At 43.7% G+C, this 143,365-nt stretch overlaps 4 protein-coding genes across 5 annotated transcripts; 1 reads left to right on the forward strand and 3 right to left on the reverse strand.

Annotated features, from left to right (window-relative positions):
• Positions 1-5,185: 5,185 nt before the first annotated feature.
• On the reverse strand, positions 5,186-21,315 carry LOC119808291 (lysine-rich coiled-coil protein 1-like). The gene is given in 3 exon segments (XM_038320728.1): positions 5,186-5,907; positions 5,909-6,517; positions 21,147-21,315. Coding segments are annotated over 2 exon segments (768 nt in total). The 5' UTR covers positions 6,496-6,517; positions 21,147-21,315; the 3' UTR covers positions 5,186-5,726.
• A 6,047-nt stretch (positions 21,316-27,362) lies between these two features.
• Positions 27,363-79,652, forward strand: Smyd1 (SET and MYND domain containing 1). Of its 2 annotated transcripts, XM_038320108.1 has the most exons (10): positions 27,363-27,499; positions 47,233-47,409; positions 49,383-49,596; positions 51,413-51,543; positions 53,379-53,417; positions 68,316-68,505; positions 75,181-75,273; positions 77,097-77,260; positions 77,977-78,145; positions 78,900-79,652. In XM_038320108.1, the coding sequence occupies exons 1-10, from the start codon at positions 27,363-27,365 to the stop codon at positions 79,056-79,058; spliced, it is 1,473 nt and encodes a 490-aa protein (XP_038176036.1). In that variant the 3' UTR covers positions 79,059-79,652. The 2 variants fall into 2 exon arrangements, with proteins under 2 accessions (XP_038176036.1, XP_038176037.1); XM_038320109.1 differs by lacking the exon at positions 53,379-53,417.
• A 4,374-nt stretch (positions 79,653-84,026) lies between these two features.
• On the reverse strand, positions 84,027-88,393 carry Fabp1 (fatty acid binding protein 1). Its single transcript, XM_038320375.1, has 4 exons — positions 88,237-88,393; positions 86,504-86,676; positions 85,219-85,311; positions 84,027-84,147 (listed from the first exon to the last, which is right to left on the reverse strand). The coding sequence occupies exons 1-4, from the start codon at positions 88,301-88,303 to the stop codon at positions 84,097-84,099; spliced, it is 384 nt and encodes a 127-aa protein (XP_038176303.1). The 5' UTR covers positions 88,304-88,393; the 3' UTR covers positions 84,027-84,096.
• Positions 88,394-96,475: 8,082 nt separating this feature from the next.
• On the reverse strand, positions 96,476-113,976 carry LOC119807190 (glutamine synthetase-like). The gene is made up of 2 exons (XM_042054536.1): positions 113,715-113,976; positions 96,476-97,818 (listed from the first exon to the last, which is right to left on the reverse strand). The coding sequence occupies exons 1-2, from the start codon at positions 113,974-113,976 to the stop codon at positions 96,599-96,601; spliced, it is 1,482 nt and encodes a 493-aa protein (XP_041910470.1). The 3' UTR covers positions 96,476-96,598.
• Between the last annotated feature and the right edge of the window lie 29,389 nt (positions 113,977-143,365).

Raw genomic sequence — 143,365 nt, forward strand, 5'->3', positions numbered from 1 at the left:
TACTTAGTGTGCTCATTATGGATGTATTTAAAAGCAGGGCTTATTTTTGAATACTTTCACTTTTAAAAAATAATTTAATTTTATGTGCATTGGTGTTTTGATGTTTTGTTTACATGTACATCTGTGTGAGAGCATAGGGTCCCTAGAACTGAAATAACAGACAGCTGTGAGCAACCATGTGGGTGCTGTGAAATGAACCCGAGTACTCTGGAAGAGCAGCCAGTGCTCTTAACGACTGGGCCATCTCTCCAGCCCCATTTCTCTTTGAGATGACATACTCTTGTTGTGCATTCTAGGTTTGACTTGAATACACAATCCTCTTGCCTTAGCTTTTTCCAAGTACTAAGATTATGCATACACCACCATACCTAACAACTATTTGTCACTCTTTTTTGAGATGTCTCATGTAGCCCAGGCTGGCCTATGTACTATGTATCCAAAGCTGGCATTGGTCTCCTGATCCTTCTGCCTTTATTCCCCAGGTGAATGAATTGCATTTACTATCATACCTACCTAACCCCTTAGTCTTCATGATTTATACATATGCCCGGACAATCACGGATTTTTTTTATTACGGATTCTATTTATGTGCTGTATTATGCTTATTAATTTGTGTATTGAACATCCTTGAACTTCTAAAACAAACCAACTTGATCATGATGTATCTTTAAAATATACTGTTGAATTTTATTTTCAATCATTTAATTTTTTTGTATTTATGTTTATCAGCAATACTGCTCTATAGCTTTTTTTTTTTTTAAAGTTTTTTCAAGACAGGGTTTCTCTGTAGCTTTGGTGCCTGTCCTGGAACTAGCTCTTGTAGACAGGCTGACCTCGAACTCACAGAGATCTGCCTGCCTCTACCTCCCAAGTGCTGGGATTGAAGATGTTCACCACCACCCCCAACTTCTATAGCTTTTTTTTTCTTTTTTCCAGTCAGGGTCTCTCTACATAGCCAAGAGTGTTCCAGAACTCACTGCATAGACCAGACTGAACTTGAGATCACAGAGATCTACCAGACTCTACCTACTGAGTACTGGGATCAAAGACAAGCACCACCATACCTATAGTGTTCTTTTTGTGTGTTATCATTTATTATATTTTGGTAGGTATAATACTGTACATACATAATTTTGTCTTCCAATAACAAAAGCTTAGAACCAGATGGATCCAGTTAAATTTTATCAGGCCTTAGAAAAGTCACTATGAATGCTTCTCCAACTATTCTGTGAAAGAGAGGGAAGAAAGTCCCCCCAAATTAATTCCACAAAACCAATACTAAACCTACCAAAACCTGATAAAGACACACGATCAGCTGGGCATGGTGAAGCATGTTTGTAATTCTAGCACTTGGGGAGTGGAGGCAAATGATAAGGTGTTTAGCTCTTTAGTGATGTAGGCAACCTGAAGTACCTGAGACCTTTTATTATCTTCTATGTTCTGTTTTTTTTTTTTAAAAAAAAAAATTCTATATCATCTATCTCTATCTTCTATCTGTCTGTCTATCATCTGTCTGTCTGTTTATCTATATCTACCTACTTACCATGTGTAGAGTCAGAAAAGATATACGGGCAACCTGTGAAGATTCTGATAGGTGTATGTGTCCATGCCATTTGTGCTATCATTACTTATGTATATACTAAGGATATATCTGGCATGAACCTTCACATTATGCTTGTTTGGGGCTGGGTCATCAGCTGCAGACTTTTGTCTTATCATTATTTTGTGAGTGAATGTTTTGCCTGTGCACCACATGTATTCCTGGTACCTGCAGAGGTCAGAAGAGGATGTTGGATCCCCTAGGACTAGAATTACAGGCTGTTGTGAGTTACCATGTGGGTGCTGGAAATTGAACTCAGGTCATCTTTAAGAATAAGTACTCTTAACTGCTGAGCCATCTCTCCAGCCTGTCTTCCATACTCTTTAAGTTGAAGGATTCACCAAAGTGGGACTTGGATGTAGCAGTCTATAACATTCCCTGTATTTCTCTTCAGGTGAAATGAGGTAATTTTTGTCCCCAGAAGGACTGTATTCTTGGAGGCAGTGTGAAAGCAGGAGTTGTCTAACTGTCCAGATTAAGGTCTGTTGGTATGTGTAGCAAGCAGGATACACTCATTCCAGTTGTTATGATAAAATGCTGCAGGCCCCCAATTGGGGTCAGCGGGCAGTGGGCCATGAAACCACAGCAGGTTACAAAGGCAGCTGGTCCCAGGCAGGTAGCCATGTAGCAGGTGAGAGACAGACCTATTAGGCATGCCATGCAGAGAAAGTGTGTATTTATTTAGTGGGTTGTGAAGGGGAAAGGGGAGAATGGAGAAGAGGAGAAAGAGAGAGGAGAGGGGGAAAAGGAGAGAAGGGAGAGAAGCAGAAGCTGCCTCTTTGAGAGAGACAGAAAGGAAGGGGTTCAGGTTGAAAGTGCCTTGGTGGGAGGGTGAAGGGGTGGGCCAGACTTGTCTCTTAAAGGGACAGGACAGACCATTACACCAGTGGCCCTCAGTTTGTGGATCTAGATGTGGCATTATACAAACTGGTGATATATCCCTGGAATGCCTCAGAGTGCAAGAAGTAATCAAACCACCTTCTTTAATGGAGGGGATTAATGGGAACCAAGACTGCTATGAGGTAATCTTTCTGTACACTATGAAGATGTGTCTCGCCAGGTGGTGGTGGCACATGCCTTTAATCCCAGCACTCGGGAGGCAGAGGCAGGCAGATCTTTGTGAGTTCAAGACCAGCCTTGTCTGCAAGAGCTAGTTCCAGGACAGGCTTCAAAGCTACAGAGAAACCCTATCTCAAAAAACAAAAACAAAAACAAAAAGATGTGTCTCTGCACCTTCTAATTGGCTTAATAAAGAGCGAACAGCCAGTAGCTACACAGGAGAGGATAGGCAAGGCTTCTGAAAAGAGATAGAAACTCTGGGAAGAGAGGCAGAATTTGCCAGCGAGATAGGGAAATCAGATGTACAGTATGGAAGAGAGGTAATGTGTCCCATGGCAGAACATAGATGAATATAAATGGGTTATTTGAAGTTATAAGAGCTATTTGGGAACAGGCCTAAGCTAAGGCCAAACTCATAATAAGTCTGTGTCATTATTTGGGAGCTAACAGCTCCAAAATGTTTGATTATACAAGCCCTTTGCCAACTCTGGGTCTTAGGCTATCAGCCCTAGCCCATGTGAAACCAGTGACCAGTCTTGATTTCAGTCACAGGAACATTAATGACCTTGTCCCTTGCTCATCTCTTTCCCCCAATAACCTGAATTCCCCATTTATCTATAGTTGGCCCTAAGGGACCTCCCACCAGTGGAGGCCCAAAGAAACCAAAGGTCAGAGAGTTTGGGGGATTTGTTTCTAGTTCATTCAAGGTTATTGCGTTTCTAACTCAAAGGTCCTACCTAATAGTAAATAAGAGAGTTCTGCTCTCTCAAAGCTATTGTCAACAGGTGTGGCTAGTTGTCGGACCTTGTGCTCCTGAAATAGGGAAGTAGTTGGTTCCTACCAAAAACAAAAGTCTAAAGATCCCACTAGGTTCCAGTTCCCTTTAGGGAAATAACTTGGGATTCCACCCAGGGAGTGGTTTGCCTACAGAGTGTCTGGGGTGTGAGTGTGATGAATGTAGCCCACGACTTTCAATTTGTATGTTAATGCAGTCTTTTGTTTTACTTCTACCTCTTACGGTCGGGGGTATATTAAGCTGTTGGAAAATTAAACATGAATTTTCAGTACTCACTGAAAAATTCCCTCCCAATACTATCCTGTATGCTTTTGCATTTTATTATTTTCATTAGCGTCTTTGTATTCTTTACTATATTTCTAAATTTTCATGCCTCTACTCTTGGGAAAGGTATTTTTGTTGAGGCTGCCCCACCCCCTGACATCCACCATCACTGCAGCAATGTATCCACAGGGATCTTGAATTGTGATTGCTCACTATTTTCTGATCCTCAGAGCAGTCAGCCTGGATGGAGTACTTCTGAGGGGCACTTCTCAAGACAGTAACTAGCACTCTTGAAGTTTTGCTGGGTGATGTAATGGATTTCTTCTCCAAAGCTGGTTTGTCTAGAGGACAGTTTCAGGCTAATCCTCCTGATAGATTTAAAAGCTTCTAAGAATCATTTTTCCTTCTGTCGTTAGGACTGTGGCTTGATGATACTGTGAGTGGCTGGCATTCTCTGGCTTACTTCACACTTGTGGCCTTCGGTTCTTCTTCTTCCCTGACTTGGGGAGTAGGGACAACTAAAGTATAAATTGCTTTGTACTTTGCATTTCTCTGTGGTATTTAGGCTTCTTCTCTTTAGATTCTCAGACCTCTTCCTGTCCTCTTCATTGCTGAGTCTTCTCACTTGCATAGCTGCATGAAGGATATTACTATCTTGGCCTTTGAATTAGTGTTTTTTTTTTTTTTTTTAAAGCATGATACTTAAGACATCTTAACTTTTGACCAGGGTTTTTCCACCTCTGTTACTTTGGTTCAAAGCTTCTTAGTAGTGGAGGCTGTCCTATGCATGTAGGATATTTGACAGCAGTGTCAATGAAGGCTCAGCTTCAATCAGTTTTACATACTTTAATGTGTTTCAATAGTGAATGGGGTTGGAGAGAAAGGGACATTCTAGGACATAAGGCTTCTGTCTAAATTTTCTTTTAAATTGTGCTGGCCAGAGTGGCTTCCTCAATATGACAAATATCACATATTTATAGTCTTCTCTTTCTCACTATCTATGATTTAATTAAAATGTTTTAAAGGAGCTGTATTTTATATTTAGGGTCGATTAATGTTCAGTTGTATGATGCTAATTGTTGAATTTGAGTCATTTTCAAGAAATCACAGAACCTTTGTGCCTTAGTATTTGTACAGCATTGCCAAGAATGGAATAACATATTCTTTTTGATAAATTCCTCTCATTAGTTTCAATTATTTGGAAAAATTATGGTAAGCCACGAATTTTTATTATAAAATATGAGTAAGGAGGCAGAGACAGGCAGATCTTTGTGAGTTCGAGGCCAGCCTGGTCTACAAGAGCTAGTTCCAGGACAGGCTCCAAAGCTACAGAGAAACCCTATCTCAAAAAAAAAAAAAATTTCGTGTGGCCTACCTCCAAAATCTTTCCTCTTTTTTATAGTGTGGTTACTGCTTTTCCCCTTTCAAAAGAAATCACTAGAACAGAGCACTAACACAAACCAACATTCAGAAGTTAAAATACTTTATTATAAACATTTTCAGAATATAAACTAATTTTGTGTGAAGACTCTGAAACTTTTAAAACTATATGTAAGATAAGATTATAATGTATTTTGCTTTCCAACCCAGGAAATACACTTAGATCTAAAAAAGGTTATCTAAATTGCTTCATAGAGAAAGTGAGCATAAAAATATGTGACTCAAAACTAAAACAAACCCAACCAAGAAACAGATTCCACAGTCTGTTAATCCTTCAATTTTAAATAAATGATCTCCCAAGGGAAAATAATTCCACTACCACAGCAATTGGTGAATAAAGCAGAGTCACTCTCTTATAGGGAAATTCTATCATATGTAAGAAAAATTAATAGAGCTTTTAGAAAATAGAAAAGTAATCATGTTGGAAAACAAGCATAGTAAATTCTTCATGTTCACTCCATTAGAAGTTGAGATCTGTCCACACACGAAAGTGACATGAACATGAATGCATATAACCAAGCTCTTCAGGTGTTCTTTCAGTTGAACCTCAGAAGTGACTAAGGAGCTTCAAAATCCAAGGATAGACTGGTCCCAGAGCATCTCCTCCTCTGTCCTTTCTTCACCTTGTTCCTTTTTCTCCTTTCTACGCTTACGGTCCTCTTTCTTAGAGGATACATCTCGGCTTTTTCTTTCTTTTCGATTCTTAAGTTTTTCTGTACTGTCCTGCACAGCTTCTGTTTCTGTTTTTTTTCTTTCTTTGGATGCTCCTCTGTTTGTTTAAATCCATTTCCTCTGAACTCCTTTTCCTCTCATGTTTGGGCCATTCTTCCTCCTTTTCTCTGCTCTCCTCTAGATGTCTTTTCCTCTTCTGGTGCATTTGTCTATGACTGGCTTGAGGGTCAATGGTACTGTGTCCTGAGTAGAGGTGTTTGTGAACTACAGACTCTACGCTGTATGAACCACAATTGTATTCTTGATGACTAAGGTTCAAGGGGACTGGTTTTCCTGAGAAGCCATCCCTGGTGAATTGACAGTAGCTCAGAGAGTCTAATCCCAGATTTCCATGAGCTGGTAACCACTGGGGTAAGCGATCTTCTGTCTGGGAACTACTGCATGATCTTGGGTAGGCATGGTTGGTTCCAGATGGGAGTCTTTGATCAAACATCCTATACCTGGGCCTGGAATCAAACTCTTCTCTGTACTCACAGCTTTCCAAATAGTCCCCTCTCATCCTTCTGAAACACGTCTTTGGCTCTAAGCCTCTGGCTTTCTGTACTTTAATATAATCTTCAAGTTCATCTTGAAAAGAGTCATATGACTTATTTGAATGCTTCATTAGGTTGACGAAAAGGGAGTCTCTGTAGAAAAGATGGGAGAAAAAAACTAGATTATTTTGTTTTGAAAAATTCATTGTTCTTAGAAAGGTTAAAATAACAAAAGACCAAATAAAAACCTACTTCAACAAGTGCTAAATGTTTTGAAAATATCAAAGAGTAGTATCATGATTGTCAAATACCTCACAAACCACTCACAAATAACTTCACTATTCTTCTACACCGGGAGAAAAAGTATAGAAAAGAGCTGACACATGGGATGTTTTCATTCAACTAAAAATGTAATGCTACAGGTATGTGTGAATCACATGTCTGTGGCAGTGCCCTGATCTAAATGTTAGATAATTTCTAAAGCTGTGATGACTTTGTTTCTTGTATTATTGTTTTCTAAGTAACAGAACCACAATGAAGAAACTTAATCTTAAGAATCCTGCTTACTTAAATAAACATATATACTTACCTGACTACAGTACTCTAAGGCTTACTAATGGACATTTGTGACTGAGGAATGGTGGAATGATAAATTCAGCTACAAGATAAGAACTACTCTTAGGGATAGGGTGAGGGAGGAGGAACAGAATAGAGTGCTATGGCATCTGTATAGCACTTGGATTCCCCTCTATTACTTCTGACTGGTACAAAGGCATTCTAGAATGCCTTCTGGTTTGTTCTCTCCAAGAAGAGTAAGTATGAGGTGGAAACAGAGGAGGAACTGGAGATGGCTACAATATGGACAAAATTCATGAGCAACATTTCAGAAGAAACTTACACATACCAGAATTTTTGATTTCTTTTCTTGCTAGGAGGAAACAGCAACTATTCTTAATACTCTATTTTCCCTATAAAATTAGGAGGCAGAAAGTAAAACCCCATGTACAATTGAATATTCCTTTCCTTTAAAAAGTACAGTCCAACAAGGCACTCCAGAGTCACAACTGACCAGTAATTATTCTAAAAATGGGAAAATGGCCTAACTGAAACCTATTTTGGTGAATTAGAAAAATTAGGTGCCATTTTAGTTTGAGAAACATAAAAACTCTGACTAGGATAGTAACAATAAACATGATGAGACAAGGATATAATATTTTGATACTTCAGAAGAGTATATATACAGTCAATAAACACAGGAAAAGATGCTACAGATCATTAGATATAAAATAAGTCAATTAAAACCACAGTGAGAGATTGCTACACATTCACTGGAATGACTGAAAGACTTGACAGTGTTTGGTGAGGAGGTGGAACAACTGCAATTATGACCTCTCTGGAAGGAAATGGTAAAAGGTACAATCATTCAGAAAACAGTTCGGCAGATTCTTTTTTTCTTCCTAGTTTTTTCAATACAGGGTTTCACTGTGTAGCCCTATCTGTTCTGGAACTAGCTCTTGTAGACCAGGCTGGCCTCCAACTCAGAGATCTGTCTGCCTCTGCCACCCAAGTGCTGGGATTAAGGGTGTGCACCACCAGCTTTTTTTTTTTTAATTCAGCAGCTTCTTAACCAAGTAAGTTACATATACACTTATGCAATGACCTAGTTATACCATTCAGAGACATTTACCCCAAAGAGAAGGATGTCTATATAAGACTTAAACATGAGTGTTTATAGTAATTTTATTTTTAATGGTCCCAGAAAGGAAAAACAGAAACAAAAAACTAAAAACACCCAAATGTAAACCAGTAAAGGTAAAGCAACTGATGGTCTAACTACCTAATGGAATAAACATTATCAGTGATTTAAAAAAAAAGTAGAAACAGTCCCAGCACCCACCCACTGACAACTGGACAAAGTGGATGAACCATGGAGAGACACTATGCCAAGTAAAAGAAGCTAGTCCCTAAAGATCTCAGATGACACACATGTGAGTGAAACCTTACCATTATCAGGTTGAGAACTTAATGGTGAAATCTGATCATATTCAGTCATTAACTGTGTCAGTTTTTCAGTATGAATGCTCCACAAAATGAAGTTTACAACAACCAGGGAGCTAAATCATGGAGCAGAGATTACATCTATTTTTGTCTAATACTCAACTCTCATTCATCTGAAACCAAGCACAATTTTGTCGCAAAGATTAAACATTCATACCCACACAACCAACATATATCAATCTCCAAAGTTCATCTTTACTGTTTTGCTGAAAATTTGAAACTATTTTTACATTTATTTATTGTGTGTGTATGCATGTGTATACATGTATAGAGGTCAAAGGACAACGTGCATGAATCAATCATTTCTCTCTACCATGTTGGTTCTGGGGATCAGGCTCCAGAGGCACTGGACCATCTTGCCAGTCACAAAAAAACTTATTTTCGTTCGTTTCATTTTTGAGACAGGGTCTCTCCTCTCTCTCTCTCTCTCTCTCTCTCTTCTCTCTCTCCTCTCTCTCTCCATAGCCATTAGTCCTGAAACTCACTCTGTAGATCAGGCTGGCCTCAAATTCACAAAGATTCACCTGTCTCTGCCTCCCAAGTGCTGGGATTAAATGCCTGGTGAACATTTCTTTTTTTAAACCCTGAAAAATACATTTTGATAAAGAATGCATTGTACCTAATATTATCCTTCTTGTCCTCCATTTTGGTTTCTCCAGAGTTACTTAGCCCTGCAGGAACTCCTCTTTCCAGTATATTTAATCCCCTAGAGACCTCTTCGTGCTGACCCAGTGCCTACCTAGTTCTTTTCTATCACCTACCCATTTCAGCATTCCTTGTAGTCCATTCATTTATGACACCCACCAGCTTGCAGAACCACTTTCAACTAGGGACCCCACAGTGGCCACACAAGGCTGGGATCTCAGGTCAGTGCATTGCTTTGATCATTACTCTCAAGTCTCTTCTTGCAGTAGATGAGAATCAACACAGAGAGCCATGTGTGGACAATGTGTGGAGAATGATAGATTTTGAAGAACTCAGTCCTAAACAGGATGTCTTCATTAAACTCCTATCTTTAAGGTTCAGGGATCAATGTGGAACAGAATACAAAAAGAATTTAAGAGTCAGAGGTGATGAATGACTCCAAGAAAACTCCTAGGAGACAACAGCAGGATAATGCACATATGAATTCAGATTGTGACAGCATATACAAGATCTGGATAGGTTCAAGCCAGATGGGAGTCTCAGCACTGAAAAGGGAAAAGTGGATACAAAGTTCAAGCCATGTAAAGATGGAATATACACAGATCTGGATTATGTGTATTATTGTGTTTTCTTTAAAAATTTTGACTGTGAAGGGGCTAAGTACAGAGAGACATTTCATTGTATGGGCGGCTAAGCTAAACCAACATATATGTATTAAAGCTATCTCAACTTCAAAATTTGGGTCTAAGGATTTGTTGCTTTGGAAAAGAGATTCTTCTTTTGTTTCCACAGAAGGTAAGAACTTGTGAATTCCTTCCAGACTAATGTGGTTTGATAGACCCAAGAGCCCTTGAAAAGTCACTATGAACACCCCCCAAAATTACTCTGTCCAACAAAAGCAAAAAGCAGTTTGAAAAGAACTATGCCAAAATTCCCAAATATTGTTTATAAATGTTTGTTTACATTTCAAGGGTGGGCATGCTATAGAGAATACTTTGCATTGGTATGGATCTTGGTTTATTGAAGCAAATTTAGGTCAATTTTGTTACATGTATATATCTGCTCTTGATTAAGGTATTGCGTTTGTGTAGTTCATTTAAAAATGTAAGCATAATTAAGAAATACAGGTTAATAGATAGTTATCTATAATAGTCAAGCTTGTAGTCATGTTAGGTTTTCTAGATAGATATATTTCAGTCAGATAATCTTCAATAATTTCAAAGATCTACAGAACATGTCATTTAAATAACTTAGGACTTTTCATGACAATGAGACACATCTGCTCCTGGCATCACCAATCTACTTCAAGAGGATAATGGGCATCAAAGAGGCTCCTTATGGAGTTGGTTAGCCATTTGGGCAAGAAACTGCTCTTGCCTGAACTGTTGACTGAACTTGTAAGACACGCAGAAAATGACTGACTGCTAAAGCTGCCTAAAGAAGGTGAGACAGTCCTTTGGGGTTCCTGCTTCATGAAAGAGTCTCCCAAATATCTTGCAGGACAAAGAAGAAAGTGACTGACAAATTGTCAATACTAGTGGAACTGTCTTTGAAATCTCCTGTCTCATGGGAAAGTCTGCTGGATACCATGGGCCTGTAGGCTGAAGATGGTTTCTGCAATGTTACAGAAGAACTTCGGGTGAGCTTCCAGGCAGCAAGATGTCTCTGTCAATTCTAGAGTTTTGGAAGTTGCTTAAAATGCACTTCCTGTTAACTTAGGCAATATTATATCCTTCTATGGTCTTTGATGGAGTTGAAAAATAGTTATAATTATAGTTTTCCTTAGTTATGATATAAGATAAAGTAGATATAAATATTGTAACTGTAATTATTGGTTGATACCTGTCTTGTTATATGTAATTTTACTATGTTAAAGTTAAAACCTTCCTTTTTATTTAAACAGAAAAGGAGAAATGATGTGGGAAGTCCTTCTGTCTACGTGTTGCTTTTATTGGTTAATGAATAAATGTGTTTTGGCCAGTGGCTTAGCAGAATAGGGCAAGGCAGGAGTTCCAAGCAGATAGAAAAGGAGAGAGTAGGTGGAGTCAGGGAGAAGCCATGTAGCAGCCTGCAGGAGACAGAGGCACCAAAACCTTGCCGGTAAGCCACAGCCACGTGGTAATACAGATTAACAGAAATGAGTTAATTTAAGATATAAGAGTAAGCCAGAAATAAGCTTAGCTATTGGCCAAACATTATTGCAATTACTACAGATTTCCACATGATTATTTTGGGAGTCTGAGCAGCCAGGAAACAAACATCCTCCCTCAACAGTTCCACCCCTAAAACGCTATTTATTTTTTAAAATTTATTATGTATACAGTGTTCTGCCTGCATGCATACCTGCACCCCAGAAGAAGGCATCAGATCTCATTATAAATGGTTGTAAGCCACCATGTGGTTGCTGGGAAGTGAACTCAGGATCTCTGGAAGAACAGTTAGTGCTCTTAACCACTGAGCCATCTCTCCAGCCCCCTAAAAAGCTATTTAAATTGATACCTTCTTGGAAAGGGAAAATTAGTTTTCTCCAATGGAGTGTCACTAGGTATATCAACCACACTCCAGGGCAGTTTCCAGGTCCATGAGTACTTACTTGGCCAACACAAAAAAGTCCTTTTTTTTTTTTTTTTTTTTTTGGTCTTGCTTCTCCCTCCCTTTCCTTCTGTGTGTGTGAGGGAGAGAGAAAGAGGGAGGGAGGAAAGGAGGGAGGAAGAGAGAACATGAAGTTGACAGAAAGGTAGGGAAGATCTGGAAGAGGTTAGGGGAAGGGAAAAGCATGGTCAAATATAGTGTACTAAACATTTTAAATGCATTATCACAAAGGTGAGATGGCTCAGTACTTGCCGCCAAGCCTAAGGATCCGAGTTTGGTTAACTCATTTGGTAGGAGAGAACTGACTGATTCCTGTTGAGTTCAATTCTCTCTAACCTCCACATATTCACACCTCCCCACATTATGATATTGGCTCAATCTGTATGTTTGTCATAGAACTACAAAGACCCAAGAGTTCAAACCCAAAGATCGTATGCAAAGACAAGTACATTAGCATGTGCCGATAATTTATGAATCCAGAATTTTATTACTATATTGAGTGTTTTAACTCACTCAGAATGTCTAGCATTAAGAAAACAACAATAAATTCTATCAAGGACTTTGGGGGGGTATGCATTGCTGGTAGAAATATAAACTTGACCAGACATTATGGAAATGTGTATTAAGGCTCTTCAAAAACCAAAACAAAATAAAAAACCAAAACAAAATTAGAACTACTGTATAACCCAGCTTTCCCACTTTTGGGTCTAGACCTCTACAAGCCTAGTCAACAGCACTATTAGCAATGATTAGGCTACAGAATCAAGTTACCCATCAACAGATAGACAGATAAAGAAAATGTGATATATATTGCACAACAGAATGTTACACAGCCATAAAGAAGAATGAAATGCTGTTTGCTAGAAAAAGGATGCAAACTAGATATCATCATATTAAGTGAAATAAGCTAGGCTCCTGAGCAAATATAGTGCCTCTTATTCATAGATCCTAGAGAGTACATTTAAAGGCACACATACACTATCTTTTAAAGAATATATATATTTTTCTTTCTATAAGTAGGCAAAATACAGCCATATGAAAAATGAATAACTTCAGGTTAAAAAAAGAAGCTCAAGTGCTATATGGGGCTACAAGACTAGCCCTCCTGCTGCTGGAATGATGCCATGGTTGGATTTTAGTCATCACAGAACATGAGGAAGTGAGCCAGTGATTCTATAAAGATGTCCTAACAGTCTTGCACTATCTACCTCCAAACTTTTGTAAGAGAGGATCTAACAGGAAATAATCTCTGAAAGAGTTTAAAACTGTCCACATAGTAGTAACTAAAATGTTGTTACAGGAAACACCAAGAAATTAACATTTATGAGTATAAATGATTTTTCTTGAATTTATATTTATCTACATTGAGTATTAACTTACAAAGTTATAAAAGCTAATTTAGAAATTTTAACAAGGCACAAATTAACAAAAGTTAAAAGAATTAAAAACATTTTCAACACAATTCGAATGTTAACAATAACATTTTGATTACCTGATATTTTTCTCGAGAATTATAATAAACACAGTTGGATGCCTGCTTTTACTTAATTCTCACAAATATGGCAAACAGGGCATTTTGCAGGCTTAAGAAACAGAGTCAAAGTGACTCACCCAACAATTAATGGCAAAATTGAGACCTGAATCCAAGTCCCCTCAACCCAAAGCCAAGAAATAACTATAATCTTTAATAACTTTATTCTCAACTACATATTGAAGTAGGATGTAGTTTCAGACACGACTACTAATGGATAAAACCAGATGAGGTGGTTGGCAAGATGGTTCAGTAAAGGGCAGTTATTTCATATTATCTGTTCCCTGGGAACAAGAAAGGTGAAAACTAACTTCAAGTTGTCCCTGACCTACCCTCTATGCTGTGGCAGGTATTCACCCACAAACGAAATAATGTGTGTATGTGGGAACCACTTAGATGAGGTCCTTAAAAACAGCACAACTGATTTTTGTTTTATTAAAATAATGGACCTAGTACTCTTGCATCCAAAATACCAAGTTAGAGAGACCAAATGTATCCAGGTCTCTGAATGTTAAGAAGCCAGCGTAGGAAAAGACTATTGTACACAGATAGTAGTGTTTAATGGCAACTCCTCCCCAGGACACCATTATACAGACAAGATACAGAATGGAAGCCACACCATATAAAGGAGAACACTGGACAGGGACTCAGACTTCATGGACAACAGTGGTTCTCAACCTTCCTAATGCTTCGATACTTTAATACAGTTCCTCATGGTGACCCCCAACATAAAATTATTTTCGTTGCTACTTCTTTACCATAATTTAGCTACTGTTGCGAATCATATATAAATTTATCTGTTTTCAGATGGTCCTAGGTGACCCTGTGAAAGGGTCATTTGAACCCCCAAAGGGATCTTGACCCACAGGTTGAGAACCACTGATGTACAGGCATAGCCCACCTATCTGAGAGTCACAACTCACTGGGTCAGTATCTTCATCTATGACTGAGAGGCAAGCCCCACTAAACAGTTCACAGCTCTCACTTCCTGGGATTTGAAGCCTCTATTTAAAAGGCTTTCAAAGGTAAGACTACACCTTTACTGCAGTGGAAACCACTGATGAGGTAGATACAGCAGAAGTAGTGTGGGGGGGAGGGGGGGGAGAGGTAAGCTTCAGTTAGAAAGACCTGAGTTAAAACTCTAATTATCCAAATGTCAGCACATTATTTCTTTTCTGGGTCAGTGTCTTCATCCATCCAAAGAACAATAACATCTACCATGGAGGGTTCTTAAAAGGATTAAGTAAAATGGCACAGATGAGGTTTATCTGCTACTTGTAAAAGCTTCCAAAAGATTGTCTCTTTATTTCTAACCTATCTCAAATGAAAAATATTTGCTTGTTCAAATAACAGCACCATTCCACAGATGTCTTTTTTAAAAACCTGTCTGCATTCATTCCTGGTGTCTATGGAGAAAATAATGGAAGGCAAAAACACTGGAGGAAGCTGTGTTTTCAATCTTCAGTTAGCAATATCATTTCATATAGCATTTCAAATTTTAATTTCCCAACTGCTTACAAGGTTATAGTAAAGCTTTTTGCCCATGTCAGTTTTAACATGAAAACATTAAGCAAACCTAATTTTTAATATGGTAATTTTCTTTAAAACCTTAAAAAATTACATTTATTGTGTGTGTCTGCGTGTGTTGGGTGTACAGGCTAGAGCAGATGTGTGGAACACAGGGTATAACTAATTGGAGTTATAACTAATTGGAGTTGGTTCTTTCTCCTTCCACCAGATGGATTCCAATGATTGAACTCAAGTCCTCAGACTTAAGAGGTGCAAATCTTTATCCACTGAGACATCTCTCAGAACTCATGGCCTCAAATTTGCAATCTTCCTTGCTTCAGCTGTAATTACAGTGTGTGCTATCACACCTGGATGTAACATTCTCCTGTGGTTCAGAAAATATCACTCTAAATGTGAAGTCCCTGGAAACCAATGACTAGGCCTCATGGAAGCATTCGGGGGCACAATATTGAAATATGGACTAATATTGAACCTAGGCACCTTTTGGTAGCAAATAATCTCAAGAAATGAAGTCAGTTTTATGAGTCACTGATTCTAACCTAGGTAAGCCCTCCATATACCTGTGTTCCAAATTTTTTGATTCAATTATTGGTTAAAAAACATGTTTATAGCAAGGGAAGACTTATTTTCCTTGTCATCATTCCCTAAATAATACAGTCTAACTATTTACATAATATTTACACTGTACTGGGTCACTGAGAGTTCCAAGTAATCTAGAGATGCCTCAAGTATAAAGGAGAATGTATAAAGGCTATATACAACTACACTAATTCAGACTTGAACATTTTTATATTTTGTTACAAGAGGTAGGGGTTGTGGAATCAATTCCCTGCAGATAATTAAATATGACTCTATACCACTAATGTTCTATGAAAATCACAGGGAGGAACCACATACCATCTTCACCTGTGGCAGGCAACCCCTACAGTTGGTATAAATGTGATCATATAAATTTCATCAAGCCGTAAGACCGTACAAACTCCTCAAAGCTAATTATGTTGTATACTAACTTTTAGGACTTGAGCTAACTATTCTTTCTTCATAATAAATCTTGCCTCACTTTATTTACATGGTCTACAGTTCAATCTAAAGCACCTAACAGTTGAAATTTAGTTTACAGATGCTTACTAGTTTATGAGCAGGACTTTGCTACAGTTTGACAATATATCCCCCAAAGCCCATGATGGAAACTTTATCCCCAGTACAGTGTTAGATGAAGCCTAATGGGAAGTATTTAGTTCATGGGGTTATCACCTTAAGATTGGATTAAAGCCAGTTTTAAGACCTTGAAGTTGCAAGTTTGATTTTCCCCACACATATACTCCTGCCTTCCTCCATGAACATGGAGGCTTTCACCAGAGGCTGTTTGGTATATTAAAATAGAAATCACTATCCTCTAAAACTGAGAAATCTTTTAAATAAAATAGTGTGGTATTCGGTTATATCGACATAAGACAGACTGAGACAAATGCCAATTACTTAGCACCAAAATTGTACTTTATATGCAAGCATTTAATTTTGGTGTTTGAGACATAGTCTCATCACTTAGCCCTTGAGAACATGTAACTATTCAGGACAGGCTAGCCTTAAACTTGATAACTTCCTATCTTTGCCTCCTGAATACTAGGATTATGGATTATATGCTAAAATCACTGCTTTTTATGTAACTACTTAAATTTGGAAAGTGGTGTTATGAAGAAATGTCCATAGCGTATTAAAAGAAAAATATATAACTTGTTTTTTTTTGTTGCTCTTTTTTTTTGTTTTGTTTTGTTTTTTGAAACAGCATTTCTCTCTGTAGCTTTGGAGCCTGTCCTGGAACTCACTCAGTAGTTCACTCTGGCCTCGAAATCAGAGATCATTTGCTTCTGCCTCCCGAGTGTGTCCTGGTACTTGCGTCTGAGAAAAGCCCTGAATGGTATTTGCTGGGAGGAAACTTATCTTTAAAATAGCCTTGCCGGGCGGTGGTGGCGCACGCCTTTAATCCCAGCACTCGGGAGGCAGAGGCAGGCGGATCTCTGTGAGTTCGAGGCCAGCCTGGTCTACAAGAGCTAGTTCCAGGACAGGCTCTAAAAAAGCTGCAGAGAAACCCTGTCTCGAAAAACCAAAATAAATAAATAAATAAATAAATAAAAATAAAATAGCCTTTTAAGATGTCCTGGGCCAAAGATTACTAACAGTAAACAAGGCCCATATCTAGGAGACATAGCACCCTGAAGAATGCCATAAAAGCTATATAATTTCCTAGGGTACATGGATATATTCTCAACCTACCATGTGAAATGACCCAGTGAATCTCACTTAGAAACTACCCATTATTTTGAGGCAGAGATAGAAGTTTGAAACAAGGTCTGAAACATCTTTCACTTCCCAGACCTTACTTTATTTCATTTGGGTTTCTAGATGAACTTATCATTGAATAATTACACATTCTTAATTATGTATAATACCGCTGACTTATGGCAGTCTGATTTGGTGCAGTCTTATATGTTAGTTATATTTTATTGAAAATAACTGGGAAAGCATACCTTGGATGGGGTTTGTTACATGTATCTGTACTATAGTTTTAAATTTTGCAAAAACGAAAATCTCTATTTATGCTGGTTATCTTCAAACTAAGCCTGACTTCGGCACCAGTATGTAGATTTAAAAGGTTAGCTTTAAAATGTGTGCTCAAAGAACTGTTAAGTCAGAAACATTTTAGAAAGAACTTCAATATACTGTTTTGCAATTATAGTTGTTTAAAATTATGTAGTTTAGCTACATTTGACTGTAAAGTCAGAAAGGTAAAAGGTTAAATAATGTAGTTTGCACAACTTCCCTTGACTCCAAATTAGTGCACACAAACTGACCATAATGATACTGACTCTTCTTGGGACAGGATCTCACTGTGTTCAGGTCAGCCCCAAACTCCTGAACTCATGAGTCTACTCATCAACTTCCTGCTAAAAAGTTTTACTAGTCCTATTTTGAAAATAAACACGGAGCTGTAATGACTGGAAGTAGAATTCTTTTGTAATTTCTGGAGCGCCTTCCTACCATGGCCTTAAACACAGACACATACAGAATTCCAAGCATCACCTTACTTTTTTGTCTTCCAGCAAAAGTGGAAATTAGAAGTTTGTTTGTTCTAATAACTATTCAAATATTTTCTTCTAAAACAGGGTCTCACAGTACAGTCCAGGCCAGCCTTGGACTCCTGAGCCTCCAGCCTCAGTCTTTGAACACTGGAATTACAGGCGTGCCCAGTTCATCTTTTTTAGGGGGTGGGAGGAGGATAGGACAATCTATGTAGATCAGACGGGCCCCAAACTGAAGAAATCTGTTTGAACATCCCTGCCTCTCAACTGTTGGGATTAAAAGTGTGAAACATCATACCTGGTTCTAGCCTACCTTTTATAACTATCAAAAATAAAAATATATTGAGTCCTAAACCAGGAAGGGTGGTACATTCCTATAATCTCAACACTAGCAAGGTGGGAGGATTGGGAAGGAGTTACCTTTAACAGTAACTAGGCAACTTTTTTAACCCTTCTATCTTTGTTTTCTCAAATCTTACTGATTGTGATCTTAACTCAGAGACTTTTTTGAATGTCATCAAATGGCCATTAAGAGTCCTAACTTCCATGCGTTATGATTACTGTCCCAGCACACAGCCACACCATGGAAGAAATACAATTAAGACTGCTAAAACCAGTTCAAAACTGTAAATCACAGGCCTTCAGAGTTTGGTTAGTGTAGGGTTCCTCAGTCTTAACAACACTGATGCTCTAGTAAAATAATGGTTGTATATGTGGGGGCTGTCTCATGTATTTTAGAATGTTTGTGGCATCTCTGTCCTATACCAAATATATTATCTATAGCATTTGCTTACCATGTTCTTCTGTCCAGTGGCAACAAGTAACAATGTCTATAGACATTGCCAAATGAATGAATGATGGGGAGCTTGGGACAGATACATTATTGGTTGAGAACCACTGGGCTAATCCAATTCAAGTACCCCACTCAGTAGATGACCTAACCCAAAACCATAAAGTATAGGACTTTTTCAGGGTCATATACTTGCAGAGAAACTAGCAATAAAACTTATTCTTGGTGAAGACTCCTATCTCACTAAGTCTCTCTCTTTTTAACCACCTATAAATAGTAGAGGTTACTGCTAAACAGATTATCACTTAGTCTTTTGCACATATTAGAATCACTGAAAAGTGAAAGGAAAGTAGATGTGGAAACTGGTAGGAAAGTTGTTTTTCCATGAATAGTTGATTCTAAATCATCCTATGATCTGACCTTAGAGCTAAAAAGAACTATAGTGTTGACACCAATATTGGTGACAGGTAGGCTGTTTTAAAGGCAAAATAAACAAACAAAAAAATTAATTTGGGGCCAGGCGGTGGTGGTGCCTGCCTTTAATCCCAGCACTTAGGAGGCAGAGGTAGACAGACCTCTGGGAGTTCAAGGCCAGTCTGGTGAATTCCAGGACAGTCAGAGAAACACTGTCTCGAAAAACAAAAACAAAGAAAAATCTCAGGATATTCTAGACTGAGTGAAGATACTTACTTTATTGTAACAAATTTCCAGTAACATTGGTACTGAATGGAAGTGTTCATAAAAATGTTTTAATGATACTGCTATTTTACTTCTGTCATTTTCCCAGAGTGAATTGTTTTTTTTTTTTTTTTTTTTTAAAAAAAAAGGGCATAAAATACTGATAACAGCCAAACAATGGTGTTGCATGCCTTTAATCCCAGCACTTGGGAGGGAGAGGCAGGTGGAGCTCTGTGAGTTTGAGGCCAGCTGGTCTATAAGAGCTAGTTCCGGGACAGGCACCAAAGCTACAGAGAAACCTTGTCTCAAAAAAAAAAAAAAAAAAAAAAGTTACTTTTAGTGTTATGTTTAGAGATGTTCTAGAAAATGGTATCTAAATTACCCTGCAATATTCTGGCTTCTGTTGTCTTTCATGTTGAACACAAGGAATAATAGAAGGTAACACAGCAAATACTAAAAATGTTTCTGGGTGTTTTACCGAAATCTTATGCATTGGGGGACCAAGTGCCACGATATAAAATTATTTCCAAAACTGCTTTAAAGAGTTCCTTCACAGGCGCAGGCTGTCTGGGATAGCCAACAGATTTCTGTATTTTGGTAAATGTGTTGGTGAGACTATCAAAACTCTTCAGACCTCTATCCATATAAAGTGACTTGACCACGATTTCCCACGGTCCCTAGTAGTTTATAAAGCTCTGGCTGTCAAGTCTCCTGTTTATTTTAGCCTTCGCCTGATGACAGGTGCCTGGACTCTGTGTCTGTGGTGCTCAGGGCCTCAGGTATGTTAGACAGGAGTTCTACCTTCTACCCATAGTAGAGATTACTCATTTAAAGTTATTTACTTTAAAATGCTTACAATTCGACCTCCCTACCCTTTCCTTAGTGAGGTAGCGTCTCACTATGCAGCTTCGTCTGGCCAGGAACACTTGGGTTGCTCAGGATGGCCTTTGCCTCTTCCAGTGCTGGGGATTAAAGGCGTGCAGCACCACACCCAACGGCTCTTTCCCGTCATTTTAAGCTTATTTCCCACAACTCAGCAGTGTCTGTTTCAAAGACTACAAAACTCACTTCTCTGAGGTGTAATTAGGATGGCAGAGGCACCTTCCCGGTGTCTGTGGGAGGATAGGCGCCCGACTTCCCTAAGTCCCAGATGGCAGGAGCAGTGACTAAGCCTTTGCAGTCAGTCTGTCTACCTCAGCTCGGCCTTCTCTCCTTACCCAGTTTCTTTTTAAAAGGCCCAAGTCAGCCCTGAGCAGCTGAGAACGCAGCTCGGCTCCGCCACTGGGCAGTAGGTCTGGAGCCAAGCACTGGTTCTCACCACCCTCACGCTGGTCCGTACACACTAAAGCTCCAACCGCGTCAGGGTACGTTGGTGCGTCTTTTTAAACTCGTCTTCCAGGGTCTCCGAAGCCTAGAAAAGTTTCAGGGTGATCCCCTCCACCTCACCTCGCCACTTCCTTGAGCAAACGTTCAGCCTGGAAGCTCCCACGCTCACTTCCGGAGGCCCCTACTTCCCTACCACCTGTCCCTAAGTGGCCTGCCGTGAAGTGTCCTCTCCGCAGCCACCGACCCGAGGCTGCCCTCGGGGGCGGGGGGTGGCCTGAAAACGGGGCGTCCTCACGGACCCCCATTTCCCTCGGCCGGGCCGCCTCTTCTCCCGGCCCCCTCGGACCTCGGCTGGCTCGCCAGGCGGCGGCGTCCCTCGGCCATGGCGCGGCGGGTGCCAAGGGGTCCCGAGGAGAGAGGCGCTCCGAGGGCCGCCGGGCCGCGCCCGGGTCGTCGGCCATGTCGCAGGCGGGGCCCCCGCTCGGCCCTCACCGGGCCGCGGGAGTGGAGGGCTGAAGCTCGGGCCGCCCCCGCCGCCGGGCGGGAACTCACCTTCTCTGAGGCAGGGGCGAGCGTCTACAACTACTGTCCCCCTCCCCGCCAACAACGCCGGCCGGGGGTCAGAGGCTGCGGTGGAGGTGGCGGAGAGGCAGGAACGCCGCTGCCGCCGCCGCCGCCTCCGCCGCAGAGCAGGCGGGGTGGGGGGGAGGAGGCGGAGACCTAACTTCCTGAGGGGAAGTCGCCGCCACCACCCGCGGCTGACTGGACGACGCCGGCGCCATGGCGGCGGGGCGCGAGGACGCGCGTGCGCAGCAGGGGGCCCCGCGCGCCGGCCACTTCTTAGCCCCGCCCTCCATGCCCGCCCCGCCCCGCCCCTTCCCGCCATTTCGGACTAACCGGCTTTCGGTGTCCTTCCTTCTTGCCAGAGTGTGTCAGGAAGCGTTTGGATCCATCGGCAACGTATCTACAAAACGCACACTACCCCTGCTCATGATACATTGCCATCATAGCCCGTAAATTCCTTCTTCCTCTCAGGTTATGCATGTATGTACACAGTACTCTTCAACGCACGCCCGGCATGACCATCTGATTATATCCAGTCTCTCGCCCCTAGATCTCTCCGTTTGTATGCTCTTTCCTAAATATCACACACAACATACACGCTCCCATCTAATGGAGACATCTCACACAAACACCGCTAAAGTATGTTCAGGTTGTGTTTTTTTTTTTTTTTTTTTTTTTTTCATTCTAATTATTTTGTGTGGTATGAGGTGAGGTTGGGGCTCTTTTATGCCGTGTGAACCCCAGTGGTCAAACTCAGGTCCTGGGGCTTGGCAACACTCTTCTTTACACAAAGAACTAAGTGTGTGTTAGGCTGGTCCCAAACCAGTGACTGAAGGGTTAATCACCTAAAAGCCTCAGGTGGACTGAGCAGCTCAGAGTTGACTGAGGAAGTTTCCTGATAAGGCGATCCACAGGTACCACTTCCTGACTGCAGGGGAACTGACCTGCAGTGGAATCTTCCATCCCCCCCCCCAAAGCTCCCGTGCTACAAACGGGGGGGGGGGGGCGACCACATGCTCCACGTGCTCTTAGTCTCACTCCCCCGAGAGCCTGCAGCCCTCCTTGTAGATTAAAGAGCAGTTCTGTTCCTGAAGATGCCTCTCTTCCCCTCATTCCCAGTCGCCAGGTCAATCCCCCATCTCTCTCAAGGACTGGAATTACTAGGGTGAGTCAAAGCTCCCCTGGGATTTTTTTTTTTTTAAGACTGTGTTTCACTTACAGACCGTCCTGCAAAAACAGGATCCTTCTGCCTCAGACTCCCAAGTGCTGGAACTATAAGCACCTTTACCCACTGAGCCATCTCGAAGGCCCTCATTCCTGTTAGTACTACACTATGGTGTAACTCAACATGTCACATTTGCTTTCCTTCCCGATAAACTCCGGTGGAAGGATCACCTATCCTATACACAGGCGAGCCATCTGTTACTGAATCCATGCTACTTTAATAACACAGGGACGAGAAAGAACATGAGGTTTCGATTGTGTTGTAATTAGACAGAATATAACGGGCTGTTTATGTGAGTACTTGATGTGTACATGAACTTTTCTTCCCCCCACCTTTTAAAATATTTTTATTTTTGAAATATTCTTTATATATAAAAACTTGCAAATAAATAGAAACATGATGTTCTCAAAGATTTGTTTTTAAGCATGTGTCTCTGTGTGTGTGTGTGGGGGGGGGTATGTTTGTGCACATGTGTGGGTATCCACGGAGGTCAGAGGCATCAGATCCCTTGGAGTCACAACTGGTTAAAAGTGGTCTCATGTGGATGTTGGGAACCTAACTGCAAAAGCAGTACAAAGCTCTCACCACCTGAGCCATCCTTCTAGCCCCTCCCTTATATATTTAGCGCCCTGTTTATTCAGTCTTTGCACTTTCTTTTTGTGTCTCTCACATTGCTTACGAAATGAAAGAATGAGCCGGCAAGTGTGCTCGGAGGCCGCGAGCTCCTCCTGGCCTGTGTAGTGTTGCTCAGCATTTTCTATCACTCTACTCTACAGGGTCTGGCAAACCTTTTCTGAGGAAGGTCAGCAGTAAGCACTTTTGGTTCTGCTGGTCATGTGTTTTCCATGGGGTGTAGCCTGCCATTGTGCTCAGAATACAACTATAGAAGACAGGTGAACAAGGGAGTATGTTTGTTTTCTGATAGTTTATATTTATAGTAACTGAAATTTAAATTTTGTCTAGGTTTTTTTTTTTTGCCACAAAATTCACTTGATTTCCCCCCCCCCCCCCCATCTCATTAAAGATAGTAAAACTGCTTTTAGCCCACAGGAGTGAAGAGCCCTAGAGACTTCTGTTCGAAATGAACTTTGGCACCAAGTAGAAAGGAAGTTGAAGGGTTGTCCTTTTCACAAAAGAGTAGAAGCAACATAAATGCCTGCAGCTCCCTTGCTTTGCCACCAGATGGTAATCTTTGTGAGTACCTAGCTGAACCTGTGGGTCTTTGGCATAGGGGACATAGTTTTTCCAGGGTGAGGAAGCACCCTATATTCATTCAGATACACTAAAAACTTATCACAAACCATATTGGTAATTTTCCCCCTTTACTTCTGACTTTCATACCTAACCATCCATAGTCCCTATTTTTTTTGTTTGGTTGTTTGGTTGTTTGGTTGTTTTTTTTTTTTTTTTTTTTTTTTGATTTTCGGGACAGAGTTTCTTTGTAGCTTTGGAGCCTTCCTGGAACTTGCCCTGTAGACCAGACTGGCCTCGAACTCACAGAGATCCACCTATTTCTTTCCCTTAGCACTCCACTAAGAGATGTTTACTGTATCATAAAATCATGTTCTAGGTGTCAATTCCCCATGCCAGATTTGTGTACCCAGAATCAACCTGCATTTTTAGCTTTCACTAACATAGTGGGTACAGTTGGAGGGGCAAAGAGCTGGCCACTTTCTGCCTTCTAATGTAATTCTTCTTCTCAAACATATGAGAACGAGCCCATTTACACATGTTCCTCTGCAAAAACACAAATATTAACTCATTGTAAGTTAAATTTCATTGTCTTCTCAATCAGGGTAAACTAATTGTTTTTGATGTGAGTTAGTAAATGAGACTTTTTCTGAATTTCATTTCAGATTTGTTTGTGTCTGTTTGTTTGTTTGTTTTGAGACAGGTCTCACTGTGTAGTCCTGGCCAGCCTGGAATTATCTATGAGAAATGGTTAATTATATTTACTGTAATAAGAGACAAATGTAGTATTTTATGTTAGATTCCTATTGATGAAGTAACAAATTGCTACAAACTTAGTGATTTAGATACAATTGTCTTATAGTTCTAGTAACAGAGGCAGAAACGGGATCCCCTTTTCAGTAGGGCTGAGCTCCTTCTGGAAGCTCCGAGTGAGAATCTCTTTTCTCTGCCTAGTTCAGTTTCCACACGTCTCCTGGATTTCTTGGCTCCCGACTCACCCATGCACTTGGCAGTGTCTCTCTGACTCTGACTCTCTTTCCTCCATGGTTATCTTCTCTGTCCTCGCTCTCTTCATGTGAGGATCCGTCACTGTGATTACAGTGGTCCCACCAGGATAATCTCTTCCCTGAAAGATCCTAATTTAGTCACATTTGAAAAGTTCCTCCTGGCTTATGTCACAGCCATTTGCTGATGCTTCGGCTGAATAGCGCAGATCAGTTTATAAAGAATGCACTTTCCGACCCATGATTCTGGAGGCTGGGGAAGTCCATGATCAGGCGGCTGTGTGGAAAAGACCTCTTGATGGTAGGACCTTCTGCAGAGGTCCAAGGTGGAGCAGGACTTTGAACTGTGGGACAGAGCTTTGCCGCTCATGTCTTTCCTCTCATGAAGCCACAGCACTGACAGATGAAGGTCTCCATTATGGCCTCATTTAACTTTAATTACTCTCCGCAGGATGTTCAACTACTACAACTGGATTGCGTTTACGTCCTCTGTATACCCCATGAGTCTCTTTCAACATGAATTTTGGAGGGCTCTGGAAAATATTTGTAAGGTGGGATGCATAGTTCTGGGGATTTGAACTTGGGCAGCTTCTAAAGGCCATATGTCTCCCTACCCCATAACTGTACTGTGATAAGATGAATGGCCACAGACAAAGGTAAAGCTCAGAACCTAATGTTTTTGTCTTTCACCTCAGTCTCGGGTCAGGTAGATTTCTTACTTGACCATGGCTTAGGCTGAACTTGTCCCAGTGCAGCATCTAGAGTAGGTTTGTGTCCTTGCCAGACAGAGTGTTGTCCTCAGAACAGTTTCCACAAAGGTTGTGGTTTATAGAACAGTGCTGATACCTGGCACTTTCTGGAAGCTACTGAGTTGAAAACTCCTTCATACTTTTGTTTGCACCCTCTTAGCATCAGGGATGTTTAGTTTTTTGGTTTTTATTGTCTTTCTTGTTCTTTGAGATAGGGTCATACCATTAAGCCCATGACCTCAAACTCACAATCCACCTGCCCTAACCTCTGCAGTAGCTGGTGTGCTAGTCTGAATGAGGATGGCTCCCATAGGCTCATGTTTAAATGCTTGGTTCCCAACTGGTGGACTGTTTGGGAAGAATTGGGAGGTGTGACCTTGTTGGTGGAGGTGTGTCTTTGGGGGGTCAGCCTTTGAGGTTTCTAAAGCCCACACCAGGTCCAGTCTCTCTCCCTCTGCCTCTGTCTTGCAGATAAAATATATACTGTCAGCTACTGCTCCAGCGCCCGTGCCTGCCTGCCTTCCTCCTACAATGCTTTCTGCCGTGAGGGTCATGGAGTAACAAATGCTCTGGAACTGTGAGCAAGCTCTCAAGCTAAATTCTTTCTTTTTAGTGTCTCTTCACAGCAATTGAACAGTGACTATGACAGCTGGAATTACAGTGGGTATCCCCATAGCCAACCCTGATATCTACCTTATTAGGAACTCCTTTAAAAGGCCTTGCGTTGTTTTGCTTTTCAGGATGTATCTGGAATCGCTGAGACTCTCTAGCTCCTGTGTTCCAAGCATCAGGACATGCTGTAGAACAGGGGGTTGCCTGTGTCTCTCCTCTCACTGCCCAGTGGAGTCTGCCAGCCATGTTCAGCCTGCACTCTTCCCTCTGCCTGCTTCTCCCTTATATCGACAATAAAAATCTTCTCATACTTTAGGAGTATTCGTGCCCTCCTCTTTTTTTCTTTCTTATTTGTTTTCATTTAGTTGTGTTTTCCGACACTCGAACTTTGAGGGTCAGACTCACACCATAGCAATCTAGAATCTACACATAACTCAGAAGCTAAACGTACTACGTAGAGGCCAAGCCACAGTGCAGAATCTGCACGGGCCTTTCCCTCAGACTTAGTGAGATCTACCTGCTGGCCAAAGAGTAGTGTTCCAAGTCCACAGGGTTTTAGGATGATCCCTATAGTGTCCTCCCTCCTGGGTGGCAGAGCACGTTGGCATTTTCCTGGCAGTAGACATCTGCTTGAGGGGAGTTGGGTAGAAAGCTGGGCATGGGTGCTGTTACTTTCCAAGTCTGCCACCTCTGTATCCATTACCATCAGTGAACTCTAAGAACAGGGCACCCCTGACCTCCATGCCATGGGGTGCACTGCTGTGAAAGACCCGGAGACATCGAAGAGAAAGATGTTCCTTGAATCTTAAGAGTTCTGGTATGCATATGCCAAAGGCCCATTTTGGTTTCTGCTATTTATTTCTTGCCATGGGGAGAGACTGGGTGGGGGTGGGGCAACGGGCCCATCTCACTCGAGAAAGTCTGGGCCTGACAGCTGAAGGTCCCAGAGCAGCCAGTATTACCCTGCCTTTTTCTCTGTCTATTCCAGTTGTCAGCGTTTGATTGACAGAGGCATCTGGAGGCTAAAAATATCCTACTGACCGAGTGCTCTTGATTTTAACTCAAGTTGAACACGACTGCAGTCCAGAACACAGCACACGCGGGGATTATCTTCACACAGGTCTTCAAAACCCATCAGGCTTCACATCAGGACCACACCAGCCTTTGGTCATTTTCTGTCTTGGTATCTTTTCTGGGTAGTGAAAGAGACCTTTGTCCTCACTCTGTCCTCTTGCCTTTTCCCTCCAGAAACCGTGGTGGAGGGGGAGGTGAGGGCTGCACTCCAAAGAGGAGTAGGGAAGGGGAGGTGGCCTGTCCATTTATAGTCCTGCTCTTAGGGACGGTGAAGGTGTTAAATAGCAGCAAGGACAAGAGGCTTGGCTCAGTGTGAGCTACCCACTCCGCGGGCCTGACAGACTCTGAGATGACAATAGGCAGCATGGAGAATGTGGAGATCTTCACTTCAGAGGGCAAAGGCAGAGGTCTGAAGGCCACAAAGGAGTTCTGGGCTGCAGATGTCATCTTTGCTGAGCGTGCTTATTCTGCAGTGGTTTTTGACAGGTAAGGCATGCGGGGAGAGGCCTTCTCACTGCTGGTTTACAGATGCAATCTCTCAGATTCTGGCTCCCAAAAATCATCAGGGGAAGGAATAAAGTTCAAGGGGTCCTTAATTTGTAATTAAAATTTTATTACATTTATTTATGGGTGTGTGTGTCTTTGTGTGTAGAACACACACATACCGCGGTGTGGAACATATATTTAACACAGTGCAAGCAGGAAGGCCAGAGGATAATTTTCAGTGTTGGTTTTTCTCCTTACCATGTAGGCTCCAGGGACTGAACTCAGGTGGTCAGGTTTGTTTGCAAGCGCCTTTGCCAACTGAGCCATCTTGCTGACCCTTCAGACTGTACTTCTTATAGATCTCTGTTGGCATTTCTTTTCTGCAAGGAGTCCTTGTCTCTAACTCTCTATGGCAAAGCTGAGCAGGCCCTCTAGGCACTTTATCCTAATCACAGAGAATGTGGCTGAGAGGCTGTGCTGGGGTTGGATGGGTGCGTGTGGTGCAGTGGGAAACATTTTCTTACGCAAAACTCTTTAGTTTTTTTGGATATATAAAAGAGGCTAAGTGTCTGTATAAACCTGTTAGAATATAAAACATTTGCTGAAACTAGGAAATTAGTTCTAACTATAAGTAACATAAGAATCCATTTACTTCCAAATATTAGAGTCTTGCCCAATGTCTACCTCAGGGGTAGCTTGTGCTTTACTTTAAATCAACTTTTTCCAGAACATTCTTACATTATTTCATACATTGATTTATACTGAACAAGTTGGATAGTCACAGTTTCATTGTATTTTTTTGGGAAGGGATTGGTTTTATAAAAATGATATCATGCTTCAAGGTCAGATTAGAACTTTTTTTCTTTAAACAATGTTTCTGGGTCTATCTTTGTGAGGATAGTAAGTCTACAAATACCTCATTTGTTCTTATTACTTTAAAAATTATGTGTGACCCAGGCGGTGATGGCACACACCTTTAATCCCAGCACTTGGGAGTCAGAGGCAGGTGGATCTCTGTGAGTTTGAGGCAAGCCTGGTCTATAAGAACTAGTTCCACAGGCTCCAAAGCCACAGAGAAACCCTGTCTAAAAAAAAAAAAAAAAAAAAAAAAAATAACTAAACTAAACAAAAAAACCCTCAAAAAACAAAAATTGTGTTTGTGTCCCTGCATGTAAGCGTACATGTGCCACTGAGTACACGTGGAGGTTAGAGAACAATTTTCTGGAGTCCGTTCTCTTCCTCCCCTCTGTGGGTACCAGGGATTGAACTCAGGTCTATAGCTTTGGCAGTGGGCACCTTTACCTGCTGAGCCATCTTGCTGGTCCTGATACATCTAATACATCCCCAAACATCTAGTTATTTTAACCATGTGTAGAGCTTTCCATATCGATCCCTGAACTACATGGGATATCATGTAGCAATACTGCTGTAAATATTCCACTCCATAAGTATATGTACAACATTTTACTCATCTATTTTCAAATCAAGAGACATTTGATGGGGTCCTATTTCTCATAAAATCAAACATTTATGCAATTAAAATGCATTCTGGTGTCCACAGGAACACAGTGTGATTCTTCTCTAGGCCATCAGCAACCACAGGTACACAGTGTGATTCTTCTCTAGGCCATCAGCGTACTCAGGAACACAGTGTGATTCTTCTCTAGGCCATCAGCGTCCACAGGAACACAGTGTGATTCTTCTCTAGGCCATCAGCGTCCACGGGTGCACAGAGTAGTTCTTCTTTAGGGCATGTGACTAGAAGGGACTTGCTGTTTTCAGCTTTAAAGGGGTCTGTTAAAGTTATATTCCCATTTCCCTGCAACCCTGTCTACACAGAACTATCGAATACTTAAAAATAAGCAAGCAACTCCCCTACATAGTGATTATATTAGGATGACAGCATTTTCTGAGCCACAGTTGGAGTGACCTGTCTGGCGTTTGGCGTTTGTGTGGCTTGAATAAAGACAGCTTCTGATAAGCTTGGTGGGGGAGTAGCCACGATGTCAGCTGTTGTGGGTGGGTCCTGCTTCTCAGAAATAACTTGGTTAGCATTTTCATTCTTTTTCTTCTGACTGTGCCTTCTGAGACTTTCAGGAAAAAGGTTGTGAACCAGGGCATGTGGCTCACTGCCATCAAGGAGTAATCAGGAGCCCAAGTGACAGGAATAGCAATTCAGAGAAGTCAGTCTTTGTGTGTGCATACGAGCATGCGTGTGTGCGTGTGTTGCTGAGTACAGGTATGAAGTTAGCTAGATTTAGAGTTAAAATATAAAAATACAGCAACACACAGATGGCAGATGCTGTTTTTGGGTCAGTCACTAATGCGCGAAACAATCCCACACCAGTTTGGATTCAAAGGGGTATTTATTTTAGGGGAAAAACTTACATAACACCGTCCTACATGACAGCCAGGAAAGGACTCTAATCGCTGGAGCAAGAGTCGGAAGCAAGAGAGTGAGTAGAGGGCTGCTGCTCTTTTTTAAAGAGAAATAGACCACGCCCAGTGGGCTGTTATTTCAGCCGCTTTTGGCTGAAGGAGCGGAAGGAGCTCCAGCAGCAAGTCACCACCATTGTGTACCTCAAAGTCCCCAGAGCCAATCTGCCAGATTCTGTCTCAAGACTCTGGAGTTAAGTGGGATGTTCTAGTGATTTTTTAAAAATAGATTTTATTTATTTATTATGTATACAGTGTTCTGCCTACATGTCTGCCTGAAGGCCAGAAGAGCCACCAGATCTCACTACCGATGGTTGGGAGCCACCATGTGGTTGCTGGGAAATGAACTCAGAACCTCTGCAAGAGTAGCCAGTGCTCTTAACCTCTGAGCCTTCTCTCCAGTCCCTAGTAATTCCCTCCTCCTTTTTTTTTTTTTTTTTTTCTGAGACAGGGTCTCACTGGCTGGCCGGGAACTCACAGAACTCCACCTACTCTGCCTCTCCCTACTGATCTCTGCATTAAAGGTGTGGACCGCTATGCCTGGCTCTCAGTAGAGAATTTTTATTAACTTGTTGGACACCTCCTTCTGGGTCATTTAATTCATTTTACTACACAGTGGAGCTTTTACTAGAGGACTTGTTTTTTTCATCTAATAACTTCTGTGTTTGCCTTGGAATCTGTGTGCTTGTCATGTGTGTGAGCCTGCCATGCTGTGACTGGTGTCTGGTGGCCAGCAGACAACTTCAGGTGATGATTTTCACCTTCCAACTAGTTTGAGGCAGGTTTTTTTTTTTTTTGCGGGGGGGGGGGGGCGTAGGGATTTTGAGACAGGGTTTCTCTGTGTTGCTTTGGAGCCTTATCTGGAACTAGCTCTTCTATACCAAGCTGGGCTTGAACTCACAGAGATCTGTCTGCCTCAGCTTCCCAAGTTCTGGGACTACAGGTGTACCACGTCTGGCAAGACAAGGCAGGGTAAAGACCCTGCCTTTTTTTTCTCTGTCAGTGGCAGATTGAATGACCTAGGAGCTTCAGGAGATTCTCCTGTCTTCATCTTCTAGGATAGATGGGATTACAAATGTGTGCTATGGCATCTAACTTTATGTGGGACAAGGGATTCGAACTCAGGTCCTCATGCTCTGTGAGCAAGTATTTTGCCTACATTGCCTTCTCCCCTCCTCTTGTGTTCTTTTTTACAGGGATACCTAAGCTTTAAACTTCTTTCTTGCTTGTTTAATTTTTATTTCTTGTGTATCTGGATATGTATGTTGTAGTATGCATGCATTTGCGTGTATGTGAAGACCAAAGGCAGCTGTTGGGTGTCTTGCTACTTAATTTTTTTTATGTGCATTGGTGTTTTGCTGTATGTCTGTCTGTCTGTGTGAAGATGTCAGATCCTGGAGTTACAGACAACTGTGAGCTGTCATCTTGGTGCTGGGAATTGAACTCAGGTCCTCTGGAAGAACAGCCAGTGCTCTTAACCACTAAGCCATCTCTCCAGCCCCTCTGTATGCTATTTTTGAGAAAGGATTTCTCATTGAACACTTAGCTCACCAATTGAACTAGGCTGATTTCTCAGAACCCCCAGTGATTCTCCTGTCTCTGCCTCTCCAGTGCTGGGATTAGGGTGTCTATGGGCACTTGTTATCTGGACTAAGGTCTTCATTCTTCTGTATAAGCACTTCACTGATGGATCCATCTCCCCAGCCCCTTGTTTCTTTGTTTTGATTTAGTTCCTATTACCTTTCTTAATTTTTCATGTTCAGAAAAATTAAATTAATTCTGTGTCAAGCTGAATAAGAAGATGGATAGTTTTGTTTTTCGAGACAGGGTTTCCCTGTAGTTTCTAGAGCCTGTCCTGGAACTAGCTCTTGTAGACCAGGCTGGCCTCGAACTCAGAGATCCGCCTGCCTCTGCCTCCCGAGTGCTGGGATTAAAGGCGTGTGCCACCACCGCCCGGCCTAGAAGATGGATAGTTTTATTCTCAACAGTGACTTGGGCTTTGACAAGGAGAGGAGATATATCTCTTTCTCCTTGTCTGTCACCTCTACCACCATCATTACTGTCATCATCATCACCGCCATCACTGCTTTCACCACCATCACCATCATCGCAATCGTTATCACCACCATCCCAATCACTATCACCACCACCACCATCATCACATCACCACCATCACCATCACCACAATCACCACCATCACCATTATCACCATCACCATCACCACCATCACCACCATCACCATCATCACCATCACCACCATCACCATTATCACCATCACCATTATCACCATTACCACCATCACCATTATCACCATCACCATCACCACCACCACCACCACCATCACCATCATCACCATCACCACCACCATCACCATCACCACAATCACCACCATCACCATTATCACCATCACCATCACCACCATCACCACCATCATCACCACCACCAGACCACCACCACCACCACCACCACCATCACCATCATCACCACCACCACCATCACCATCACCACCACCACCACCACCACCACCATCACCACCATCACCATCACCACAATCACCACCATCACCACCACTACCACCACCACCACCATCACCATCATCACCATCACCACCATCACCATCACCACCACCACCACCACCAACCACCATCACCACCATCACCACAATCACCACCATCACCATTATCACCATCACCATCACCACCATCACCATCATCATCATCACCACCACCACCACCACCACCACCATCACCATCATCACCATCACCACCATCACCATTATCACCATCACCATTATCACCATTACCACCATCACCATCATCACATCACTATCACCACCACCATCACCATCACCACCACCACCATCACCATCACCACCACCACCACCACCATCACCATCATCACCATCACCACCACCACCATCATCACCACAATCACCATCACCATCACCATGGTATCACTACAGGCATCATCATCACCGTGATGGGGAAGAGCTCATCATAAACCATTTCCTGGCTGTGTTTATCACACGAGTAGATTTTATAATTTGCTTTGTTTAAGAGCTGTGGCTCAGGCTGGCATGAGACTCACCCTATGCTGAGGCTGGCCTTGAGTTCTCAGTCCTCTTGACTCTACTTCTTAGGGGCTAGGGTTGTAGACATATGCCACCACACCTGGCTTATAATTTGCTTTCAAAATTGTAACTGATTTTCCCTTTGCTTCTTAAAAATATAGTTTATGAAAATATTTAACCCCGCGGAAAGAGGTCAGGCACCAAAGTATTTTCTGGAGATGCCTAGATTCTCTTAAACCATTGGCACTGAATGTGGAAGAGTCCCGGAAGTACTGTCTAGAGATGCAAAGGGCTGTTCTCCAGGGCCTTATCTACTAAGGAAGGCTTTGTGAGGATGCTGTGAACAGAATCAAGCTGCAGAAGGGGACTGAATCACGTGACCCAAAAGAACTTATTGTTTGAAATTCTGCATGTGGCAATGGGCTAAGAGGCAGAAGAGAGAGGTGTTAACCTAATAAAATTGAGCTTATTATGATTGTCATTTTAATTTAATATCAAATACAAGAAAGGCACAGTGATGCTGACCATGGACAGTGCTAAGAACCCCAAAATTTCAATTCTCCCTCCCTTTTTTGAGAAAGGTTTCCCTGTTTAGCCCATGTTGTCTTCTTGCCTCAGCTTCCTAAGCGCTCCACACCTAACTCATGAGTCAGTTGCCCAGGAGGACAGACAAGGGCTTCAGATTTCCCAGAAGTGAAGTTCCAGATGGCTGTAAATCACCTGACATGGGTGTTGGGAACTGAACTCTGGTCTTCTGCAAGAACAATAAATACCTTTAACTCAGTCCTCTCAACTCTCCCCCCCCACCACAACAACAACGATAATAAATAATAATGATAATGTTCCAGAAGTCTTGAATTTGGAGTTAATCTGGGTTCTCCATGGATCCTAAACTCGGGAAACATCTGTAAGGAAGATCAAAGTTTGTTGTGGATGTGTATGTGTGATTTTTATTTCCAAGGAGAAAGTCAATACCGTTTGTTGCTCTCAAATGGTCTTCAGTATAGTAGAGACCCACTAAGTTAATCTATTCCTTTCTGACAGAATTGGGAACTGAGACTAAAGGGATCTTAACCTTTCCCAGGTCACAGTCACAGGGCAAGCTTGAGTGTCTCCATTGTGCCTTATCCAAGTTATTACTCCTCACTGCTACCCCCAAATCAGCGTGTTCTAAGCATTGCCTACTTAATTCTCTTTTGTTCATATCAGTGCAATTATTATTATTATTTAGTGTTAGTAAAAGAAAGTGCAGGTCTAGAGATGTAGCTCAGAATCTTACCTAATGTGCAGAAAAACAATATCTGCTATTAACTTCAGAAAAATCAAAAGTTGATTTTGGAGCCAGAGAACTGTTCAGTCCATAGACCAGGTAAGAAACAGGAATATGGTGGCTGGTGGCAAGACAGCTTGGCGGGTCAAGCACTAGCAATGCACCCTGAGAAACTGAGTTCAGATTTCTAAAACCAGATGTGGCAGTGTCTGTAATGCCAACTCCTCTACATCGATATGGGAGGTAGAGTCAAGAGTCCTCAGAAGAAGCTCATGGGCCTGAGGTTGTCCTCTGAGCTCCATGGATCTGCGTGGCACTTGTGTACCCACACTCACATACAAACACACATGCACACACACATGTGCGTGCACACACATACAGAGAGAGAAAGAGAGAGAGAGAGAGAGAGAGAGAGAGAGAGAGAGAGAGAGATATTAAAAAACAGGAATATACACGCAATTAAAAGGGGGAAGGTCTTTGCAGTAGTAAACCAATACATTATAATCTCTTGTTGCTGTAACAAATTACCATAACCATATGGCCTTAAGACAACATAGGTTCTCTATCCGTTCTGGGGTTAGGAGTCTAAAATGGGATGATGATTCTGTTTGTTCTCTTTTCCAGCTTTTAGAGGTCATGCCTAGATAGGAAGAAGGCTCACAGTTTTCCTTCTGCATCTTTTTTTTTTTTTTTTTTTTTTTTTTTAATGTGCTAGAGTGTTTTGTCTGCATGGATGCCATGCCTGGGTGCCCATGGAGGCCAGAAGAGGGTGCTATATCCCCTGAAACTGGAGTTATAGGCAATTATCAATCGTCAAGTTGGTGCTGGCAAGTGAACCCTGGTCCTCTGCAAGAATGGCAAGTGCTCTTAACTCATTTCTGGAGAGAGATGAGCCCCCTCTCTGCAATCTGAAAGTCCTTCATCTTAACTACATATGCAAAGTCCCTTCGACACATTACCAGGTTCTGGGAATTAGGACCTCGACATTTTCAGAGACCCTTTCCAGCCTCTACAACTATACCCTATTATATAACTTTTCTAGATTAATTCAGCTCATCACAAAAATACATTAAGAAGCAAGGACAGTTACTGGATTTTTCTTTTAGATTCCTTTCCTTTTTTCCTGTGCTGAAGGATGAACTCAGTGTCTGTACATACTGGGCAAATGGTATATCACTGAACTATACCCCAGCCCCCACCCCTTTTTCTGCTTTTTACCTAACAGGGTTTCTCTATATAGCCCTGGCTGTCCTGGAACTAGCTCTTGTAGACCAGGCTGCCCTCCAACTCTCAGAGATCCGCCTGCCTCTGCCTCCTGAGTGCTGGGATTAAAGGTGTGCACCAGCACCACTTGGCATCCCTTCCGAATGATCTGGTTAAGAACTGACAGTACCCAGGGTTGTGCATGTTTCTGTGTGTTAAGTAAAATGAAAAGGGGGAACATGAGAAAAAATTGAATATTTTTAAAGAGACTGTGTTAATCAGGTTGTTTTTGAAAATCAAATCAGTTATGTGCCCTCCTAGGCCCAGTGGGGACATCTGGGCTTTTTGTCGGTGTATTTTATGTGAGTCCATGGAAGAGACAGGATTAGGCCTGCTGCATGCAGTAGCACACATGTGGCTTCTAAACTGGTAACAGCTGCTGGGTGGGTGGTGGAGGACAAGCAATGTTATAAAAGGAAATAATTTAAGAACAAGATTAGAGAAATTCTGGAGGCATTAGTTTAGAAAATGAGATAAGCGCTTGCTACATTATTCAAATTTCTCTCTTCAATGTAAACTTGAGAGTAACTATAATCAATTTAGAATTGTGCCTTTTATTTGGTCAGTTTTGGGTATAGACATACCATACAAACCTTTGTGAGTTATATTGCTAAATTTTACTAAATAATAACCTAACAAAGAAGTTTGCAAATAATTGAGATTTTATCTTATTACTGGCTTTTGGAGCGCTCAGGTTGACCTTGAATTCTGTGTTGGAGAAGGTGCCCTTGAGCCACTGATTTTCCTGCCTCTACCGCCAAATGCTGGGATAAAGGGTGTACCACCATGTCTGGCCTTGAGTTTTAATATTTTGAGACAGGGTTTCACTGAGGGTGGGTTTGAACTTAGAAGGAGTGTGAAGCTGGAGAACGGAGTGTATCCACGTGTGACCATGGGAGTGTGTGCCCCATCCTGTGAGCGCTGTTGTGGAGCAAACATTGAGAACTGTGTTTGTGTGTCTCTCAGCATGTGGATGTGGGTGCATCCGTGCCATGACACACATTTGGCAGTCAGAGAACAGCTTTTGGGAGTTGTATTCTCTACCTCTGTGGGTTCTAAAGACAGGACAGCGGGTCAGGTTTGCTTGGCCAATGCCTTTATCTACTGAGCCATCACACAAGTCTTCTCAGTCTTAGTTTTTAAGATCCAGCTTCTCACTGAACCTGGAGCTCCCCATTTTAGATAGACTGTCTGGCCAGTGAACCTGGGATCCCTACACCCCAGCTCCTCAGTGCTGAGGCTGTGGACATGTGCTGCCATGCTTGTCTATAGCCTGTCTATTTTATGTGTACACTGTCGTACATGTCTATAGCCTATTTTATGTGTACTGCTTGTCTACAGCCTATTTTATGTGTACGCTGCCGTACATGTCTATAGCTGTCTATTTTATGTGTACTGCTGATCTGAACTCAGGTTTGCTTTTGTCGTTTAAACAATATTTCAAATTACACTGTGTGTGTGTGTGTGTGTGTGTGTGTGTGTGTGTGTGTAACAGAAGTGCTATTCTATGTGGGTATGAAGGTCAGATAACAACTCTCTGGAGATGTTTTCTTCCTTACCATGTAGGTTCCAGGGATTGAATTCATTGGACTTGGTTACAAGTTCCTTTACTTGCTGAGACATCTGGCCTTCCTTTGATCTTTTCTTATTTGACCTTTCTTTAACCCACTTGTATCCCATACACACACATACACATACATACACACACATACTGGAGCAGAATGCATTCTCTCTCTCTCTCTCTCTCTCTCTCTCTCTCTCTCTCACACACACACACACACACACACACACACACACACTTCAAACATGGAGCAGAGCAGTAATATACTCCTCTACATAGCAGTGCATAGTCTATGAGCTAGAGACTAAAAAAATAGCAGTGTTTTTCTTTCAGATATGGCCTGGAAATGGGAAAAAAGATCAAATTAAAATATTAATAAAATCATAGAGATGTCTATACTGTTCTGAAAAACACACAGAAAGCATTAAGATATACATACTCCTAGACCATAATTTTATGACGGAGCACTGTTCTTTTGTTTTGTTTTTGTGTTTGTGAGAGTGCATCTCACTCTGCAGCCCTGGCCAGCTGGAAGCTCACTATCTGCCTGCCTCTGCTTCCCGAGTGTTGAGATCAAAGGTGTGCGTACCCTACCTGCCTGCGTTGTTAAAGCAGAACCACTGACATCATCTTCTGAACAAACTTCTTGAGGCCTATGCAGGCTTGCTGGCATTTATGGTTTTCCTGTCATTCCTTCTCTCTCTCTCTCTCTCTCTCTCCCTCCCTCCCTCCCTTCCTCCCTCCCTCCTTCCCTCCCTCCCTCTCTCCCCCCTTTCCTTTCTTTTGTTGTTTTTTGTTTGTTTGGTTTTTTTTTTTTTTACAAGACAAAATTTCATTGTGTAACAGCCCTGGCTGTCTTGGAACTCAATCTGTAGATCAGACTAGCCTGGAACTCAGAGATCTGCTTGCTTCTTCTTCCTTGATTCCTTGAGTGCTGGGATAGGAGGCGTGCACCACCATGCCCCACCTGCCATTTCTTCTTTGAGATTTTATTTTTATTTTATATTGTATGAGTGTTTTGCCTTTGTATGTATGTGCATTGTTTGCATGCCTACTGCCCACAGATGCCAGAAGAGGACATCAATATCCCCTGAAACTGAATTTAACAGATAGTTGTATGTAGGCTCTGGGAACCAAACCTGGGTCCTCTGTAGCAAGTGCTCGTAACTGCTGAGCTGTCCCCACTGCCCCATTTTCAGTCATTTCTTGTGAAAAAATGTCAATCAACCTCCTTACCATCTTCCTGGAGTGTTTTAGGGTCCTGACCTTGGACATGCTTGTTCCTGGGTTAGATTCTAGAAGACAGTCAGGTCTTCAGGTCTACAAGTTTTGTAATATATGTCACGTGACTATCCTTGAGGCCCAAGAGTCTCCTAGTAGGTTTGAGGTGATTATGCTTCAGATTAGATGCTTCCTGGATTGTTATTGTATATTTATATATTTATATTTATATTTATGGGTGGAGTTCCAGGTTCCGTGAGAAACTATCTCAAAAAGTAAGGTGGAGAACAATAGAGGAAGACACTGGATGTTGAACTCTGTCTTTTCATACAACATACATGCATAACACACACACACACACACACACACACACACACACACACACACCACTGCTGGCCATGCATGGTAACACCTACCTATAATTCCAGTATTTGGTATGTTAAGGCAGGAGGATCACACATTCAAGACCAACCTGTGCTTCATAGGGAGATGGTCTCAACAAACAAACACACAAGTCCGAGACTAACAAGGCCAGACAAAGCTTGAACAAGGAAGCTATACTGCCTAATCTGTGCCTAGGAATCTAACAGTCACTGCAAACCTGGTCCAGAAACGCCTCAAGGATTGGCATGGCCCACTGAAAGACCGCATCGGGCAGCCACATCCCCTACTCTGATTACACTGCTCCTTTCTCAGATGCCTGCAGTGACTCCCTTTGCCTACAGGATATGGATGCAGGACTGAGGGGCCTCCCCCTGCCTCTGCAGTTTGGTCATCTTCCAACATTATTTCCTAGAGCAGGGAATTCTATGAGCTCACCGTCTGACATGTGTCTGCACACTACCTGTCCTCAAGCCTTTGACTGCCATCAGTGCTTCTTCTTGGTCACCTTCAGAGAGTTAGAATAATGTCTCTTTACTGTCCATGGACTGAGTTTCTGGATGCCTTGCCTCCCACACCTTGGTGGGAATAAAGTCTCCCTCCCTCGAATTACAGTTCAGCTGTCTTCATTCGTGTGTATGTGCTCATCCTGGGGTCTACTGGGAAGAAAAGCCTATGTGTTGTTTATCTTAAGGACCCCCTGTGATGATTTGAATGGATATCCCCCATATTATCAGACATTTAAACACTTGGTCCCAGTTGGGGGTGCTTAGGAAGCAGGGCCTTGCTGGAGAAAGGATGTCACTAGAGGCAGGTTTGGAGAGCTTGAGGACTTGCTCATTTGGTGTTCACTTATGGTTCTCTATGTGAGCTTGTGGCTGCTGCTCTAGTCACCATGCCTACCTGCTGCCATGCTTCCCACTGTGGTGGTGATAGGCTCGAATGGACTTTCTCAATGCCAGACAAACTCTACCAACTGAGCACCCAGGGGATGCAGTTTTAAGCAGTTTGGGAACACAAAGGCATTGGCCCAGTCCTATGGGCTCTATGATATTTTTGCAGGCCTGTTCATTCACCATGCAGATGCCTTGTCTCTGCCTTTATCTGTTATGGGTGGTTATCCCCATACAAGGAGCTGCACGTAGCTGCCATTCTCATCCTCTTGACTCTGACAGATAACAGACCCCAGGGCAGGGCTTCAGAGTGAGGAGTGACTGGGGACATTCCTCCAGAGCAGAGAGTACTCAGACCTCTGGCAAAGAGGTGCCTGCCCTGTATTCTGGGAGCAGTGGCAGGCCTGGAGCAGAGGCTTCAAGAGCAGTGTCTCTATGAAGATGGCAATCACTAGCACTCTAAAGAACATATTAGAAAGAAAGTAGCAGGGCTGGCGAGGAGGCTCAGCTGGTTAAGAGCACTAGCTGCTTTCCCATAGGTCTTGGGTTCAATTCCTGGCACCTGCACGGTACACAGAAGTTTGTAACTCCAGTTCCAGGGGGGTCTGACACTCTTTTCTGACCCCTGTGAGTACCACACACATACCTGGTACACAGACACACATGCAGGCAAAACATCTATACCCATAAATATACAAAAGTTAGAAAGAATGGCTAGAAACTGTTAGGAATTTTTCCTAACATGAGCTCTCTGCCGACACAAAAATCCCAATCAAGCCAAATCACAAGCCAAATTAAAATATATCCAGGTTTAACGGGATTCCTGCCCTCTTGGGTGGCCCTGAGGGGGAACTGGGAGGCTGCAAACATGACCATGGGGGTGGGGGTCGGGGACCACATGATTCTCCTTTGGGAGCTATCCTAAATACCCTGTGGGATTGATCCTGACCCCTGGGGAGGGGGTCAGAACCCGGCATGCTGGGATTTGGAGTCCAGACCAATACAACTCTCAGGCCTGGGGCTGGGGGCTACGCTCCCTACTTAATAGAAACATTACTTTGAAAATTATAAAGTTTGGTGAGAAAATAGGAGTTACTGCCTCTTGTGAACAGGAAAGTTCAAGATGGTCCTGGCTGGGATAAGAACTTTTTCTCCTGGAATCCAAAAGAAATCTGGAGATCTGGTATCTCTTGAACACTCTCCATGTGGGGACCAAGGAAGTGGTGGTGTATTTCTGCCAGGGCAGTGTTTTTGTTCCAAAATAGAGGTTCCCCCTTCCCAGGTGTCCTGAGAATGTGAGGACACTGGAGGAGAGAGAACGTGAGTTGCCTGGCCCAAGCTTGCCACAGGGCACAGGATAAGCAGGGCAGGATGATGTCTGTGGGTCTTGTGCCCAGAGCTGAGTGGTGAGCACCTGCTTTACACTTGCTATTCTTTTTTTAAATTTACTTTTTAAAATTTAAAAACAAACTTTTTTAAAAAAATTTTACATACCAATCCCAGTTCCCCCTCCATCCTGTCCTCTTGCTCTCCTCACCTTTCCTTCCTGCATCCACTCCTCAGAGAGTGGTAAGATCTCCCATGGGGTGTCAGCAAAGTCTGGCACATCAAGTTGAAGGCAAGACTAACAGCTCCCCACCCCCACTGCCCCAGATCTTGGGTGAGCAAGGTATCCCTCCATAGGGAATGGACTCCAAAAAGCCAGTCATGCACTAGGGATAAATCCTGGTCCCACTTCCAGTGGCCCCACAAATTACCCAAGCCACACAACGGTCACCCACATTTAGAGGGCCTAGTTCAGTCCTATGCAGGTTCCCCAGCTGTCAGCTCCCATCAGCTCAGGTCAGCTGTTTAAGTGGGTATCCCCATCATGATCTTGATCCCCTTGCTCATATTATCGCTCCTCCTTCTCTTTGACTGGAATCCAGGAGCTCAGCCCACTGCTTAGCTGTGGCTCTCTACATCTGCTTCCATCAGTTACTGGATGAAGACTTGGTGATGACAATTAGGGTAGTCATCGATCTGATTATAGGGGAAGCCACTTCAGGCACCCTCTCCACTATTGCTTGGAGTCTTAGCTGGGGTCATCCTTGTGGATTCCTGGAAATTTCCATAGTCAGGTTTCTCCCTAATCCGATAATGAATCTCTTTACCAAGATGTCTTTTCCCTTGCTTTCCCTCTCTGTCCCTCCCACAACTCAGCCATCCCATTCTCTCATGTTCTCCTCCCCCTCTTCTTCCTCTCCCTCTCCCCTACACTCCCAGTTTACTCAGGAGATCCTATCTATTTCCCCTTCCCAGGGGATCCTTGCATGTCTTTCTTAGTTATTCTTGTTTCTCCATTTAACTCTTGGTCACCTTGACAATGGGAAAACTGGAATTTCTATTATTTATTTATGTATTATGTCTATGTATGTGAGTACCACATGGAGTTGTAGGCATTTATACACTGCCTGATATGGGTGCCAGGAACCACTTACATCCTCTGAAAGAGTAGAAAGTACTCAACCACTGAGCTATCTTTTCAGTTCCTTATTGTTTTTGTTTTTTTTTTTTATGAAAGAGAGAGAGAGAGAGAGAGAGAGAGAGAGAGAGAGAGAGAGAGAGAGAGAGAGAGAGAGAGAGAGAGATCAGAAGGTGTTCGATCCCCTGGAGCTAGAGTTTCAGTGGTTGTAAGTTGTTTGATGAGGGTGTTGGGAACTGACCCAGGGTCCTCTGGAAGAGCAGGAGATGCTTTTAACTGCTGAACTGTCTCTCCAGTCCCTGGAACTTCTTTACAATTTTCTTTTTGACTAAGTTTTTTTTTTTTTTTTGTGGTTGAGTTTGAGTCAAGGTCTCTCATTTCCCAGGTCGGCCTTAACTGACTATCTTCAAATTTAAGAATGACCTTGAAATTTGGATGTTCCTGAATTTAGCTCCTGAGTATTGAGATTTCAGGTCTATACAACCATCCCCTGAATCTTCATCACTTTCTATTGCTGTTATGAGACACTGTGACCAACGCAACTCAGAACATAGAGGTTATTTCAGGTGACAGTTTCAAAGGATTAGAATCCACGACCATTGCAGTAGGGAGCAAGGCAACAGGCAGCTAGGCATGGAGGGGAGCAGTAACTGAGAGCTCACATCTTCAGATAACAAGGAGGCAGAGAGAGCTAACTGGTAATGGCACTGGCTTTAGAAACCTCAAAGCCCACCTCCAGGGACACACCTCTTCCAACTTCCCTGCTCACTGCCCCAAACACCAAGGCAATGCAGGAGAGCTCACCCTGGTGGTGAAGAAAAGGAGGGCAGGAAGGCTGCAACTACCCAGGCCCAGAAACAGGGTTATGTGTTGGCCCACCCCAGTGTCTACAGCATCTGTGATCTGCTGGAGCATGAAGGGACCAGTCCTGCAGACTCAAAGCTGCAGGATTCCACAACACAGGGCAACAGCAGGATAACTAAGAGGAGTTTCAGTGAGGATCCAGCATTGATAGTGTAGCTGAAACCAGAGGTCGAACCAGACCAATGGCTGATTCATTTGCAATGAACACTTGCAAGAAAAGATACATAGACAAAGGGGTAAACAGCATGACTCACTATGTCACACTGCAGCTTCCACAATGAGATTCCCCCTCTCCTTTTTTCTTTTTTCTCTTAAATTTTATCTAGGGGTGGGAGTGCTGCAAGGGCGGAGGGCGGATACGCAGGGACAGGAAATGAATGGGATCGAGATGCATGATTTGAAGACACAAAGAATAAATAAAAAGTAAAAAAAAATAATTTAAATATTTTTTCAAAAAAAGAAGTGGGGGGGTTAAGCAGATAAGCAACAGAGAACAGTGCAGTCATAAGGGACAAAGAGGAACAAGCCAGAACTCCACCTAAGGATGCCACCAGGGGATAGAAAAGCTCCAGGACAGGCAGCTCCTAGGAGGAGGCAAGGAACTTGTGATGCACAGGCCCAGGAGGGCACAAAGAGAAACAGAGCAGCTAGCTCCATGGGGAACAGAACAAGGAAAAGATAGAAGAGCCAGGAGCATGTGGAGAAGCTGTGGGAATTTAGTAGCAGCTCCTAAGGAGAAGTAAGGAAGTTCCAGTAAGGAGTTGAGAGGAACCGTGAGGGAGCAGAAGGCGTAAGTGTTGTAGTAGCAAGAGTTTCAATCTGGGGCATCGCCAAGTGGACTGAGAGATTTGTCAGAGAGCAATGTCCAAAATCACTGAGGAGAGGCATCCCTTTCTATGTGATTGGGGCCCAGTAGGATGAGAGAAAGCTTTCTGGCATACCAGTGTGACTTTCATAGTGAAAACCAAAACAAAACAGGGAGCTCCATAGTGACACCCAGAAGAAAAGGAAAGACAGGTGGTTAGAACAGGGAGAGGAAGAATCAGCTGGCGAGGTGCAAGCGACTTGGTGAGTAGGATGCACACGTGGGGGAGCCCTGAAGGGCATAGGAGGGAGATGAACACTTGGGGGAGCCCTGAAGGGCATAGGAGGGAGATGCCCATGTGATGGGGCCCTGAAGGGCATAGAAGGGAGATGCCCACCTTGTGGGCGGCCCAAAAAAGCATAGTATGGAGAGAAGACACTTAATGAATTGGGGAGGAGGGAGGGCTGGTTAGTTAAGTTGAAGAAGAGGACTCTAGAATCAAATTTGGTGGGTTGCAAAAGCCAGCAGAAGCAAATGATTTGTACACACCTTAAGAGAGTCAGATCAGCAGCTTGGTTCAGAGCAGCTGAGTTTCTTGGGAAGGAAACTTATTTAAGCCATTCCTATGGTTTTGGCACTAGGTGAATAAAAAAATAAATAAAAAGGAGAGGCTGGAGAGATGGCTCAATGGTTAAGAGCACTAGCTGCTCTTCCAAAGGACCTGGGTTTAATTCCCAGCACCCACATGACAGCTCACAACAATTTGTAACTTCAGTTTCAGGGGATCTGACACCTTCACACAGACATACATGCAAGGAAAACACTAACTAGCATAAAAATAAGTAAATTAAAAAAATTAAGTTTATTATGGCTGGGCTGTGGTGTGGCATGCCTTTAATCCCAGCACTCAGGAGGCAGAGGTAGGCTGATCTCTATAAGTTTGTGGCCAGCCTGGTCTACAGAACTAGTTCCAGGACAGCTGGGGCTGTTACTCAGAGAAACCCTGTCCCAAAAAACAAAACAAAAAAAAAAACCAAAAAGCAAAAAACAAAACAAAAAAAAACTAAAGGAAAGAAAAGAAAAAGAAATAAAATATTATGGATAAAAGTCGAGTGTGAACAGAAAGCAGAGTCAGGAATATCTGGGAAAGTCCAGAGTGGTCATGACCCTGAACCATGTGGGGAGATGGGGAGGGAGAAGGGGGGAAATCGAACGTAGCAACCTGGAGGTCAAAGGTACAAAACAGGGACAGGTAACCAAAATGTCTGGATTATATAGGAAAGAGCTTCTGGGGGAAGGGCAGCTCAATCCTTGGACTGGAGAGTTCAGGGCAGAGAGTGAGGTATGCCAGCCATACCCTGTAAAAGGTAGGAATTGAGGGATGCTGGTGAACCAGGTCTGCTTTAATATGTTAAATGTTCACCTCAAACATTTGTCCCTGGTTTGAAACTGAAGAGTGTCCTAGTTTCATTTCTGTTGCTATGATAAAATACCTTGAGAGAAATGACATGGAGGAAGAAGGGTTTATATGGCTTAGATATTACAGGTCGCAGCCCATCGTTTCAGGAAAATCAAGATGACATCACAGTCAAGTGCAGAGATACAGTAAACATGTGCTAGTTTGCCTTCTGCGAACCGGCATCACTTCTATACTGTTCAGAACCCATCCATGTCCCAAGGGATGGTTACAGCTCCCTACATCAATTAATTACCAAGATATCAAGACATCCCCACAGGCTAATCAGATCTGGCCAGTTCCTCACTGAGACTCACTTACAGGTGAACCTGAGCTATGTGAGGTTGACAGTTAAAACTGACCAACACGGTGCGGAAATATACTTGAGCTGGTAGGAATTTGATTCACGGCTTAGCGAGTGATTGTATATGTCTCCCTGTTTCTCAGCCGTGGGCAAAGATTTTACTGTAAGAACCTCAGGGATCTCCCCACAGCTTTCTCCTGGTCAAAGTCACTCTGACGACATTGGGGCCATACAGTTCGAACCTATTTCTAGGGATATAATGTAGGAGCTTGCTCCTATAATAATTGTACGTGCTCTGTTCAAAGTATATTAAGTCAGTTCGTAGGCACCTAGAGGCCAGGCCAGTTAAAGCACATTCCTTCCTTCTGAGTCAGCCTGGGGAACCTTGTCCCAGTAAGCCATAGGTTGTGTGGACCAGAGAAGGGTAGGGCAGGACATCTGGTTCATTCTTGGTACAGGCCAAGTCCAGAAGTAAAAAGCACTTTGTAGTTGAACTAGGAGGATCAGAAATTCAAGGTCTCCTATGCAGTGAACTGGAGGTTAGCCTGGGCTGTATGAGACATTGTCAAGAAACCAAACACAAGGTGGAGCGATGGCTCAGCAGTCAAGAGTGTCTACTGCATTTGCAGTTTAGTTTCTAGCACCCACATCAGGTGACCTCTATTCCTTTAAAATGGATTATTTGGGGGCATGTTAAAATTACATTTGTGTGTGTGTGTGTGTGTGTGTGTGTGTGTGTGTACATACACACGTGTGTTAGCATGTCACGAAGTGCATGTGGAGGCCAGAGGACAGCTTGCAGGTGTTCTTTCCTTTTACTCTGTGGGTCCTGAAGATTGAACTCATGCTGTCAGGCTTTGAGGCAAACCTTTTTCCACTGAGGCATGCTGACAGTTCTGTTAGGGCTTATTATTATTATTATTATTATTATTATTACTGTGCTAGGATTGAACCCAGGACCTTGTCTACATTGAGCACACTGCTACTAAGCTCCAAGCCCAGCCCCAATGCATACGGAAGAGAGTAGCTCCACTCTGATGTCTTGATGAGCTCTCCTTCCCGAAGGCCCCACCTCGAAACAGATAGTCTAATTGTTTACACTGTCTTAGTACTTCTCAATGGCAATTACAGCTCACACATTTAGACTATACCCAGACCACAGCAGGGCACATGAAAAGGGCGCATTACTGGCAGATGGGAGACCTGGGTTCCAGTTCTGACTCGAAATATGGTCTTTATCATTTTAAATTTTAGACTTCCTCTTTTCAAAATGAAGTTCTCATTCTAAATGTCACTTCTAGATGAAATAAGTTCTTGAGCAGACAATTTTAACAACTTCGAACCAGTGTAAATCTGTTTTTCTCCTTTTTGTTGTTCGGGATGACTTCACACTCCCCCACCTCTGCAGATGTGCCCCCAGCCAGGCTGGATTTCTTCTCTTTATGACTTACCTAGCATGGGCCAATGTGTTTTTTTGCAAAAAAAATATGGTCAAAGGCATCCCCTTCTTTATTTTTTTTATCTTCTTAATTATGTGAAGGTGTGTATGGGCATGTGAAGGTGGATGGTCTCTGAGGCCAGAGGCATCAGATCCCCTGGAGGTGGCATTACAGTTGGTAATAAGCCACCCGCGTAAATGCTGGGACCATGCTTGGCTCCTTTACTAGAGCAGTATTTGATTGTGACCTCTGAGCCATCCATCCAGCCCCAGTACTTCTTGACTTCATTTTCCCCTTCACTTGCAGCCTCGTTAACGTCGTGTGCCACACCTGTTTCAAGAGGCAAGAGAAGCTCCACCGCTGCGGGCAGTGCAAGTTCGCCCATTACTGCGACCGCACGTGCCAGAAGGACGCTTGGTTGAACCACAAGAACGAGTGTTCCGCCATCAAGAGATACGGGAAGGTGCCCAATGAGAACATCAGGTCAGAGCTGGTCCCCATGACAGGGCTTGGGATTTCCAAATGTCAGGCTGGGACGGCAGAGGTGACCTCATTCTCAGCTCTCAGGACGCCAGGCTGAGTGCAAATGTCTCAGGTCCTTCGTTCCTCTCACTCCTTTAGGACTGAGAGGGACACTGGGCATCTATAGCAGTGATTCCAAATTGTAGCACCCAGAGAGGCCTACAGGCCCCTGCATAGCTCCTCAATATTTAATTTAAAAAACTAATCTGCCAAACTTTGAAATTTGGAAAATTACACGTTGTGGAAAATTAGGGTTTCTGATTTCTCTGGAGAACAAGATTAAAAATGAAGCTCTGACAAGATGTACTGCCGCTTAGCAGCATGCATCTCTTTTACCAGGCAGTTTTCTGAGTCAGTGAGCCCACTGTACAATGGTCCTTCCATCATCTCAGGAACCTGCGTTCACAATGCCAAATTCTACACGGGACCATTGCTAGGAACCTTGGCCTAGCTTGAGAGTTCCAGCTGAGAGTCCCCAAGGGCTGGCGGCTCTTCTAGAAGGTTTTGGCGCTGGGATGTGGGCAGGTGTGTAGGAAGCCAGAGGAACCTCGGGGCAAAGGGGGTGCAGATACTGGTAATTAAAAGCATTTGCAGGGCGCACAAAGTATGGTAATCAAGAATGGAGTCATCAATCAGGCGGTTGTGGTGCATGCCTTTCATCCCAGCACTTGGGAACAGAGGCAGGCCGATCTCTGTGAATTTGAGGCCAACCTGGGCTATAGAGCTAAGTCCAGGATAGGCTCCAAAGGTTCACAGAGAAACCCTGTCTCAAAAAACAAACAAACACAAAACAAAACAAAAAAACAACCAACTAAACAAACAAAAAACAAAGAAAGATAGAGTCATCTCGTGGGAACTTTAAGGAATCTATAGGATGAAACCCCCAAGGCCTCGCCCCTCCTTGTTCTCTATACTGGAGTCACATTCTTCAGGGCCCTAAATGACGTAGTCTCCCTCTCTTTCCTCTGCACAGCTCCCGGTGATCACATCAGTTACTGACTTGAACTCCATCACCCATTGTTCTCTTTCAGGGACCATATCCCTGGGATTTCGAAGCTACTGATCTTTCCCACACCTTATCCCGAACCTTATTTTCCTCCATGCTGCCCTTGGATCTGTAGAGAAACCTTTTGATTCCTAGGTACCTGGAGAACCTAGAAGGGCACATTTCTAAGAATAATTCTAACCCAAACATAAAGAAATAGGGCTGGCACTGTGCCAGGCAAGACGAGAAGTCTCTCTTTGCAGGAGCACGTCTGCCTGGACCACCACTCCCCAGTCAGCAGGTGACAGTGTGACACCAAGGGTCTCTGGAACACAGAATTCATTTTGTGGGGATGTACCACCTAATAGTCAACAAGGAAGCCCTTGGGGTGAAGTACACCCCCTTGTGTTAGACTCAAAGGCCGTTAGGGTCCCCTCCTAGCCTATTTCACCTTGCATGTCTCAGGATTTAGGCTTAAGACCCAGGCTGCTACATGTTTCAGTGTCCCAGACCCCATGTGACTTGGTTCCTGCCTGTTTATGTAACTACCTTTGGTCTCCATTCCCTGTTCTCTGTGCTGCAGGCATTGAGCTTTCTTGCTCTGTCTGCCGTGGGCCACAGAATAACATGCCTGCTCTTACTTTAGTCCCAGGGCCAGATGGTCTATCAAGCCCAGTCAGATGTATTTCTTGGTCCACACTGACCTGGTGCCCTTAGCCTCCTCTCCCCAGCTACCCTTGTTTTCTGCCTAGCACTTAGCACTGCTCGAAAAATGCTCTTGTTTACTGAAATCTCACGTGGTGTAAGAAGCATCTTGATAGAAGTGTGCCCCTGACTCTGTGCCCTGCGTGTGTTAGGCACTGGTGCTTGTTGAACGAGTGAGTAAATGACCGAACGGATGATGAGTGTGTCTTGGTCTCCCTAACGCGGTCCTCCCCTCTTTTCCCAGGCTGGCAGCCCGCATCATGTGGCGGGTGGAGAGAGAGGGCACTGGGCTCACAGAGGGCTGCCTGGTGTCAGTGGATGACTTGCAGAACCACGTGGAGCACTTTGGGGAAGAGGAGCAGAAGGAGCTTCGGGTGGACGTGGACACGTTCTTGCAGTACTGGCCCCCGCAGAGCCAGCAGTTCAGCATGCAGTATATCTCACACATCTTTGGCGTGGTAAGGCCTTGCATCCTCTCCGCCTCCCCTGCTCTGTCCTCTGTGTCTGTCTCCTCCCTCTTTCCCTTCTTCCCCATTGGGAACATAGAGTTGCTCAGATGAAAGGAAGCCCCAGCTGCCCTGGACAGTGGCTTCTGTTTCCATGACCATAGCTGCTAGACCAGGCAGTCAGAGACATGAAGTCTGCCCTCTTGCACCCCAGGTATAGCAGAAATGCCTACCAGCCCTTCTGATTCTGAACCCAGAGGCAGACTTCTAAATGATCCCATTAAAATAAATCTAGAATCTTCTAGTATGATTTTTTATACTAGAGGGGCCACAGTGATACCAAGTCTTATACAACTAAGAAGCTTCCAGAAGCAGTCCAGCCAGATTCAGGAACGAAGGCCGAATGTCTGGAAGGGAAAGAAACTTAAAATGATGCCATTTTAATCCGCCATATTATCTCTCTCTCTCTCTCTCTCTCTCTCTCTCTCTCTCTCTCTCTCTCTCTCTCTCTCTCTCTCATCGTCTGTCTATTTATCCAAAGTGGTGTCTTACCATATAGCCCATGTTGGTCTTGAATTCTCAAGCCTCCTGTATCCTCCTCCGGAATGCTGGGATACAGGTGTGTGCCACCTCTCCTAGTCCAGAGTATTTGTTCTTCTTTGCCTGGGACACACACCCACCCCACAGAGCATGGGGAGGTAAACCAGGATGGATATTGAAAAGGACTCCTGAGACCTAGACATGGAATCAAGGAGCCAACGTTCCTATATGTGGCTTTATTAGGCTAGAACTACTGGAAGGTTCAAAGTCATAGAGCCTCATGGCTCTCATTTTGGGATCATTTGAAATCATACAGGAAACAGGAAAAGGCTTGCAGATTCTAGGCATCTTCAGGATAAGAATGGGTTTTCTCTAAAAAATTGACCAATTTTATTATTCATCAATTTCATACATGCATATAATATATTCTGATTACTCTCGCCCCACCCCTATTACTTCCCTTCTATCTGGGTTACCCTTCCTTCCCCCATCCCTGCCTGTCACTTTCCCAGATCCATGACTTTTGGGTCATTTAGTTTAAGCAGCAAGTTCTCCGTTTTCAAAGTCTTTCAGCGGCTCGGGTGCTATTCCGTACTGGATGCGTGTCTGTTGACTGACTCTTCTGTACTGGATGCGTGTCTGTTGACTGACTCTTCTGTACTGGATGCGTGTCTGTTGACTGACTCTTCTGTACTGGATGCGTGTCTGTTGACTATTCTGTACTGGATGCGTGTCTGTTGACTGACTCTTCTGTACTGGATGTGTGTCTGTTGACTCTTCTGTACTGGATGTGTGTCTGTTGACTGACTCTTCTGTACTGGATGTGTGTCTGTTGACTGACTCTTCTGTACTGGATGTGTGTCTGTTGACTGACTCTTCTGTACTGGATGCGTGTCTGTTGACTGACTCTTCTGTACTGGATGTGTGTCTGTTGACTCTTCTGTACTGGATGTGTGTCTGTTGACTGACTCTTCTGTACTGGATGTGTGTCTGTTGACTGACTCTTCTGTACTGGATGTGTGTCTGTTGACTGACTCTTCTGTACTGGATGCGTGTCTGTTGACTGACTCTTCTGTACTGGATGTGTGTCTGTTGACTGACTCTTCTGTACTGGATGTGTGTCTGTTGACTGACTCTTCTGTACTGGATGTGTGTCTGTTGACTGACTCTTCTGTACTGGATGCGTGTCTGTTGACTGACTCTTCTGTACTGGATGCGTGTCTGTTGACTGACTCTTCTGTACTGGATGTGTGTCTGTTGACTGACTCTTCTCCTGTCCTTTGGGTAGATCAACTGCAATGGTTTCACTCTCAGCGACCAGAGAGGCCTTCAGGCAGTGGGCGTGGGCATCTTCCCCAACCTGGGCCTGGTGAACCATGACTGTTGGCCCAACTGCACTGTCATCTTCAACAATGGCAAGTGAGTGTCCCCTTTATCTGAACTTACGCAATGGGGATGGGACACAGTTTTCTGCTTGACTTCAACCAAAGTCAAACTTTTGAACTTGACCCGCCATGGATATAGAATGTCCGGCAGCTCAGAGTCTCAGTCTAGGCTATGAGGAGAGGAAGGCAGTGAGGTGGGTGTCGAAGGATTCTACCTGGTCAGTTCTGAATCTTTGAGGCTGAGAGGTGTTAGACAAATCGTTAGCTACTGTTCTAAAACTTGAACTTGTGGATCATTTGCCTAGAGCCAAACCATCAAAGAAGGATCCTATGCTAGCTAAGGTCTCACAAGAACTTAGAAAACACACTCAAATAGTTTGCTCAAACGGAGCTTAATGAAAGGACAGTTTACTGGTGTGGGGGCAGGATTTAGGGAGGACTGGCAAGGGGTTCACTGCTGAGTGCATGAAACCATTCCTAGACTTAGCAGGCTGACAGAGAAAGCTCTTGCTGCAGCAAGTGAACATCTGAGCCATGATACAGTTCCTTTCCTGAGCTGTGCCATACAATGACACCTGCACAGAACCTAGCCAGGGCCTGGGTTATGGGATAACTCCAACCGTGTTCTCCTCCTCTTTGCCAGCTCCACCCAGAAACCAAAGAGCAAAGGAACCTGGGTGATACAGTCCAGCCCTTTGACCCCAGGAAGGCACAGATCAAAGACACGTGGGCAGACACTTGGGTCTTGGGAGTTGGGCACAAAAGGAGGGATCAATAAATAACCAGGGCCTGATTGTGCATAGCTTGGGCTGGGGAGATCTGGAGAATGAAGCCTGAGCAGTATGCATTGCCTTTACTCATAAAGATGGTGTCTTATAACGTAGCCAACTCTGAGCTACCAATTGGCAGCTTTCTCCCCAAAACTTCCTTGAAGCCAGGGACAGTGATTTCTGGGTCTCAGTTGAGAATCAGGTTGAAGTGGGAACATGGCCAGGACTGTGATTTTTTATTTTCTTCCTGTTTCTGACCATAGCATCTAAAGCTGTTGAGGAAGATGACAAAGATTAGGAAAGCTTATTCTGGACTCTGAGAATAATATTTTCTAGAGTGTTATGTTTCTCTGTCACCTAAACCTCATGGAGTCTTTCTTAGAGGGTGTGTTGCTTAGGTTTAGCCTGGTTAGCAGAATGAATCATACTTAGCCATGCACAACTTCAAGATGGCCCTTCTGTAAGGCCCCTCTTGTCACTTGTAAAGATCTAGGAACCTAGAACCCCTACTTCAGGGCATCTCTGGTGTCTGCTGTAGCTTCTTTGCATCTACTAATTGTGAATGGCCATGTGTTCCCTGGGTTTGTTGACTTTTGTGCAAGAAAGATCATTATAGTCATTGCCTGTCTGTCTACCACACTGGAAATAACCTTGGATGTGGTATTAGCAGGCCAGTTTCAACCCCAACAGTATGTAAGCTCTACACATGCAATTCAGAGCTCTTCCTAAGAGAGTCATTCAAAAAGGCCATGTTCATCCATTATGTTTGTCAGTGGGACAGTAATAGCATCCCTATTTTTTAAGCAGTTTATTCTCAAGAGTGTTATCTCGTGGCTGCTTCATTACTGGATTCTAAGTGGAACACGGAGGACATGGGAAAGGAAGTCAGTTGTTCAGCAGTGAATCCCTCTGTAACCCCTGTAGCCCTATTCCAGTGTGTTTTCCACTGTACCAGGCAGCATCCTGCCAGGGGAGGGATGAAGTTGATTGTGATTGTCAATACGCTGATTTCATCAGCCCAGAATGCTGTGCGCTCTTCTGACTGTCATGGAACAGTCGATGGTATTGATTTCCTCTGAGTGTCTGTTTTGTCTTTCAGTCATGAGGCAGTGAAATCCATGTTTCACACGCAGATGAGGTGGGTCAGTCTTCTCCTACACCCCTGTTTCTCTGACCCATCTCCCTCACTTGCCTGGCTTCCTGGCACCAGCCCTTCCCAACTCCTTGGCTGTTGTCATGATGTGTCATGCCCTACACTGCAGTGTCTTGGCTTCACTGAATGGCAATTTTCCATGCACTTGAATTCACTCTGTCCTCCGCACCCCACCTACCACTGGCCTTGCCTTTGTTTTGTTTGCTTTCTTCCCCATTCCCAGCCTTTCACTCCTGACTTCATTTTTACTCAAAGTTGGAACCTTTCTAGTTCATCATTTTAGCCCCAAACTCTATTTTCTCCTTAAACTCTGCTTACCATGAAATAAGAATGGCTATTACTAACCAGTCAACAAACTGTGCAATTGTCTGTAGTCTCAGCTTTTCATTCAAGTCAATAGCACCCAGAACTGTCATATTTTGGTAACTATGTATTCATAGTATACTTTTTATTGATCAAAACTATGAATATGTGGTCTAGGTAACATTTTACTTTGAACTCTTGGGGGAAAAAAGGAAACAAGAGAAAAAAAAAATAAATTATATCTTCCAGAGACCTTGACCAGGTACTATTCCAAACAAATAAAAGAACCTGCTGGACTTGAAAAGAGCAGAAAAAGTCAGTGAGAATTGTCTAGAGAGGAAGCTCTACATGGTTGTTAATTCTGTTTTCTCTCAGTGCTGTTTGCAGACAAGGGTTTAATATTTTAAACAGTAATATCCTTTAAAGTTTTGTAGTTCAACATTATATAGCTTTTTAGACATTTTATTTTAAAATATTTTAACTCATATAAAATTTAAGAAACAACCTGAAAAATCATTACCTAGAGATTTTCCAAAGGTAAAATTAAGTTTCAGTATAACAACTAGGACGCCATTAATACAATTTACTACTCCTTTTTGACATTCTCCATGCTTGTTCATGTTATTGTATTTATTTACTTATGCAGAAATTTCTTGTGTACCTACATTCATGTACCCATCACCACAATTACTGCGAGAATGGTATAGCACTGGAAATACCCTTCATTGAATGTTTACTATGACTATATGTCTCTGCCAAGTTCTCTTTCTCTGCCTAAAATATGTCAACCTCTAATTTTTATGTCTTTATAATTTCATTCCTTTGAGAATAATATGCAAATGGAGTCATCTAGCATGTAAAAAAAAAAAAAAAAAGAGATAGTTTATTCTGGAATGATTTTGAGTGACCATTTAGGTTACCCTAAATTCCATGTTCTAACATGGTAGAAGTTTCATGAAGAGTTTGTTTTCTTTTTATATAGTTTCACAGAACAAAGAAAGACACAGGCCAAGGCAAGTTTAAAATACATTGGTAGGTACAGCAGAGAGGCAGGCATGGTAAGATCTGGGAAGCTTTTCTATATGTCCAAGATGCTATCTAGTGACATTCTTGGCTTTTGGGTTTATAGAAGCTAATAGTCTGCTCAGTTAATTGTTACAGGGAGAGTGGGGCCTCCCTGTTCACCCCACCCAGCTAGCTTATCCCCCAAAATAATCATTCAGAAACTGTATTCATTTAAACACTGCCTGGCCCATTAGTTCTAACCTCTTATTGGCTCATTCTTACATCTTGATCTAACCCATTTCTGTTAATCTGTATATTATCATGTGGCAGTGGCCTACTGGGAAAGATTCGACATGTCTGTCTCTGGCAGCTCCATGGCGGCTCTCACTGTCTGCCCTTTTCCCAGCATTCAGTTCTGTCTACTCCACCTACCTAAGTTCTGCCCTATCAGGCCAAGCAGTTTCTTTATTGATTACCCAATGAAAGCAATACATAAAAAGAAGGTCCCCCTACACCAGCTAATAAATTCTAGAAAGTTTCTATCTATACGTTATAGGATGTTATGTTAGTTCTGACTCAGATGTAGGCAAGGCATGGCTGCTTTGGAGAGCTAGAACTAGCCTAGATGAGGTAATTAGCCTCTGGACCAGCAACATCCCAGCTGCTCCACAATCTTGAAATTCTAAGCAGCAGATCAGTCCTGCAGGCACAGCTTCATTTCAGGAGGCTTCATCACAGTTGCCCTCTGGCCAAGCACCACATTTCGTACATGTGGGGGCCACATATTGCTTATTAAATATTATAAGGTCCCTAGTACCCAGGGAGGCTCATTTCTAGGATCTGATGTAAATGGGGCTGAGTAGAGGTGGGACAGAGTTGTCAGGAGAGAGGAATAGCTGGCAAAGGCCATTAAGAAAGGATGTCCTAGATTGTTTCAAAGCCATTGCCCAATGTGATCTGGATCTGATTTTTTTTTTTTTTTGCATTCTCTGTGTCTGACGTAACATTTGCATGTGACATAGGTTGACAATATCTAAAAGTAATCAAGAACACAGTTTGGTTTAATGTGGTGAACATATAAAACAAACATTTCTAAAACAACTAAAATTTATATATTTAAATGAGATTGACAATATAGTTCCCCCTGCAGTTACAGTTATTTGTACCCCATGAACTGTCTTACTTATATTTAAATGGTTTGAAATGGGACTTTAGAATGAGTCACTGTAGGATTATCTCCCCTTTTATTAATAAAAAGTAAATATTGTTTAATTAATTTTTAATCATGGATAATTGTACTGTAGGACATTTTCGATACAAATTAAATCACTAAACATCAGTACTGAAGGTGCAAACCATCGTGGGTGTTGTTACTAGAGACCAATGTCGTTTGTCTAATCCGGGTAAGAAGAATCAACTCAAATCTTTGGATATCTCTAGCTAGAATAAATGAGGCAAAAGATTAATTAAAAAACTAGATGCTTCATTTTGTCCAATTTATACTTAACAATGAGAATATATATTTATGTATTTATAAAAAACAATGAAAACTTGAATTTCTAAACATTGATTTTGAAAAAGGTAGGGTTTAGAGTAAGCAAATAGTCACATGGGAAAGCATGGTCAATGAAAGAACATAATATTTTAACTTCTCTAAAACCAAGATTAGTAACATTTTATCATTTAGAAATATATCAGGTAGAATAATGGATGCCATGAACATTTTTTTTTTTCGAGACAGGGTTTCTCTGTAGCTTTGGAGCCTGTCCTGGAACTAGTTCTTGTAGACCAGGCTGGTCTTGAACTCACAGAGATCCACCTACCTCTGCCTCCCAAGTGCTTGGATTAAAGGCATGGCGCCACCACTGCCTGGATGCCATAAACAATTTTTAAAAACTAATTACAAAAATATGTAAGAAACATAAAAAGTGAGAGAAATGTTTAGTACCTTGGCATTCGTGCTTGTCAATGGGATTGGAGATGAACACCATGCAGCGCTTCTCAGATGATGTGGGAAAGTGTCTTGTCTCCTGGACATAGTCCTGGTATTTTAATCAGAATGGAGCCTTTGATGCCATGTCCTTTTTCTTTCAGCTGATAGACTCATCTGGGTTTTTGTTTTTTGGAAGATTTTGTAACTAATTTTGATTTTTAATTATTAAAGTTAAATTTAAATTTTTAAAATTTATTCTTCCATATATTACAAAAGTTATTTTTTTATAATATTATGCATTATTTGTTTATCTACTAGATCAAATTTGATTGACCCGGATCCTCAGTGGCAGGGTCCTGATGGGGAGGACCAGATGATGAGAAGATAAGAAAGATAGAAAAGCTCAGGTCAAGTGATCTTGCATAAGCTATGTCTTACGCCAAGCAAGCTTATTAAGAAGTGTAGAATTTTATAAACAATTTGTGGGAGAAAAATAGGACAGAGTCAGCAGGAAGCCATCATACAATGGGGCAAAGTCAGCAGGAAGTCGATCAAGCAGAGTTGCGCAAGGGATCGCAGGTTATCTCCAGGGCATTGTGGACCCAGCACACAGTGGCCTTGAAACGGATAGCTCCAGTCTCTTCAGAGAGAAAAGCCAACTTCCCAGGAATAGGAACTCTAACTTCTTTGAGGCTCTGGCCCAGCCCCAGACTGTACCTTGCTAAGCCTGCCCTCGGCAAGGACACAAACTAGATTCCTTGTCCTTTCTCCAGGGCCTCTGAGAAAGCCTTGGACTGCCTGGCTCTTGCAATTTTATGAACAGATTTAAACATTTGTCCATCGGTACAAATTTCATCATCACTTTTACGTCTATATAGAGCAATGACTGACTATTCAAAAACAAAGGTTTTTGTCGAGTGGGAGAGCAAATTAAATCACAGATTTTAAATAGCTGTGTAGTAAAAGGCTATCAAGGACAAAAAAGTCCTTGATATAGACAATCAGGCATTAATTTTATCTCAGGGAATTGAATTAATCTTAAAACTTTTATAAGCTTCACACTGTTTCTAACTAAGTCACAACAATATTTTAAAAACTACCTTCTACAGCATGCTTTAATCTTAACATTACTATTATTACAGAATCTAGGAAACAGTTTTCGTGAGGTAATTTTAAATGAAAGCTCAGAAGGCTGCATCTAAAATACGGAAAACATGAAATCTTAGATATCCAAAAGTTACAAGCACAGGGAAAGTACATTGACTGTTTTCTAAACCAAATTTAAATTAATTACTTGTTAAAAATCAAGTTCTTATAACATGCAGCTTGAAATGTTTTTGTTAGAACAAGTATTTACTTTTCATTAGCGTTTATGAGGCACTGGAAGTATGATATGGCACCTAGACCAGGGAAAAGCTTGGCATTTATAACTTCATTATTATTTTTTAAACTAAAAAACAGAGATGAGTAATTTATTAAACATGTTGTTATGATGTAATACACTAAGGTTGTCTGTAAACTCTTGGAGGTCTGGATAAATCATAAAGTAGTGTTTTTTTTTTAAAGATTTATTTATTATGTATACAGTGTTCTTCTGCATGCATTCCTGCCAGAAGATGGCACCAGATCTCACTACAGATGGTTGTGAGCCACGATGTGATTGCTGGGAATTGAACTCAGGACCTCTGGAAGATTAGTCAGTGAGTGCTCTTAACCTTTGAGCCACCTCTCTTGCCCTAAAGTAGGTTTTTAAATAAAAATATTTTAAGGATTTTTTTCCTTTCAGAGACCTCGCTAAAATAAGGATCTTGAAAAACTTGCTTGATTATGCATTTGTTTTTAGAGTCAGTGACGGTCAAAAATATCTTTCAAATCCTTAAAATGGTTGTATTCATACATACATGTAAATACAGACACACATAGAAAAAATATCTAAAAGCATAGACATAAGTTGTTCTCTTAATCTTTGGAATAAAGAGTTTAATATCTCAAGGAAAGTCAATTGTTTACTAGGAAAAAAAAGCATATTCTAAGTTAATTTATATATTTGAGCAGTAGGAACCATGAAGCAGAACCTAAATTGCGATTCGGATCAAAGAGATAACATCTTGAACAGATTAGTATGGTTTTATTTGTTTGATTATGGTCTAAAAAGCAGATTTAAAATTTTTATTTATTTATTATTTTTATGTATATGGATGTTTTGCCTGCATGTGTGTCTATGCACCATGTGCAGACAGTGCCCACGGAGTATGGATGAGGGCACCAGATCCTAGGACTGGGGTTACAGACAGTCTTGACCAGCCATGTGGGTGCCGGGCGTTGAATCCAGGTTCTCTGGAAAAGCAACCAGTACTCTTTCACTACTGAGTCATCTCTCATGCCCAGATTTAAATTTTTTTTAAGATTAAAAACTCATGCTAATTGTCCCAAAGAAAGATTTAGGGCCATTTGCCATCTCTGTTTCTTTTACCTATGTGGTCATTTTGATTAAATACACATTTTGTCTTTTATCATTATTCTGTTTCTTAAGATTTATTTTGACTATGAGCCAAAATGAACCTCAGCCAAGTTAACAACGTTAGTTTATCTGCTCATGTACTTATAAGCCAGCGTGGCAGTAAGTACATTATGTAAAAATAAAGCAGTCATAGCCGTGTACAGACAGATAGACTATATAAGTAACCATACACAAGATATATTTTAATAAACCAAGATTTTCAACATTACTGCTTGTTGGGATTATATTTTCTATAACTCTCATTATGAAAAGGAAGCAGCATAGAAATCTTTAGTAAACATATGCTTAGTAATTTATATATAGTCCAACTGTAATAAAAGCTTACATTTAACAATTCTTTTAAAATATTTTGAAGAAATCATATGAACTTTATGTTACAAATTATATGAGTGGGATAAAAATGTATGTATATTTTAGGTATATAGATTTGGAATCTATTTTGGAGGGAAATCCTTATAAAAAATCTATGTACATATCAATAAAGGTTTATGAAACATTTAATATTCCTAAAAATATAATTTTAATAGATTGTAAGATGTTTAGAGTACTCATATTTATAAATAGTATATATTTATGAGGCCTTAATATATGATCATAATATTTCAATTTAATAGGTACTTGAGCTTTAATTGGGCATGCCAAAAAATTTTAGCATATAACAATCATGAATTCAAAAAGAGACGTGAAGTGTTCACAATTTGCTAAAAAAATTTTTGACACAAATATCACATGAGGACAACAAAAAATATACAAAAATAATTATCATAGATAGATTCACGGCACAATTATGTGACAGCAGATGCTCCCAATTTAGAAAAAATGTTTATTTCCTCAACGATGTGAGAAAGACTTAGTAACACAAAAGATCAAGTCATGTAGTCTTAAGGTTCTCTCTCCATCTTTTAAAAATCTGAGGGACTAGTGTTTTTGTTTTGTTTTTATTGTGTCCCAGACTGCTTTCTAGCAGGTGACTTGGAGGTCATAGCTTGTGTCCAGTCAGGTCTGGCCACCCTTCTACTAGACACCAATTAAAAGAGACAATAGTGGAAAGTGGAAAAGGATTTATTTCATTTAGGTCCCATTGGGAAATTGGGGAAAGGAGAACAAAGAGATCCCACAAATGCCTCGAGTCCATCTTTAAGGTCGTGAAGATCAAAGTTTAACGAGAGGGACAGGAATACACGCATCTGAGCAGTCCTGGAAAAGGTGCGGCTCTGCCCTGGTCATCTGGTTTTTAGTCTCATCCTGTATGTTATTAGAACTGTGTGAAATCTCTTTCAGAGAGACCAAGTTCCCTTTGTGGCCCTGCTCTCTCCCCAGAGAAACTCTCATCCCTTCAGGTCCACTCCTTCCAGCAGTCTGACAGTCAGACTGAGAGATATGAGTGCCTCTGGACCATCTTCTATCTGCCAGCCCTGCTCCCAGGGGGGAATCAGGCTGTATGAAGAGGTTCCCCAGAAAAGCCCATGTGGTCCACTGCACCTGACCCAGGAGCAGAGCAGTGGTGAGTGCGAACATTCAGGGGGTTTCTTGTTAGAACCAACAGAACCGTGTGTTTAACAGACAGGGAGAGTCAACCAGGATGCTTGGTCCCAGGAATGATGCTAAGGAGACCAGACAGAGCTTCAGGTGATCATTTGCCGCCCCCGGACTTCCCTTCAGCTATAGGGGGACAGTGACCAAGGGTGAACTGATTTTTGTCTTTAAGGCTAACAGGAATGTTAGGACTGGTTTGTATAGTAAAGACACTTAATAGTGAACATGAGAATTAAAAGGAAAAAGCTGCTCGGGGAAAAGTATAGGACAGGCAGGAGACAGGAAGGCCAGAAGAGAAAGAGGAGAGGAGACACCTACTCTAGAATAGACCCTTTGTTTGATATAAATCTAAAACAATGTTTAATTTTAGCGTCTATTTTAACTCACATGTGGCGTTTTTGAAGGCCTTTTTTATTACGAATTACCAATGTTATTTTTTGACAAATATTTTGTGTTAGTTAAAGCAGGGTAACTGATTTTTTTAAAACTTCATTGCCTAGGACTTCGTCAAGGATGCAAAATAAATCATTTTAGACGTAGTAAATTAGTGTTTCAATGTTGTTTGAATGAGAGTGGCCCCCACTAGCCACATAATAGAATGTTTGGGTCCCAGTTCGCAGAACTGCTTGAAAAGGATTAAGAGGTGTGACCTTGTTTGAGGAAGTGTGGCATTGGGGGTAGGCTTTGAGGCTTCAAAAGCCCATTCCAGGCCCAGTTTTGTCTCTCTTTGCCTGCAATTTGTGGATCAGATGTGAGTTCTTAGCTACTGCTCCAGCCACCATGCCTGCCTGCCACCATGAGCTCTGCCATGATGGTTGTGGACTAAGATTCTAAAACTCTAAGCAAGCGCCCAACTAAATGTCTACTTTATATGTTGCCCTAGTCATGGACCTCTTCACAGCAGTAGAACAGTGACTAAGATACAAGTGTGTAGGTTACCTTCAGCGCTCCCCATTTTCCAAATAGTTGCAAGTTAGTAACGAACACATATAAAACTATAGTACCTGGTAGTGAACATTTCCTCCTTTTTGGAAATCTTGTTTTACACACACACACACACACACACACACACACACACACACACACGCACACGGGTTGTTTTTCTCCTAAAAAAATTGCCTGTCTATGCTAGGTAGAGAATATATGTTTTGGGTCAGTCTTGCTGTTTTTGAAATTGACCTCCTCAGTACTTACCCTGAGGAGATCTCAGGATACCACATGTTTTCAGAAATGTGAGGGGCTCAAAACTGGGTGGCCAACCCTTCATGATATGTCTTCCTAAGCAAGCCAAGACAGTTCCTGGGTCCTTCAACTCAGGAAGGGGCACTCATAGGTTTTTGTGCACCCTGGGGCAATGCCCCTGATATCACCAGTTTGGGGGGAGGGAACAAATACCTCTTGTCTGTGGCATCTTTATCAGTGAGTGTTCATAAAATTCCTAAGCTAAAGTCTTGGTAAGGTCACAGGAGAAACAGCAAAGAAACTCAGAACTGTAAATTTGAGAGTGTCGGGAGACAAAGGCAGAAAAATAATAAATAAAAATATTTCAAAGCCAATGAAAGCAAGTCTAACAAAACAAAACCCAGAATGCCTTTGAGATTCCAAAAGGGAACAAAATACTGAAAACCAGTGAAAGAGTCAGCATCCAAAATGCTGCAGAGATCCAAAAGCAAACAAGCAAACAGACAAAACCAAACGCTTAGACTTTCAAAGAAAGCAAACAAACTAGATACTTTAATCAAATACTTAGAAAGCAGACCAAAAACTGGCCTTTCAAAGTAGAATCCTTAGTCTGGTGGTGGTGACACACACCTTTAATCCCAACACTTTGGAGGTGCGTGGATCTCTATGAGTTTGAGGCCAGCCTGGTCTACAAAGTGAGTGCCAAGACAGGCTCCAAAGCTACATACAGAAACCCTGTCTCAAAAAAAAACAAAAAAACAAAACAAAGCAAGCAAACAAACAAACAAAAACAAAGTAGAATCCTTGCTAACCAGGTCAAAGTAAACAAAATGGACCGCTTACCAAATCAAGTGAGGTCCAGAATCCACCCCGCCCCCACATCCATCTAAGAACTCACTAACAATTGATCTGACAAAGTTGGTAATCCTAGAGCTTTGAGAATAAAGACCACTGACCCAAACCACCATGACCAAATTAATTTTAGCAAGCAATTCGTTAAAACAAGCTTTTATATTTGTGTACACAGGCTGTCTGCCTCCCCTAAGACAGGATTTGAGAGACCAGTATTGGATGTGAGAAAGACAAGGCTTGTTTATACTCAGGGGTAGGGGATTTCCAAGTGGGAGAAAACATGCAGCGTTACAGGAGCAGAATGAAAGCATAGTAAGTTGATCCTAACAACCTTTTAAAACAAAGACAGGATTGTAAGGAGGTTGTGACAAGGTAATCAGAGTAAGGTAGTCATGACTATAGATAGTTATAACAACCTTTTGAAACAAAGATAGGGTTACAAGATGGTCATTACAACTGTTTGAAACAAAGACATGGAGCTGGAGAGATGGCTCAGAGGTTGAGAGCACTGACTGCTCTTCCAGAGGTCCTGTGTTCAATTCTCAGCAACCACATGGTGACTCACAACCATCTATAATGAGATCTGGTGCCTACTTCTGACCTGTAGGCATACATACAGGCAGGACTGTATATATAATAAATAAGTAAATATTTGAAACAAAGCCATGGTTGCTGTTTCCTGGAACAGGCAGTGCAGAACCATTTGTAGTTAGGGGTACTGGTGAAGCTAGCCCCAATCTTTGAGAAACAGATTTAATCATAAGTAGCAATGAACCTAGTTTGTTTTTACTATACTATGGCTTTTAAGCCTAAGTTGGATGCAGGTTGGTTCATCAGAAGCAACAGCAGATGGTTTGGATCCAATGGATCCATGCTTGTACCTGGCTTCTATTCAGGTGATTCCTCTGGTAAAAAGTGGATCATTCTCAGAATCTCATGTTGTGGCACCATAATTATTAATTCAATAAAAACCACAGCTCTCCTCTTAAAAGGAATAAGAAATAGCTTATTCTGGAGCTATTTTTGGTGACCATGGCCTGGAAACACAAATTTAGTTATCTCAAATTCTATGTCCCCTGGACCTTTTTTATATTTATTTATTTGTTTGTTTGTTTGTTTGTTTTTCGAGACAGGGTTTCCCTTTAGTTTCTAGAGCCTGTCCTGGAATTAGCTCTTGTAGACCAGGTTGGCCTCGAACTCAGAGATCTGCCTGCCTCTGCCTCCTTTTTAAAAAAATGATGATCACATAGGTCTTTTGCTTGGGCTGGGTTTAAAAATCCTTCAAGCAGTCTCTGGATTTAAACAGAATTTTGTATTCCAAAGTTTGGGCTTTGGTGTGAGAAGCAGGTGTGGTTGGTTTATCTGTACTACTTGTGACTTTGGGCAGCTCTCACTGTGTCCAGGTCTGGGGTTCCAAATCTGTAGTGTGAAGGTCAAAAGCAGGTAATTGAGCACTTGGGTAATAAGGCAGCAGAATCAGGAGTACCAAGTCATCCTTGGGTTCAAAATGAGCTTGAGACAGCCTGGGCTACATAAGACCTTGTTTCAAAACAAAAGATAATAACAGAAACAACAACAAATCAACTCTCAGGATCTCCCTGGTTCTAAGCCTCCTTGACTCTGCCTGTGTTCCTAATGTCTGCAAGAAGCACTTGGATGTGTTGTTGGCTTGCAGTTAGGTTAACTCCACTATAGAACTGTAGGGTATTGGAGATGGAAGGGGTTTGCAGCTCAGGGTGAATCAGACTTTCCTGAGGAAGCTGGGTGGAGGAAAAAGCCCGGCTAAGTTTTCAATTCTTGGCTCCTGCTGTGATTGTTTTAGCAGCTGTTCATCTCTCAATTCATGATTCTGAATATAGATAGTTCCTAACATAAGGTGGTTTGACTTAATGGCTTTTATGTTTAATGGTGATAACAAACACATAAGGATATAACTATGATATTTCTCACCTTCAGTATAGCGATAATCAAACTATGTTCATCCCTTCGTTATAAAACACTGTGTGCTAGTTGATTTTCCTAACTATGGTCTATTGGATGTGTTCTGAGCACAGTAAGGCAGGCAAAGCTAAGAACATTAGATGTATTAAATGCATGCTTATAATATTTTCATCCTATCATGGATTTATTGGGGGCCATACCCTGCTATGTATTGAGAAGCATCTGAAGTGTAAAATAGCCTGGGGATCTATATATTCCCTCCTTCCCCTCTCTCACCTCTACTCTTTCTTTTCTTCTTTTCCAGTCCAAGGGATTGAACTAAAGACCTCAGTTGTTAGACAAGCAGTCTCCTCCTGAGATATATCCCTAGCCTCATCATTTTTTTTAATCAAAAGCATCCATCACTAATCTACCCAAGTCTTACCTTGAATTATGTCATTCTGGCAGGCCTTGAATTTTCTGCCTCTGTCTTTGGAGTAGCTGAGATTATAGGCATATTGTCAATTTGAAGTGACATAAAGTTAATTCATTTTTGGAAACTTTCTTTTTCCTCCCTTCCTGTGCCTTCCCCTTCCTCATTTTCTCCTCTCTTCTTCTTGTTTTCCTTCTTTTTCTCCTCTCCCTTTTCTTCCCCGCCCCCAACACCTCTCTCTTTCTTTCTTGATACAGGGTCTTGCTGCATAATCCAGGCTGGCCCCAGCTTCCTGGGTAGCCCAGGACGGCCTCAAACTCATGCTCTTCAGAGTGCTGGGATGGCAGCCTGCACCGCCACGCTCACTGTGCCTTTGAGCGTCTTCACTCCACACTATTTCTAGTCTGAGATACCTGAGGTCTTGCATGGGAATCAGTTTCTGAAAGTCCCGACTAATCTACTCCTGAATCACACTGGATCGTAAGACGCTGCTATGGTGGCCAGCTGTGTAAAAGGGTCTAGTGGGGAACACATGGTCCCCCAGACATGTCATGTCCAAAACATAGAATGAGAAGACTGGACATATATTACTCAGCAGAAGAATGCTTCTAGTGTGCCCTCCTATTTCACTAGGGCACTAGTCATCCGCTGTCCTCTCTGGCCCAGGAGTGACTGAATTACCACACCTTAGGATATTAGTGGAGCCCTAAAAACAAGGCCCTTGCCATGTACCACAGACCCAGGAGGCAGCTGTCAGTCTGAAGTGCACAGAGGGTTTCTGAATTCTAATCTTGGCTTTGTCTTCCTAGCACTCTGGGATCTTGAGGGAAGTGAGTTACATTTCTTGTATCGGCACTCTTCTTTGTGACATGAGGGGCCTCTACGGCTTGGAAACACCAGGATTTTCAGCAGAGCCACGAGGGTCATGTGGTATCCCTCCCCACTTGTCTCTTATCACTTTAGTTACAGCTCTCAGCGAACGCTGGTAAGTGTCCCTGGAATGCCAGAGCTCTGGCTGCCTGGCACCACGAGGAATTAACATTTAAACTGTGCTCTGTCCACACAGCCAATGGTCTGCCAAGGCAGCAGACTGCATCTTCAGCCCTGACCTCTGCCAGAAGAGTATAGTGTGGGTGGGAGGCAGTCCTCTGGAGGAGCTCAGTCTGTCCTCGGGGCAGTGGTCCGTCACTCCTCTGACAGTGTCTGGGCCTCTCTGCTTATCATTCCTTGAACTCTTACCTCATTTGCTGGATGTTTGGGCCAAGGCACTTCATGACATACTGGGTCTAGTTAGTGTGACAGTCTTGACCGCGTTACTGCTAAGTGGGCGTCTTGGCTGCATGTGTAGATAGCGGTTACTTCAGAGCGGAAGAACTAGTGTTATCAGTAATATATACATGCAGGTTCCTTTCTACAACATGGAGTTTAACTGTCTCTTATAGGACAGAGTTTGAATAGTGCCCCTACCCTTTCTTCCTGCCCCTTTCAAAGGGAACAAAGGAGCAAGAGGAGAGAGGCATTCAGGTTTTCCAAGGCTCCATTCAGTTGTTTTTATTCTCTCTGTCTCTCTCTCTCCCCCTGACTTTAGTGCTGGGAGCCAATTCAGGGCTTCATTCATGCTTAGCGAGCACTCTTCTTCTGAGCTACACTCCCACCCAGCCACCCACATTATCGCACGTCCTCCATTTATGGGGAAGGCTTTGGAACCTTAACTAGTCACCACAGGTACCTGGGCCTGCCTATCCCTGCCACTCAGCAGTTACTTCTCTGTTTATATCCTCAGAAGACATGGAAGGGGGTGCCTCTGAATCTCTCTGGGGTGCTGGGATCTTGCTTTTCTCATGGTGCCTGACACTCTTTCTGGGAGATGGTGACCAAGAATTCCTGCCCAGCAGTGAGACTTCAGGCTCCTGGGGATTCAGGAACACAGTTGAGACCCGAGCTTACAAGCCTAGCCACTGCTACTTCTCCTCCTCCAGCTTCTCCTCCTCCTTCTCCACTATCTTCACCACCACCACCTCCTCCTCTTCTTACAGTTTGACTTCGTGGTTAAAATTGCGTGACTGAGAGGCACTGTGCTGACTTAGCTGGATGGATGTCAGTTGTTCAGGGCCCTTTTAACTTCAGCACCTTCTGTGTTATTACACAACAAAATGGGTAGTTTTTTTTTTTTTTTTTTTTTTTTTTGGTTTTTCGAGACAGGGTTTCTCTGCAGCTTCTTTAGAGCCTGTCCTGGAACTAGCTCTTGTAGACCAGGCTGTCCTCGAACTCACAGAGATCCGCCTGCCTCTGCCTCCCGAGTGCTGGGATTAAAGGCGTGCGCCACCATCACCCGGCCAAAATGGGTAGTTTTCTGAGTAACTGAGTAACAACAAATACTGTTGTTATTCGAGGCCAACCTGGTCTACAGAGTGAATCCCAGGGTAGCCAGGGCAGACACACAGAGAAACCCTGTGTCAAAAAGAAAAAAAAAAATACTGTTGCTAACAATCAGCTAGCACCACCTTCCAGCACACACTAAAGTGAACCAAGCCAAGCGGTGGAGGCACACGCCTTTAATCCCAACACTCTGGAGGCAGAGGCAGGCAGATCTATGTGAGTTCGAGGCCAGCCCTGTCTACAAGAGCTAGTTCCAGGATACCAAAGCTATAGAGAAACCCGTCTCAAAAAAACAAAACAAAACAACAATAAAAAAGTGAACCAGGCTAACAACCCCATTCTTTTTATATTTAAATTCCTTTGGTGGTCTCCAGTGAGTATAAATTCCCTATATAAAGTAGGCCTAAACCATGGAACAGGAGCATAAAGTACAAGGTGCCAAGATGGCGGCAGCTCAGCATGTCTGTTACAGAGGATTTGGTCTAAGAAAGAGATTTTTGGATCTTATCATGTTTTCTCTTTGCTATTATTCCCATCCTATTACAGCTCAGTATGAAAGTGTATGAAACTGTGGGCATAGACTCTGTGTAGGGCTTTGAGACCAAGCCCAGTCCTTTATGGGCTTTCTATGTGAACCGATTCCAGAAAAGTTGACTGAGCAGAGCAGATGTGATGTCGAATGAGTACCATGACCTAGTTATGAGCTTTTGGGGGGGAATGGGTGCTCTTTCAGAGCCTTACTGGAAGCTGCTGTCTTTGGGGCTGGGTTCCTGGAAGCCTTGGAGAATGCTCATCAGCGTCCCTTTCGTCCTGTTTCAGAATTGAGCTCCGGGCTCTGGGCAAGATCTCCGAAGGTGAAGAGCTCACCGTGTCCTACATCGACTTCCTCCACCTCAGCGAGGAGCGCAGGCAGCAGCTGAAGAAGCAGTACTATTTTGACTGCTCTTGTGAGCACTGCCAGAAAGGGCTGAAGGACGACCTCTTCCAGGCAGTGAAGGAAGACCCCAAGGTACACACAGCTGTGCTTCAGAGTTTGAGGCCACCTTCCCAGGAGCTGGGCAAGGGTGGGGCTTATAGCCTTGACAGAGGACGGAGCACAGGGCAGGGCAGGCAGGTCCCAGCAGACATGGAGGATTTTTGAGGACTTGTATAAAAGGGCTGGCACACAGGCACTCAGCAGGGATCAGCTCCCCACCCCACCCTTGTGCAGGTTAAGTAATGTGAGGAATTTCAGAGACCAAAGTTCAGTAGGAAAGGGATTTGAATCTGGTTCTTCCAGTTCTGTAGAGATGGGTGCTGTGGAGCTGGGGAAGACTTGCCAAGGGGATGCCAGGAGCTCAGCTGAGCTGGGAGAGAGCTGAGCTGCCAGGGGACAGAGTGTCCAGTGAAATGAGAGAGAAATATTTAGATACTTACAAACAGTATAAGCAAGAAGGAGAAACTAGAGAGGGCGCCAGTGCCTGCTCATCCATGTCCTCCCTTGGAGCACATGGGGGTGGAATGTGGGTCAGCACAGGTGTGGGGATACCATTCTCACCACTGAGAAAACTCTGTCAGAAGACATCTGTGTTTGGAGGAACAAGTGAGGAAAGCTCAGGGCACAAAATGACTGGCTACAAGGTCAGAGTGGAAACAAGTGTCTTCACGGCTTCTTCTCTTCCCCAGTGAGGAGGTCTTGATGGAAGGACGCAAGGGGTTAACTGGATGCTTCTGTACAACTGGCTCTCCACTAGTGTCTGTGGGATACACATACACGGACTTCTAAACTCCCCTCTGAGTGCTGTGTGGAGGAGGAAATGTGTTTCTGGTCAGAGCAGAGGTGCTGGTCATATGACCTATCTCATGGCTCTATTACCTAGTGGTGTATGTGCTCACTAATGTTCCTAAAACACCCCCACCTCACCCTGAGCACCTGCCACCCCAGTGTAGCTCCCCCTTTCGTCCCTGGGCTGTTTACACAATTTTCTGGCCAACAACTTACTTGTTTTTTTTTTTTTTTACTATACCATATAAACATTTTACCAAAAAGTTCTACTTCTAAGAATCTACCCAGAAGAGATGCTTACATATTTGCTATGAGATACATGGATACGAATAGACTGTGGTGGTACTTCTAGTAAAAATAAATTACCAGAAAAAAACCCTCAAATCAATACATATTGGGAAACATGAATAGAAGAAATGGCCTAAACCATTCAAATGCATGAAGAGTTAAGGGGCCCAAAGATGCCATGTACACATCTCAGATTGCTAGAGTTGCTATTCTGCTGCCCCAAACTGGGCAGTGTAAACCTCAGTGTGACCTGACCAGTCTTACAGATATGAAAGCCAGAGGCCCACAGTCTAGCCACTGACAGGGTATGAGGGAAGGATCTATTCTAAGATGTTTCTCCTGTTCTTGTAGAAAGTAATCTCTCCCAGTGTCTCTTTACATCTTCTCTTTTGCTTGTTGGTCATCTTTTTATAAGGTCACCAGTTGTGTGGGGTTAGGGATCCGCCCTACTTCATTCAGTATGACCTCATCTTAGGCAAATGAATATGCAAGGCTGCTGCTTCCAAGTAAGGCTGCATTCTGAGATCTTGGGGCTTATGACTTCAGTGTATGAATTTTGAGAGGGTGGCATTCAATTCATAACATCATGTCTATTTACCGTGCTACAATAATTAAAGGGACATGCATGTACATTTTTGCAGGCAAGCCAAGTTAGTACCCATGCAGAAAGAAACAGAAGAAAGCTGTGACCTTATAATGAAGGTCCATTAAGACTGGGGGTAGAGAAATTGAAGCAATTTTCCTTTGCAGGAGATAAAGGAACTGAGGCCAAGGATTACAAGGTTTTTGTTTGTTTTTTTATAGAAACAATCTCTTTTTCATAGAACCAAAGGTATTGTACTCTGGGGCTTGCACACTGTTAGTATTCGTGCACAATGCTCCGCACTACAGAGAGAATGAGGGACCACGCCCACCTTCATCCTGCCCTTCTGCACCAGAGGATATTATGTTTGTCCATGAGCCTGGAGCCTGGCCCTGAACATGTGTTCCCTAACTCAAACAGTCTGCCACTGTTCTATTAGTTCTATTTACTTCTAAGTAGATAATATCCTCCTTCCCCCTTTCAGAGTTATACAAGACACAGTAGTTTAGGTCTTTATACAGTTTTGGTGGGTTTCTACAGTTCAGAAGGTGACAGTGGTCTTATGTCTACTCTGTCACTACAGATAGGCTACTAGCAATGATAATATGTCGATGTCTCTCAGGTTGGCATGTCTCTGATGAAAGATTGCTGATTTCTGCTTGAAAGTAATTGGATTTAAAGCAAGATCTTTCTAATATTTCTTAAACACCATACTGGGTTTCCTATTTTTTAAGAAATCAAATTGCATTTATTTGCTGGGTATGGTAGTACATGTCCAGGGAGGTAGAAGCAGGTGGATCTCTGTGAGTTTGAAGCCAGCTTGGTCTACACAGTGAGTCTCAGGACAGAACTACATAATAGAGAGACCCTGTCTCAAAAACAAACAACCCCCAAAACAAACAAAAACAAAAATCACATTTATGTATGTATGTATATGTGCATGTATGTCTGTATGTGTGTATGTATGCATGTAAATGTGTATGTGCATGTGGTGATCAGAGGACAATGTGCATGAGTCAGTTTTCTTCTATTATGTGGGTCCAGGGGATTAAATTCAGGACACCAGGTTTGGTGACAAGTGTCTTGACCCATTGAGCCATCTTGCTGGCCTCTTTTTTTTCTTTTTGTTTTTTTGAGACAGGGTTTCTCTGGTTGCTTTGGAGCCTCTACTGGAACTCGCTCTTGTAGACCAGGCTGGCCTCGAACTTACAGAGATCCACCTACCTCTACCTCCTGAGTGCTGGGATTAAAGGCATGTGCTGCCACCACCAGGCTTTGCTGACCTCTTAAATTGGGTTCTTTAGTAAAATAAATAAATGAACTCAAAATAAAAGTAACTCAGCCCAGGCCTGGAGATATACTCAGCAGTTACGAGCATTGGCTGCTTTTCCAGGGGTCCTGAGTTTCTAGCATTCATGGTAGCTCACAATGGTCTGTAAATAGAGTCCAATGCCCTTTTCTGGTGTGCAGACATAGATGGAAACAAAACTCTCATACACATAAAATACACAAATATCTTTTTAAAACCTTAACTCAGTCAAACATTTGGCCAGGAAAGATTAAGTATACGTTTACAGATTTTTAATGAAATAATTTGAGACGAAGTCTTGCTGTGTGGCCCGAACTGTCTTGAAGTCATTATTTAGATCAGACTGGCTTCTAATTCATCATCTTCCATCTCAGTCTCCCAGTACTGGGACTGCAGGTGTGTGCTTGGATAGCTTACCATTTAAAAAAAAAAACATTATAATGAAGTAAGAATATAAAAACAACAGCAAAACAAAACGGGAAAATGGGGAAGCCTATTTCCTAGTTCTAGCTGTAATCCTGAATGTCTGAGCCTGGGCAAATGTCTTTCTTTGGGACCTCTGTTTCCTTTTCTGTAACACAGAAAGTTGGAAGAATTTACCAATGTCCCCTCAGTTTGCACTATGTACTGTGTCACCACAATGGCTTGTTGTCTCACGAAGCCCAGGCTGGCCTGCATTTGCTGTGTAGCCAATGGGAACCTTGAATTCCTGGTCTTTTTACCTCAGCCTCCTCAGGGCTGTACCTATAGGACTGAGCCACCATGCCAAGTTTAGCTATTTTTTATCTTCCCTTTAACACTTTTCTGCAGCCCTGTGAGCAGTGCCTTGGTTAGCACGCCAGCGTGACTGTCAGTCCTAGAAGTTATCCTACCCCCTTCATATGTGCACAGTAATCCATAGGAAATGCAAACCAAAAGTTTTAAATGAGAAATATAAAACACCTTTCTCAGCTGTACCTCTGGACACTTTATGTTTAGCCCGATTAGGTTTTTCTTTTTCTCTCTCTATCCTGCAAGGCTACTTTTCCAAGATCAGGAAAAAGCATCCCTTAACTCTTCCTTCTCTGCCTCTGGCTGCAGCTGCTACTCTTCTTTTCTTTTAGCCCCACCCCTTAACTAGTCCCTCACCTTTACCTAGCTCCTCCTCCTGCTGCTGCTTCACCTAGCTCTGGGGGTTTCTTTTGATCCCCCTTTCTCCTCTTGCTTCTCCATCTCCTTCTTTGGACTTTGAGACATTTGGCACTCCCTCCCCCATCAAAACCAATGACGAAACAAATAAAACAACCCCCCCTCAAAAAGAAAAAAATCTAATGGTGTCCTCATAGGAACTATTTTTGCAGCCATGGTACCTCCTTCCTCATTAACCAAAACCTAGTTGGATAGGCTTTGACCAGATTACTAGATTGCTTAGTCTATCGTGGGCCACACAAGTCCAGCTTTCAGAGAGCTGACCTCTTGTGCTGTCCTTCCAATCAAGAGATAACTAATGATTGCATGTTAAGACGCTTGGAAGGGTCTGCATGACCGTAACCAGAGGAGCCCTTTTAGCAAACTTCAACGGCCACTAGAGTACGATTCTTGGACTGGGCCCCAGGCTTTACTCATGTTCTGGCCAGTAATTATTTAGTAATTTTATTTTATTGGTTTATTGAGATGGGATCTCTTGTAGCCCCAACTGACCTTAGACTCCAGACCCTCCTGCCCTCCACCTCCAAAGTGCAAGGGCTATAGGCACACATCTCTGTGGCTGGCTTCTGTGTATTTAAATCAATGACTCAGATGAAGACAAAACTGCAAGGCCTAGCTGTGGACTATGTGGTTGTCTTGAAGCAAAGAATTGTAGACAACAGGATCCCAGTGCAAAATTCTAGAGGAAACACAAATGGGGTCAATGTCAAGTTCTGCTCTTGTGTCCAAAAGTCCAGCAGGGAGCCAGACTTCCAAGAACTGGAATAGCAAGATTCTGAACTTTAATCACCAAAGTGTAAAGAGGGAGCTGGAGAGATGGTTAAGTGGGTAAGAGAGCTTGATGCTCTTCCAGAAGACCTGAATTTCATTCTTAGCATCCCTGTTAGGCAGCTCACAATTGCCTGTGACACCAACTCCATGGAATCCAATGCCCTCTTCTGATCTCTAGATCACACACATGCACACACATGGCATACCTCATGTAGAAACATGCACATACACTTAATAGAAAAGAAAAAAACAGGTATAGCTCAGGTGGCATAAGACTTTAACAATCCATATTTAAAATGTACTGTGTGTGTGTATGTGTGTGTGTGTGTGTGTGTGTGTGTGTAGTATAAATGGAGTTATGCGATTTTTAGGGATAATGCTTCCCCCAAAAAACTATAGACTGTCTAACAAAAGCCCCCTTTGAGTTGGTCAGGGATGTCTAGCAGACTCCCAAAACAATATAGGCTACTGCCATTGCCCTTGGTTGTCTCCCAGCACTTGAAGGTTAGACCCTATTATGGAAGTCATCACAGACTTCAGACACAGGATTTGGAGGGGCTGAGCTGGAACCCTCATTCCTGAGGACCAGCTCTCATAGTATCGGAAGGTGCTATGCAGTCCGTGGAGAGGGAGAAACAACTGGCAGGTCTACCCACGTGTGAAGCCTACAAATGACAACCACTGGCCCAGCAAGGTATCCTCAACGATGATTAGGGCCGACTTTATCTAGGCAGTAAATAGCAGATCAGGCCTAACTAGACTTCAGGCCCGATCACTAGGAAAGAATTTATGCCTGGCACTGTCAGTCTAGCCAGCTACCTATGATTGGAGAGGTCGTGGACCTCAGAGGAAAACCAGTTGCCTAAAGCAATATAATTTCTAACTGTACTCTAAATACTGATCCTTCTATTCAGGTAAGTGTAGTTCTCATTCCTTGTCAAAGAAAGTTCTTTTCATGCAGACAGAGTCTGTGACAGAGATCCACAACTGGTCAAAAAGCAGAGGATAAGTGACCATGGGATGACCAACCCCAACCGATACAACTGCAATGCAGTCCCTACACCCAAGGCTCAAGGAAAATTACAGGAAGGGGAGCAGAAAGATCATAAGAGCCAGAGAACCAGGATGGCTGCTGTAAGAGAGTGCCTTCTAGATGTGTCAGGGAAGCTGCACCCACGAAATCTCAACAATGTGGTTGCCTAAGCAAGACCTGCATAAAGACAATAGTCAATATGCCAGTGTGGACAGGGCAACTCTTGTAAGGCCCTGTCCCCAGAGTCAGACAGTGGCTGTGGAGAGGGAGAATCAGCTTTCCACAGGGATGAGCTTCCTGGTAAGTTATTCAAGCCAAGTGGTCCTCCCTAAACACTTTTGAGCAATGCTGAGAGGGATCGAAGTAGGGCGAAGGGTGGAAATGATATGAATACAGTGGTCGTGTGTGAAATCCTCCACAACCAAAAACCTTTAAATTAAGAAATTGAGAAAAAGAAGCCCGAAGAAGCAATTGGAGAAGCCACAGGGGTCTTTATGTACTTATGGAATGAGACTTTCAGAGTGTGGACGGCTCTTATCCTATGTTAACGAGAACATCAAAGATGGCAGACACTTGAAGCCAGTTTACTTTCGTTTCTCTTTTGGTAGTAGTGGGATGAGACTTTGGGCCTTACGCATGTAAGACAAGTGCTCTACCATGGAACTGCATTCCCAGCCTTCAGGTACTCTGAGAGAAAATAGGCAGCGCCATGAGGTGATCTCAGACTGCATGTCCCTTTCTTTGCAGCCCTCCCCAGAAGTGGTGAAGGAGATGGTACAGTTCTCAAAGGATACTCTGGAAAAAATAGACAAGGCTCGCTCTGAGGGTTTGTATCATGAGGTAAGAGCACTTTTAATGGGGGATAGTGATGGGGAAGAGGGTGGAGAGTTAGGGAGCTGTGTAAACAGAAAGAGGAGACCCATGAACAGGGTGTTTCCTGGAAGGCCGCTTCTATCTTACGCCTTCTCCATCTTAGCACCCATTAAGGGAGTATTCTCAGTGACTGCTCAACCCAATGAGATCTGTCCAAGGAGAGCAAGTGTTGCTGGATCCATGTGTTAGGGGCTAGAGGAGGGCCTGGGATAGAATTGGAAGAATGACAATGGCCTTAGGGGACACTGAGAGTGGCCTGCTTGCTTTCCCATCACTGAACATGTGCCTCTTACAACCAGTCACCGCCCACTGAACATTCAACTTTGGCCCCATAGACTCTCATCTGGCTCTATACCATAATCATCTATGTAAACACCTCATGCCTCTCCTCAAACACGGACAAGTTCTCTAAAATCTGTGCTAGAGGGATCTAAGCATCAAGGTCCCATAGCTTCCATGGGCTTTCAGTGTGTAGCCAAGTGATCTACAGAAATATTGCTGCACTAGTTTTTGGAGACAAGGCCTTGGTATGTTACGTAGGCTGACCTTGAATTCTCTATCCTCTTGAGAATGGGGATCACAGGCATATACCTCCATACCGGAGAAGTTGCTTTGAATTAATCTCAACAGCTTGTTGGAAGTCAGTCCTGTGTCTCACCCTCTAAGCTGGGATCTGAGTATCTATAAATTGTTCCAGTATAATAAATAAAAACTTGGGAGTCAGAAGTTGAGATAAAGATCTGATACATATAAAGACAGCTGACCCTCCCTCCACGTTTTTTTTCCGAAGCGCCTCTCCCGGAAATCTTCCCTTCTCTCTTTCTGTTCTCTCTAGCAGATCTCCTCAGTCCTTCAAGAACTCTATGGCTAATCTCAGTCAGTGAATTGCTGACTCGGTCCTTTGATTCAAGGTGGCTTTCCTGGGACAGTGAGATGGTTGTTCAAACAATTCTCCCACAACAGGGATCTATCTGTCCATTCTGAAATAGAACAGAGGCACCATGAATCAGTGACTTCCCCCCAAGCTCATTTTGCAGCTTGAATGAGCCAGGTGTGAACATCACTAGGCTATGCTAATATGGTGCCTAATGTCACTTCGTGTTGGCTTCATGTCCCTTCTTTTCCTCCTCCTTTACTGATTCATTCATTGCACATGTATGAACCCTTGCTAGGGTGACCAATGCAAGACATTCTCTTCATCCCCCGAGTTCTGTCAGGTGAGAAGAAGCTAGGAAAACGAAGTTTTACGCTTGGTAAGGAAAGTGTGGCAAAGGCTTGTGTTAGGAACCAGAGTAAGTAGTGGGGTTCCATGGGTTCCATTCCTCTGGCTTCTTCCTTTTTCTCTTCTATCTCCCAATAACACCACAGGCTGATGACTGAGCCTTGAACACATAGGCCTTAGGAGTGGGCACTTACCTAAACCTTATCAATGTATTTATGTTGTGTTTATCTATACATATGTATATGTACGTATGTATATACAAGTTTAGTTTATGTGTAGACATGTACACATACATGCATATGTAGTTTCTGCAGCTCTCTTGCCTATTGACTTGGAGTGGGCAAACTTCCTCCCTTTGCTGTACCATCTTTATGTCCAGCCCTACCCTTTCCCACGCCAATGTCTTAGCTGGGAAGACCATTTTGTTAGCTCAAATCACAAACCTTGCTTTTTTCCCTCTATTTCTCCAGCTTTCAAAGAGTGAGTCTAGGATTGTCTTGATGTTCCGCCTGTCGGTTAAGCATAAACTCTGGTACAGCAGTGATGCTGAAGCCGTGTCTCCCTCCAGGTTGTGAAGCTGTGCCGGGAGTGTCTGGAGAAGCAGGAACCAGTGTTTGCCGACACCAACCTCTACGTGCTTCGTCTGCTAAGCATTGTGTCAGAGGTCCTCTCCTATCTCCAGGCCTTTGAGGAGGCCTCGCACTACGCCAGGAGGATGGTGGACGGCTACACGTAGGTGATGGCCCTGAGTTAGCCTCCCGTCAACCCTCTGTTCCAGGGATGCCAAAGAGATGGCACGCATTTGACTGCTCCTCCTACACCTACAATGACATGGTCACACTACATAGAGCCACAGGCCATAAGCAGAGTCGGACTTCTCCTCACAAATTAAGCTTTTATCACGGTGTCCCAAGCAGTAATGATTAGACCATCAGAGTTGACACTCAGATGAAGCCTAATTGTCATCTCTGGTGGGTTCATTTATTTTTACTTCCCTATTTGTCATGTGAACAGCATCTTCTGCTTTGGATTTTCCCAAATGAAGCTTGATTTTTAAATGCTTTGAAAGTTTTTTATTCTCTTTTTAATAACCTATGATCCAGCCTTTAACACACGGCACTTAATCAAACCATAGCAATATATTTGCATTGTATGTATATTTACATATTTATGCATGTGTGTACATACATATGCACAAGTATGTGTACAGATATACACACACACACACACATATATATACATGCATATAGTTTTCACAGTTCTTCTGTGAAGAGAAAGAGGCCATTCTTACTTATAAATTATAATATGAGGGCAGTGGTGGGGCACGCCTTTGATCCCAGCACTTGGTAGGCAGCGACAAGCAGATCTCTGTGAGTTTGAGGCTAGCCTGGTCTAGATGTAAGGAAGGTTGGCATGACAGGTCATGATTACTTTCTGTGCCTCTGCAGGAAGCTCTACCACCACAACAATGCCCAACTGGGCATGGCTGTGATGCGGGCAGGGCTGACCAACTGGCATGCTGGCAACATTGAAGTGGGGCATGGGATGATCTGCAAAGCCTACGCAATACTCCTGGTGACACATGGACCCTCCCACCCAATCACCAAGGACTTGGAGGTAAATAGCAACCTGGAGGTGGACTGTTACTGTCTTGTTTGAAGGTCTCTTGAAATGGGAGTCCTGGTGCATCTGGACTTTGCTTTATGGAAATCTGTAGACTGCCAACGAGACCAAAAAGGACCTTAGGATGCTTGACCCTTGCCCCCTTGATTACATATGAGGAAACAGAGGCCCAAGGGAGGGAGGGACTCACCTATACTTACTTAGGGGTTTGATGGTAAGATCAGAGATGACTAATTTTATATCTAGTATATTAAGCTTATCTAAGGCTTATCTCTGTCAATCTTCCTTACCATGGTATCCTAAACCTCTGAACACCTAGCTCTTTCTGAATATTCCCTGAGTGGGTATGTGGGAGAACAAAGACTTTGTTGTGTGTCTACCACTGTAATCTTCCCAACGCTCTATGGGTAAGTCTCTTCACTGAGGTCCTACAAGCACAGAGGTCAGGATCCAGGGTTCAGATCCAGGTCCTCAGGCGTCAGGGAGAAGAAGTGTTCTCTGCTGAAAGCAACTTTTCAGCTACCATCTCAAGGGCCCAGCTCCCTCTCCCTATGATGCTAGGCATCCTGCTACACCATCAGTCCACGGTGGTGCCCCCACCACACGCACACGTGTGCACGTGCGCACGCACACACACATTTGTGAAGGGATAGAACTGAATCTTTCTAACTAGGGTCATTTATTCAAAGTTATGTCAGGACCATATCTTGGGGACATGTCACGCTCAGTGCTGTTATTTATCCCACAGGCCATGAGGGTACAGACAGAGATGGAGCTTCGCATGTTCCGCCAGAATGAGTTCATGTACCACAAGATGCGAGAGGCTGCCCTGAACAACCAGCCCATGCAGGTCATGGCTGAGCCCAGCAATGAACCAGCCCCGGCTCTGTTCCATAAGAAGCAATGAGGACTTTGTTGGAGAGTGGGGGCAATGTGACTGGGAGCTGGGGAAATTACTACTCTGCGTCCCCCACTGTCATTTTGGTTCAGTTCAACTCAGCTTAGTGCTATCTCATCCCAGATCAACTCTTTCTATATGTGTCGGGTGCTAGATTTCACCATCTATTCAATAAAGAAGTCCCAAATATAATGGGGCCAGAAGAAAAATTACAAACAAAAAAAACAAAAAAGGCATGTCATAATAGTGAATGCAATGGCAGACTCTATGGAGAGGGGTCTGGAGAAGGGGTGTGCGTGCGTGTGTGTGTGTGTGTGTGTTTGTGTGTGTATACATGTGTGTGCACGCGCGTGTGAGCCTATGTGTTTGCGTGTGTGGTGACATCCGCGTTAACAGTGGCAGGGACCTAGAATCTCAGATGACTGCTTGTCTGTCTGTGCAGGTATCTCTGGGGCTGCTGGTCTCATCTATGGCTGGGAATATATAGGGTTTGGCAGACTGGGATGGGTGACACTCTCTGTCCTCAGGCTAGGGTAGAGTTATCTTATTTTTTTGAGACAGGGTCTCTCTGCTTAGCCTTGGCTGTCCTGGAATTTATTATGTAGACGAGGCTGTCCCCAAACTCACAGAGATGTGCCTGCTTCTGCCTCCTGAGTGCTGGGATGAACTGCTGGGCATCTTTAAAGAAGTCACTAAACATGCTGAGGACCCATGGATCACCATCTTTACAGTTGCAAGTTCTCTCCAATTGCACATTTTTGTTTTTGTTTTTTCTGTTTCTCTTCTCTTTCCATTTCTCCTGAAACCCATTGCATACTGGTGTTTACCTTTGCCCCTAGAAAATGTCTCTCTTCTAGTTCCTTACATTATCTAGCCCCTCTGTTAGCAACACACCCTAAACTTGGTTTCTGTGGCTCCATCCCTTTGCAGTCAGCTTCTGATGTGGTTTCTCTGGCTTTCCCTGGTCTTGTTTTTCACCTGCCCCTGAGAAGCCCCTGAGCTGATCTTGTCCTTGGTTGATTCTGTTCTTGCTCTGCACACCCCTGATACTTTCTGTGATGACTGCATTGAGGTTTCTGGTTCTCAGGTCTGTTATCTGATCTTGCAGCTCGAACTCCAGCCACTCACATCCTCTTGAGTGCTTGCTCTGCAGGATGAGACTTCCCTAACACCTCTCCTAACACCTGGTTATTCTCAGAACACCACCCAAGAACACCATGTTCTCCATCACGTTGTGGGTTCCGGAGGGCAAGGTCACATCCCTTTGTTCATCTTCCTGTCCCTAGCACAGGTCCTGGAACATGATAGTGTTCATTAAGAGTGTATTGAGTAAATAAATGAATGAAATTATTATCTCAAAGTTAAAGAGTTGCACAGCTGTGTATTTTGAGTATTTTTGTTATAACAGTCAGCAAGGCCCATTAAACCTTCTTCTGTGTTTGCGGACCGTGGCTTCTTTCCTTCTGACAGTCTTAGAAATTTCATGAAATTTCCTGTGATGATGGAGAGAACTTCTATCTGTGATGTCCAGTTTAGTAGTCACTAACAGATTGTGACAACTGAGCACTGAAATAATAGTAAGGATATAAAATTTAGTTTTATTTAAGGTGAATTAATTTACTTTTGCTTGTTTGTTTGGTTTTTTGATTTACAAGACAGGGTTTCTCTATATAATGGTCCTGGGACTCACTTTGTAGACCAGACTGGCCTTGAACTCACAGAGATCCACCTATCTCTGCCTCCCAAGTGCTGGGATTAAAGCCGTGTGTCACCACAGCCAGGCCAATTAATTTATGTATAACTAGGGAAGATGGCCAGTGGCTACTTCATTAATTTGTAATTTCAGAGAAATATCTTAGTGTTGTTTTAAGGGCATGGATGCTGATAAAAACTACTTAAGTTTGCTTTCTTCACAGCTCTCCTGATATCAGACTGGTTACTCCACCCCTGTCTCAGTTTCCTAATTTCTCTCTCTGCCTAGATTGGCAGTGAAGACTAGATTTTTAACCTATAATGCCGTTAGGATAGCACCAGGCCCATTGGCCATGTCTAAAGAAAACTCCCATAGTGTTATACTGGCTGAAACCACATTTCTGCCAGGGTTTCTATTTTCCCAATGAGAAAGGCAAGGAGTGGGTCATGGTACGGTGAAATTGGCTTTGTCAGCAGTGGTAGTCAACTGTGCACGTGTCTCCCAGTACCACGCTTACCGATACCACACTAACAGATAACTTGAAGTTGGCCATGATAGGAACGTTAAGCCCATGCTTGTTCCCTTAAGCTTAGAATATCTGTGTTAACCTATAAGAGAGGAATGGCAGAATGGATCCTTAGAATGTTAAAGAGGTCTCTGCTTAAGCAGGAGTGGAGACTCACTCTCAAACCTCTACCCCCTCAGAGCCACACTGAACATGTCTAAGAGTTCTATGTGCCATCCTTACCATGAAGCCACATGCACCGACCTAGTTGAGCCCACACACTAACCAGACATAGCCATGGCTTGGTGACTCTCTAGAGTCTGCCTCTCTAAAGAAAACTCGTGGGACCTTCACCATGGCCAGATGATTTTCCTACCGAGTATTTCCTGTAACTTTGCTTACAGCATGTGAACCCCTCAGTAAGCACCTGCTGCCCCTGGGCCAAGTCCAAACTCCTTTCCAGAGTGAAAAGGTTCTCTGCAGAGACTCGGTTCTGTCTGTGTCCTCTCACGTATGCCCCCATTCATCATAGCCATTTACAAAATAAATAGCTCTGGATGCTCTCGACCTCTTGTGATTCTCTTCTGATGTAGAACACTAGAAAATTGTGGATGCTCATCATGGATATAAAGAGTGATCCAGGGCCAGTGAGATGGCTCAGTGGGTAAATGTGCTTGCCAATGAGCTGGACAGCCTGAGTTCAACTCCCAGCTCCCACAGAGTGGGAAGAGAGAACAGACTCCTGAGAGTTGTCCCAACCTCCACAAGTGCACAATGGTACCTGCACACCCCCTTTCCCAAGTAAATAAATGAAATGTAAAAATAAATAAATGAGAAAGCACCCAGAAGCTAGAGCATAGACCGTGTTAGAGCTATTTGGTGGACCTACTTAGTGTGCATTAGTCATCTTTTAGTGCAAGACTGTGTTAGGAGTCGTTTTGAGGAATGTTGTCTGATCCCTAGAGACTTTGCTGAAAAACCTTCGAAATACCTTTTCTGGCTTCAAAGCCAAATAACTTAGTTACCCGCTGACAGACAATGCAAGCCTCTTTTCCCTGCACAGACACTCAGCTTGGTTTCTTCAGTCATGACAGTTTCTGTCAGTTCTCTGAGTATCATGCTGTTCTAGTTCTACTCTGATGCTGTGCCATGTGTCTCTCTTTTCTTCCTATTTCTTTTTCTTTCTTTCATTTTGGTTTTTTGAGACAGGGTTTCTCACTGTATCCCTAGATGTCCTGGAACTCACTTGTAGACCAGGCTAGCCTTGAACTCACAGAGATCCTCCTGGTTTTGCCTCCTAAGTGCTGGGATTAAAGGCAAGCATCTGACTTCTTTCTGTTTCTTAGATGTTTTGTTTGGAGGTAGGGACTCATATAACTCAGGCTGACCTCAGACTCTGTTTGTAGTCGAGTGTGGCTTTGGACAGCATAAGCCTCTAGCCTTCACCTCCCAAATGCTGGAATTACAATCATATATTGTCATGCCTGACTGTTACGTCTACTTACAACATTGTATATTCATCTACTTAGCTCTGCAGTCTAGAATTTATTTCTGTGACTGGCATATTGGTGTATGCTATTGGATTTTATTTTCCACTGTAGCTGCTAGCTCTTTGCCAAGGCTCCTACAGGCCAGGATACTTTTAGTACTGAAAGACTATGCAGGTGGTAATGGCAGAAGTGGGCAGCAATTTGGTGTCTGAGAACTGGATTATTTTGCCATTGCCCCCCAAATTGGGTGGCTTAAGCAATAGACCCTACAGTTCTGGAGGCTTGAGGTCTGAGATCCAGTGTTGGCAGTGCCGAGTTCCCACTGAGAGAGCTGGGAAAGTGTCGGCAGTGCCAGGTTCCCTCTGAGGGAGCAAGGAAACCATCTGGTGCAAGGCTCTGCTGGCTTCTGAGAACTCCTTGGTGTGTGTGGGCACAAGGCCAGTCTTCACACAGATGCTTCCCAGGTGTGTCTCAATAAGGACGTTGGCCATATTGAATTAAGAGCCCACCATCTTTTCCCTATAGTCTTTAATAGCTGTAATAACATGTTTCTAAATAAGGTCACATTTTGAGCGACTGGGCATTAGGATTTCAGTGTGTGGATTTCTGCTGGTTGCTGTTCAACTCATACCAAGCCTCTAGCAATTTGGGACAAGTAGTATTCAGGGGGTTGTTTCCATTTTCTGCTCCCTGCTTCTGCCCATGTTGTGAAGGAATTCCACCTGTACTGCTTCTGTGCATTAAGCTCTCCAATAAGAGAAAAAGTTGTTCATTTGGTAGCTGAGGGCACAAGCTTTTAGAGCCTGTCCATTGATGGGTGGGTCACTTGTTGCTGTGTTTATGACAGTGCCTCTCCCTTGCCTGTCTGGTCTTCCTCATCCCCGTCCTTATGCAGAGACACCCTCAGACTCACTGAGTCCTTCTGGCTCCAGCTTCTTGCCCATGTGACTAGCAAAGAGAGGGCATGCTGGTCACTCCACAGATCCAGCCACACTTGGAATTCTTGTCAAGGACACCTGAGTCAGAGGCTGGTGTTCAGGGTGAGAAGTACACCACAGATCTGAGCTGGTAGAGTGACTCACAGATTATAATTACAAAGTTTTTTTGACTAATGTTCACTGAAAACGTCCGGGCTCGGGGTGTAGCTCAGTGATAGAGCTTATTCTCATGTGTGCAAGGCTTTGTGTTTAATGCCCAACACACACACACACACACACACACACACACACACACACACACACACACTAAAAAAAAGAGCAGTGCCACAATGAGAAACTATCAAGAAGAAATACTTTCAAAACAAAGGTAACTTTATTGCATAAATTTTACACTGTAAAAGAATAGGAAATGCAGCTTTGTCTAAATTCTCTTGCTGACTCTCTTGTAAACAATGTCGCCCAGTGTCATGGTCTGAAAGTCAGAAGAGAGATTATGAAATATTTTCTTGATGATAATTGTAAAAGAAACAAATAATAACATCCCCTAATGTGTTCACACATGAGATAACTTTAAAAATTTCAAAATTTCTGTTTTCTTTATGGGTAGAGGAATGGTTGGCAACTTTGTCTAAAACACCATGCTGTGTCATGTCACTTCCCTTGCTCACGTGGAGGGCTGTCCTGCCAGCCACTGAACTGTTTCCTGAATCAATGACAGCTATAGGAAAACCTTCCAGAGACACCCAATCTGTTGTCTCAAAATTTCATTGCCATCTGTTACTGCACATTAACTGTGGCTGAAGAGAAGGATATGTACGTGGATACACTGGGCAACTAGACTGGAACATAGACGCGGCCCTATGATTTTCTTCTTAAACATGTGAACGAAGCACACGAGAACACTGGGCATGTGTTTGTATGACAGGATGCTTGCTTAGCGTACTCAAAGTCTCAGCACAGCAGGGAAAACAAAACCTATCAGTTTTAGGGTTGATGGTGAATGGTCCTTCCCTCCTTCTCAGGTCTCTGATTTTGAGTCAAATGTTATCAGCTGGGAAAGGTGCTCCTTAGCTCCAGCAGTCACCCCCCCCCATAGGCTGGAGTCCTAGTTTTACACTGTAGGAGACAGGAAGACTAGAGGAGATGCATCTGGACGCAGTCCAGGGCGATTTCTCTCCACCCACCTGCTCTGCTGTGAGAGTGAGGTGCAAGAGTGGAGAGTGAATATTGCTGCATGATTGACACCCCTCAGAGATGGACCCAGTTCTGGGGGACCTGTCCGCCGTTTGACCAGCTCTCCTGGTCATAGCCTTACTTCTCCATTTAGAAAAGTGTTGTTCGAAAGAGTCAAGACACAAGACAACATGTATCCACTACAGGGTACGTAATGGATTCTCTTAAGTGGCAGATGGCATGCACAACGTCAAGGTCTCGAGGAGAAAAAGATGGAGAAGGAGAGATGTTGTCCAGCTGCCCCTCACCCTTTACGTCTCCACCCCCCCCCCCCAAACACTGGGATGGCAAGACCCGGGTGCAGGCTTACATTGGTGATCGTGTCGCCGTTGAGTTCAGTCACGGACTTCATGCCTTTGAAGCTCGTCACCATCTTATTGTCACCTTCCATTGTCACCACTGCCTGCAGGGAAGAGAGGTCAGGCCTAGCAATGGAGCCAATGGGGTTGTTTCCCTGCATGGTAACAGCTAACAATGAATGAGTCAAACGTCCTGCTCATCACCAGTTCTCTAGGGCTGAATGGAAATTTATGAAATAAAGAGAATGTCAAATCTGCCTGAGTGGTTCTCCCCTGAAAAATAAAAACTAAAATAAAATGTAAACTCCCATTTCTGAAGCTTACAGAGGGAGGTTGTAGCAGAACCCCAATCACCAGCAGCTGAGGGGACACAGTCTGCTTTGGTAGATATTTAGTCTTTCCTATGGTGGTGCCATTTCCAAGCCTTATATATCGAGGACGGCAGTAAGCAGAAGCGTAGCCGTGGCTGGGCACAGTGCAGCACTGTGATTCCAGCACTCAGCAGGAAGCGGGAGCGGGAAGATACTGAGTTTGAGGCCAGTCGGGGCTACGTGACAAGATGCTAGAGGAAAAAAAAATATGAAGAAAGGAGGGGATGGGGGAAGCAGGGGAGGGGTGGAAGAAGAAATCTAGTCAGGAACAAAAGACACAATGTCCAAAATCTGCCTCCACAATGGGTCGTTAGAAAACCCAGGACACCCCAAACCTCGCAATGAGTGGGTCAGGAGAACTCCCCTCCTCTCTTCACCTTGAAAGAAAGGCAGAAACAAGAGCAACCTGAAGAGGCCGAGGTCCTACTGAGCCTGAGGCACAAGGCTGCCAGGAATGGCAGGAGCAGACAGAGCATAAACACAGTCCATTGGCTACCCTGGGCTGCACAGGCTTCAGAGGGAGGGGCAGGTGAGAGGAGCTACAGCCCCAGATCTCTCTGCTATCACCTGTCCACTGCTTCCACAGCCCACAGCCGGCTGGCACTGCTTCCTTGAACCACCGCCCTGAGGGGGTGAAGCTGCCCTAGCTCAGATTTTCACTGACACCGATTTGCCCCAGTTCCGGGCTCTCCATGTAGGACTCCCGAGAGCCAGGAGCACTGTGCCTGGGAGACCCTGTGACTGAGGATCTCACCTTGTGCCCTATTTCCCCCATGTCCTCCATAGTGAGAGTCCAGATGTCTCATGATCCCTGAGACAATGAGAAGTCTGTTCTCAGAGCTCTCCGTGGCTCCTGCCTGATCTGGGTTCAGGGACGTGGTCTCTGTTAAGAGAACTTTTGGGAAACAGGAGATGGACTACATACCTTGACCTTTTCCCCGCTCATGGTCTCCAGCTCGCACTCCTCCCCCAGGGTGAACTCGTTGTGGACCACTTTGGGGCCGTAGGTGAGGGTGAGTTTGACATGGTTCCCGTTATGCACGATTTCTGAAATCCCCTTGATGTCCCTCCCCTTCTGGATGAGGTCATCAGGCAGACCTGGAAGAGGGCATGTATGGTTAGAGACAGGAGAAGCAGAGGAGGTCACTGCGTGTTCCTGAGGCCTCACGCGGTTACTATATGGGAGACCTGTGAGCAGTGAGGCCTTTGGTGTCTGACAGGGAAAGTCAGTGGCCTGCTCCTATTTTCCCAGTTAGTCTTATTAGTTTTTGAGGCAGGGTCTGTTGTAGCCTAGGCTAGCCTTAACTCACTGTATAGTGGAGGGTGACCTTGAGCATCTGATCCTCCTGCTTCAACCTCTCTGTGCTGGGATTACAGTCATGTGTCACCATACCTGGCTTATATGTTCTGGGGACTGAACCCAGGGCTCCATCCATGTGTGCTAGGCAAGCACTCTACCCACTGATCAGAATTCCCAGCCCACCAATTCGTTTGTGGCAAAGACCCCCATTTGGCCTCAGCCCCTTTCCTTTGTGGCTCCATACTCTTTACTCATCTCCCCCATTTCCCCTTCTTCAGTGGCCTTGTTCTTAGAGGGGGAACACTTTATCCTCCAGGATGTTTATCCTCCAAATCAAACGGCCCCATGCACAAAGTGAGACCTTGCCAGACAGTCTTGCTGTGGCCTTTGGAGTCATGGCTCTTGTGGGTAATGTATAAAAGTCCTTGACCCTAGAGTAGGGCTTTGTAGATTTCACAGCAAATCTGTGCCTTCCCTTGAATGGAGGTTCACAAGAATCAGGAGTTCACAGAGTAGAGCACCCTCTGTACAACTAGGGGGTCTTGTGAGAATGACTTGTCCACAAAAGCAGCTTTCAGTCCTGGGGTGACCTGAGTGTCTTCCTTTCTCTGCTCTTGCTTTTCTCATCTCTTCCCTGTTGGTACCCTCCTTTGTCCAACTTCACCCTCTGCTCACAGGGCTCTCTCTCCCTGGTCCCAGGCTCAGCCTTCACCACCACGGTCTTCCCTCCTGTACCCTGGCAGACATAGAGTATCTAAATAGGGTCTCTAGGACCCAGTGCCTTCTTCTCACTCCAACTCAAATATTTCCTGTAGGTGACGCTTGTCATAGTGACTTCCCTTTCTTGGCCTCAGTTTCCTCAACAGTGATCAACTAAGTTTTATGGTAAGTATTAAATGTGGACGTTGTGATGCCTGGAATGAAGTCATACATATTAAGGGACACTTCATTGCATTTATCCTCAAATAACTGATCAGTATTGTAGCCTTGTCTCCAAATATCATTCAGGATTATAGCCGATCTCATTTTGTCTCCCTGGTGTATGTACGAGCATAGTGCTTGAGACATGGCTAGTTTTGAGGCAATGATTGCTAGAAAAAATGAATGAATAGATGAAAGAATGAACAAGGCCATGAAACAAAGAACCAGGAGACGCACATCAATCAAATTCAGTGTCATTTCCACTGCCTCTCAGGAGCCTTGTCCAGTGAGGAACAGTGAAGTAGCAAGAGACCAAGAAAGGCACTAAAGCACTCCTCAATTTGGGATAGGCTGGACCCTTCCTTCCACCTCAACATCAGACCTCGACTAGCTGCTGATAGCAGGGCTAGACCCTCACTGTCCCGTCCAGCACTCACCCATTGCCTTCATGAAGGGCTCAAAGTTCTCTTGGCTCTGCAGTTGGTACTTGCCGCTGAAGTTCATGGTGTCGATGAGACTCCCTTTCCACAGCTGACCACAGCAGCTCTGCCTCTCAGGCCACCCACTGTTGGCTATTTTATAAGGGGCTTCTTCCTCCTCAAATATAGGTCATAGGTCAGTGGTTGTCAATTTCTTTATGGCCAGGTTCAAACATTAACTCCTGAGAGCAATGGTCAACGATAAAAATCAGAATGGGCAAGGCAGAGGTTTGTTCTAATTCAGCAAACATTGCTGAGTGCCAATCAAGCACAAAGCTCTCTGTAATGTCGCCTTTATGGGGACTTACCACCACTAACGAAATAAGTGTGTGTGCTTGCCATGTATGTGCACAGATGTATATGTGCAACAGACATATGTCCTTTTTTTTGGTTTTTCGAGACAGGGTTTCCCTGTAGTTTCTAGAGCCTGTCCTGGAACTAGCTCTTGTAGACCAGGCTGGCCTCGAACTCAGAGATCCGCCTGCCTCTGCCTCCCAAGTGCTGGGATTAAAGGCGTACGCCACCACCGCCCAGCGCAACAGACATATGTCAATCATGTCTCTAACAATGTACATATGTAATATACATATCTAGATGTGTATGTTTGTACACCTGTATGTATGCATATATTTATATACATGTAGCTACAAATGCACACACACATATATGTATACATAAATGCATTTATGTATATGCATGTTACATGGGGAGAAATACCTTTGCACTCAAAACCTTTTTCACATAACCTTATGTTTGTTTCTTAACCTTTTATTATACAAACATAATTTTGCATACATGTCATCAGTCCCTAGAGATGTTAGTATTCAGAGAATTCCTCCTCAATGGTTCTGGGTAGGTCTCCCTTTTGAAATGCTAACAGGGAATTTACACTCAGCATGTGTAAGGTCTTTACAGCAGCAGTGTAGAAATTTCGATGTGTTTTGTTGGGTAGAGACAAGTCAAGGGAAGAAAGAAAGCATTGCCTGCTGACTTGTCCCGTCCCTGCCTCAAAGGCAGGAAGAGGGAACTGGAGTGATCCAGGGGAGTTTGGTCTGACTGGAGCTGGCCTTGGACAGAAGGCATAAGGATGCCTCTCCCCTATGAAGAAGGTGCTCTTCATCCCCCAGGTCTTGCATCTGAGGCAGTTCTCATCACCATAGCCTGCAGCCTTCCATCCATCCTCCAGTCCTCTCTACCTTGAGGACTGTTACAGATCAGAACCTGAACTGTTTCATTCCTCAGCTCTAAACCTCTGGTGGCCCCTTGTGCTCTAGCGGTCACAGGATGACATGGAAGGTCCCTGTGTCCAGTGTCCTGGCTGTGATGACTGCTCTCATCAGAACTTGCTCTTTGCTCTTATGAGCTTTCTTTTGTCTTGGAAAATGACAGTCTTTGCCTAGACTTCTAGGGTGACCGCTAGGCTTTCAAAAGTCAGCCCTAGTCATACCCACTTTCTCTGGAGGTCACAGGGCCAGCCAAATGTGTCGGGGTGTCCACTGTGGCTGGAATTTGTGTCTCTTCTGCTCTTTCCTCCTTCACCCAACTGTATAACTTTATATGCCCCCCACCATAGCCTGCCTCCTCCATTCAGCTGCTCTGACTTCTCCATGTTCTTCCTCAGCATTTCCTAACGTCTGGCACATGAGATGAGCTGAATCAGTGATGGTTCAGCAAAGAAAGAAACATCAGAAGATAACGAGGCCGCGGCTCTTGTGGTTAAGAGGTAATGAGAGATATGGAGCAGTCAGGTCAGCAAACCAGTCCTATAATTAGTGAATCATAGGAGTCCAGAAGCAAGGAGCCTCAAGGGCAAGTGTGAGTGTGTGAGCGTGTGGGCACGTATGTGCTTCATGCAGAAGCGGCTGGGCTGAGAGCTAGTGGAGAAAGATGGGAAATTGTTGCTCCAGGCTGATAGCCCACTCCTCTCTTCCCACCCCAGTGTTCTCTTTCCTCTGCATCTCTGCTGTGTCATTCCAGACTGTGCTGAGCCCATGGTGGGAGATTTTTACATAGTATCCTCTCTATTCCTGGACTCTTCCCTCCCACTCACATCATCAGTACCAAAAAGATCAAATGCTTATCCAGTTCATCTGCCCAGCAGGTCTCTACTCCACCCAGGAACTTGCTGGGTTGCAGTGACTCCATCTAGGCCACAAGAATCTAGTCCAGCAGATCTGCAGTGGGGATGAGAGCGAGGAATTTGAACTGGTGAGAGGTCATGCCAGAGGCGCCAATGCCAGGAAGACAGCTTGGAACCAACAGCTCTTCCAGTTCCCAGTTCAGTTGTATCCTGTCACCTTAGTACCCACACACAGACTCCCACAACCTCTGGAGTCTACAGCTTCTGGTCCAGCCAAGCATTTAAAGTCTAAATCTATACACCACCTGCTCAATGCCTGAACCTTTCTCACTCATCCCTGATCCGTAGTACTTATGTGCACTTGTTATGGAGGAAGTCCTTACCTTTGGCATTACGAGAGCAGAAGCATTAGTTGAGTGTAGCATCACACAGATTCTGTCCCCAGCCCAGACAACCACTCCACTCTGCTTCCCCTGCTTAGTCCTCTTCCAATAGTGTTAAGGACACATTGAAATAATCCATGGGAGAAAGGTACAGACAAGCACACAGATTAAGCCAATTTAGAGTATATGAGTCTTTTAATTTTGGTTGGCAACCAAGAGTGAGCCAACACCTCAGACCTCCCTTCATTATATCTATCATAGAGAGTCACCTTCACAGGGATGTGGGGCCAATGAAGTCTGGGACTTGGTGTTTCGGTCTGCCATGATGGCCGCATAAAACTGAAAAGGCGGGATTTGTGGGCTCACTGCAGAGTCTCTTGGTACCAAAGCTCAGGGAGACACATTTTAAAAGGCAAAACACAAAAATCATAATGTATATCAAAGCTAGGTAAGTGTCAGACTAACCCTGAAATATTTATTCTGGCAGAACCTAATAGTTACTTCAGACACAAATAGTGATGATTTCTTTTCACTTATATCTTTTTCTTTTAGTTTAGTTTATATTATGTTTGTGTAAACTTAATACATCTGGGCCATGGTCAGGGTCACGGAAATCTCACATGTGTTGCCAAGGCATGTGCGACTGTTGTGAGGTTTAGAAGGTCAAGAGCATCTAAGTAAATGCAAAATGGGGAATCAAGATGGCGTGACCTTGGTCACTTCAACATCAAGTTAGGGCTGTCCCTGAGCATTCTTGGATGTTGAGAGTTTATGTCCATTTGCTGTCACCTAACCCCTTGAACACAAGGACAGGACTGGGCAAAGTGGCTCAAAGGGTGATCAGAACATGCAAGGTGTCTTCCTGCTAGGGGCCTGAATGTGCATCTCTTAATGTGAATTATGCTCTGAAGGGGGCAATCTAGGCACTGATCTCCAGTGGGCACTGAATTTCTGGATTTACATATATAATGAATCCAAAAGTCTATTCTGTTAAAAAATTGCATTGGAAATTTCTTGAGGGATCTTACTCCACCTCTGTGTGTGTGTGTGTGTGTGTGTGTGTGTGTGTGTGTGTAAATGACTGGATAAATTACTTGGAGAAAGTTTGTTTGAAACTCCAACCTGGGGCAGCAAGAGTCAAGATGGAGAAAGCAGTTATTTCCCTGTATAAAAGACTAAAAAGGGCCTGGAGGGGAAAGAGAGGGGCCAGTGAGGCTGCGTGCAGTCTCTGGTGCCTGCCATGCCTGCTGCCCTCTTGCTCAATAGGCTACCTCACCAAACAATGAGTAAACAAGAATAAGAGGAACCAGTGAGAGTCTAGAGAGCAGGCCACTAAGACACCTCCAGTGAGCAAAGCAGGGATTCCAAGGCCAGTGTTGACTGTGAGCCTAGCTGTTTATTCTAAAGTGAATTATTTCCTTTGTTTAAAGCCCTCTCCTCCTACCTTATAAGCTTCTGTAAACGCAATTGTTGGCCTGGGAAGATGACTCAGTTGGTGGAATGCTGGTGCTGCCTGCATTGGGTCCACCCTGGATTCCATATACACACAATATAAAGTGGATGCAGTAATGTGTGCCCATAAGGAAATGGAGGTGCTCAAGGTCACCCTTGGCTACACTAAAGCCAGACTGGGCTATATGAGACTCATTTAGTGCTCACAGAGAAAACGATCAGGGACTTAGTTTTGTTTCTGGATTGATACACCATAGAGCTGAGGAGGCTCATGTAGGAGCAGTACCAGAACACCCATGGGGATACCCTCCCCCAGAGGACCCCAAAATCTAAGAAAGGACCTTAGGAGGTTCAGGCTCATTTAATCTGAGCTGCAGGCAGCCTATGCCTGTCTGATGACCAAGCAGGGGTGGAGTCCTGTGATGCAGCTATGAACACACCCGACCTCCCTTCATTATATCTATCATAGAGAGTCACCATCACAGGGATGTGGGGCCAATGAAGTCTGGGACTTGGTGTTTCGGTCTGCCATGATGGCCGCATAAAACTGAAAAGGCGGGATTTGTGGGCTCACTGTAGAGTGTAGAGGTAGCATGCCAGCATGAAGTTGGGAGTCTGAGTGGTGGCTATTTAGCAACTGAAGGCTGGAGCTAGCAGCCTTGGCCTTCCACAGGTCTGTCTGTTCCCCTAGCTTAAGAATTGAATAGTTTGAATTGGCATCAGCAGCTCTGCCCAGGAGAAGTTCTGTCTCGTCAGAGGATGATCAGTTTTGAAGCAGCTGCCATCGGTCCAGGCTCTGAAGACCTTCACATTTTGATGCATAAACCCTCCTACCTTGTGTACAGGCTGTCCTCAGCAGCCAGATGTGCCAGACAACTTTCTTCCAGGACAGGCACATCTGCTGTCACTAACCTGTCCAATAGGAGCTCCTGCCCCTCACTCAGCCCTCTTCATCTACACCTGGCCAAAGAGCTAGTCCGATATGATGGAGTACTAGCCTAGTATGCACATGATTCCTGCCATACAAGCTAAAACGATGGAACTAGAAGAGGCAAGGAAGGGGAGAGGGAAGAAAGGAGGCAGGGGAGCCTAGGAGCTTCTCAGGCTAACACCAATGAAATAATCACCAAGGTAACAATGATAGAGCCACCCCCATTCAGCCCACCCACCAAGTTCTTCCTTTGAGAGGATCTGTGGGTAGTACCTTCTATAAACCACGTACCCTGCTGCCCGTGGGATGCCACACTCATTTAAAAGCAGCATCTGACACATAAAAATCTCACATCTTGCTCTTTTTCCCTTGATCGTAGATATTGAACTGCAACTTTCTGGGGTCTAAGGTGGGCATGGGAAGAAAACCATGAGATTTCTTCCATAGGGCAAGTCAACACTAATCCCAGAGGCCTCTGGGAAGGCCTGAGTCTTGGGTAGCTTTCTAAAATCTGAGGAAGAGCAGGACACGTGAGCAAATTCCTATTGGAACCTCTGCTTGGCCTCTCACTTCCTGTCTACCCATCTAGGCAATGCCTGCAAATGGTGACCAATTCTGGGCCATGAGGCTGGTTTAGGGCCTGGCATGGCAGGTGAAGATGCAACAGACTCTCTGACAGACAGACAGACAGACAGCCTAACAAGAAGAAAAGCAAGTAAAGCAGGCTAGGAGATTTAAGACAGGATGCACTCCCCGCAGACGTCAGGCTTAGCCGTTTGTAGATAACCCCGACAGCTTTCTTAGGTCAAGATTTGGAGCGAGGGGATGTGTGAGTCTTGAGGCCACAGAGGTTAGTAACTATGTGAAAAAACTGTACTGTGTGGGCATGGTGGCTCACACCTATAACCTCAGCACTTGGGAGGCAGAGGCAGGGGGATTTACTTGTGTATGAAGCCAACCTGGACTACAGTGTAAAAACCTTGTCTCAAAAAACAAACAGACATAAACAACAACAAAAACCAAACCAAACCAAAAAACAACCAAATAAGCAAACAAAAAACACCAAAACTGCCTCTGTAGCCATCCGCACTCATGTAGTATTAACTTGCAAGCAGACACATACATAATAAAAATGAATAGCAGCAGGAAACAATGTAAAGGAACAGTTGTGCGTACTTCACATAAAAATTAGGTGAGTGCAGTGACATCTTCCACCTACTCCCTGAACAAACACGAGAGGAGACAAAGCTCAATGGCAATGACAAAGTTCAAGTGACAGTCAAGAAAAAAATTCAAATTAAAAAATAATAACATTACAGCTGTGCTACCATGGGCAGAGTTTGGGGTTTTGTTCGACTCACAGACTGTCTCCTCTTCTGGTCCCTCATCAGATGGAGAACGTGAGCCTGTGGAGAGGAAGGAAGTGCACACTCTTGGCAGTCAGAATACATCAGACATTCTTGCGGTGGCGCGGCAGGCACTTCTGCACTTGTATGTGACCCAGAGTGCCAGCAGTGCCCGTGTGCCCATTTCCTGTACTCGGGACACAAGCAGTGGCTGAGGAATCCATGCTGCCCCCAGACCTGGACTGTAGAAGGAAAGAGAGTGGGTTACACTGCCTTTCTTTATGCCCACAGTACCACCCTTGAGCCTCATTGGGCCTCTACTTTCCCTACCTGTTAAATGATCATAATATTCTTTGCCTGGTGGAAACTGTCCTGTGCTTTGGGAATGCAAAGCTCCAATCACATGGGGTCACGACAGTTGGCTTTTGCACCGCTAGTTTCTCGGTGGGGTCACTAGTCTGGGACCCAAATGCAGTTCATCTCCTAACTTGAGAGGCCTTGCTTCCCATCACCCTGAGCTACTGGGTAGTGTCTCCAATCCCAGGTTAGCTGAGAGTTCAGTTGGATCTTTTGTAGGCCTGAGTCCTAGTCTTTTGCTTACAGGCCACGTGGACCCAAGCTGCTGACCACTTGAGTTTCTGTCCAGGTCTGGCTACCAGCCTAAATGACCCAGAAGCTGTTAGTTCCCTCTGGGTTCCTAGAACTTGGGGTGTGTGACAGGTTCATCTGAAAACTGTGATGGCTCAACCCCCACTCTCAGCCAGGCTGGGGGAACACGGGTAAGTTCCTTAAAGAACTTGGCTGCAGCTGGGGTATTGCTCCGTGACTGAGTGTTTGCCTAGTGTGCACAAAGCCCTGAATGTACTTCTGAGTTGCCCTGTGGCAACTGCATGGAATTTCCCGTTGGCAACAGTGCTCTGCCGTTGAATGAGACCCATGTAAGCAGACCATGGTGGGGGTTTATTGTTGTTTTAGAAATCTATCTCCTCAGAAGAGCTCACTGTGTAGACAAAAGTCAAGGCAGATGCCAAACAACCATTGCAAGAGGCTGGGAAGATGACTCAAGAGTAAAGATGATAGCTATGTAACCTTGACAACCTGAGTTTAATCCTCGGAACCCTGTTAAAACAAAACACACACAGCCGCAGCACACACACTTGTGATCCCAGAATTCCTTTGGCGAGATGGAAGGTGGAGACCGGAGGTTTATCTGGAAGCTTCTGGGAGGGCATAGCACAGCAGCAGGAACAAGACAGACCCTCCCCTGAAAAGGGAGAAGGAGAGGGCCAATTCTGAACGCTGTGCATGCTGTATGTGCATGATTTGCTGCATTCGCACCTGCACACACAGAAAAGTAAGCAAACAAGAAAGTAAACAAAGAGACAAATATTTAAAGATCACAGGTAGTGGCGTTCAAGTAAAAGGAAATCATGCCATGTGAACTACAGAGAAAGTGCAATCAGCGTGGAACTGGTAAAAAAAAAAAAAAGCTGTTTTTGAAGCCACCACACCAACCAAAAATTAATTCAAAATCAAATGTGTGCTGAGTCCCAGGTATTTATGGCATAGGTCAATTGTTGTTATGGGGAATTTTTTTTAAAAAACCTCCTATTCAAGACTGAACCCAGGGCTTCACTCACATAGACCAGTGCTCTACCACTGGGCTACAAGCCCAGCCTTGTTTCTGAATACTCGACAGTCATATTTCCACTGAGGTGCTGCCAGCCATTAAATGCCAGAGAATGGCTTCTCTCTTAGTTAGGGTTTCTATTGCTGCAATAAAACACCACGGCCCAAATGCAAGCTGAATTGGGGGAGGTGGGGGGGTCTATTTGACTTACACTTCTACCGCATTGTTCATCATGGAAGGAAGCCAGGACAGTGAATCAAAGCAGGATCCTGGAGGCAGGAGCTGATGCGGAGGCCATGGAGGATGCTACTTACTGGCTTGTTTCCCTTGGCTTTCTCAGCCTGCTTTCTTTTTTTTTTTTTTTTTTTAACTGGGCACGAGGAATAAAAAGACCTTGATATTCCATCCTTTGAGTTACAGTGGGGACAGAGCCGGGACAGGAAAGAGTTGGAGTGGGGTGATTAGGAAGGGCTCAGGATCACTCAAAGCCTAGTCCACTTAGTTCTTGTATTGGAACGGCTCATCGCCAGTCTCGTTGAGAAGGCAAGTGCGGACGATGGCCTCTGTCACAGCAAAGGGGTCACAATTGGCAGAAGGGCGACGGTCTTCAAAGTAGCCCCTCTTCTCCTGGCCGACAGTCCGGGGAATGCGGATGCTGGCACTGCGGTTGGCAACGCCAGCAGAAAAGTCGTTGATGTTGGAGGTTTCGTGGAATCCAGTCAGGCGCCGGGCATTGTCCAGGCCCCCCTTGGGATCGTAGGCGCGAATGTGGTACTGGTGCCGCTTGCTTAGTTTCTCAATGGCCTCCTCAATGTACTTCAGACCGTTCTCCTCCCGCATGGCCTTGGTGCTAAAGTTGGTATGGCAGCCGGCACCGTTCCAGTTCCCAGGAATGGGCTTGGGATCAAAGGTTGCTATCACCCCGAAGTCTTCACATACACGATGCAAGATGAAACGGGCCACCCAGAGATGATCTCCCATCCGGATTCCTTCACAGGGTCCTATTTGGAATTCCCACTGGGCAGGCATGACCTCGGCATTTGTTCCTGTAATCTTGACTCCAGCATACAAGCAGGCCCGGTAGTGAGCCTCCACGATGTCCCTGCCATAGGCTTTGTCTGCTCCCACACCACAGTAGTATGGACCTTGGGGCCCAGGGAAGCCATTGGAAGGCCAGCCAAAAGGGTGTCCATCTGTTCCCATGAGAGTATATTCCTGTTCCATTCCAAACCAGGGGTGCTGGTTGCTCACCATGTCCATTATCCGTTTACAGGTGTGTCTTAGATTGGTCTCTGCAGGCTTCCGGTTATACTTGAAAACTTCACAGAACACCAACTTGTTGGGCTCTTTGCGGAAGGGGTCCCGAAACATGGCGACTGGCCTGAGATACATGTCACTGTTGGAGCCCTCAGACTGAAAGGTGCTAGAGCCATTGAAATTCCACTCGGGTAATTCTTCCACACACTTGGGCTCGCAGTCCAGGGTGCGGGTCTTGCAGCGCAGCCCTTCGCCGGTCCCATCAACCCAGATATACATGGCTTGGACTTTCTCACCCTGGGGCAGGGACATGTACATTTGCTTGATGCTTTTGTTCAGGTGAGAACTTGCTGAGGTGGCTATGGTGGAAGGTGTTCTTAGTGGTGGCCGGCGGGATGATGAATGGGGTGGACAGGCCACGAGAGCGAGGCGTTGAGAGCGGAGAGGAGACAGGTGTGGGGCTCAGAGGGCACACTCTACTCCCATTCTCTGCTCCCTCAGCCTGCTTTCTTGTAGAGTCCAGGACCACAAGCCCAGGGATGGCCCCACTCACTATGGGCTGGTCCGCCACCACTGATTGAGAAAACACCTTACAGCTGTATCTTGTGATGGCATTACCTCAGCTGAGGCTCCTTCCTCTCTGGTGACTCTAGTTTGTGTCAAACTAACACACAAAACCAGCCAGCACAGCTGCCTAACCTCCGCTCAGGGTCCAGACTGTTATATGTTAGTGTGGTGGTTTGGACAAGAATGGTTCCCATAAGCCATATATCTGAATGCCTAGTCATTGGGGAAAGGCACTACTTGGGAAGGACTAGGAAGTGTGGCCTTGTTGGGAGGGAGTGTGTCGCTGGGGGTGAACACTGAGGTTTCAAAAGCCCAGTCCTGGCATCACCCTTTTCCTGCTGCCTGTGGATCCCGATGTAGGACACTCAGCTACTTCTCCAGCACTGTTGTAGGCAGAGTTTCTCTGTATCCCAGCAGCTGCCCCCAAATAGCCACACTGAGACTTATTATTAATTACAACTTTTTGGGCAATAGCTCCAGCTTGTTACTAGTAACTCTTACATCTTAAATTAAGCCATATTTCTTTTCTATGCTCTGCCACATGGCTTTTCTCAGTACCGCAAGCTCATTTCCTTCTCTCTGTGTTTTCTCACGATTCGGAGACTCCTCCTTTCTTCCCGGAGTTCTCTTAGTCTGACTCTCCACCTAATCTTAACCTGCTTAGCCATAGGCCAGTTGGCTTCTTTATTAAACCAATCACTGTAACATATATTCACACAGTGTAAAGGACTATTCCACACACCATGTCTGCCCCAGGCTGCCATACTCCCCACCATGATGATAATGGACTAAACCACTGAAACTGTAAGCAAGCCCCAATTAAATCTTTCTTTTGAAGGAGTTGCCTTGGTCATGGTGTCTCTTCATAAGAAATACATTTTTCCTTTTTTTTGTTTTTGAGACAGGGTCCTATTGCTATTCTTTAGCATATAGGTAGCAGGATATTATATCTTTTGGTTATATTGTTCTAGGAGGCTTGGTTTTTTATTTTTTTATTTTTTTAAATATTTATTTATTTATTATGCATACAATATTCTGTCTCTGTGTATGTCTGCAGGCCAGAAGAGGGCACCAGACCTCATTTACAGCTGGTTGTGAGCCAGCATGTGGTTGCCGGGAATTGAACTCAGGACCTTTGGAAGAGCAGGCAATGCTCTTAACCACTGAGCCATCTCAGGCTTGGTTTTTTTAAATTTCTGTTTTGGTTGACTTGAGTTTTATTTTTTAAAAATATAATTCAGTGACTTTTTGTTGGTATTATGGCAGTATTGCCTACTTATCAAATGGTCCTAAAAGTACTTCTGCCATTTTGTATGATGTATTTGTGTGAAGTGGTATTTTCAGCACTGACCATGCTAGAACCAGACCGCTGACCAACTCTGAAACATGTTAGAGTGTCTTATGCCCTACAGTGTCAAACATCCAGTCAAGGTTGTTTATCTAGAAATAAACAGGTGCATCCATCTTGTTGGCATGCTAATTTGCTCTTATCTTTAATAAATGGTAAAATTATATCTATACCAAAGCATTATTTTAAAGCAAATTTCTTTTTAAAAAATTTTTAAATTTCATTTATTATTTGTGGTGAGTGTACATATGATGAGTGCATGTTCATATATGACACAGCAAGTATGTAGACGTCAGAGGGCAACTTTGGGGAGCGGATGCTGTCTTTCACTGGGAGTTCTAGAGATTATACTCAGGCGGTCAGGCTTGTATGGTAAGTGTGCTTCTACCCAACTGCCCCAAAGTAAATTGTCTTCTTTTCAAAAATGCTTTAATCATCATTTTACTTTATGTGTATGGATATATTGTCTGTATGTCTTTGCAAGCCTGATGTCCATGGAGGCCAGAAGATGGCAACAAATTCGTAAAACTGGAGTTACAGACAGTTGTGGCCCTTCACAAGGTCTGGGAATTGAACTCTGGTCCTCTGGGACAGTAAACAGTGCACTAAATTGTTCGGCCATTTCAATAGTCTCTCTCTCTCTCTCTCTCTCTCTCTCTCTCAGTTAAAAACTTATCAGCCAAAATTGATGGCATATACCTTTAATACCAGCACTCAGGAGGCAGAGGCAGAGGCAGGCAGATCTCTGAATTTGAGACCAGCCTGGTCTACAGAGCAAGTTCTAGTACAACCAGGGCTACACAGAGAAACCCTGTCTTAAAAAAAACTGTGTGTGTGTGTGTGCTTCTCAGTCCTTGTCTTTACTTCAATTTTGTGACTCAAATCCTAATCAATGTGGCACCATTTGATTGCATCTACACCTATAGGCAATATACATATGTGTATACATATGTGTGTGTGTATACACGATATGAAGATGGGGTGTTGCACACACCACTGTGATCATGTGGAGATCAGAAGACAACTTTGTGGGGTCTGTTTTCTACTTTCACCTTTATGTGGGTTCTGGGGATCGAGCTCAGGGTACCAGACTTGCAAGCACCTTTGCTCACTAAACCATCTTGCTGGCCTGTAAATTTCTCTATGAAAAAAAAAGGTAAGTGCATTCAACAGACAACCTTTTCTCTACATAGTAACTTAGAACTGTCTTGTCTAAAATGAGAGCTTCTGATGTTTGTTCTATGGTTTGCAATGGCTTCTTGATGCCATGGACTGGAAAAGTCCCAGATGGTGTGGGAAGTAGTTCAGAGCATGTGCAGCCTGTTCTGATTAAAGAACACAAAATATCTCACTAGCCCAGCAGACAAGGCCCCATTCTGACTGCAAAAGCAAATACTGTTTGCCCTCTGGTGTCTCTCTGTCCCTTGCCCTCTGAGGGTTGAGTGCTTGCCTAGTTTGTTTCAAAGTTCGCAAGCCCCTTCAACTTGCCACACCTGCCCTATATCCTGAATCCTGGCTGCTGAGCTCTGGGCAGATAGGTGTGCAGCCTTTCCAAGCCATCAGGCATCTCTATCTAGAAAGAGATCCCCTGGGGTCTCTGTGCACAATATCATCATCATCATCATCATCATCATCATCATCATCATCATCATCATTATCATCATCACTTATGCCCTGGCAATACTTATGCATGCATGGGCAGCCATTTATGGCAATTCTCCAGTTGTTCCTATCCTGGGCAGTCCTAGGTGCTTGTGTTATTGTCATACCCAAGGTTCCACAGTCTTCCTTTATGCTGTCTATCCAGCGTTTTTTGGGCCTTCCTCTTCACCTTATCCCGTGCACTCCTCCAAGCTATCTTCGGGTATCTGCTGTCATTCATTCTCATAACATGGCCAAAGTATCTCATGCACTGTTGCTGTATCCTGTAGTTTACTTTCTTCTGTAGATGGAGATGTTTCTTAATGTCATAATTGTGCAGGCTATCTCTTTATGCAAAGCCTAGAATCCTCCTGAGGTATGTCATCTCAAACACATTCAGTCGCTGTTCTGAGGAGCATTTCATTGTTCAGGTTTTGGAGTTGTAAGGAAGGCAGCTCAAGACAAGTGTCTCGTGTACTTGTGATTTTGTTGTTGTCATTATGTCAAGCAAGAGTGCACAATAACCCCTCTGTTTTTATCTCAATTTCTATTCCATTATTTTAAAATAGAGATAAAAACGATGAAGAGTTGATTGTGAAAGCACTCAGTGCTTTTTCCTCACTGAATTCTCAAAACAATACTATAAGGTAAGTGTTATTTCCTAACTTTTTTTCTCAGATGAATAAACTTTCTACCCAGTTACTCACTCAGCAGGAATACTCTGACCTATTATGTGAGCATTGTGCTGGGATTCCATTTTGAATGGAAAAAAGGAACTTACTGTGTAGTAAGGCCCAAGGAGGAAGTTAAAGCCACCTTTTAGATGAAACAATAGAATAAAATCTCAAAATGTAGGGACTGTTTGGAGTAAGAGAAAGGCAGATTTTCTGGTGAGGGAGGGAGGCAGGATATCTTCATGAAGAGATAACAAGGTGTTCGGAAGCATGAAAATGCTTGCTGCTGCGGAAGGTTTGTGTGAAGGGCAGAAAGATGGAGGAGATTTGAGGAGCCATGGAGGGGAATGGAGTGGGAGGTGGAGACAGGGCCTCAGCAGGTCGGGGAAGAGCCTGGACCACCCTGGACAGCCATTGTAGATGCATAGAGGTTGGTACTGATTATGAATTTGCTCTAATCTATGTTAGAAAATAGATAGCAACTCACTGTCTTATAAATATTGTTTAGAATAAAGTCAAGTGTATTTTGTTTGTTTGGGTGTAGTATAGCTCAAATGTACCATTGAGCTATATCCCACACTCCCCTTTTTGTGGTACTGGGACTTGAACCCATAGCCTTGTACATGCTAGGCCAACTTTCTATCTCTAAGCTACTCCCTTAACCCAAGTTTAAGGATCATAGAGAAATCTTGAATTTTCTTCTTCCTTCTACTAGATAGTTCTTTCATAGATTCATGACATAGGTTAGGAATGTAAGAGTTGAGTCTAGTGTGGAAAACATACAATAATTAGAAATTGCAAAAGAACATATAAGATGGTTTGCTAAAGTATTGGAAGAGCAAGAAGAGGGAGGGGTTTGGTTTTTTTATTGCCTGGGATGGAATGCAGGGGTTTGCCCCTGCTTCTATAGGCTTGGAGGTGGCTGTTGCCTATAGGTGTAGATGCAATCAAATGGTGCCACATTGATTAGGATTTGAGTCACAAAAATTGAAGTAAAGACAAGGACTGAGAAGCACAGGCAATAGCTAGCACAGGACATATGAAGATATGACAGATATTAAAAGTTGGGAATGGGCAGGAGATGTGGACTGGAGAGCTTCTGCAGTCTAAACAGATCCCTTGGAGATCTATGATAGGCAGGCATGAGGAGATGGCAGGAGTTGGGCACAACCACAAACTCCTCATGTGGTCATCATGGCGATGCCTGTGCCATCTGCTGAGGGGCACAATGGAAAGAGAGCAGCCAGCCTTCTCTTTCCCCGTCTCCAGGGAGCAGTCTCCTTTCGCTCTGAATCTCTTACTGTAGACCCATTGTTTAGATTGCTCTCTTCCTCAACAATACCCAGGTTCACATCTTTTCTTTCTGACTGGCAAAGTACTTGTAGGAAGAAGGGTACAAAATTCACTTCTGTCTCCAACCAAAGACTTCTGTGGTTCATTTGTACAGACAGGCTCAGTGGATATCTGAGGAAACCGTGACTATCATAATGTAATGACAGCCATCCCTCACCCTCCTGTAACTTCAGGCAGATGGCTTGTCCATTGTCAGTTGCCCTATGTACCCTCCAAATCCTGAGGGTAGGGGCCAAAGAGATGGTTCCGTGGTTGGGAGCACTTACTGCTCTTGAAGAGGACCCAGATTCGGTTCCCAGCACTCATGTTGGGTGGCTCACACACAACTGCTCATAACTCCAGCTCCAGGGGAACTGACACACTTTTCTGGTCTCTGAGGGCACCCTCATGTGTGTTATACACATGCACATATACATGTACATGAACACACATATTAAAAAAATAAAACAAATCTTTAAAATAAAAAACCCTGAGGGCATATATACCAATGGGCTAACAGAAACAACCAAAGACAGATGAAAGTTGTTAATAAGTCTGTTCTGACTTCCCTTAGCTGTTTTGCTTCTGTTTTAGGTAAGGGTTCTATTGCTGCAATAAAACACCATGACCAAAAGCAGCTTGGGGAGGAAAGGATTTATTTGGCTTTCACTTCCACCTCACTATTCATCCTTGAAGGAAGTCAGGACAGGATCTCAAACAGGGCAGAGACCTGGAGACAGGAGCTGATGCAGAGGCCATGGAGGGGAGCTGCTTACTGATTTGCTTCTTCTGTTTTGCTCAGCCTGCTTTCTTATAGAAACCAGGACCACCAACCCAGAGGGGGCACCACCACAATGGAATGGACCCTCCCACAGCAAATCACTAAATAAGAAAATGCTCTACAGGCTTACCCACAGCCCAATCTTATGGAGGCGTTTTCTCAATTGAGGTTTCCTTCTCTCAGATGACTTTAATTTGTGTTAAGGTGACATAAAACCAGCCAGCATAGCATCCCTCAGCCGATGAGGTTCTGTGGGTTCCTAAATGTTTAAATAACTAGGGGGTTGAAAAGGAAGTTCTTAAAAAACAAAAAAAAGATACAATTGCCATTCTATGATTTCTGTGTATCAATCTTGATTAGGAAGATTTTAACTGTGGGGAAATAAACATAAGAATTAGTCAAGGGTCCAGTGTGAATCTAAACATGGCAGTTTGGGTGTTTGTAATGGTGTTTTTATTCATTTCCTTTTGTTTATTATATGTAAGTCTCTGGGATTTTTATGCATCTTTGTCTATATCTAGGACTTAAGAATGGCAGAGAAAGGCATTCCGACCATGCATGTTGAATGGCTGATTGAATAGGAAGTACCACAGATTTCACTTTCAGGAGCCTCGTGGCAGAATCCTTGATTACCTATGGGAACAGAAGCCTTGCAAAGAGTGGAGATGAGAGAGATCTATGAGAAAAGGAGATGATAATAAGAGATCTCTGAGGGAAAGCCTGGGGTTTATTCAGTGGCATCTTTATGCACATTTATGGAAGGGCTGAGACTACAGTTCAGTTGGCAGAGCACCTGCCTACCCTTGCAAAAAGACCTAGGTTGCAACTGCAGCACAGCATGAAACGAGATAGCATGGCACGTCTATAGTCTCGGCACCCTGGAGGCAGAGGTGGGAGGGTCGGAAGTTTAAGGTCATTCTCCACTAAGTAGTGGGTTCAAGGCTAGGATAGAGACCTTGCCAATGAATAAATAAGCAAACAGCATTTCACAGAGACTCTTAAACTCCTGCATTTGGTGTGAAGTGTCTTCAAGAAATAGCTGGAACAGGACAGGTCTCCATGGCTTACACAGAACTTGAAATGTGCATTGCCCACTGAGTGGCCAGACAGATCACCCCACCTGCCGAGAGGCGGGTATACAGGGGATCGTTTTTAATCATGTGGTCAGCTCTGGCCCGAACTCCTCATTTCACTAAAGCTTTTGACAATTCAGTTAAATTTCAACTACATTTTATTTGACTGAACTATTCCCTGATAACTTAGAGTCCTGGGACTGTCAACCCTCTCCGGCTTTGCTGATAATAGCATAGACAGGAGTTAGCTTTCAAAACCAGGGCAAAGGGAAACCTCTGTGTCTTGAGCAAGAACAGCAACGCTAATCTGAGAGGGATGCAAGCCTTTATTTACAGAGACGTATGGCCCTGGCAGGGACAGCCAGAATACAATGGTGAACTTTATCCTACATGGTATAGCTCACCAATTCTCACTCACAGCCACCGGAACTGCCAAGGGTATGGTTACCTTTGTCTATACAACACGGCTTACCTAGACTCACTCACCCCTGAGCTCATGTCTAAGCACCTGCTTGGCAGAGAAGGCACTGACAATGACCTCATCTTATCAGAGAGAACCCTGCTTTGAGGAAATGTTGCTTGAGTTCATACCCTCATGGGACAGCAGGAAAGACAACCCTTCTAAGAGGCCTCTACTCCCTAATACCTTCATCTCAAGGCTTTGTCTGAAGAGTAGGGCAGCGTCTGTATTTGAGTGTGGAACTAGAACGCTTCCTGGGCTTTGGAGATTTTCCCTTATCTTAGTCAGAGTTTCTTTTGCTTTGATGAAACACCTCGACCATAAGTAACTTGGAGGAGGAAAAGGACCCTTTGCCTTACACTTCCCACCGTAGTTCATCACTGAAGGAAGTCAGTACACAGGAGCTCAAACAGGGCAGGGACCTGGAGGCAGGAACCGATGAAGGGGCCATGGAGAGGTGCTGCTTACTGGCTTGTTCTTCAAGGCTTCCCCAGCCTGCCTTCTCATAGAACCTGAGACCACCAGCCCAGGGATAACACCACCCACATTGGGCATGGCAATTCCCCCATCAATAACTAATTTAAAAAATTCCCTATGGACTACAGTCTGATGTTGTGGAGGCATTTTCTCAATTGAGACTCCTTCCTCTCTGATGACTTTAGCTTGTGTCACGTTGACATAAAACCAGCCAGCACACCCTTGCGACATCACTGGAGAGTGTGGGTGTCTGCATTATCGTACTGCGGCTTTTTCCTCTAGGTATAACATGACCCATTGTAGAGTAGGGACTACTGAGGTCTGCTAGTCAGGCCAATGAAACAAGAACTATACAGAGATCGTTAGGTCTGTGGTAATGGTAACGGGATCACAGCATTGTGTGAGAGGACTGAATCATTGCCTGGAACTGCAGTCATTACCCTCTTCTGCTTCTCACCGGCCACAAGTACACTTGGAGACCCTAGAATAACTGGAAGTAGAAGGTGACTAAAAGTGAAGCTCCCTGATGCAGTCTCCATGAAGTCATTAGCAGTGATGGGGTGGGACTTTGTGGTGAAGCACCTGTTTGAGGTCACTCAGGTAACTATAAGTGGCCCCTCACCCGTGCTCTGTAAGTGATCCCAATAAACTCACTGGTTCACCATGCTGGACTTCACCAGGATTTTTACTTTGATCTGTTATTGGTGCCCTATCTGGGGCAAAGAGAAATTTGTTCCCATCTCCCAAGGAAAAAAAGTTAATTCAGTTAGCACACTGTTGAGTTATAAACATTAAGCCTGGTGACTTTGAGGTCTTTCTTGTTCAACTCAATGAAGTCATGTGGGGGCAGGGCTCATGTCTGACTCTCTCAGACAGTGCTTTCTCTCAAAACTTCTAAAGGTTCAGAAGAGAATCTTCTCACTCTGTACATTGAAGGCTTTGACCATCTTCCTTCCATGTTTCCACTCAGTTATGAAACAAAGCTTGTTTATTTATTTATGGTTTTTTGAGACAGGGTTTCTCTGTGTATATTTGGAGTATGTCCTGGTACTCTCTCTGTAGACCAGGTTGGCCTCAAACTCACAGAGATCTACCTGCCTCTACCTCCTGAGTGCTGGGATTAAAGGCATGCACCACCACTGCCTGGCTCTAACAATGTTCATTTTTTACATTACTTTTTAAAAATATGTTTACTATTGCTACTGACATGGGAGTGCACAAGTGTCACAGCCTGTATGTAAATGTCAGAGGATGACTTCATAGAGCTGGTTCTTCCTTCCCAGCTTATGTGGATTTTAGGGATTTAACTCAGGTTGTGAGGTTTGTGCAACAAGCCCTTTACCTTCCGAGCCATCTGGTCAACCCCTCTCCTATTTTTTTTAAGACTGCAACAATTCAGATAATATTCTTTGGTGAGAACACTTGCTCAGCTAGAGCACTCCCATAAATGAACTGATACCAATTTCTGTTGGATCTTCAAGAACAGTAAACCCTATATCTAAACATCTTTCATAAACCTCTATATTCAAATATCTTGCACAATTTTCTCCTTTTCCCTCTTAAAACTCCTGCTTTCCAGACTGGGAGGCAAAAGCACTGACTATGCAAGCCCAGAGACCTGAGTTCAAGTCCCAGGACTCGTGTGTAAAGTGAAACTGCACATAGTGGTGCATGTCTTCAGTCCCAGAACCCCTGTGCTGAGATGGGAAACAGGACAGGAAAAGTGTCTGGAAGCTTCTGGGCCAGCGAGCCTGGAATATGCAGTGTAGCGAGAGAAGCAACAAGAGAGACTCTACATCAAGAACACGGTGAAGGAGAACCAGCTCTGTACGTTGTCTTCTGACCTTCACACAGGTGCGTGGCCATGTGTGCGCATACTCACACACACAGCACATCTATACGCTAATAGTAAGAACAGACTTAAGATGTAAAGTAAAAGCTTGCCTTGTCTCTCTCTCTCGCATATGCACATCATTCACAGTGACAGAGTAGTCCGATGAGGTACTCCGCTGTTCCCAAGTAAGTCTCATTGGTTTTTAGAGCCTCTCTAAAAACAATTGACATAAGTTTTTATTGAAGAATGGATGAATGAATGGAAGGGAGCATGAGAATGTTTCTGTGTTGCCTTGGAAACCCCCATCCTGCACGAGCACCCCTTCCCCGATTTTCTATGAATTCTTGATGGTCCAGATTGAACCAAGGAAGGGATCTCAGGGAGAGCAGATTCCATCATTCCCTTCCTTGGCTCAATCTGGACCATCAAGAGTTCATAGCATGTTTAGTGTGTGTCTGTGTGTGTGTGTGTGTGTGTGTGTGTGTGTGTAATTATTCCATGGCTTATTCATGGAAGCCAGGAAACAACTTTTAGGAACTGGTTCTTTCCTTCCACTATGTGGCTCTGAGCTCAAACTCAGGCCATCAGTGTTGGTGGCAAACAGCTCTGCTCATGAAGCCATCTTGCTTGTTCTAGATCATTCATTCTAAAGGGTTCTTTGACACATTGCTTTTCTATGTTCTGTCTTTCTAGTTATTTGCTATTTCCTCCTTTATTTTCCATCCTTCCCTCCTTTCTCCCTTCATGTGTCCCTTTTCCTCTTGGATTGATGACATACTTTATTTCCTTTTTATCTCCTTTGCTTGTGTATCAATTATGAGTCTTTATTGTTCTTGTGATTGCGTTGAGTTTAGAGTGCATCCCTTAACTTATCAACACTCCCTGTGAATCACAGTGGCCCTGAGATGCAGAGGAAAAGCTTTGAAGCTGTGTCCTTCTGTTTCCTACGTGCAGACCTTGACGGACTGGTGGTCACATTTTACCCTTACGTCCATGCTGCACTGTGGTTAATGTTTCAATGGCTAATTATCTTTTAAAGAGATTTAAATAATAATTAAAATCTTATCACATAATTGCCATTTCCTCTGCTGGCCCTCCCTGGCCTTCCACCTGCTGTTGTTTTTCTTATTAAAGGACTGACTGACTACCCTTTGCCCCTCAAACCGTTCCACACATTAGAAATGGACTGCTTCTAAGTTCGTCCCATAAAGCTGATATTACCCTGATATGAAAACTTTCAAGGACATAGCAAAACAGAAATCTATAGATAACTTCTTTGATGGATATAGATGGAAAAAGTCTCTAAGTAAAATATTTGCAAACTGGATTTAACAACTTTTTGAAAAGCTAACACACACTGATAAAATTCATTTCATCCCAGCAATACCATGATGCTTAAACACAGGCAATTCAGTCAATGTAATTACATGACTTACTTACATACTTACAGTACTTACATACTCTAAGTAGTATGTAAGAATCAGGGAAGGAGACTGCATGATAATCTCAAGAGATTCTTAAAAGGTCTTCAATGAAGCACAGCAGCCCCCTAGGATCCCACCCTGGAAGATACAGGAATATAAAACTGCATTTCTGTGTATCAAAGGCTATAGACTCCAACTCTGAATCATCAACATTATAACAGAGTGAAGGAAAAAACTGAAAGAATGTCCTCTTGAGAATGAGACAAGGATCTTGGGAGATGTCTTACCTCCTGGGCTGAAGAGTGAGACATGTCTGCTCTTAAAGGAAGTGCTTTGTATCAGGAGCACATACACTAGGACCTGTTCCCACCCACTACTGAACCATATGTACGTAATCCAGACTGTTTTATTAGATTCTGTACTTTTTTTCTTTTTGGTTTCTTTTCAAGACAGTGTTTCTCTGTGTATCTTTGGCTGTTCTGGGACTCCTTCTGTAGAGCAGGCTGGCCTTGAACTCAGAGATCTGCCTGAGTGCTGGGATTAAAGGCGTGCGCCACCACCGTTCCCCCACCCCGATTTTGCACTTTTATAGACTATTTTTGAAGATTGATACATTTGCAAGATGACCGACTCCATCTTGGCCTAAATCCAGGGAGTACACAGGAAGCTTGAGGAGACAATGATGTGAATATTGAGGTGTGCATGGGGGTAACAGGGGGCAAAAGAATTAAACCTGCATTTAAAAAAAAATCACCAAGTCCATTAGAAAACCAGTTCACGTGTGTAAGACTGGAATTTGGGGAGCGTTCAGATTTGTCTAGCTACATTTTCCGAATGCATGAAAATGCCAGGTTTTGTTTGTTTGTTTTGTTTAAACGGTGTTTGTATTTCACAGTGTGTTTTTGTCAGTGGTATTAACTCGGGATACTACTTGTTAGGTATTTTCCCTTAGATGAGCCTCTCTGCCAGTGCTAATAATCCCGATCAGATCAAATCAAACTGAATTAAATATCTCCATGTTTAATAGATGGCCTTATTCCCAGGTGGCCCTAGGAAAACACAGAGTGGGAAGACCACGTGAAACCCGGAGACTTTGTGTTCATTCTCTGGGGGGCAGTTTAAGTAGCCTGTGGAAGTGGTCTTGACCTTCCCTGGGACGGACTGGTGGGCTTGCTTGGAGGTGGAGTTTGGACTGAGGCAACTCCCAGGGGAGGGAACTTACGCCAGGAGCTGGGCTGAAGCCCCCAGGCAAACAATGCGGACTCTTTTGTATAAAGGGGTGTTAGGGAGCTGAGGTGATGTCTTGACCAAACACTACTGCCTTCCTGTGTCTTTCCCTTTGAGGCAACAGTATATGTGACAGAGTAACAAATTGTTAGATTTTTGTTAATGTGCTTATTTCATTCTAGTTTGATTTATTTTAATTGTTGATGCTTAAGTTGTCAGACAGTAGACTGCTTTATTTCTGACATATTTTAGCTTTAAGTTATGTTATTATATGTGGGTGTGAATATAGATTTGGTGTTTTACAAAACACAAAAAGAGTGAGACAAGGATGTTGGCTGTCTGCATTCCTATCGGATTCAGTGCTGGGGTTCTTAGCTAGAGTGGCAAGTCTAGAGAAAGAAACAAGGGAACTGGAGCGTTGGCTCGGAAGGTAAAGTTTGTGCCGCCCAAGCATGAGGACCCGAGGTAAATCTCTAGTGCCTACGTGAAAGCTGGGCGCATTGGCCTCGTCAACAAGTGGTGTTGGGAAATCCAGACATCTTCACATAGAAGAAGGCAACCTCTCGCCTTGCTCAACACTCCGTTCAAAATGGGTCAGGGACCTGAAGGAATGGGCCTGAAACTTTGAAACTGCAGGAAAATGAGAGGAAACATTTCAAGAACTTTTCAAGCATAACACTCAGTGGCCCAGACAGCAATAGTGAGAATTGGCAAATGGGACGACAGAAAATCTGAAAGCTCCAGGACAACAAAAGAGAGCACTACCCCCGTGAAGACAGTCCAGAGATCGGGGAAGACTGACGGGAGCTGTCACCTGAACAAAGAGCTAGCACAACAACCACCACAACAACAACCAACGACGACAAACACAAAACCCAAAGAACAAACAGCTCAGTCAATAAGTGGGCAACTTACTTAAAGGTTTTTTTTTAAAAAGTAATATCACAAATGACTGATAAAGGAGTTTCTCGAAACACCAATAGTAACAATTTATGAAAAAATGATCGCTCTCTGGAAAATACGAACTCAAACTGTATTGAGATCTTACCTTAGTAAGAACAGGGCAAAGAAAGATAGGCACATGCTAGTTGGGGTCAGAAGAAAAGGAACCATCATGCGCTGCTAATGGGAATGGAAATTTCGCAAGCACTATGGAAATAACTATGGAGACTCCTCAAAAAAAAAAAAAAAAAAAGAGCCACCATATCACTCAGGTATCTATTCCTGGGTATATGCTTGGCGCTGGGGAGATGGCTCAGCCATTAAGAGCATTTCCTGGTATTTCAGGGAACCTGAATTTAGTTCCCTGCACCCATGTGTGGTGGCTTACACTTGTCAATGACACCCTCTTCTGGCCTCTACAAGCACTGCTTTCATATGTACACACACACACACACACACACACACACACACTAAATAAATAAAATATTGTTTCAAAAGATATGAACTCAACCTAAATGTCCAGCAACAGATAATTGGATAAAGAAAATAGGCAGGAACCTGGGAGGTGGAGGCAGGAAGATCGAGTTCAGTACCATGCAGGGCTACATAGTGAATTCATCTGCCTGGCCCCCACAAAAAAGAAAAGAAAGATGATACATATGCAGAGTGGGGCTGTGCTAGCTGTAAAGAACAATGGGGCTGGAATCTGTAGAAAAGTAAATGGACGAGGATCATCACATTAAGTAAAGTAAGCTAGACTGAAGAAGACCAAGGCCTCCTGTCTGCTCTCAGACGGATCACAGATATTTTTAAGAGAGGGTACAAAGAAAGCTTTTTGAGAAGAAGAAAGAGACAAGATGGGAAAACAAGAGAGGGTCCGGGAGATAAACATGAACAAAGCATGCTCTCTCTCTCTTTCACGCTCTCTCTTTTATGTGTGTGCATGTTTAAATATATATGGAGCTGGAAAGGTGGCTCAATAGTTAAGAGCAGGTGCAGCTCTTGCAGAGGACTTGGTTCAGTTCCCAGCACCCATGTACGGCAGCTTACAACCTGTAACTCTTGTTCCAAGGCATTCAACACCCACTTCTGGCCTCTCAGAGTGGCTGCATGCACAGAATAGCAGGCACACATATACACACACTTTTTTTTTTTTTAAAGAAACATACTCAGGACAAAAGTACACTAAAAAACTTTTTACTTCTTATAGCACGGGACTGTTATATATGAGTTCATTCTTCTTTTGTTTGCCTGATACAATCTGTCTTTCCCTTCATTCCTGGGAGATCTTTTTACTACTGTCGAATTCTAGGTTGTCAGGCCTGTTTTTCTCTCATCTCTTTAAAGCATAACACTGCTTATGCTTGTGCTGTTTCCCACGTGAAGTCTGCTGTTGTCTCTACTGCTGTTCTTTCCATGCATTTTCCTGGTTTCTTTACACCTTTTTCTCTTTATCATTAGCTCTGGACAATTTGATTGATGATGGACCATGGTACAATTTTCTTCCTCTTACTTGTGCTTGGGATTGGTTGAGCCTCTGCCTGTCAACAGTTTTAACAAAATTTGGAGAGGCTGTTGAGATGGCTCTTTGAGTGAAAGTGCTTGCTGCCGAGCCTGATGCCCCGAGTCCAATACCTGGAACCCACATAATAGAAGGGGAAAGGTGACTCCTGTCAGTTGTCCTTTGACTGCCATCCGTGTGCGCATGCATGAATATTTAAGTACACAAATAAGTGAGACATACATAAATAAGTACATGCAAAATCGCTACGCTCTTGTTTTCCAAACTGTTCTACTCCTGCCTTGCCCAGCTCAAAGTTCAGCTCACCAATGCTTTATTTTCTAATTAGAATCTTCTCTGTGTCTGGGTTCATATTTATTTGCCTCTTTCGGTTCACTGTTTTTCCTTTGTTTGTTTTTGTTTTTGCAATATCCAGTCTTTTAATCCCATACAGATCAATAAAATATTTTTGTGTGTATGCATGTGTGTACGTGTGCCCACAGAAGCCAAGCGGAGGCGTCAGTGGCCATGAAACTGGGGTCACAGGCAGTCGTGAAACACCCCGTGTGGGTTCTAGGAGCTGAAGTTGGGCCCTCTGGAAGAGCCATGTGTGCTCTTAACTCCTAAGGCATCTCTGCAGCCCCTTTCCATTTGTTTGTTTGTTTGTTTTGGGTTTTTTGGCTTAAGCATTGAGGTGTTGTAGTTTTCATCTCTGGAAGTTCAGTACAGTTTTACTTGTCTCTCAGAATTTTGTTATCTCTGTGTAACATGGTGGGCATGGGATATGGGCAATGTGTCAATGTCTTTGTCTTCTCTATGTCAGTTGTGGGAAGATAGAATCAGTTGCATTTCCTAATTATTATCCTTATTATGTTCATTTTTTTCTGGTAATTTCTGACTGGATGCATATAAGTAGCATTATTGAGCAGTGGGTGTATTTTTTACTCCCATAAATATTATTGGCTTTTACTCTGGATGCTGTGCAGTAACTATGAAACATTCGGACTCCTTTGTATCTTGCTTTTAACTTGACAGGCAGGACTGGGGGAGTGGTTTGACTAGGGCTAACTACTCACCAGTGATGACAGTGTAGGGGAGACAGCACTTCTCAGGGTACTGGCCATGGCTACTGCTCTTCCCACTCATGCCATGCTCCGTTCTGACTGTTGGAAGAAGCACTGTCCCTGATCTTGTGTGCTCACCATGAACTATTACTCTCTGGTTTCTTTGGCTGGTCTTCTGACTATTTGAAGGGCACCTTCTGGAGGCTTCTACTATGCAGCTCTCTCCTCTCCAAGTCTTCCCAGACTCTTCATTTTGTCTCAACTTAGAATTCATCATAGTCTGGACACGACTCCTTCAGCTGCGCCATGGCCTACAAGCTCCCTTGAGACAACGAGCTGAGCTAAGTCTACGGCTCACATCACTCGTTCTGAAGTTCTCAGAGGCCAGTATCCTGTAGGATGTGATGTCTGGTGGCTTGGAAATACATTTTGTTAGCTCTTTGGTCTCATTCGGGGGGCAGGAGGCTATCTTGTCTAGAACAGTAGTAATCGTAGCAGTGGTCGCAATAATGGATAACAGTCATAACACAGTGGTGATGGTGGCAGTCACGGCACAGAGGTGATGGTGGCAGTCACGGCACAGTGGTGATGATGGTGGCGGTGGCGGCACAGTGGTGATGGTGGCGGTCACAGCACAGAGGTGATGGTGGCAGTCACGGCACCGTGGTGACGGTGGCGGCAGTGACTTTGGTATGGTGGCAACAGTGTTTCCTATCCTTTTGCCCCTCTTCATATTATCTTTAAATCATCTCTGACAGTTTCATCGCTTCCTTCCCTGCCTTCTTAGCTGTCATTTCCTTTCTTGCATTATAATCCGCAGAGCAACAGTTAGCGGCGCGGTACTTTGTTTTATTCTTAATTTCAACTTTTCTCACCTTTGTAGTGATCTGTTTGCGCTCCATTTACATCTGTGCTGTAAATATCCATGGCCTTCTCCAAGATAACCTAAGTCTCATGGGAGAGCACAAGTTTTCTAGGAAGGGACAGGACAGCCTGCAGGTGTGAGGTTCAAAGGTCTTCTGCCATCTTTGTCAAACTTGAAGGGACCTTGCAGACGGAAGTGGCGGCTCGGCCCTAGGGTTATCAGAGGCTTCTGGTTAAGTGCTGAGTTCAGGCTAGTCAAGGCCTAATCATAGGAGTCATTGCTCCTGCTGCTCCTCTAATTACTGGGAGATTAATTAATGATCTGAGGCTCCTAGTCAGATGGCCAATGGTCACAGACGATAATAATTCACGAAATTGAAAGCCTGCGAGGGTGGGTGCATCTGGCTGCTAAAGTGGTCCTCTCCCCAGCCTGCCCAGCTCTCCTGATTCCTCTAGATCTCTGCCATCATTTCACTGGAGACCACGGAGACCAGTAAGCTACCGCAGAGGCCAGGATGGCAGTACCTGCGGATCTACTTCCACTTGACTCAGAGCAGGGGGCCTTCTCCACGAAAACAGAGTGGTCCTCAGCTCCGCCACATCCTCACCCACGTTTGCTTTTCCAGCCTCCCTCCACCATGCCCTGAGCCCCCACATCACATCTCCGCGGCCTCCATACCTCTCTGTTTTGCACTCCTTTTGCAAACCCTACTGAATTTCCCTTTGGCCACATGGTGAACCCCAATTCATCCCTCCAGATTAGGCCTGGGGACCACTCCCTCTGTAGGCCTTCATGATGTCTCGCCTGGCTTTACCATCGAACAGGTCACATGCAGAAGTCAGCAGTGCCACCATCCAGCTGCTGCTCAGGCCCTGATACTTTTCCAACCACAGGCATCTTCTGGGATACCGCGAGTCCCTAGCAAACAGACTTCCCGGTGCCAGGCTCTTTCCTCTGAAAAGTGAGTTCTATCCAAGGGGGCATTGGTGGCCATACATTCCATTCCTCGTTCCTTTCCCTTACCCCGTGAAACCACTCCCATCCCCAGGAAGGTGTACAAAGAGCCCCCACTTCTGCTCTGTGTCCCTGCGGTGTGACTGCCCTAAGGCTGGGGCCTGAACACCTCTGTCATGCTGCTGCCTCTCTGTCTGTCTGTCCATGGCAGTGGTCATTTTTCTAATAGACTCTTTACTCCCATTTGAATGTCCCTCGTGACCCCCTCCTCTCTGTGCCCACGTCATCCCAGGTTGTCTCCTGCTCAGTGGGACTGGAATTTCACTTGGATGGGTTCTCTCTGTTTCCTGCCTTCCCAATTAAACTCGGAGCTCCTTCAAAACCTCTACCACCTGCCCAGTACCTAGCATCCCACTTGGGATCCTGAAACTGCTGCCTAGATTCAGGACATGTTCTGGTAAGGACACATCCTTTGACAGTACTTTCTGTAGGAGACCATCACTGCATCCGCAAGACTCTGAAGGTTCCAGGAACAACTGAATTGTTTGTTTATTTATTTATTCATTTTTGCTTTTTCGAGACAGGGTTTCCCTGTAGTTTCTAGAGCCTGTCCTGGAACTAGCTCTTGTAGACCAGACTGGCCTCGAACTCAGAGATCCGCCTGCCTCTGCCTCCCGAGTGCTGGGATTAAAGGCGTGCGCCACCACCGCCTGGCTTTTTATTTTTTATTTATTTATTTTTGCTGGAACAACTGAATTGTACGAAAACTTTCAGACTGGACTTCTCTAAGTCTTCCATCACATTCTCAGCCTTTTCCTCCATCCTAATCCAATATGCCGTGAGTATCCTCAGACGGGTGGTCCTCCTGCCTCAGCCTCCCTAATGCACCATAATGCCTGTCTAGTCGCTATCATCAGCTAATTTATTAGCATGGAAATTAGGACCCCAAGACATATCTGGCCTAGGCACACCTGGCATGTTTGCCAGCAATGCTACAGAGGTGGACCTGATGTGTCTCACTTCACCTGCCATGTGTTGGAGCCTCTGTTCACAGGATCGGGGGCTGGAAGGGCTGGTATTGGAAATGGCTGATAGTCTCTGGTCCTGCCCCTTCCAGGGCTCCTCTAAGAGCACATGAACCTAGGAAACTGGAAACATTGCTATAGGACGCTGAGGATGGGGGAGGGCTCTGTACATTCTCTCTGCTGTGAGGCCAGCTGGGCACATCTCTGTGCCATTCTCCTTTGCCCGGGCATTTGCTTCCATCCCCTGCTCATTCTTTCTTCATCCTGTATCATCTTTCCAGCTTAGAAGAGAGGGAGAGAAAGAAAGAGACCCAGAGACTCAGCTCTGCTTTCTCCTCTGCTTCCTTGCATGCAAGCATCTGCAGGTAGAGACTGCCACATTTAGCTTCTCCTCCTTGCCCTTCTGTGTGGCATGCAGCAAATGCTTCTTGTGCGGCTGCTGAGAGACTCGCTTTACAAAACAACCACCAGCAAGGCTTCCTTCCTCCTCAGAATCATGCACTTTCATGATTTCTCTAGTGCTCCCCATTCCACTGAAAATACTTTTACAGTTCAATGTTTATTTATTTATCTTTAATTTGTGTTTATGCATGTCTGTGCACAGATGTGTGCATGCCTATGTCTGTGTGTGTCTGTGTGAGTGCGTGTGTGTGCATGTGGGTCTGTGTTGTGTGCATGTTTGTGTACATGTTTGTGCATGAGTGTGTGTGTGTGTGTGTGTGTGTGTGTGTAGGCCAGAGGCTGGTGACAAGTGTCTTCCTCCATTGCTCTCCACCTTACTTCTTGAGACAGGGTCTCTCTCATTGAATCTGCAGCTCCCAGTTTTTGGCAGACTGTCTGGCTGTGAGCTTCTGGGACCATCCTCAGTCTGCCCTCCAGCACTAAGGTTACAGGAATAGACTGCTATGTTAAGCTTTTATGGGATGCTGGGGATCTAAACTCAGGTCTGCAGGTGTTTGGGGATATCACAACCAACAAAAATTCTAGTAGGCTTTGAAATACTTTTTGTTTCATCTCAGGAGCTATTTTTGGAACAGCTACACAATTCTACATGAATTCTATCTTCTCCAATCCAAATTATCAAAAGCAATTCCCAGGCTGGCTGTAAAACACCTGTTGCAAGCATTGCTGGCCAAGTGCTGCCATCTAGTGGTACTACATATAACCACCTTTATTTATTTCAGAACACAGAAGAATTCTCCTGTACCAAGCTACAGAAAAGAGCATATGCAACATCATATTTTTTAGGATGTGTTTGTACTAGGAGCTAAGTCAGGGTCTCGTGTGTCCCAAGCTGCTTCTAACTCTTCTGTGTAGCCAAGGGTGATCTTGAACTTCTGACTCCATAGGGCGTACATCATAGGTGTGCCCTAGCACACCCCATTTGTGTTTTCTAGACAAGAACTCTACCTACTGAGCTACAACTATTCTGCTATTTTAGTCTCTGATGCACTATCTGACAGTCCAGCAACTTTACTAATTTCTGAAGCAAGGGGCACACTAACGACTCTGGCAAACGACTCCACTTTTTCTTTTATCTTCCCCAATGCTGTGTCCATAATCAGATCAAGATTAACACCTTGCTTTGGGTTGGCCACATTCAGAAGTGAGACTTCCTAAGCCTCAGTCTTCCTCACTTCCCAAGCCTGCCTTGGTTGTAACTGGTCAGCAAGTCACCAGCTCTCTTTTGGTTTCTTTGCTAACCTCTACCAAGGCATCTCCCAGCCATAGCCATGAGGGCCATTCCAGACTGTCACACTGGTACCTTGATGTAGGGTTTCCTGTGGATGGAATGGGGAAAATGGCCTGATAGTCAGAAATGAGCACATTACTCCCATCAAGAGGGACGGAAAGGAGCTGGACACACTTGGAAATGAGACCCCAATTATATTTTTATAGCAGTAGATTGTGTGTGTTGGGGAGAGTCCAACTTATCAAGTGATTCTAACATATTCTAACATTTTATAAACACTTTGGGCTATCACTGCTTAAACTCTAACAGTGCAAATCAGGATAATGGGCAAAAACTGATTTTAAAAATTAAAAAAATTTCAAGTACAGCTTGATGACTGTGCACTTGAAATCAGGTTAAGAGATATTGGAGGACACAGCACGGAAAATTCCATCTTTGCCAATTCTTCTTTTTATTAATTTTTAATTTGACATAATTTCTTGATTGATTGTTTGGAAATTTGACATCATGCATTCTAATTCTGCTCACTTACCAGTCCCCACATATCTTCTTCTCAGCCCTCCAGCATCTTCTCCAAAATAAAAATTTTAAAAAGCAAAACAAGCAAACAAACAAAAACAAAGCAAAACAAAAAAAACCCTTCTGTCTTTGTTCCTCCACCTTTCCTGCCTTTCCAACCCCTCTTCATTTGTCCTAGTGGCACTGGGAGCAGTGTGTCACATAGTACACCCTTTGGTCCAATCATCGTTTCTAGCAGATGTTCATTACAATGAGTCATCGGTGTGGTTCGAGGCCTCTGGTCTCTGGCACACCATCCTCACTGGGTCCTCACTGAAACTCCTCTGGGATATCCTGAGGCTGCCTGAGTCATGGAGATTGCCCAGGTATCATTCCGCAGAACAAGTCCCCTCAGGAGCTCTTGCAGGTCTTGGATTTTCAGGGTCCCATGTTGGGGTGACATCTGTTGGGATCCAGCCTCAATGGGGTTTGCACGTTCCAGGGTAGAGGCATGAAGATTAGAAATAATAGGAGGAGCAGAAATACAAAAGGAAAAGAACAGAGACGCAGAATAGAATGGGGAGGAAATCCAGTGAATCCTGAATTTGACAGTGTTTATTCGCCATATGCTTATATACCTCAATCCAAAAGGAGGTGGGTGGGTGGGGGGGGGTAAGAGGGCAAAAGACTGCTTTAACGTGATACAAAGGACAGACAGAGTGATTACCTGCTTTAATACCTGAAGCATCAAGCAGCTATATCCTGAGTTAAGTATTCTGTTATTTAGGCAGGAGTTGCAACAACCACACCTTAGACCAAGCATCCTGTCGGCAGCTATTCCCTGGGTCAAACACCCTGTCATATCGTTGAAGGAGCAGGGATAGGCTTAAATACTCCGACCTTTGGTCAAGGTGGAACTGACCACTTCTGTGGGCTCCCACACTAGATGGGGTAGATGCTAGAGTGGGCCACTCCAAGGCCAGGTTGTGGGCCTAGGTAGTTGCTGAGCTAGTCAGTCCTGGCCACTCTTGGGTGTTTAATCACAGCAATAAGAAACAAAACCCAGAAAATATATGCTTTATAGATTTATGTATTTTTGACACTTGCTTTTCCAATCATGTATATTATCTTAGAAACAGTTCCATGCCAGTACATTTAGTTTTACCTCGTTAATCTATAGACTACTATTTCAAAGAGTATGTCTGCACTATAGCTTATCCAATCTTTAAAACTATGAAGATGATGACGAGACAGGTCTCTCTATGTGTCTCTGACTAGCTTAGCCCTCTAGATGCAGACCAGGCTATCCTCAAACTCCCAAAGATCCACTTGCCTCTGCCTCCCAAGTCAAAATTATTGTGTATGTATAAGTGTGTGTTCATGTGCCCATACTCACATACATGAACACACAAACTCCTTTGGCAGGGTAGAACAGAGATAGGCAGGGAAAACAAAACTGAATGTAGGGGAGAAGAAAGCAGAGTCAGGGAGACACCATGTAGCTGCCAAAGGAGAAAGATGCTGGAACCTTACCAGTAGGCCTCAACTTTGTGGTGATACATAGATTAAGAGAAATGGGTTAATTTAAGATATAAGAGCTAGGTAGGAATACGCTTGAGCCATTGGCCAAAGAGTGTTGTAATTAATATAGATTCTGTATGATTATTTGGGTCTGGCTGGTTGGGAAACTAACTTGCAGTCTCTGTTTACAGGTTTCTCTGTGTAGCCCTAGTTGTCCTGAAACTCACTTTGCAGACAAGGCTGCTCTTGAACTCACAGAGTTCTGCCTTCCTCTGCCTCCCAAGTCCTGGGATTAAAAGCATGTTCCACCATTACCTGGTTCTTCCTCTTTTTCTTTAACTGAAAAAAATATGTCTCCACTTTTATGTTATTATTTTTTTTCTCTGTGCATGTCAGGCAAGTACTCTCCTGAGGCTGACAAGCACAGAGCGTAATTTAGCAACCAGGACTCCACATAGTTTGGGGTAAGCACACACCCTGTTTTTGGAAGGATGCCCATGGAAGCCTACTTCCTTCACTTGTGTGCCCCATGAAAAATGCACCTCACAATCTCAGGACTCGCCCCAGGACTTCTGCATCAGACTATACCTCACATTAGCAATAATGTAAATTTCTCTAATCCTAAGGGTAAAATTTAGATATCTTTTATTCAAATACATTCTCAGTATATCCATGTAGGAATGGTGAAAGGGTGGACCCAGCCTGAACTGTTTTGGGTATAGGCACGGAAAGGCAAACTGTGAATTTTGGGGGGAAATTCTGTGATAACTATCTAACTTACGCATATATAATTGGTCATGTATATGAGAAAAATTAAATACATTGTGAGAAGGGTCACAGGCATTTAAAAAAGGAATGTATGACTTAATCTGTCAATCAAAATAGAGAACTCAAACTATGACCCTTGGTAGCCAATCCTCCATCTTTTAAACCCAGTACAGTGAGATAGGCTATAGCCTGGGACCCTCGAGGACTCACGTGGCCCACAATTAATCTTGATGATGTACCTCTCTATAGCCTATGTTATCCCTTAGCTCTGAATAAAGTCTGTGAGACTTACTTTAACTCGGTGGACGAGAGGACCCACCCCTAGAGTCCGCTAACCAGTGACACTGCCTCTGAGCTGCATCCCCAAGCCCTGTTTGCTTATTAAGACAGGGTAGGCCAATTCTCCTGCCTCTGCCTGCCAAGAGCTGGCATTACAGAGGTACCATGCCCAGGCTATGCTTGCCACCCTTTATGCTTTCTGTACACATAAATAGTGCTCCTTCAGGAGATATCCAGTGGTGCTGCTAGGCTCTAGGGACTTCACACATGTTAAGGGATGTTGTCAAGTGGTGTCCTTCGTGGACTTCCACCACTGAAGCTGGAGCCTTTCATCACATCTTTACAGCCTTGGGCATAACCACTGTTACTCTGGCTAGCTCTTTTGTATTGAACACTTCTTCTTACATCCCTTCTCCTTACGCGTTCAGTGAAACTATGCACATATTGTGAGTTGCCTGTTAAAGATCCTTGACCTATCTTTGCAACGACTTGGATTTTTTTTTAAGATTTATTTATTTATTAGATTTACAGTGTTCTGTCTGCATACCAGAAGAGGGCACCAGATCTCATTACAGATGATTGTGAGCCACCTTGCAGTTGCTGGGAATTGAACTCAGGATCTTTGGATGAACAGCCAGTGCTCTTAACTGCTGAGCCATCTCTCCAGCTCCGACTTGGATTTTTTTTTTCATTATTGATATTGGGTGAGTTTTATATTCTTGTAGCTTTCATTACACAAGCCATATTGTGTTCTCCTACAGTGTTCTTTTGTGCAGGAATTATATTTACTTTCTTTTTTCATATACAAATTCAAAATTTTTACAAAGTCCAATCCACTAAATGTGTTCTTATAATCTTTGTGTTTTATATAAAAAGTTTTCTATATTTGAAATGATTAACTATTTTACATATTTCTATTTTTTTCTTTCTTAGTTTCATTGTTTTCTTTTGTGACAGGGTCTCATGTAACCTAGGCTGGCCTTTAACTTCCTGTGTAGCTGAGGATGACCTTGAACTGAGTCTCTGAAAGCAGACAGGATCATACCTGGCTGTCAGATCTATTTCTAATATTTCTTTCTTTTTTTTTTTTTTTTGGTTTTTCGAGACAGGGTTTCTCTGTGGCTTTGGAGCCTGTCCTGGAACTAGCTCTTGTAGACCAGGCTGGTCTCGAACTCACAGAGATCCGCCTGCCTCTGCCTCCTGAGTGCTGGGATTAAAGGCGTGCGCCACCACCGCCCGGCTTCTAATATTTCTTATTTTGTTATTTAGATCTTCAGTAGTCTGGAATTTGTGAATTGTATATTATCTTTATTTTCTGTAAGCTCCAAGTTCTTACAAAAATAAGACACTATTTCTTCCTGTCTTCTGAAGACCCACAAATAATGGATCTCCCTGTCCCCCAAAACTCCAGCTCTGAGAATGAGAGTAGGCCCAAGAAGAAACCCATTTCTAAGGCAGGAGGAAAATCGTCTCTAAGGACTGGTGCGGGTGAAATGGAGGCAGACGGAGAGGACACTTGCAGCTATCAAACAGGGAGGAAGGGGTACGTAAAACTGTAAGGGGAAGCAGAAGCTGAGCATATTGATTAGAATGGTTAGCACAAACTAAATAAACGTGGAGAGGCTGCCAAAGCTGAGACTGCCCTTGTAAGGTCTGAATCACTTTGCCCCTTGTTTCTGCAGTAGTAGAACATGTGTAAATGTTCAGCAGACTCAGAGTGTATTATCAGAAGGACAAGATGTTGAAGGAGGCCATTTGTTCATCCCAGTCACCCAGAACCGAAACAACACCACAGAAACTGTACTAATTAAATCACTGCTTGACCCATTAGCTCTAGATTCTAATTGGTTGACTCTTACATATTAATTTAACCCATTTCTATTAATCTGTGTATTGCTATGTGACTGTGGCTTACCGGCTAAAGTTCTGCCTGGCTCCAGCAGGACTACATGGCTTCTCTCTGACTCTTCCCTTCTTTTTCCTCTTTTACCCAGCATTCAGTTAAGTTTTTCCAGCCTAGCTCTGTTCCCCTATAGCTCTGCTATAGGTCCAAAGCAGTTTCTTTATTAACCAATGGTAATCACAGCATACAGAGGGGAATCCCACATCAACAAGAAGTTCAGGGTTAGCCTTGGTTATATAGTTGAGCCTCTGTTTAAAAAGGAAATATCAAAATAAGCAATATCTTATGGCAGGTGAAATATATAAATTCAAATTTCAGTGTCCATAAATAAACTTTCTTAAAACTCGGTCGTCCATTTGGACATGTCTGTGGTTGTTTTTGTGCTGTGATAGGAGAATCGAATATTGGGGCTGTGGAGACCACTCCATGAAGGATGAAATTTTGTTGAGAGTTGGGGCAAATGTGTGCTACAGAGTGTGTGTGAAATAATTCAAGGCACCAGTGACAGTGCCACTTCTAATGTGAAGAGGGCATTCCTTTATCGGGGTTACTCTGGGCCCACTCCACTTCCAGTACTGAAAGACACTGTACAGGCAGAAATGGCACATTTTGGCAGCTATGGTGTCTGAGAGCTGTGTTCATTTGTTGTAGCTGCCATTGTTCCACACTATATCCTTAAGCAATAGACCTCAATGCGCCTACAGTTCTGGAGGCTAGAAGCATGCTATGCAGTGTGAGCAGGGCCCAGGTCCCTCTGAGGGAGGTACCTGTTCCAGGTTGCTCTCCTGACCTCCAGCAACTGCTTCTCACTGAGTTGGGTGACTTCAGTCATCATTTGCATACTAGCTGGGTTTGCCTCTGTTTCCAAATTTCCCCTTTAGAGAATGACAACAGTCATTCTGAATTAGGGCACCTGTAGTGGCATTTCATTTGTATTTTAATAAATAAAACTTGGCTGAAGATCAGAGAGTAAATCAGCTTTACAGACCAGGCAGTGGTAACATACACCTCTAATCCCAGTGGTAAATGCCTTTAATTCCAGTGGTGCACACTTTTAATCTTAGCCCTAGAGAGAATTATAAGACAGGAGAAAACAGCTCTCAGGTTCAGTCTCATTCTGAGATTCCTGGAGGCAGGAACACCAGAACACCATTTTCAGACTGAGGTCAAGGTAAGAGCCAGTGGATGGCTGCTTTGCTTTTCTGGTCTTCAGGATGAACCCCAATTTTTGATTCTGAGTTTTTATTATCTTGCTTAAGGCACCCCCTCTCCACTGTAGATAGAAGTTTCTGTCCTGCCTGGTCCAGCAGCTGTTTAGTTCCAAATAAACACACAGAGGCTTATATTAATTATAAATTGTTTGACTTATTGCTCAGGCTTATTACTAACTAGCTCTTACAACTTAAATTAACCCATAATTTTTATCTGTGTTTAGGCATGTGGCTTAGTAACTTTTCTCAGTGAGACATTCTTATCTTGCTTCCTCGGCATCTTGCTTGTGACTGTGTCTCTGCCTTTCCTCTTCCCAGAATTCTCCTAGTCTGGTCACCCTGCCTATACTTCCTGCCTGACTACTGGCCAATCAGTGTTTTATTAAACTAATATGAGTTACAAATCTTTACAGTATACAAGAGCACTATCCCACAGTACCCCACTTCATTGTGACCTCATTTTAGACAATTGTATCTGCAGTAATCTTGTTTCTAAGATAGTGGGGTATGAGTTGGGAGTCAGGACTCCATGGGAGACTTTCAGCAAGATGCAATTCAAATCAACCCGTATAGGCCCCTAGCTTCCTTGAACAAACTCCTTCCCTTTCCTGATTTCTGCTCTGCCTGTAATATGGAGGGAACTCCCATCTGAATCACTTCTCTTTTATCTGGCATCCACTACTAAGCCTTCACATAAGCTTGATAGATGGTTCGGTGGTCACAGGTGCTTGCTGCTTTTCCAGAGTACTGGAGTCTGACCCCCAGGCACCTGGGTGGGGCAGCTCACAACTATCAGAAACTCTAGATCCTGAGTATCTACTGACATTTTCTGGCCTCATTGGTAACCAACAAACACACACAAACACAAACACAAACTCTTGTTCTCTCTCTCTCTCTCTCTCTCTCTTTCTCTCTCTCTCTCTCTCACACACACACACACTAGTATCATCTATGGGATGCCATCAAGAAGAAATATTTAAACACAAAGCTCTATTAATTTTTCATAGTAAGAAGTTAAGAGTTATTTAAGGTCTTTTGCTGATTCTCTTGAAGACATGACCTAAAAGTGAGAAAAGAAATCATGAAATGTTTACTTAATGCTGAATATAAAACAAGTGAAGTCGTTTCCCTAAGTGGCCCCAAATGTGTTAGCACACAAAACACCCTCCCCCAAATTCTCATTTTCATTTATTTTTGTTTGTTTGTTTTCGAGACACAGTTTCTCTGTAGTTTTTGGACCCTGTCCTGGAACTAGCTCTTGGTGACCAGGCTGGCCTCAAACACACAGAGATCTGCCTGCCTCTGCCTCCTGAAACTAATGGGCCAGGCAGTGTTTAAAAGAATACAATTTGTGTGTAATTATTTCGGGTGTAAAGCTAGCCATGTGGGATCTGGATAAGATGAAAAGCAGGCCTGCTCCTCATCACTACAATTCTGGTAAGAGGTTTCAGCCTCTTATTAGCTAATTCTCACATCTTGCTTTAACTCATATTTAGTAATGTGTGTAGCACCACGAGGTGGTGTCTTACCGGGAAAGATTCAGCATGTCTGACCTGGTGGCTGGCTCCATGGTGTCTGTCCCAGAGAGGAGAGGCATGGTGATTGACTAACTTCCCTTCTGCACAGTCCAGACCTCTGAAATGCTAAGAAGGTGTCTACTGTCAGCATTTGTATGTTCTTTAAAGCATCAGCGTGGAAATTGAGGTGCATTTTATTGGGCAGAACAAGGTAGGTGGAAGGAAGATGACAAGTGTTGACTTGTCCCATCCCTACCCTGATGTGGGAGGTTCTTATGTCTATGTGTGATGTTATTGGTTAATGAATAAAGAAGCTGCTTTGGACCAATAACAAGGCAGAACTTAGCTAGGCAGGAAAAACTAAACTGAATGCTGTAATAAAGGAGGCGGAGTTAAGGAAAAACCATGTAGCCCCACTGGAGCCAGATAGAACTTTACCAGGTAAGCTACAGCCACGGTGGCAAATACACAGATTACTAGAAATTGGTTAAATTAAGATGTAAGAGTTAGTCAATAAGAAGCTAGAGCTAATGGGCCAAGCAATGATTTAAATAATGTAGTTTCTGTGTGGTTATTTTGGTTCTATGCCAATGTGGCTAATTAAAATCCACTTAAAACCTGAGAGAGCTTGGAAAGGAATTATAGACACAAAAGAACAGAGTTAAGCATGGTTTGGTAGTGGCATTTTCTTGGGTAGGCTCTGTTTGCTAGAAGCAAGCAGAGGCATGGCTCCTTTAAGAGAGGTTTTCTTGATTCAGTGGTAGCAGAAGAAAAGGCCATGATATTTTGAAACTGCTGTGGCTTCCTGGGCCATGATGCCAGTGCAAACTCTGAAGAGGTCCAGCTATGTAGCATTTAAATGGAGTTTATAAACAGAGTGCTACACTTGCTTAGTGGCAACATAGACCGGCTGTGTGTCTAAAAATGGGGCAATGTACTTGGCTCTCAGAGGCAGAGAACAGCTCTGCCATGCTGGACTGGGCAGGGCAAGCAGGAAGTGTCATATTTCCCCCAGCAATGCCACAGCTTAGGTTCTTAAGAAGCGCTTAGCATTTTAAGAAATACTTCTGGTCAAAAAATAATTACAGATACACAATAAGGACAGATTCAGATAAGAAAGACCTCTAAATGTGTCACAGTGTTAAATAAATGTACATAGGCTTGGGAGAGAGAAGAAAAAGAGTATAGAGAGTTATAAAAATGAATGGGTTTAAAACAAAATAAAACAAAGTCTTTAAAGAGACAGAGTAAGACAGTCATAGATTAAAGGAGTAAAGATAATAAAACAGATATTAAAAAGTAATATAATATTAAAAAGTAACATGAACGAGGCCTGCTTGTTGGGGTTTCTATCCCACCCAGTACCCCACTGCCGGCAAGCCCCAAAGAAAATCACACAGATATCTATATAAATTATAAAGCTGATTGGCTTTATAATCAGTAGCCTGATTAGCTCAGGCTACTTATTAGCTCTTGTAACTTATATTAACCCATTGTTCTTATCTATTTTTGCCATATGGCTTGGTACCTTTTTCAGATGGCAGGTCACATCCTGTTTCCTCAGTGGTCTGCACAGGACTGGCAGGAATCAGCTTCTTCCTTCCCAGAATTCTCCTGTTCTCATTACATCACCTCTACTTCCTGTTTAGTTTTCCTGCCTATACTTTCTGCCTGGCCAATCAGCGTTTATTTAAAACATGATTGACAGAATATAGACAATTCTCCAGCACCACTTCCCTCCCCTTTTTTAAAACAAGCAGGCCCCATTCGTGTTACATATAATAAAAACAAATAAGCCACATAAAGATGGAATATACACAGATCATCTGGATTATGTATATTATTATGTTTTCTTTTAATTTTTTTGACTGTGAAGGAACTAAGTACAGAGAAACATTTCATTGTATGGGCTGCTAAGCTAAACCAGCATAAATATTTTAAAGGTTTCTTGACTTCAAAATTTGGGTCTAAGGATATGTTGCTTTGGAAAAGAAGTTCTTCTTTTGTCAAGTTTGTAGTCATGTTAGTTAGATTTTCTGTATGTACAGAGATGTATTTCAGATGGATAGGCATTCCAGGAAAGAGCAGTTTCTTGCCCAAATGGCTAACCCACTGTATAAGGAGCCTCTTTGATGCCCATCATCCTCTTGAAGGAAATTGGTACTTCCAGGAGCAGATGTGTCTCACTGTCATGAAAAGTCCTAAGTTCTTAAAACACTTTAAATGCCACATTCTGTAGTCTTTGAAAGGTTTGAAGAATGCCTATCTTCAAAGAAATGACTGCTGAACTTGCCTAAAGGTGAGACAATCCTTTGGGGTTCCTGCTTCATGAAAGAGTCTGCTAGACATTCTTCAGGACACAGAAGAAAGCAACTGGTGGACTTTGCCATTGCAAGGTAGAACAGATCTTCAAATTTCCTGCTTCATGGAAAAGTCTTCTGGATACTATGGGCCTGTAGGCTGAATATTGGATGCTCCAATGGTACAGAACTTTGGGTGACTATCCAGGCAGCAAGATATCTCTGTCAATTCTAGAGTTTTGGAAGTTGCTTACAATGCACTTCCTGTTTACTTAGGTAATATATCCTTCTGGAGTCTTTGTAGAGTTGAAAAATTGACAGTTATAGTTTTCCTTAGTTATGATAAAAGATAAAGTAGATATAAATATCGTAACTATAATTCTTGTTTGATACCTGTTTTGTTATATGTAATTTTACTATGTTAAAGTTAAAACCTTTCTTTTTGTTTAAACAGAAAAGGGGAAATGATGTGGGAGGTTCTTCTGTCTATGTGTTGCTTTTATTGGTTAATGAATAAAGAAACTGCTTTGGATCTATAGCAAGGCAGAACTTAACGAGGCAGGGAAAACTAAACTGAATGCTGGAAGAAAGGAGGTGGAGTCAAGGAGAAACCACATAGCCTTGCCAGAGTTGGATGAAACATTACCTGGTAAGCCACAGCCATGTGGTAATACACACAGATTACTAGAAATGGGCTGAATTAAGATATAAGAGTTAGCTGATTAGAAGCTAGAGCTAATGGGCCAAGCATTTTAAATAATATAGTTTCTATGTGGTTATTTCAGGTCTGAGTGCCAGGCAGCCTGGAAACAAACAAGCATCTCCTTACAACACTGCCCCAAAGGTAGGAACAGACAACCAGGATAATATAAGAGAATTTGACCTGACTTTGATCAGGTCTCGGGGGAGTGGTGTTAGAATGTTTCCAGAGATTTTAAGAAGCTCTTGTTTGTCTTGGAAATCGGAGATTGTGGTACCTAGTGGACCTTCATCCCCCAATGTCTTTCCCATGAGGCAGTTGTCAGCCTAAAATTAGGCACTACCATTCCCTAGGCAGGGGTCCTGCACTGTGTGAGAGAGGGGACATGGAGGTGATGCTCAGGTGGAAGATCCACCTCAGTTCCCTCCCTTCCCATCTCTCATTCTCCAAACTCCACTCTGTCTCAGAAAACCCACCAAGTAGTGGCTCCTCCCACAGAGATGCTCAAGATCACACCTACAGGGTATTTAAACTACCACCTAGAGAACAACCATGTGGTTTTTTGGTCTTTTCTCCCCATCTCCTCACTGGGGGCCAAAAATCACCCAGGAGTATTTTACCAATAAACTGGCCTTTTATTTTAACTCATTTTGATTTGGTTTGTGTCAGTGGAGAGACTTAATATTGGGGTACAAAACCTTCCAGGTGAGTCCTGGGTGTTCATGCGTTCATCTCTCTCTGCTCTTGACTGTGGGCCTGACTGGCTGTTGCTCCCGCTCCTGTAACTTCCCAGAACTACTGTTGAAATCAACTCCTTTCTCCACTATATTGCTTCTTATCTGGATTTTTTTAATCCCAGCAAAGGAAACGAAACTAAGTTTTTAAAAAAATGGTATTGAGGCAGTGGGGCCATTGCTGTGACTAACCTGATCATATCAGGGTTTCAGAGAAATGTGAAAGTGTTTGGGACTTTCAGCTTTAAAAGCCATTGCATGTTGTGGGAAAAGCTTATTGAGTTATTCTTGTGAGGCCTTGGGAAACAGGAATGATAAGAGAAATGTGAGCAGGGAATGCTCAGCTGAGATTTAGAGGAAAACAAGGACTTTATCACAAAGGACACATCTGTGGGGGATTGTCTTCTTGTGTTATTTGAAGTAGGAGGGCCCAGACTAAAAGTGGGTACCACCATTGCCTAGGTAGGGGAATGTAGAATTGTGTGAGTGGAGAAATTGATCTGGGTATTGTGTACTATTTTCAACAATAATATGGCTTTATTCTGCCTGTGTCCTGAGAACCTACGTTCAAATTGAGATGAGAGATACTGGACTCGTTTTTGGCCGGGGACAGTTTTGAACGGCTAAGGCAACTGCCATGATAGCTAAAGAGATCAGCACCACTGGGGTGAGATCGACTATGCTATACTGAGACAACAGAGATGCTAAGGGCGTGATACTAGGGATGTGGCATCTATGGATGCCCACCCAGGAGAGTTCCAGGTATGGAGTGGAGCTGGCCTATGCCTTCAGGTGGCAGAGTGGGAGGGTGGCAGCTGCCATATTCTTTGGAGTCCAGAAGACTATATGCCTCATATGCAGTATATGGAGCTTCAGGTTTGGTATTTTCCCCTGATGAGTTTTGGTGTTGCAATGATATGAATGCTTTCTGATCTTTCCATTTTGAAGTAAAAACATTTATTCTGAGCCATTAGATATTAATACTTTTTTATTGTTACAGTTTTATAAGAGACCACAGTCAAGGGACTTTAGACTGTAGAGTGCTTGGATTTATAAAGCACATAGGGCTTTAAAAGTTGGATCGTATTTTCTATGGTGAGATAAACATGAAACTGGGGCAAGGAGCAGCAGGTTATATATTTGCTTATGTGTCAAACTGATAAGGAGTGGAATTTGGGAGCTGGCAAATGTTCCTCCATCTTGTCTCAGCTGGAGCCATTTTCAGTTTAACCTGAAACTGATCCTCTTTTCTACCATGCCTTGTAAAGTCCCTGGTAAAGCACCCAACCCCATTCTAGAAATTTGGGGTTCAAATGCCCCATCTAACTGCGTGGTTTAAACTGCTTGCTTGCTTTATTTCCTCCTACAACTGCCAACCAGGATGTAGCTTTTCTGTTCTTTGCCTTTAAAAACTCCCTGTAAAATGCATTCAGAACTTCTCTGTGAGAACTGTTTCTTTCTAGGCAGTTGCTTGCAGCTTAATACAGACTCTGAATTCATCCTGTGGTTGAGAGTGTGGTCTTTGGGTCTCTACCAAGAACAGTTTGACCTGGTGTGAGAGTCTCAGTAAGGGATCTTCTAAGTTAGGACTAGAGTCATGGAGGCATGTGATACTCTCCTTCAGTAAGACATGTAAATTAAGATTAGGAACCTTGGTATGCAGAAATCCTTTATGTAGCAATCAATGAATACATCTTTGTATGGCTGTTTGGGGTCCAGTTCAGTTCATCAGAAGAAACTACACGTGGGCCTTAAAATTTCACCTTGGAGTGCCTTTTTTTCTTCAACCGACAATGAAAGAACATGGAAAGAATACAGAAGAATAGAGAATAAAGAAGGAAACCATCAAGAGTATGGTTGTCTTTTTCCCTAGCCCCCTCCGATAGAAAACTCTATTACACACCAACACTGTAGATCCCTTTTGAGTTCTGCACTGCTGAAGGCTGGCCCCCAGGCAGCTATAGGTGTATACGAGAATAGGTGCATGTGCATGTGCCTGTAATTCATTTACCTTAATGTTCTAGTATTAATAAAAACTTGGGAGTCAGAAGTTAAGATAAAAACCTGATAAATCCAAAGAATAGCAGAGGAATGATCACTTGCCCTACTCTCCTCGTTTCCCACATGAAAAAGCCCACACAATCTCTCCAAGTCCCTTCTCATCTCTTCCTGTACCTCTCTTGGTCCTCCAACATATCTATGGCTAATTCCAGTCAGCCAGTTGCTGGCTACACCCTCTGATTCAAGTTGTAACTTTATTAGAAGTCCTGGAGTGTTGGTGCGAACAAATATCCCACACCATATGTGTGTAGGTGTGTGTGTGTGTGTGTGTGTGTGTGTGTGTGTGTGTGTGTGTGTAGGTGTGTGTGTGTGTGGTATGTGTGAATTATTTTCATTTTTGAGACAGAATCTTGCCCTGCAGTCCTGCCTTGTCTGGTACTCACTAAATAGCCTGAGTTATTTCCAGATTTGGGATTCTCCTCCCTCAACCCCCTGAGTTCTGGGATGGCGTACATGCTCCGTGTCTTAGCTAGGGTTTCTACTGCTGTGAAAAGACACCATGACCACAGCAACTCTTAGAAGGGAAACATGTAATTGGGGTTGCTCATGGGGTTTCAGTGGTTCAGTCCATTGTGGTGGGGAGCATGGTGGCAGGCAGGCAGAAGTTGTACTGGAGAAATAGCTGAGAGTCCTACATCTTGCAGGCAACAGGAAGTCAACTGAGACACTAGGCAGTATTCTGAGTATAGGAAATCTCTAAGCCCACCCCCACAGTGACACACTTCCTCCCACAAGGCCATACCCACTCTAACAAAGCCACACCTCCTAATAGTGTAACTCCCTATGAGATTATGGGGGCCAGTTACATTCAAACTCCCACACTCTGCAATGCCTGACCAGAAGTTATTAGCAGCTTATTTGTTATCATGGAAATCGGAGTCCTGAGATGTATTTGAGGTTTTCAGGTGATGTCCTGAGTGCACCTGTCACCCCCTTGTCAAGGACGCACCTTAGAGAGACTCGATATGTCTCACCCTGACTGTCAACATCAGGGCAGTAAGAGGGCAGCATTAGAGAGCCGGCTCATGGTTCCAGTTCTGTGTGCCTCCAACAGCTGCTCTGAGTCCACGGGATACCTAGGGCCCTCTGTTCTGAGTCCACGGGATACCTAGGGCCCTCTGCTATGAGTCCACGGGATACCTAGGACCCTCTGTTCTGAGTCCACGGGATACCTAGGGCCCTCTGCTCTGAGTCCACGGGATACCTAGGACCCTCTGCTCTGAGTCCACAGGGTACCTAGGACCCTCTGGAAGCCTTTGCAACAGCACTTGTGGGTGTAGGAGGTGCTTGCTTCCTCTCCACCAGTCTGGTCAGCTGCTACCCCAGCTCCTTTCCCATACCCCAGCATCTATTTTCATCCCTGCTCTTCTTTCTTCATTCTATGGTTTTTCCAATTTGAGAGATGTTGCTTAAATTGCCCATACTTTCTCATTTGTGTTCACTTAAAAATGTGCTAAGGAACATAGGGCAGGCATCTGTAAGGCAGACACCACCATGTCCAGCTTCAACACCTCACCCTAGGCAGCAAATGAGTCCTTCCTTTCTGGTGAATAAACTTTACCTTACAAAACAGCCACTAATTTTTTTAGATTATGCAGACTTAGATTTTTTCCTTTGCTTTTTGATTCACTGAAAATCATTTCATAATTGAGCTTCTTAAACAGCTTTTTCTCTTTCTATTTCAACCTCTTTGGGCAGCAATGGACCAATCTTCAGTGGACAACTTCATTTACTGAATTACAAAAGAAAGAGCCCACTGTGAAGGGCTGCACAGACTGCTCACAGGGTGTGGTAGCACGTAACTGTAATCTCAGCATTCGGGAGACTGAGGCAGGACGGATGCTTCGAGTCTGAGGCCAGAGGGACCCACCGAGTAAATCTGGCCAGCCTAAGCCACCAAGCAAGATCCTGAATAAATAAATAAATAAGCAAATAAATGCATGCTTGCAGTTTTGCAGGTTGCCCATCTGGTCACTTGGCATAAACGACTTTGCTATTTTGGAGCTGAACAGTTGGTCCTTTCTTCATCTACTGTCATTTTCTATTTAAAATAACTGCGGTCTTTGGGGATGCCACCACCAATGGGATTCCTAATATGCTCTGGAAACGATTTTCTTTTTGGTTTCTTCTTTAAGGAATGAATCTCGGGCATGTTTGGGGGAGCAGCTTCATAAGTTACATGAATTCCATAGCCCCTCATCTTCTGAACCAGGTTACTTTTTCCACAAATGCACCCCATTTCCTTCTGTTATTTTAGTCTCTAGTGCTTTTTTGGGAAACCAGCTCCCTTACTGACATTCAAAGCAGAGGGGCGCAGGACACTAACAGCACTGGCAAGGACTCTGTTTTAACACTCCCACCCCTGGGTCACATCCATTCTAGACAAACACCTGGGCTTGGATTGGTCAAGTCCAGACGTCTGGCAAGCCCGTGAACAGCGTTCTTCGTGTCACTTACCTGGTTGGTGCCAAGTGGGCAGTGCAGACATCAGCCCTGCGTCCACCGCCACCTGCGGCTTTAACCCCCTTTCCATGGTACTTTTTTCACTTGCAGTCTTTGCTTTGGCACATATCTGTTTCATTTCCTTTTAAAGTAGTTTAAATTCTTTAATCATTTTATGCATATATGTAATGTATTTTAGTTACATACCACACACACACACACACACACACACACACTACTTTTATTTGTTTTGCAGGCCTTTATAGGAATATTACAGTCTCCTGCTGCGCATTCCAGACAGCTCCACTGGTCTATAACACAGGGTTTTCCCGAGGATGAAGTGAGGGAAACAGTCTGCTCCACGAGAAATGGTCGTGTTAGTCTCATCAGAAGGAGATGCGAGGAGTGGGTAGCCCTAGCCCTGGCGAGGCGACTCCAAGCTCGGCTTGTTATGTCAGTCCAATGTGGAAAGTTCAACAGACGCAAACACTTCAGACTGTTGCTCCTTTACAATCACTGCCTAGCAACAAACAGTAGAGCCGTGAGAAAAAGCGATAAAGGACTTGGACAGCAAGAGAAACGCGAGGTGCGCTGACATGAGCGTCTCCTGGGACCTGACTAGGAGAGAGGCCAGAAAGAAGAGAGTGCTCATGGGAAAATCCCACTGTTGCCTATTCTCTTTCTGCTTCTTGAAAAACGCTAGGATTTCCTTGATTTTTAAGCCCTTTTGGAAGAGTAATTAAATTTTCTTTTTAATGTAAAAAAAAAATTCTATCTCCATCCTCTAAGGATCGCACCCCAGCCCCCAACACATACCGAAACCAAATGAGCGGACCATAAACACCTGTCCCAAGGACTTCTGACCGCATACTGCCATCTAGTGGCAGTTAATGTCACCGCCTTCATTCATGTGGGCACAGGCAGAGGGTAACGTTAAACAACCCCCAGTCAGTGCGGCTGTTTGTACTACTCACCCGTTTCTCACTTTCTCTGGCCTCTCATTCTATTTATCAGTTTCCAGTGAACAGGGTAGTTAGGGGCTGGGGGGATTGCTCCGTGATGCAATCTTGTTGCAGGCCTGCCCCTACCCCTCAGCCCTTCCCAATGCCTGAAGGTAGAGCCGCCACCAAGAGGGAGAAAGTGGTCAAGTAAAGGAGGCCACTGTGACCAGCATAAAGTGATGGAGGAAGAGAAGTTGCCTGGAGTGTTGATCTGATGTTGGATCCTCAGGACCCATTTGGTAGAAGGAGGGGACACACTTCTAAGCATTGTCCTCTGAGCTGTACCTGTGTGCTAGGCACGCATGTGTGCACGCTTGTTCACAAACACGCAAATAAATAAATGAAATGAAAACTAAAACAAAATTTGTTCATGTCTTCTAGTCTTAGTGTCACATAACATAGCACGACAAACTAAGGACTTCTAGGGTGTGCTAAGGCTCTCTGCCACAGCAAAGGAACACCTACTGTCTCCTAGGAAAGACAAGCGCAGCCTAGGTACGCTTCACGGCACTACATAAGCCAGGTGTAATGGCAAACACTTTGAATTCCAGAACTCGGGAGGTGCAAGGAGGAGAATCGGAGTCCAAGCCCTTGACTATGTAATGGGTGAAGGCCAGCCTCAGATCGTGGGACCTTGTCTCTGAAAGAAAAAGCATGGCTTATTCTGAAAAGGAAAAAGGTCAGGACTGCTCCTTCACCACAGCAGATGAGGATGTAGTGTTTCAAACTGAGACTGGAGAAAGGACTCGGGGCCATGTGGGCTCAGAAACAAACTCTAACAGCAGTGGATGTTATCGCTAAGCCTTTGATCGCGGAGTGCTGGAGTCCGTCCTATTGAGAGGATACGGGGTTTGGGGATGGACAGGATGAAGAGGCAGTGAGGAGGTGGGGGGGGGGGGCTGGGGTTGTGGAAAGTGGACCATGCGTCTTGAGGGCAGAACCAGGGGGCACTGAGCGAACTGCTGGGCTGAATGTGAGTGATGAGGGTAAACTCGAGGATGTTTACCCAGGGGCTTGAGCAACTGTGCCAAGGGCAGTGCCATTCCTGGGAGGATGTGTGCAGGACATTTGGCATCCGCATGGCATCTCCTTTCAGAATGATTGTTTGTCCCTCTTCTACATTTCCCATTTTCCCATTCCTTTCATTCTGTCTGTCAGTTTCCAAGGAACAGAAATTTAGTGGTTGGGGCCAGCAACACGATTCTGACGGTAAGCGCACTTGCCCGATGTTGGGTGGCTGTGGTCACATGGGAGAAGAAGAGTGGACTTCCAAGTGTGCTCTCCTGACCTGTACAAGCTGTGCATGTGCACACACATACACAAATAAGAATAACAACCACAGCAATGACAACACAAAAAAATGAGGTAGTTAGGATTTTGTTTGAAATTTTGGAAAAGAGAACAGCTCTGGGAGGGAGGCACAGACTCCAAAGAGCCCCCACCAGCCTCAGGTCTCACCCAAGCTGGCCACCAACTCACTATATCCGCAGAGAAGATGACCCTGAATTTCTGGCCCTCCTGCCCCCACCTCCTATATGTTAATGAGTTTAGTGTTTCCTTCTGGAGTTAGAAAGTTCTATGGTTGCACACATTTGTTTAAGCAGGTGAGAACAGGTCTAGCTCAAGGAAGCCCCAACTCCCCAGGCATCCATCTTGGGCTTTCGGGATGGACTGGAACTCACATCCTCGTGCTCGCATGGTAAGAGCCGTTTCCCCAGTAGATCCCAAGATTCTATACAATTCAAGGTTTCTGAACAGAGGGAAGGTCTGACTTGCAAGTCCTGAAACTGAAACAAGAAACTGAAGAGAGCCTCTCCTTCAAGGCCAAGACATTTCTAACACTCCAAGGAAATTAGCCTGGCCTACCCCCTCCCCGAGGAGTTTGCTTCATGAATGATCTCAGGAGACAGGAAAAAAGACAGCACATAAAACACCTAATTTGAGTAGTGACCTAATTCTGCATCAGTGGGAAGACCACTTAAGTACAGTTTTCCTGTTCGTATGAACAAACACACCTTTGAATCTCTTTGAATCTGACTCACTTTCATGCACACAAAGTGTTGCTTAATGTGGACCAGGAGAAAGAAAGAGATGTGACCGAGCAATCAGTCCCAGTCCTCATAGCAACCGTCTCTAAACACACAACACACATTTGGGTTGGAGAATAGCTCAGGAGTTAAAACCATTAGCTGTGCTTGCAGAAGATCCACGTCTGTTTCCCAGCATGCACATGTTGGCACATAAATATCCAGTTCCAGGGGATCTTATTGAGGTTTATGTTGGGGAGTTAACTCCCTTAAGCCTCTCAGGACTCAGAAGGGCCACTATAACAGGCGAAAACTGGCTAAAGATATCTGAGGGTAAATAAATTAGCTCACATAAGTCTTCTTATAATGCCCCATTATTCTTTCTATGCCCTCTCTAACGCGCTCTTGATGTCTCCCTTTCGATGTTCCTCACTGTTCTTCCCATCCCACAAGTTTTCCAGTTTATATGCCCACACAGACATAGTTAACAACTCTCTGGTAGATAACAGTAATATCAAGCATGCATTTCTTAGGGCTAACAGGATGAGTAAAGTAGGCGCTGGTTGTGTTATTACTGCCTCCGAGGGGGCATGGCTGTGAAACCTCCTGTCGATACCTGGAGGTTTAGTATGGGGCTTTGTATCAGTGCAGAATTCTAAGAATAAGAAAAAGGGGTTGCGTGCTGACTACATTTGTGTGGTCAGTTAGAGTTTGTATGGGAGTCTTGCTAGCTGAATTAAGGGAATGGAATCTCTTAGCCCTAGAGATAACATCTAAGGTGGCGGGATCAAAGGGAAACTCCGGTGGTGCAGGTAGTATAAAATCCAGAGCCTGGCTTTTCCAGCTTCCCAAGTGGCGGCTTTGTTCCTGCTGATGCCTGAGTGAGAAACATTTTCTTTCTCCAGGGCCTTTTCCAGAATTCAAGGCACCCAGTATATATTCTACATATCAAGATTATATGGCCAAAGGAAAAGTCACCCAGTATAACAGTACATCTGGGAGTTATGCCCAATAATTAATACACTGCTGAGGTATTTTGGGATGAACTCCACTATGAAAAGAGAGGAACACCATGGCTTCACAAGGTTTACAGAATGATAGAGGCTATTCAAAATGCAGGTTCCCAAAGCTTTGCAAATTGGGTATAGCCTAGTGATTTTGCCAGCTCTTCTCTCACTGTACAACACTTGTGGTCACCAGCAGGATCTGAAGTCCTCTATGGCCTCCATGGACACCAAGCATGCACATGGTGCACAGACACACATGCAAGCAAACACGGATACACACATACACAATAAACAAAGTGATGTAAAATATTTTTAAAAGATTAGCACACACACACACACACACACACACACACACACCCTCTTCAGATGGTAATGGAAAAACAAGGAGGCAGAAATAAGTACAAGACCAGTTGTGTCATTCTCAAATATGCTCGTTGCCATCTCAAAGTTATTGAGTAAAACCAGATATCGAAATATTAAAGGCATCTCCTGACTTGTATAAATTCTATTCTAATTAAATTCAACATTGATAGAAATTATTTGGAGTAGTAGGAAAGAGCACAGACTTAATATGTATAAGGAATGTTCTGGGAGCTGAGCAGTAGTGGCGCACACCTTTAATCCCAGCACTCGAGAGGCAGAGGCAGACAGATCTTTGTGAGTTCGAGGCCAGCCTGGTCTACAAGAGCTAGTTCCAGGACAGACTCCAAAGTTACAAAGAAAGCCTGTCTCAAAAAACAAACCAAAAAACAAAACAAAACAAAACAAAAAAACCAGAAAGAAAGGAAGGAAGGAAGGAAGGAAGGAAGGAAGGAAGGAAGAAAGAAAGAAAGAAAGAAAGAAAGAAAGAAAGAAAGAAAGAAAGAAAGAAAGAAAATATTCTGGGGCTGAGAGATGACTCAGAGGTTAAGAGCACTGGCTGCTCTCCCAGGAGACTTCACTTCCTAACACCCACACTGACTGGCTCACAACCAGCTGTACCTGCAGTTTCAGGGGAATCTAACACCTTATTCTGGCTTACATGGGCACCTGCACTCATGTGAACATACCCCACAAAGACACACACAGACATATAATCTAAAATAAAATTATTTTTAAAATGAAGAGGGAAAAATAGCAGGGGAAGAGGTTTTATCTCCAGGGATTTAGAAATGGCTATTGGTGAATTAGACCATGTTGAAGTCAAAATCCTTCTTTGACATTTTGTTCTCTCCGTGACATTGTTAAGGGACAAAGGGAAGGACTGGAGCCATTACCATATTCTGCATTAAAGAGACACACTTCTCTTATAAAAGGAATCGGCATGTGCTTGTTATCACACTAGCTTAGTACTGTGCACACCGTTGATGGTTTGTTTTCTTCTGCCAGCCCACATGCCCGGAAGGGTACAAGGTTGATACCAGCAGAATTAATTGACTCTGCATTTTGAGAAGTGTCTTGGCCCACACATTCACAGAAGGAGCCAGGAGTGAAGGGATGGTAGGGAGAAAGATTCAGACATCACAAGTCTCAGCTGACCCCCGACCTGAAGGAAAGACCCACTCTGTCTCCTGGCCCTTTCTGTGTCAGTGGTTCTCAACCTTCCTAATGCTGAGACCCTTTAATACAGTCCTCAATCATAAGGAATCATCAGTAAGTCCCAATCATAAAATTATTTCATTGCTACTCCATGACTGTAAATTTGCTACTGTTATGAATTGTAATGTAAATATCTAATATGCAAACCCTGTGAGGGTTGAGGCCCACAGGTTGAGAACCACGGCCCTATGTAGTCTGTCAACTAGAAATGAAGTCAAAGACAGATTCTGAAGATGTTAACATTAAATAATCTTCCAGTTTAAGTAACCCACCGTCTTCTCAGACAGCCAGCTCTCTAAATAAAGTGTAGTTTTGAGAGTCATCTGAAAGTAGTAGGTCACAGTAAATCCTGGGGTTCTGCTTACAGTAACAGCATTCTTCCTGGGACTCAGTCTATCACTTGGGGCCCTTGCCACGGACCGGCTCAGGGGAGCCACTCAGACCGTGGGAGAAGCAGGGTCTTGGTAACAGAAAGGCACAAGTTTGGCGAATGACAGACAGACACAACACACAAGAGAGTGGTTGGAATCTGCTGCGATTTTACTGAATTCATGTTTTCATTATATAGTATTCAAACAAAGAACAAATCAGAAGGTCATATATCATTGGTTGGCACAGTATGAAAGCTTCTTTTAGTCACATCAGCAATATTTAAGAAAAGTATATTATCAGGGACAGGTGTTAGACATAAAGCACCCTTAGAAGAGGAAATCTTATCCTTGGGAACGTAAACCTCAGACAAGTGGTTTCATCTTATGAATAGAGAGTTTCTGTCTCATTATCGCTATCATGGCCCTTTCTTCATATCATCTAGTGACCAAATATGCCTACTCAGCTCTCTGTACCTGTTGAAATACACTTTTTAGTACCTTCTTATGCAGCAAACACCATGGGGATTGGGATCTAGCAAGCCTATTCATAAAGTTCAAAGTATGATATAACAGTCTTTGTCCATCAACATTAACCCATCTATTCCCTTGCTCATCATACTCCCCGTGTATGACAAAGGTTCTGCTGTAGTCTTATACATTCCCATACTGTGAAGAGATAATCTTTGTCTTGTATATATAAAGACTATTCATTATTATAAAAGAGATTGTGCAAAGCCCATATCCTGCATAGCCAGCTACTCGAGAAACCCGTCTATGCCTCAGCGGTGGCTAATACTGGGCCATCTGCCATTGACCTCCAGGAAGCCTAGTCCCATAGGACACATAGCTCCTGTCCAGCATAATGACTTATGTCATGTCACAAAGACGACACTGGAGTTGGTGTGGCAGGCCATGGATACTTTTCCTATCTGAGAAACGTGTGTGTGTGTGTGTGTATGAATGTATATTACAACTTTTTAAATTTTATTTTCTTTTAAAAACAATCTTTTTTTCATTTTACATACTAATCCCACCCGTTCCCTCCTCCTGCTCCCCCCTTCTCCTCCTCCACTCCCCCATCTACTCCTCAGAGAGGATAAGACTTCTCATGGGGAGTCTACAAAGTCTGTCACATAACTTTGAGGCAGGACCAAGGCCCTCCCTGCTATATCTAGGCTAAGCAAGGTATTCCTCCATAAAGAATGGGCTCCAAAAAGCCAGTTAAATCACTAGGGATAAATCATGGTCCCAGTGCCAGTGGCCCCACAGACTGCCCAAGCAATACAACTGTTGTATACCTCAACTTTAATTACAATTTTTTTTTTTTTTTTGGTTTTTCGAGACAGGGTTTCTCTGCAGCTTTAGAGCCTGTCCTGGAGCTAGCTCTTTAATTACAATTTATATAGCATACGCTTCACTTCCTTAGCACGCATAACCTCATAGTCTTTTATAAATTTACAAATCTGTGGAACCATTATCACTTTCTAACTCCAGAAGGTTTCCCCAAAAGAAACTCATTAACACGTGGGAGGTGGGGGAGGAGAACCAAAAATTCAGGGTCATCCTCCCTGAGGAGGACATAGTGAGTTGGGGGCCAGCTTGGAGGAGACCTGAGGCTGATGGAGTCTGTGCTGCCCTCCCAGAAGCGGTCAGTTCTAGCCTGGCTCTATCAGAAGAAGGTGTGGATCCTTATGAGAATCACAGAAACTTGGGGTTGGAACTTGACTGGTGGGTGGGGCGCCTCGTGATGTTATTAAGTTACAGATTCGAGTGGACGAGCAGGATAAGGTTAAGGCCGCTTGTGTTTAAAGCTTTAGGCTCCATTTCTGCAGTGGCTTCCAGCCACCCTTTGTGTGTGGGGAAGAGGGAGGAGTTAGCCTTGACCTTCAAAACCACAGACGCCCCCAAGAAGCTCTCCTGGCAAGGAAGGAGAGGCAGAGAAGGCAGAGAAGGGGAAAGCCCTAATCAAAGCTCTAGCTGGTCACAGCCGCTTCCTGTCCCCACTGCATCCACTTAGATGTCCAGCCTCCTTGTACCCTACTACTCTGGGTTCTGCACAGATTTGCTGTAGTGCTGTGGATGCAAAATACATTGCTTAATTAATTATCTTAATCCTGTGGTTTCTTTCAGCTCTCTTTTGTCATCTTAACGCAATTAGTGTATGTTTTAATTGCATGCACGGCCTCCGAACTGAAATCAATTTTGACAGCTTGAGAAGGGCTACATCTAATTTTACCCAGTCTGTTTGGGGCAAGATTGCCAATAAAATTGCCTTGGTATGATTATTTTTATTATTTATTATTTTTTTGTATATGAGTGTTTTGTCTGCATGTATGCCTGAGTAGCAATTGCATGCCTGGTATCAGTGGAGGTCAAAAGAGAGGGAGTCAGGTCTTCCCTCATCCCTCCTCATCTAGAATTCCAAATGGTTATGAACTGCCACGTGCGTGCTAGAAACTGAGCTCCGGAAGAACAGTCAATGCTTTGAACAGCTAACTCACCTCTCCAGCTCCGGTCTGATTATTTATAGAACTAATTGCTGTATAGTTTTAAAATCTACATATATTTTAAAATAAAAGCCTGTTAAGAAGATGGAAGAAGCTCTTATATGGTAGTTCCTGTGCTGAACACCCAGGAAGCAGCTCCTAATGAGCAACTCAGCTGATCCTCCAGCCTTAGGTTCTCTCCCTGGTGAGGGATCAAAGCAAGCTCCACAGAATATTCCGGCTGCCCTCTGACCCCAGGATGGTGCTGTCCTATAGGTCTGATAGAGCCAGGCAGAGAGCACTGTGGAAGAGCCAGCCCCGTGGATGGTGCTGCTGTCCTTGGATGCTCATGAAGCCGTCTTTGGGAACACTGTGACAAACACTGCTGACTGTCATGGCATTTCGTGAGTACCAGTTTCTTTGGCCTCTGAATGGTTAGGTGCACCTCATGGAAAGCACAGAAACACTTTGGAGAAGGTCCCTAACTGACTTATACCCCTCGGTGTGCTGGCCCCTCGGAAACTGTGTCAACTCCATGGCAAGCCTATGGCGCCACCTTGTGTTTGGAAGGCCTATCCCATACCGTGAGCACAGACAGTCTCCTATTGAGAAGACTGACCCAGTCTAGTCAGGGGCAGCTGGGTGACACCTTCTGAAGCTGTGGGTGACAAGGGGATGGCATGTGTGCTGGAAGAAACAGAGGCCCCAGGAGGAGGAACAAC

This window comes from Arvicola amphibius, chromosome 2, assembly GCF_903992535.2.
Source record: "Arvicola amphibius chromosome 2, mArvAmp1.2, whole genome shotgun sequence".
Taxonomy (NCBI): Eukaryota; Metazoa; Chordata; class Mammalia; order Rodentia; family Cricetidae; genus Arvicola; species Arvicola amphibius.

Bases quoted from the DNA above. Each gene is read 5' to 3' on its own strand.
- Fabp1 (XM_038320375.1), bottom strand. From the start codon at position 88,303: ATGAACTTCAGCGGCAAGTACCAACTGCAGAGCCAAGAGAACTTTGAG. The intron at 86,677-88,236 runs GTGAGTGCTGGA...GCCCTCTTCCAG, and splicing joins GCCCTTCATGAAGGCAATGG to GTCTGCCTGATGACCTCATC. The intron at 84,148-85,218 runs GTAAGCCTGCAC...TCTGACTTTCAG, and splicing joins ACGGCGACACGATCACCAAT to ACCATGACACTGGGCGACAT.
- LOC119807190 (XM_042054536.1), bottom strand. From the start codon at position 113,976: ATGAATTCTAAGTTGAGACAAAATGAAGAGTCTGGGAAGACTTGGAGA. The intron at 97,819-113,714 runs GTGAGTAGTTAG...GTGCCCTCTGAG, and splicing joins CCCCTACACTGTCATCACTG to CCCCACACCTGTCTCCTCTC.
- Smyd1 (XM_038320108.1), top strand. From the start codon at position 27,363: ATGACAATAGGCAGCATGGAGAATGTGGAGATCTTCACTTCAGAGGGC. The intron at 49,597-51,412 runs GTAAGGCCTTGC...TCCTTTGGGTAG, and splicing joins TCTCACACATCTTTGGCGTG to ATCAACTGCAATGGTTTCAC. The intron at 77,261-77,976 runs GTAGGTGATGGC...GTGCCTCTGCAG, and splicing joins AGGATGGTGGACGGCTACAC to GAAGCTCTACCACCACAACA.